The sequence below is a fragment of the Martes martes genome (genome assembly GCF_963455335.1).
Source record: "Martes martes genome assembly, chromosome: 6".
Lineage (NCBI taxonomy): Eukaryota > Metazoa > Chordata > Mammalia > Carnivora > Mustelidae > Martes > Martes martes.
In genome coordinates this window covers 125,835,946-125,980,124 of record NC_137893.1, presented here as the reverse complement: position 1 = coordinate 125,980,124, position 144,179 = coordinate 125,835,946, and the positions used below count along the sequence as shown (strand labels likewise).

Genomic DNA, 144,179 nt, shown 5'->3' with positions numbered 1-144,179 from the left:
GAGGAAGCAGGCTCCCTGCTGAGCAGAGAGCCCGATGCGGGGCTCCATCCAGGACCCTGGGGTCATGACCTGAGCCGAAGGCAGAGGCTTTAACCCACTGAGCCACCCAGGAGCCCCATGGGTTCTGCATTCTTCCGTTTTGGCTTCCGCCTTTGACAGCCTCTCCCCATATAGTGGCAATTTTAGGCTCCTAGCGCCCTATTGCTAGAGACCCAGAGAAAAGAACACAGACTGGGCAGAACTGTGTCACGTGTCCATCCCTGAATCAGTAATGTGGGCAGAGGAAAAGGGATAGTGATCAACTACCATGTGACTAGCTGTCTCATCTTTTAGGGAACTGACAGTTTCGAAAACAATTCAGGCTTAGATTAAGAATTTTGCCCCAAATCAGTCTGTTCTAAATGGAGGACCTGGATATAAACCCCAGGGATTTCTGACTCTAAAGTGCATGATATTTGCAATACAATGGCAAAAAAGTGATTATAGCCCACTAAAAAGGGGTATCCAGGGCTGCAGCTGAGGACGCATGCCTGATTCAGAGACAAGCAACCCTCAGAGACTCCAACTCGCCCACAGGCTCAAGTCTAAATTCAAAGCCTTAGACCATCTGGCTAACCTCTTTACCTCTCTTTTTACTTTCCAATATTCTCTTGTTACTTTCTACATAAACACTTTGTCATTTTAATTTCTCCAACTAAAAAATGTCATACTTCCTCTTCTCCTACCTTCATCATTACATTTTCCATTCTCCCTCCCTAGACTATCTTATTTCACTTCTCTCCCCAAAATACTTTCCAGCTCTTAGAGTTATGCTGAGGTTCCACTTGTTCTCAGAAATCTTTCTTTACTCTGATGCCTCATTTGGCACATTCCTCGCATTTCTGATACACTGAGAGCCCTGTTCTAGGAGCCAGGCGATGTCAGTTTCCATCCTGACAGTTTCAACTTCAATTTTGGCTATTGCTCATTGGTACTTTATCATGAGTGGGGTTTTTTATTCCATTTTTATCTCCACTATTGGCTTAGTTATGTGTATTTTTTTAGTGGTTACTCTGGGGTTTCTAATTTAAATCTTTAAGTTGCCATCATCTGCCATCAGATAATACTGTCTCACTTCATGCACAGGGGATTTTTACAGCAGTGTGCTTCCAAAGGGGGGAAAAACTAAGGAGAACATATTTATCCACGTATGTACAGTTAGTGTCTCTTCATCTGTTTGGGTGAGTCACATTTCCCTCCACCTGAAAAAGTTCCTTTAACATTTTTTGTAGTGCAGATCTCCTGGCATGAATCTCAGCTTTTGTGTGGCTGAAAAAGTCTTTATTCTGCCTCATTTTTGACAGATATTTTTGCTGGTTATAGTAATTTTACATAGATGACCTGTTTTCTGCCAACCCTTTAAAGATGCCATTCCATTGTCCCCAGATTTGTGCTGTATGCGCAGTCACTAGTGATTTTCAGTTTTGTTTCCCCATATGCCATGTTCCATTTTTATGTCTAGCTGCTTTTACTGGATGGATGATCCCTTTTTTCTTTTTTAAAATTAAAAAAAAATTTTTTAAGACTTTATTTATTTGACAGGGAGAGAGCGCAAGCAGGGGGAGCAGCAGTGGGAGAGGGAGAAGCAGGATCCTCCCCTTAGTAGGGAGCCTGATGCGGGACTCGATCCTAGAGTTCTGGGATCATGACTGTGCTGAAGGCAGACACTTAACAGACTGAGCTACCCAGGCAACCCTCCTTTTTTCTTTTTTAAAGAAATGTTATTTAAGGATGGTTGACATACAATGTCATGTTAGTTTCAGGTGCACAACATAGAGATTCAACATTTCTTTATATTTTGCAATGCTCACCACTTGCGTGTATTACCGTCTGTCACCTTTCAACATATTTAACATGACGTGCTTTGGTATAGTTTCCTGTGGGAAACTGCTTTGGGATTTTATTCTGCTCCAGATTCATTGAACTTCCTGAATCTGTGAACTTATAGGTTTCATCAAAATCATACAACTGTCCACCACAATTTCTTCAAATATTCTTCCATTCCCCACTTCATTCTGAGATTCTAATGACATGTATTTTAGACTTTTTTTTAAGATTTTATTTATTTATTTGACACACACAGAGAGAGAGATCACAAGTAGGCAGAGAGCGGGGGAAGCAGGCACCCCTCAGAGCGGGGAGCCCTACGTGGGGCTCGATCCCAGGGCCCTGAGATCATGGCCCAAGCTGAAGGCAGAGGCTTAACCCACTGAGCCACCCAGGCGCCCTGTATTTTAGACTTCTTGACATAGTCTCATAGTCTATTGATGATTCGTTCATTTTTTAAAAAAGATTTATTGATTTATTTTGGCGAGGCAGAGAGAACAGAGAGAGAAGCTCAAGCAGACGCCTCACAGAGGGTGAAGCCCAAGGCGGGGCTCGAGCTCGTAACACAGAGATCAGGACCTGAGCCGAAACCAAGAGTCTGATGTTTAACCCACTGCGCCACTCAGGTGCCCCAGATCTGTTCCTTTTTTGTTCAGACTTTTCTGTCTGTGCTTCAGTTTCGACGGCTGTGCCTTCAAAAACTGATGTTTTCTGCAGTGTCTGATCGACTGCTAATTTCATACAAGTATTTTTCATCTCAGATATTATATTTTTAGTTTTTAGTTCTATTTTTGTCTTTTAAAAATTTTCCATTTCTCAGGGTGCCTGGGTGGCCAGTCGGTTAAGCGTCTGACTTCTGCTCAGGTCATGATCCCAGGGTCCTGGGATCGAGCCCATTTCTCTCTTTGTGTCCGTGCTTTCCTCTACCTTCTTGAATGAGTGGCATGTATTTAGACCAGCGGCTTGATGGGCCTTGTTCATCATCTTTGTCATTTCTAGTCTATTTCTATGATTTATTTTCTTCATGATTATGGGCCATACTTTCCTGCTTCTTTGTAACTTTTGATTGAATGGCTGACATGGTGAGTTTTACACTGTTGAGTGCTGGATATGTCGTAGTTCTTTAAATGTAGTTGGATTTCATCCTGGCGCACAATGACATTACTTGGAATTGGTTGGATCTTTTCAAAGCTTGCTTTTAAGCTTTACTAGGGCAGGTTCAAAGCACTCTTTGGTCTAGGGATAATTCAACCTCACTATGAAGGCAATGCCTTTGAGGCATTTCCATTCCAGGCAACAGGAACACAAATCATTCCTAGCCCGGTGTGAGCTCAAGAAGTGTTTGGTTTGCTGCTTTCAGGTTGTTCCCTCCCTATTCTTGAGTAATTTCTAATTTTGCATGTGCATATCAATTCTCAGCCCAAGCCTAGAGAGGGCCTCTCTGCGGATCTCCAGAGCCCCCGTCCGTGAAGTTCCTCCCATGTCCATGTACTGCCTTATAGTCCCCCCTGACTTGGGTGTTCTGAATTCTGCTTTCTCTCTGCTCAACTCAGTGCACCCGCCAAACTCTGTTTGGGTGCCCCTCATTGCACTGCAGCCCCCAGTTCTGTTGGGGGCAACCATAAATTAACTTCATGTGTTTCCCTTTCTTCAGGGGTCACTGTCATGCATTGCCTGTTGTCCAATGTCCTGGGAACCGTTGTTTCATATATTTTGCCCCCCTTTTTCCAGTTATTGTGGTCAGGAAGGTAAGTCCAACTCCTCCTGCTCCATCTCAGCCAGAAGTGGAATTCTTCTCTTCATTTTCTTTCAATCAAAATGTGTTTTCTTGGGGTGCCTGGGTGGCTCAGTGGGTTAAAGCCTCTGCCTTCGGCTCAGGTCATGATCTCAGGGTCCTGGGATGGAGCCCCGCATCAGGCTCTCTGTTCAGCAGGGAGCCTGCTTCTCTCTCTGCCTGCCTCTCTGCCTACTTGTGATCTCTGTCTGTCAAATAAATAAATAAAATCTTTTTTAAAAAATGTGTTTTCTTTCCTTCTATCTACTAATTCTCTTAGTGTCTTTCCTGTTCATTTGTTCCTGCATTTCTTTTAATTTGGACTTCATTTATAAGTTTTTCTTTACCTTTTTTTCTCAGTTCTTTCACAGATTTACAGAAATTCTCCAGGAATCTCATTTCGGAGTTTTTCTAATTTTAATGTATTTTTTTCCTTTTGTATTTGTGATTCTTTGCTTGACTTTTTCTTTTGTCAGCTGATTTGAAATTTTAGGTTATAGTTTTCACCAGTTTGTATCTGTTGTCTTTCTGGCATATTCCCATCCTCTGCAGAGACATTATTCTGCTCCTAATTCTTCCTGATTTTATTAATAATTTTGTATGGATTTGATCATGATCCTTTTCTGTTGCCCATGCTTAAGTGAAACAAGTTTTATTGGGGTTTTAGGAATAAGAGAAAGGCCAGGATAGCTTTAAGAGCCGCGTGGCTCTATAGCTCCCCCTTCTGTTGTTTTCAGAAACCACTCTACGTTAGAGATCCTTAATGCTTCCTCCGTTTTTACTGGGATTCTTTATCCTTCGCTGCTATTAATCCTATCATCTGTACGGTGGAGTCCTCGTCCAGAAGTTTGCACTTACTGTAAGGCTTGTTCTTAAACGGAACTTTGATTTTCTCATTTGAGAATTCATTTAGTTCGCTTCTTGGTCAGTTTTTTGATGGGGGCTGGTAGGGGCCAATAATCCAGGCCGATTCAGACTTAGGGTCCCACCTCCACCATCTTCCAGATCTTCCAGGACCCAATAATGCCTAAAGTCTTGTAGTTCTGACTGTCACGTTTGTATTTCATCACCCATTTACTTCAACAAGTGTTTATAGGGTACCCACTATGCACGACGCAGTGCTCACGTTAAAAATATGAGTAAGCAGACTCTAGCCTACAAGGAGTTAGCGGGGAAGGCAAATACAGGCACAATTAGGCACAGCCAGGCTGTGGCCGCTGCTGTGAAGATGCAAGAGAATAAGAGCAATGTCCACAATAGCCCAGATATGAAAGAGCCCGGATGTCCATCGACAAGTGAATGGGTAAATAAGGTGTGTATATGTGTATATGTACAATGGAATACTACGCAGCCATCAAAAAGTATGAAATCTTGCCATTTGCAATGATGTGGATAGGACTAGAGGGTATTATGCTAAGTGAAACAAGTCAGTCAGAGAAAGACAAATACCATATGATCTCAGTCATAATGTGGAATTTAAGAAACAAAGGAAATAAACATAGGGGAAGGGACGGAAAAATAAAATAAGATGAAAACAGAGAGGGAGACAAACCATAAGTGATGCTTAACTCTAGGAAACAAACTGGGGGCTGCCAGAAGGGAGGGGGATGAGGGATGGGGTAAGTGGGTGATGAATATTAAGGAGGGTACTTGTTGTGGTGAGCGCTGGGTGTTATATGCGACTGGTGAATCACTAAATTCTACCCCTGAAACAAACAAACAAAGAAAAAAATATAGATGCTATGGAAACACAGCGATGACACTGACTAATTCTTATTGGTTTGAAATCAGGGCAGTTTTCATAAAGAAGCAACACTTACATCCCCCCAAACTGGAAGGTCTAATGCGACCCACCTAATAATAGGAATCAGGGTTCTTGTAGGAGGGTGGACTGATTTAAACAGTAGCTTTGAAATAGCCAAGCTATGTTATTAAAGAACCCGTGGCGTGGTAATTAGAGCCGCGTGCTTCTCATCGCCTCAGCCTAGCCTCCTCTTTTATCTGTTTTCCTCTTCCCCTGGCAATGCTGACAGTTCTCTGGGAGGAAGACAGGATGGCTGGGGTTTGGTGTAGATCCTATCTCATTCTCCTCATGGGAGACACAACAGATTATAGCTTTCCCTTCCTCTGCTGGAAGAGGAGTCCTGTACTAAGCAGTCCTGCTCTCCTGACCTGTGATGTTCACCCCCCCAGCCCTGCACCACCCCATCACCTGGGGAGACTCGCAGGCTGGCGAAGGAGCCAGGCTGGCATTTCACACAACCAAGTCCCTTTGTTTGGATCTGCTCACAAAGCCAATGGGTTGATGTGTGTGCTGGCGCAGGAGGAGGGCAGGCTGCCATCTACCCAGCTTCTACCCACAGCTCTCTTTGGGGGAAGATCTTCATTATACAGTACCAATGTGTGTGTCTCACTTCTATTCATAAGAATGGCTTTTTTTTTTTAAAGTGTTGAGTCCTGTATTCAATTATGCAAGGTTTCAGCTAGAAATTTCTTTAAAAACATAGAAGATGTGGTTATTTTTTGCAGTATTTTCTGGTCTGTGATGCTGTTGCTTCCTACAGAACCAGAAGCTCAAAAGTAACATGCGAGGCCAGGCAGGAAGTGGAAAAAGGAAGAGGTGGCCAAAGAAGGCCTTCTCTCTGGGAGCCCCAGTATTGACCTTCCGGAAAGGGGAGGCTGCTAAGGATAAACACACCCCAAAGCTAAAAGAGAAGGAAGAGGAAGACAAGTCCTGGAGGAATTATCCTCCAGGACAAGTCCTGGAGGCAAGGGGTTAACAGCTTTCCCACCTGCTTCTCACCTTGGCCCTTCTGGGGACCCCACTGTCCCTATGCCAGCTCCCCTACCCTAGCCTTCAGGCCAGTCACTGCCAGATCACCACTGCTCCTACAATCTAGGGGTTCACTGACACCCCTCAATTCCTCACCAGGTGGGGAGCCCCTTTGCATGACAGTTCCATAAGATGATCTTAGAAACTTCACAAAAGAAGTTAGAAATTTTAAAGCTTAGAAGCAAAAGACTTACAAGCTACAAGATTCTTTTTTGAGAAAGAAAGAAAGTGGGGGAGGGGCCAAGAGAGGGAGAGAGAGAAAATCTCTAGCAGATTCCATGTTGAGTACAGAGCCTGATGTAGGGCTTGATCCCAGGACCCTGAGAACACGACCTGATTTGAAATCAAGAGTCAGATGCTTAACCTACTGAGACCCCTGGGTGCCCTGAGCTACAAAATTCTTGTCTTAACTCAACTGTCTTGCAGCTTGGCTCAGCTGGCACAACCCACTCGGGTCCCCCCATGTATTCCTTACTTCAGCCCTGCCTGAGTTGGGCACGGAGCAGAGAGACTCAGTCATTTGGGATACAGTGGACCTGAGACAAAACCCTCTGTCCCCCTAGGTACTGGCTTCCTTCTTTCTCTCTCACTTCTGGGCGTGGCCTGATGTGGAAACTCTGGAATTTCTACTGTGTTCTCTCAGGGATCCCTGAGCCAGTGGTGGAGAAGACACTTCCCCTTTGGACAGTCAGTATTCCTCTTCGGGGCTTTAAACCTTCTTGAACAAATCCTTCGGCTCTGTGACCTTGACCTGGTGTTCTTCCCCCACCTTCCCTCCATTTCTCCTGGTGCTCTCCAGCCTTCCGCACACGCAGCTGACTGATTGTTCATGATAATTACATCCTTCAGTAAGACCCCTCCATTCGTCCCCAGTGGCATGGGCTGGAGTTTGGAACTGATTATGCTACAGTTATGGGGACTTCGGCCGAGCACCCTGGTTCCCGGGGAACACATCTCCCCTGCAGGGGCATGGATAACCAGATTCTTTTCATATCCTGGTTTTAACCCATTTTTAAACCATTCACTAAGTCCCTAGTTCCTTCTGAGTGGTTTCTCTAGCTTGTAGCTCCTAGGTCCAGCAATAAGTGAAAAAGTTCTTTTGCTAAAGGTTCTGTCCACTAGCATGTCGAGCAGCTCTGGTGATAATCAGGCATCATTCTGATTTCAAACTGTGGGACTTGGCAAGTTACGTAACCTCTCTGGGTTTTAGTTTCTGCAACTGTAAAATAGGAACCGTCACTATGCTGGTACTGTGAGGTGACGTACACATGCAGCTCCTAGAACAGTGCCTGCTACACAGAAGGCTTGATACCATTATTGGCTGTGGTCACCGGCTCTGGAGAGCTTTACAGACGGTGCAGGAAAACTGTCGTCTCTTAGACAGAGGGACCCTCTAGGCAAGCCTCCTACCCATCTCCTCAAGAGGCATGACGCTCAGGTCGGAGAGCAGGAGGAGGGGGACAACCTGCACGCACATGCACGCGCGCACGGCAACTGCGTGAGGAGAAGTCATGGACACGTGGGTCTCATTCCGGGTGCTTCCAAACTGTGAGGTTGAGCTCTCTTGCTCAGGCCTGTGGTGCTGGCGGGACCGGCAAGTTTTTGTGGTCTCTGTAAGGCCAGTGCGCGCTGTAGACACTGTTGAGATCAAAAGTGGCATTATAAACAGTACAAGAAAGCCCATTTGGGCACAGCCCTGAAGGCCAACCCTTCTGGAGGCGTTTCCCACACAAAAGGACTTGTGCTGGAAAAAAACAAGGGGGGGGGGGTTGAAGCCAAACACCCAGATTCTGCCATCCGGAAGTATGTCAGGGTCCAGCTGAGCACAAATGCCAAAAACAAAACGAACAAACAAACAAACAAACAAAACCCACAGCCTTTGTACCCAATGGCGGTTTTTCGAGTTTTATCGAGGAAAAGGAACAAGTCTGGTGGTTGGATTGGAAGAAAATGAACAGGTTCTGGTTGCTGGGTTGGGCTGGAAAAGTCATGCTGTCAGTGACATTCCTGGAGACGTAAGGATGTCAACGTAGCCAATGTCTCTCTTTCGGCCTCCTAGAGGCAAGAAGGAAAGACCAAGAACATAGGTTTGGTGGTGCACAGTGACAGTAATAAATATTCATACGCCAGAAAACACACACAAAATAAAAAACAGACCAAGTGTGAGGTTGAACCATGTGGAATTGCTGGAGCTTGGGGGGAAAACCATGGATTCCTGTTGGTCCCACTTTGAGCCTCAAGCAGAGAACTGGGCAAAGGGGGATTCCCAGCTCTTCTCACTTCCCAGGTTCTCCTGGTGACTCTTCCCGTAGGACAGAGTCTCTGCATCCAGACTGGCACCTCCAACATGAAACTGCCTACTCTTCCCGGGGAGCTCATTAGAATGCAGAATCTGACTCAGTCAGTGGGGTGGGGCTGGCGATTCTACATTTCCAACAGGCACGCTGGGGATGCCTCCGCCCACCAGACCATCCCGTGCGGGGCAAGCTCTAGAACGTCCTCGGTAGAGCTGTAACGCATTCCAGCTCTGAAGACGGCAGAACGAATCTTTCCCATGCAACATTAGCATACTAAAAACAAAATAAAACCAAGTTGCCACCAGTTGTGCCTATAACATCCCTGTCCCATTTCCCCACCCCCACCCCACGGGTCTGGAGAGTTCCATAACCCACTTTGTTGTTGTTGTTGTAAACCCACTAAGCCTATAAAAAAGGAATTTTTTCTTTCCTTTCAGATCTTTCCTGAGCCTCTACCATGTCAGAGGTACTGTGTAACGAAGAAAAATCGCAACCCAGGCTTCATACTGTGGTAGGAGTAATTGTTGGAAAGGAAATCTGACCCTATGATTTCTCTTCTTACAATTCTGTTTCTACAAATATAAAGTGCTAGTGCCCTAACGTGGCCCTTCAGGTACTGCTGAAAGTCAACTTATCCTCTCACAGTCCACTCACCCCACCTTAAGCCCTGCCCAGTTCTAGAAACCTGTCCCCACAGTCTCCTGCTGAGTGGCTCTGAGCTTTGGCACCTGCTCCCTTCCTCTTCCTATAGACCATCTATAGAATCCAATCTAACATTCATGGCTCACTTACCTGCTTCCAGATGTGACTCCCCACCACTCCTTTAGGGAATTCTTTTCTTCACACCAGGTGGATTTTGTGCACCCCGCCTCTTCTGACAATTTTACATTGAAATTCCGGTTCTCTCTTGGCTAAACTTGAAGTTTCTTAAGCGTAGAGAAATGTCTCAACCATTGCCCCATTGGCCACTTTTTGCTGAACTGCATTTTGGTATTAAGTACTATGCGTCCTGGTAGGAACTCCTTGCTGGCAGGTCTCTCCATCCGAGATGCCCATGGACTTTGACCTGCTTCCAAGTCATTAGTTTTGGCCTCACAGCAGCTGGTGAAGGGCTGGGCGACAGACTGCTGAGGAATGAAAAATGTTCCAGGGTGAACGTGCGTCATCCGTGCTATGTGGCTTTTACAGCCCAGCTGTTGGGACAGGATCAATTAAAACCCTGTCAGAGCAGGGTGAGGAGAATACAAAGTAGCAAGCGAAAGGCAGGAGGGAACAGGGCTGATGTCTAAAGCCAAGCATTTAGAGACAGAGAGGGTCAGGAATTTTCGATCTGTTCCTGCCCTGGAAATTTCTCAACTTTGGATATAATGCAATGGAAAAGGAATCTAAATGCTTTGCACCTTCTAAACTGGTTCTACCTTGCTTCTCCTAATGTTTGGCATGGCTAATTTTTCCTAATTTGGCAGTTTTGTAAACCATTTCATTTTACATCCTTGGATTGCTAAAAATCCATTCTTCCGAAGGGTTTTGGAAAATATTTAATTTTCTTGTTCCACTTTTGAAATCACAACCCCTATTCAAAAACTTCACACAAACGCACATCCCAACAACACCACAAAACAAAGAATTCTTTTTCCCTTATTAGACACATTATATATATTTTTTTAGTTATTTGACAGAGAGAGATCACTGTAGGCAGAGAGGCAGGCAGAGAGAGAGGAGGAAGCAGGCTCCCTGCTGAGCAAAGAGCCCGATGCGGAGTTCGATCCCAAGACTCTGAGATCATGACCCGAGCCGAAGGCAGAGGCTTAACCCACTGAGCCACCCAGGTGCCCCACATTGTGCATTTTTACTGTAGAAAGACATATACATGTAAGTGAAAATATCATTTCACTTGGTCCCACCATTTGTAGGTAACCAGTTCACGCCTAGTTCTGATCCTTCCAGATTTATTTCCACGCATGTACCTACGTATAAATATTCTTACGAAAATATGATCATACTATAACTACCATTCATAATGGTATCTTGATGTCAATTAAATCCATATCTTATGTGGTGTCCATACAGGTCTTTACAATTAAGAGATTAAATCTCTACAATAAAGATATTAAAATGCATAGCCTCACACTGCATGGGTCTACCAAAATTTATATAATTCCCTGTCACTGGAAATTTCTGTTTCACTAATTTTTAGACATCGTAAGCAATACCTAAAACATTTTTCACTTGTGCCTCTGGCATCATTTTTCTTTAGAATAAAGTCCAAGACATGGAATTTTTGGAAGTTGAAGAGATTAGCAGCATTTTAAAGGTTTTACAACAACAACAACAACAAAAAGGTTTTACAACGTCTTTACATGTTGCTTCCTACGAATTGCTCTGTGTAGCCAGTGCCCAGTCTATACCTTTGAGCTCCAGAGAAGAGCCCTGCCAGGTGGCCTCGTCAACGCACGTGCCCCGAGTGTCTGCCCCAAGGCAGCTGAGCCACTGAGACAGGCCTGGAATTCAAATACTCTCTTGGCACAAAAGGGGCAATCTGGAATATCCTTTACTTGAGGGCTCTTTTCCCCAGGGATCCAGATAAGGACAACCCCTCTGCCAATCTCTGAGAATTTGTCCCGATTCAGAAGCTATTCTGGGTTTAAACTTCTGCAAAGTGCTATTTTCCCTGGATTCATGTTTTGCCAGGGCGTCCAGTTCTCTTTCAGGCACTTCTCCCACGCTTTCTATCATCTCTGCAGCATCATCCTTTTCTACAACTTCAGGTGTAATCCCATCTTCTGTTTCCATTCCGGTTTCAAGTCCTGGAAAGAGGAAGTGACAGTCTGGAATTCTCCTGTCCAGGGGAATAAGCCTGCTCGCGTCCCAGTCTCTGGTCCAGACTAGGAAGCTACCTACTGCAGTAATGTGCCTTGTGACATCTAGGGCAGGTCTGAGGGCACAGATAGCCACAGGCCCTGCAGAGAGGAGCACCAGACCCCAGCTGGAGGCACCAGGATTTTCCTGTCTGTGGGGGATGAGTCTCAGAAGGGGGCTCAGATGAGTAAAACTTTTTCTTGGGTAGCTGATTCCTAAAAACTCACAGCCGGCTTAGCCCCATAGCTCTGGGTAGCAGAGGAGAAAGGGGCCTCAGTGGAAGGCATCATGGTGAGGCTGCGCAGGGGCACACATACTTGCAGCACAAAGGGCTGTGGTGCCCAGCTCCACATCCAGTGCATGCCCACCCCCAGCCCTGCCGGCCCCACGGGCCCCCACCAATCTCATGCAGAACTGCCCCCTAACTGGCTGCCAGGCCAGCACGGCCTCTTCCCCAAGCCCTGCTCCGCCAGCCACTGAAATCCTTCAATATATTCATAACAGCTGTTTTTAAATCCTTGTCTCATACTGACATTTTAAAAAATCTGTCATTTCTGGCTCTCTTTCTATTGTCTAGATTTCCGCCCCGGTTATGGATCACATTTTCCTCCTTTCCCGTCTAGCATCTTCTAAATGAATGTAGGGCATGGCAGATGTTTCACTTTTAAGCATTTGGGTTTGGTTGTCTTCTTGCAAAGAGTGTTGGGCTTTGCCCCTGCAGGTAGTTAATGTACTTCTAGATCAGCGTGGTCCTTCCCAGGCTTGTTTCCAGGCTCTGTTGGGTGGGTTTGGAGTAGCCTTTCCTTCAGTGCTACTTGAGTTCTAATCAATTTGGGACATTTGTGGGATATCCTGGGTACTTCACTGAAATATCTCTGTGTGGCTGGTCCCAACTCAAACGTCTCCAGTCCCATGTGGGCAATAATTACCAAATAGCTGATCTTTCCCATGGTGGTTGATCTTTGCTTGGCCTTGGGGAATCTCACCTGTTATCACAAAGCCAGCCTCCAGCCAGAACCTTCAAAGGTGCCATGCAGATTTATGGGACAATTTCTTTGCATGGCTTTGCCGCTTTGACCTCCCTCGGTATTCCAAGGGAGTCTCTGTCTTCTCAGCTCAGCAAGACAGCTGGGCTCCGAGTGGATGCCTTCTCTCTGTGCCATGGTTCAGAAGGTTCTTCAGGAGAAAGCACAAGTGATTGGAGGGTTCACCTCATTTGTTTCTCTTTTCTTCCAGAAGGTACAATCAGTCCTCCTGGGTCTGTTTTCCGGGCACTGAAAACAGTTGCTTCATAGATTTTGTCCAGTGCTCTCATTGTTTATGGCACAGGGTGGGTCTGGAATCAATTTACTTCCCATACACTCCTTTTAATGAGGCTTTGGGGGGGGGGGTTATTATGTGGTTAAAAAAGAAAAAAATAAATAAAAACCAAAGAGTACTCTGGTTCTGAGGGAGGTTTTCCTTGCTTTTAAAAACAGTTGGGCAAAAATAAGTAGTGTCTTTTCTGCCTCTGAAAGCATGTGATGTCACGAAACATTGCCATAGGCTTCATGAGGGAAGCCGACCTAAGGGGAAGGCCAAGAGCGTGTTGAGAGTAAGAGTCTAGAAAACACCTGGGTCTGTGGTAAAGACAGTGAGATGGAATAACCAACCCTGGACCTGTGCTAGCTGTGAACTAGCTGTTCTCAAACCTGTCAGCCTCAGGGCCCCCTTACATTCCTCATAACTACCAAAGATCCCAACAAGTTTTTGTGAATGCGGGTTATCGCCATCAATATTTACCATATTACTAATCAAAATTGAGAACATTTAAAAAGGTGTAATGATTATGAATTTAAATAGATAATTAATTTATGGTCGCATCGAAAACCCATTACATTTTACTGTTAACAAACATTTTTTATGAAAAACAGTGTTTTATAAAACAACAAAAAAAACAACTTAGGGATCTGAGCGACATTGTTTTACATTTTTGCAAATCCCTTTAATGTCTGGTTTTTCATAAGTCCCATGACAACTGGATTTTTGTAACTGCTTTTGCATTCAATCTGTTCTCATCTGTTGTTTCATTTGAAAAACAAACAAACAAAAAAATCTGGCCTCAGTCAGATCCGTAGTGGAGAAAAGGAGGAGTATTTTTATTTGTGTTCAGATAATTGTGGGTACTCTTCTTTGGTAGACACCAAAAACTTAACAAGTTGTAATTCCTTAAAGGTTATTAATAATGCAGACTCCAAAATGATCTCCAGAAATACCTATACTTTATTACAGGGCTCAGTACATTTTTTTCCGTAAAGGGTCAGATAATAAGTATTTTCCCCTCTACAGGCCTTGACGTTTCTGTTACAACTGCTCAAGTCAGCTCGTGTAGCCCAAGGGCATCCACAATGATATATAAACACATGAGTGTGGTTGTATTTCAATAAAATTTTTACAGAACCTTTTTTTGAAATAAGCTTTTCGTAAATAACTCATGACTTCTGGTTTATGACAATTAAAACCGGTTGGTCTATCCCTCACTGGGAATGGATGGTTTTGACCATGCAGAGGTCCCTGAAAGTGTTTCAGGGAACTCCAGGGGTCACTAGACCACAGTTTGAGAAACGCTGTAATATTTTTGTTATATGGGATAACACATTCCTTCTTGCGAAAGGCATTTTCAGTTGTATCTTCCATTCCTCCTAGACAAAAGCATCCTAGCTGATGAAGTCCTAGGTAGTTAGCCAGAAATCTGCATACCGGTTTCTATTTTGGATTTGAGAAATGGCACATCAAACCCAGCCACATTCCCTCCCACCAGTTCGATGTGCCAGCAGTAGAGTAGAAATTTCGTTGTATGTCAGGACTGAGAGGTTCTGAGGCAGCAGCCCCTGGGAGCCTTGCAGGGCCCCAGAACATTGCAAGAGAGCCTCAGAAAATTTCATGTTTTCACTAGGAGGAACAGAGGTAGCCAGAGTCCTCATTATCTGGACAGGCGGTATGTGAGTCAGGGTTCTCCAGGGAAACAGAACCAACAGGGTACATACATAAAGACATTTATTTACAAAAAATGGCTCACAGGGCACCTGGGTGACTCAGTCGGTTAAGCAACTGCCTTGGGCTCAGGTCATGATCCCGGGGTCCTGGGATGGAGCCCTGCTCCCTGCTCAGCGGGGAACCTGTTTCTCCCTCAGCCCCTCCACCTGCTCATGCTCTCTCTCTTTCTTTCAAAAATACATAAAATCTTTTTTAAAAAATTGGCCCGCAAGATTACGGAGACCGAGGAGTCCTGCGGTCTGCCATCTGCAAGCTGGAGATTTAGGAGAGCCGGGGGTGTAGTTCCAGCCTGAGCCCAAAGGCCTGAGGATCCAGAGAGCCCACGGTGCGAGTTGGCGTCTGAGAGCAGAAGGCAGACACCCCAGCCCCCACAGTCTGCTAGAGAACAGACCCTCCCAACCTCCATCCCTTTCGTCTCTTCGGGCCTCCAGTGGATGGAATACGCCTGCCCACACCGGGAAGGGCAGTCCACTCTGCTCAGTCTCCCGACTCAAGCACTAATCTCATCCAGGACCACCCTCCCAGAAATAATGTTTAGCCCAATATCTGCCTGCCCCCCTCCCCACCGTGGTCCAGTCAAGATGCCACGTAAAATTAACCATCACAATGAGTCGAGACAGGATAGGTCAGCGAGAACTCTGTAACGTGAGACTCCAGGGGCGGGTGATGCCGGATGGAAGGCAAAAGAGGGTGGGCAGGACGCCCCTCTCTGGCAAACCCCAGCCCCCAACCCCCACCCCAGACTGGCATCACCACCACCTCTATTGCTCAAAATTCACATCAGGGAGGAGGCGGGAGGGGAAAAGCCCTGAGGTGACTGAGGTTCTCCCAACTGGACATACACAGACCTACACCAACTATGTTGAAGTTGTTGTTTCTCCCAAACAGAACAGCGGCTCTTGAGTTAGAAATGAAGATTAATTTTAGGAAAACTTAAAAATGTTTATATGCCTGTGTTTAAGTCCAGAAGTTCCTATTTTCTTTCTTTTTAAAAATATTTTATTTATTTGTTTGTCAGAGAGAGAGAGAGACAGAATACGCAAGGGGAGCAGCAGGCAGTGGTGGAGGGAGAAGCAGGCTTCCCGCAGAGAAGGGAGCCCGGTGTTGGACTCGATCCCAGAACCCTGGGATCATGACCTGAACTGAAGGCAGATGCTTAACCCACTGAGCCACCCAGGTGTCTCTAAAACTTTGTATTTTCTAACAATGGACAATCAGGTTCAAAAATTTGACCAACCTGATGAAAAATACCTCAATCCCATATTTATTTATTTATTTATTTATTTATAAATATTTTATTTATTTGAGCGAGTGAGAGAGCATGAGCAGTGACGGGTAGGGGGAAGGGTGGCAGAAGGAGAAGCAGACTCCCCACTGAGCAGGGAGCCTGATGCGGGGCTCAATCCCATGACCCTGAGATCATGACCTGAGCCCAAGGCACCCACTTGACCCACTGAGCCACGCAGGTGCCCCGATTTTTATTTCTATTTCTTAATTATGGGTGCGGATGAGCATCACTCAGATGTTGTTGGGGACATCATACCGGAATCCACCACAGTGCCTTGGAGCGCAGTGCAGTTCACATTTGCGGGTTCAGATCTGCGGATGAGCTGACCTGCGCCCACCTGGGGACCACAACATTAACCCTCACAATGACGAGCCTTACAGTCTGTCCAGCATTAAACAGACCACTCATGAGACATATTCCTCCATTTCAAGTTGACCTTCTACCCTCTCGTATGGTGATGCTATTTATCATGGAGGTTACATTTGGTTTTCCTATGTGCACTGCCCTGCCTATGCCTTCGAATCAACTCTGGCTTCTGGAACCAAGGCCAGGGCACTAGGCTCCATGTGATTCAGGATTTTGTTACTTCCCGAATCTCTCTTCTCCTTCCCAATATCCTAATAAAAATAAACATGTCCTTTGAATCTACATTCCTCATGACAGAGGCAAGTAATTTTCCATGTAGTGCAATTTTCTTATATATTAAATAGTTTGTGTTTGCTTGCCTGCAGGGGTCATGCCCATTTATAAATTATTCTGATTAAAAACAAACAGTACACAGACTAAAGAAGGCTGCCTGAAATCCCACTGCTCTAACAGAAGCAGTTAGTTTCATTTCTTTAATATTAGCTTTCATCATTGCTTAACTCCACAGATATTTTAAATGAGTATCATGCTATGTCATTAACTAAGCATTTCTCCTATAATGGTCTATTATATTGAGTCTACGAACGTGATAAAACATAAAAACAATCGTATTGTGGATTTGCACAATCCTTGGCTAATGTGAAATTTAAATATTGTCACATCTCTTTATTCTACTTTCTTCGCTCATTCATTTGTTCATTACTTACTCATTTACTCAACACATATTTATGGAGCTGGGCAATGAGAATACAAATAGAAGTAGGAGAGACACTGTTCCTGCCCTTAAGGATATTAAGTCCAGGAGGGGAGACAGATATCATCATGTGAGTGTCACGCACTGACCCATTTGAGCCGTGTGTTCGTGTTCTGTCCACATAAGCAACCAAATAGAAATGCCCTCCCCCCTTTTTTAATGATTTTGCTAATTAGGTACAAGTGTGGCAGCTCTGTGTGTTTTGGTTGATGGAGTTATTTCCTCAGGGTTAGAAAAGCAGAACCACGACACGGATCTGGAAGACTTGCTGTCCTCTTTTGTGGTTTAATCTCCAGACAGCACTCCCTTCTACTTCCTGCCACAGGATGGGTAGTCAGATAAAACGTTCTTCTGAATGAGGAAAACAATTAAACGTTGAAAATGTGAGAACAAGAAAACACAAGCTAAAAATAGAACACACCAGGCTCCTTTATGCAACATGTTTTTTTAACTGGTGGATTTAACCATAGCATTTTTACCTTATTCTATCCTTTCTGGACTCTACCATGTTTATAAAGAGGAAGTCAGCAAAACATTAACTAACTGCACCACTTAGTATTTTTAAAAGTCTCTTTTATGTTTCAGGTCTGGAATTAATCATTAACCCTTTTTTAAAAAAGAAAGTGTTTAAACAATAACACTTAAAACCTACAAGATGGGGGCACCTGGATGGCTCAGTCAGTTAAGCATCTGTCTTTGGCTCAAGTCATGATCCCAGGGTTTTGGGATGGAGCCCCGCATCAGGCTCCCTGCTCCACAGGGAGTCTGCCTCTCCTTCTCCCTCTGCCTGCTGCTCCCCCTGCTTGTGTGCTCTCTCTCTCTCTGTCAAATAAATAAATAAATAAAATATTTTTTAAAAATTTACAGGATGAAAGACTAGCTCAGTCAATTCTTGAATACCCCTCTTCTAATTTCAACAGTTACTCATGTTTCACCCATTGTGTAACATTTGCTTGTTTGCGTGTATACATTACTTTGCTGAATTATTTGAAAGTAGATTATAGAAATCTTAAGATTTCACTCCTTCAAGTTTTAGTATACACCTGCTAAGGACAAAGACATTCTCTTATATAAGCATAATGCTATTACCCCTCCCAGGAAACATCATTAATTCAAGAGGGTCTCCTAATGCCCAGCTGCCAGCTGCAGAGTCCTGGGATCCTGAGCTGGCTCCGCCCATCTTCCTGCTGGAACTGGCTGCCAGCCGCGCCCGCCTGGGGACTGAGCCTTGTCTCTGCCCTGTCCACTGCCTATTCAAAACTAGAAGTCTGACTTGGGGCACAGTCCGTGCCCAGAGACCGTGCCAACCACCTTCATCCATCAGCTCAGACCCCTGGATGCTGATGCCTTCCCACATCCCTAAAAATTGAGCCCACCATTTCCTATCCCTGCGGGCTTGCCCTGCAGCTAGGCTGATGCCTCTTGACCTTGACCTGTGGCTATGCTATAGCTGTTCATTGATATTTCAAATGGCAAGGGAAGGTGTAACCATATGTAATAGGGCTGGGCCTAGACATTTCCAACTTGTTCCTTGAGCATAACACTACTGAAACAAAATGGCTTTTAGCAGTAACACCCATGAGCTTAAATTTCATTATTATTTCTATCATAAGGGAGCTGCTCATAAAAGCCAAGTGCATTTCAGCTTTTTAGTAAAGGGAATGCTTCGGATTGATGAAGATCAAATTCTTGACGGTGCTGAAGGAGTGAACTGCTTCAACTCTCCTTCCCCTTGCTTATTTAATCTCCCAGCCTAAGCCTGTCTCTTGCAGCAGGCCAAGGAGAGCAAATTCTTCCGGTCCCAGGAGCCATCTGCAATGACCATCACAGACGGAAGATAATAAGCAAAGACTCCATGTCAGCGTGAATGGGTCAGGTGACACAGACATTCGCCAGCCCTGGCCCTTGTCCTGGTCACTGGCCGGTCCACAAAACTGTAAGGAGCCCTTTGCCCAAAGCGGAAGAGACGCTGGCGTTTCTCAAGGGCAGAGGCTCATTTGAATAAGGGGTACTAACTACTCTCGCCCACTAATAAAGGGAACTTGCTGCAAGGACAAAAAGCCCAAGAGAAAAGGAGAAAGCAGGGGAGTGAATAAAAACAGAAACAGGTTCCATGCTCTGACAGGCAAGTTTCTCAATGCATCTGGTCCTTCAGTGAGTAGAAATAGCTCATTGGAAGCAGAATCCCACAGGCAAGCATTTGGGCTTTCTGTTTTCGCCACATTAACACCCCGACAAAGGGCTGTGGCATTGCTGATGCAGGAAATGAGGGGAAGAGTAGATGGTCCCCCCCCCACCCCCGCTTCCCTTTCATGCAGACAGTCCTGGAGGCTGTGTGCTGGTTACCTAGGAAACTATGTATGTGAAACTCCAGAAAATGTGCTGTCAGGCGGCACGAGAGGGAACTGCTGAGTTTTTTGCTGGCATTGCATGATGCCAGGCCATTTTCTTAACCCTTCCGAACCAGTATCCTCAAGCACCAGGAGGAGATAATCTTTACCTCGTGCGTGTGTGCGTGTGCATGCGTGTGTAAAGCATCTCAGTTGATTGTAGAGTACAGAAGGAGCTCAGTGTGGATCTCCCTTCTTTTCCCTTCATCTCCCAAACATGTTGCATGGAATAGACACCACTGAATAAACGGCACAGAGATCTAATACAGAAACCATTTTGGTAAGAAATGAGGTGTTCATTCAATTTTTGTAACTGAAATGATATTTAACACCTAATAAGAACGTTATTATGTGGCCTTAGATGATCAGTCTCTTGCAAATGGAAAAAAATCACTTAAAATGCAAATACTAGGGCGCTTGGGTGGCTCAGTGGGTTAAAGCCTCTGCCTTCGGCTCAGGTCATGATCCCAGGGCCCTGGGATCGAGCCCCGCATCGGGCTCTCTGCTCAGCAGGGAGTCTACTTCCCCCCCACCCCGCGCCTGCCTCTCTGCCTACTTGTGATCTCTGTCTGTCAAATAAATAAATAAAATCTTTTAAAAAAATGCAAATACTACTAGCTTATCCCCTCCATAAATCTGAAATGTTTAAAATGTCTCTGATGCTCTTTGAATCAGCACAGCCGCACAGTAGGCTTTGAAGAGCCCATCAATAGCATTCCCTTGTTGTCTGCTTGGATTCGGACCGAGTGAGGGCTGGCTGCGGGAGTCAGACATATTGACGGGGAAACAGCAGCATTATTACTGATAAAGACCATCTTACTGGGGCGCCTGGGTGGCTCGGTCGGTTAAGTGTCTGCCTTTGGCTCAGGTCATGATCTCCAGGTCCTGGGATCGAGCTCCTCGGCGGGCTCGCAGCTCAGCGGGGGAGTCTGCTTCTCCCTCTCCCTCTGCCTCTCCCCCTGCTTGTGCTCTCACTCTCTCTGTCTCTGTCTCTGTCTCTGTCACTCTCTCAAATGAATAAATAAAATCTTGAAAAAAAAAAAAGACAACATATTACTGACTGTGCGACAACAATGGGGCTTTTGATGCCGCTCCTCAGAAAGACTTCACATTCCCATCCCAGGCAGTGCCCCACAACTGTGGCCGCTCCCTGCCTTGGCACCCCGGCCAGGGCTGGGCCTCCCCCACCAAGCCTGGGCCTGGCACAGGCACCCCATACCACACTCCCCCAGTAGGCAGACCGCCACCCAAGCCATGCAGCGGAACGAGAGGTTGCTGACCACGTGTGCGTTAAGAACTTCAAAGGACTTAAAAATAGAAGTTTCCAGGTGAATTAGGGAAGTGAATTCCCCCTTCAGGACTCTGGGGCTCCTGGCGGCTGGGCCCCTGATGCGGCCTCAGCAGAGCTCTGCCCTTTGAGCTGCCCTCAGCTAGCCAACTGCCTCACCCACAGGCGTGGTCCCTTCCCCGGGGACCTGCTGCATATACAAGGCCTGGTGAGGGGACGGTGTGAAGGTTTAGCCCCTTGCCTCAAACTGGGACATCCCTGAAGAGTCATCTTCTTGTGCAAATCTCTCTGAGTCTGTTTCCCAAGAGGCCGATGGGAGACAAGGAATTTTCAAGTAACTGGATCATGCATTCAGATCGTCAGGAGGTGGTAGACTCCACTATACAGAATTATATCTGGAAACTCACATTCTTCTGTCATTTTCTTCATATATTTGTATGATCATTTTTCTCCCTTTTTTTTTTCCCCCTTCAGCTGCTTCTCTGAGGAGCTGTTATTCATCTGATCTTGGACCTCTGGCTAGTCCTCTAATTTTTTAATCAAATTCTCTCCTAGTTTCCATCCCCTGCCCTTCTTTCCGATACTTTTTAGATTTGCTTGGCTTTATCTTCCAGTATCTCAACTGGGTTTTCAATCACGCTCTTACATTTTTTTAATTTCTAAGAATTTTTCTCAATTCTTTAATTTCATTTTCTACATATTCTGTTATTTCATGGATACACTATCATCTCTTCTTGGGCAAGATTCATAAGATTTTTAAAGGACATTCCCTTTTCCCTTCATAATTTTCTGCATGTTTCTTTCTTTATTCTTAATCTTGGCTTACTTGTTTGAGCCTCTGTCTTCCAGGTACCTGGTCATCTTCAGTTGTGTGCCCATTTTCAAGAGAGAGACACTAAGAGGCTATTTGGGATCTGTAGGCCCCTGCACGGAGCCTTTTGAGCATGGCGTTCATTGGGTGAATTAAGAGCAATTTGTCTGGTTATTTGGTCCGGGAACTATCAGTGACAGCGTACAAGACTGAATGAGAGCTGACTATTTGCTCTGTGATGGTGAAATTTTGTGTGTCGACTTGGTTAGGCTATGTAACCCAGTAGTTCAGTCCCAGACTAGTCTAGATGCTGCTGGGAAGGTATTTCGTCATGACTCACACTGCAATCTGTTTACTTAACATTTTATTAACAGATTACATTTCATAATAGGGATAAGCCTCATCCAAATGGTCGGAAGGCCTTGAGAGCAAAGACTGAGGTTTCCCACAGATAAATCCATTCAAGACCATAACCTAGAAATCCTGCTCGAGTTTCTAGCACGTCGGCCTGCCCTACAGAGTTCAGGCTTTATTGGTTCTGTTTCTAGATACACAATCCGACAGATACACAATCTTGCAATGTGATTTTGCTACTCTGTCGATCAAGAGGTGGAGTCGATTTCTCTGTCTCTTGAATCTGGGTTGGGCTACATGATTTACTTTCACCAACGGGACATTAGCAAGTATAATACAAGGAAGGGTAGCAAAAGAACTTGTGGATCGGGGCTTGCCCTCTCCTGCCACTGGAGACCCTTTTGCCACCATATAAACAAGTGTGGCTAGCCTAATGGATATACAAGACACATGGCTTTTCCAGCTGGCATCAAGCCAACTGCCAGACATGACATAAGCCCCTCGCTAGACCAACAAGCCTGCCAACCAACCGACACGTGAGTGAAGCTACCCCAGAACATCAAGTCCCAGATGAACTGGCCCATCACAAAACCACTTGGCTGACCTCAAACCTATAATTAATTATAATTAACCTATAATTAATAATAAATAGTTTGTCTCAATCAAACAAAGTATCAGGGTGGATTTTTGTGCAGCAAAAGGTAGCCTACATAATCATTACTACGACATCTTTGTTCTTGAAATGATCATATAGCCCAGATTATCCCCACTCATATCCTGCTTCTTCTGCCTGGCCGCCAGTATTCTGCTTGCTGAGTAGAAGGCTGGAAGTTTCAGCATTTGTAATGTAAATACTCACTTCATCCCCCTGAACAAAGTGCGGCCAGGCCAACTATGAAGTTTTAGAGGACACAAAGTGTACGCACAGAAGACTGCCCTCACTTCTGACAATAAGTGCAAGTTCAAGGACCCCCCAAAACCACCCTCAGTTTTAACAATTTGTCAGAAGGATTCACAGAACTCACTGAAAGTTGTTATGTTCATGGTTTCTTATGGGGAGAGTATATAGATTAAAATCAGCCAAGAAAGAAGGCACTTGGGGAAGAGTCCCAAAGGGTCTGAATGTCAAGATTCCAGTCATCCCTTCCCTGCAGTGTCAGAGACAATGCTCATTCCCAGCATCTGTGTATGACAACACACACCAAGGATTTCCAACCAAGGAAGTTCGCCTCAGCCTCTGGTGTCCAGAATTTGGGGGAGGACTTTTATCTCCTGCCACCAGGGACACATACTGCTCATGTGGCCAACTGTTAGTCTCCAGCCCATCCTGGAGGTTGAGCCAATAACTTCAGTCTCTAGTTCCTGGAGATCTGAACTAGTACCAAAGCCCCTATCATAAAGCACATTGACAGACTGTCTGATGGCCAAAACCTCAAGCAAATAAAGATGGTCCTTTAGACATTCCAGGGGCCAAGAAATCACCTCCCAGGAGCCAAGAGTGAAGGCCAGACCTCTCTTTGGATGAGACTGAGTCTTCACTATACAGACCACCCCCTTGCCTTTGGCCAAGACTCTGTTATAGCAAAACCAGCACCTTTGTCTGGGCATCTGTGATTAATACAGTATTTACTAGACAAAGCAATGGTAAACAACTAATTCACCCTGTAAAGCCCTGACATAGATATTCACATTTTGTACTAGGTTGATTACTCTTGTCCTCTTTTGATGTGTTGCTGTTTGTACCTTATAATAACCTCATACAGAACTATTTAGCAGAAATATTGGTTTATGGTTAGTTAAATCCAGCTGTTCCCCAAGATAGTAATTTTATTAATCCCAATGAGGCTTTAACTCAATTTCTCAGTATATTTGATTATGAGTATCAGTATTACCAGAAGACCTGTTTACATTGGATGGTTGAATCTCATCAACAGAGCCAGTGGTACGTCATACCCCAGCGTGGCAAGTCAGAAATATGCCACACTACAAGAGCCCCACTGAGTCATTAAGAATTAGTCCAGTCCATCGTACTATCTCATGGTGTCTCCCTGAGTCACACCGCTCTCATTTTGTAGGCTTCCATTTGACCTTGTCAAGCTTCCAAAGGCAAGAGTAGTCCACCAGTGTATGGGCCCACCTTTCAAGGCATCGAGTATAATTGAGCTAAGAGACAATACCATCTCTTGCTCAGAGTCTCTCTCAAGGCACCAATGTAATATTGCATTTCCTTCATTGTATAGAACTTCACACTTACCAGTTTAATTTTACCAGGCATTTCCACCTCTTTTGGGAAAATATGTTGTGTTTGGCTAATGTGTTGGTCTAGATTGCCATTGGGAATACCAGTCCAGCAAGTACCTCCCCCTCAATCCACTCTCATTCCTATACAGGTACATTGTGTTACATACATACAGAAATAGTGGACTTTCTTCACCCCTAGGCAATATAGCTGCATTCACTGTTAATCTCAATTTTGTAAGATGAGATAAATATACCATCTACTCCATCAGGCCCTTAGTAATTCTGACAGCAGGTTTAAAGGTATAGTGACAGTTTTTTGTTTAGGGATCATCCCTGCCACTGGCACCTGTGGCTGTGGCTCTGCTCCCAGGGCCACCATATCACGCAGGAAAAAATAAAGTGGAGGTTCCATGGGGAAGAATTGTAGAGTAATAACACCCCCTCCCACCACATTCCCCAGATCCCATGGAAGAAAAACGGAGAAATCTGCCTACTGCGGACACTTCATTGGCCCCTTCATGTTGAGTGTGAGCACAGACTCATGAGAGCATGTAAGCCTGCCCTTCGTGCCTAAATCATCGTCTGTTCTAATCATCTTCAAACTATCAGGATCAAAGTATATTCAAAGTTGATCAAAGTTGAGGAAATGTGCCTTGATGGTCCAAATTGGTACAAAATCTTCTAGTCCAGTGCTTTTCTGGTATTTGGAACGTTCACCTCAACTACCAGGTATCCACAACCCAATCCAGAGCAAGTGTCTATTACAGCAGGAACCCGGCTGTAGTCTCCGGGGGCTACTCACATCAGTCCGATTTGACGGCTATGTGTGCGGTCTTCTCCTTGGAAGCTGCCTCAGAACCACCTACAGCCTCTGTCTTTCTTATGGACAGACTATATAGTTGGCATTTTGTGCTTTATAGGGTAGAGAAGGAATGTGTCTAAATTTAGCCCATCTCTGCATTGCTATAGGGCCTACCTATGTATTATTCCATGGCCATCTCAAGGATTGCCACTTGCCAATTCCAGCCACTTCCAATACCAGGAGGAGGTCCTTCTCATGGGCAATGACATGTCCTCCTTTAATGTACCCCTCAAATTCTCATAGTGATTTTCATATGGCTGTGCCCCATATGGTATTCCTTTAATAGGTCAGCTTTCCATAGTCCATCTGTCTGATCCCATGGCCCAGCCATTGGCCACCATCATGAATCAGAACACAAACACAGAGGCAAATAGCATACATTCCATCCCACTAAGCTGAATTGTTTTTACCCTCTTTGATAAGAGTGGCAGCTTTCCAAACAGGATGCTTGGAAATGTTCACTTTGGAATTGCTATCCATAAATCAAGCAGCTCTTTCTTGATCAATAGAGAGTTGCTTATATGGCTACACCCAAGTGGCTTTAGTGTCCAGCAGCACGTCAGATGGTTCCAAAGTCAGTCCTAAAGGAGAAGGAGCTCCCTGCTCATGAGTACCTCTCCTTGGATTCCCTTGGTACCATTTCCTATGTAAATGTCTTTTTTATTATATGGAAATCTTCTGAGCACTCCCCTCCCCATTACAGTAATTTTTGACACTATCCAGGACGTTATTTCAAAATTTCAAGCATTTCAAGATTATTTTATGTCCTTCAGTCATAGGAACAATTTCAATCAATGTCAAATAGCAAGCTAGTAATTGTCTTTCAAATGAGAATGTTCTGGAATTTTCAAACAGCAATCCTAGGGGTCATTGCTCAGTGGCACTCCCAGGTTTTTGCCATGAGCCTCAGTCTGTACCCCACACCTCACCCTTTTGCCTTTCCCCCCATTATCTTTCAAATCTTCTCTATCTGTGGCTTCACCTGAACTATTTCTTTTGGTGGTAGTCCTGTGATAACTCAGATTCCAATCTTGGCTCCGCCCGAAAATCCACCCAACATCTAACTTTCATTTTGGTTATTGGCGATAATAACAACCAAGGGATTCGTATTTGCTTGTTTCTTGTTACTTTGCACTTCCTTTTACACCCAGTGAGCCCACTCCTCAGGAGTTGGAGCCATCATTTCTAAATTCTTTCGACAACTTTTTAAAAAAATTTTCTTTAAATTATTTATTTATTTGTCTGAAAGAGAAAGAGAGTGCCATGGGGGGCAGGGGTGGGGAAGAGCAGAGGAAAAGGAGCAAGCAGACTCTGTGCTGAGCACAGAAACCAACGTGGGACTTGATCCCATAACCCTGAGATCATGATTGGAGCTGAAATCAAGAGACCTTTAGCCAACTGAGCCACCCAGGCGCCTCTCTTTTGGCAACTTTTGCCTCTAATAACTAGGCAGCACAGCTCCCCTGTATTCTAGGGAACCCTGTGGCTACCTGAGTAACCCCCACCCATTCTTCCTTCCTTCGCTTCTTGAACCATGTTTCATGAGTCAGGCTAGCGAATCCCACTTCTGACACAAACTGAGAAGCATTTGGGCCAACTGTGAAGTCAGAAGGAACAGTCCCCAGAATATCTTTACTTCTGACACCAGCTGCAAGGTCAGGGATCTCCAAGATCACCCTTAGGTTTGATAATTCACTAGAAGGACTCACAGTACTTACTGAAAGCTCTTATCTTCACAGTTACAGATTTGTTTTTATAGGTAAAGTCTATCAAAGCTACAGATTAAGTTAGCCAAGGGAAAGGTACAAAAGCCAGAGTCCAGAGGAGGACTATACACAGTTTCTGTTGTCACTCCATGGAGTCAGGACATGTTACTTTAACCGCAATGATGTGTGACAATGTGCATGGAGTATCGCCAACCAGGGAAGCTCATTTGAGCTACAGGGTTCAGAGTTTCTATTGTGCCTCATGTGCATGTTTGTGGATGTCCCAGTGCACACATCCAAACTTCATCACCCTTCTTCATTTGCAGTCTCCCCTTGGTCCTAAAGGTGCATACATCAGGCATGACCTGTCCACAGGAAGACTCGGAAGAGAGACTTATACATTCACTAGAAGTGGGCTCATAGCAGTTTGGGCAGGAAATTCAGACATCCTAGGATATGGGACATGGTCGAAAAGAGGGGTGCAAGCTCTGGGTGCATACGATCTCTTGGTTAGACAAATGTCTCCCAGGGAGAGGGGCATGGGAAAAAGAAAGGGAGAAGAATGCCTATAGTTGGAATAGATCCTGTTATTGAGGATCTATTATCTATTATTGAGCTAATCTTATGAGCCCATATCAAATCTTCAGCTGGACTGCCTGCTTTTATCCCCATAGCTATATTCTCACCTCTGATTTCAGTTTTGCAGGCACTAGTTGATCCAAAAGGCTTACAAAAGCATGTTACATCTACAACACTAGATGTGGAATCCCAGCCCCAGACAGGCTTTACCTTCATTCCTTGCCAGGTTACCAGGAAGCCTTAGAAAAAGAGGCTAGGGGGTTAGAGGACTCTCAGAGGTCTTGATTGGCACAGCAGATCACATGTGGGCAATCTTTGTGCCTGGAGCTGTGACTATGTGAGCCATTCAGAAAGTCTACCAGAATATCTACATTTTTTATGTTCTGCCTCAGGAAATGACCAGAACTATGGACAATGTTACCAAAGACCCAACACCAACACCGAGAACTATGGAGAACCCCAGTGAAATAGACCTCAACAGGTGTCTGGCATTGGCCATGATTCTGGCGTCCCAAAGGAGCAGAAGTAACCACTGTGCATGAGTTCCCAAAAATGTCTATGCCACCACCAGAAATATCCACTGCAAATCAGGAAATCCATCAAATTGCCACTGTCCTCTTCATTTCTGCCATTAAGTATGCTTCAAACCCAACATCTCAGAACCTGCTCGAATAACTCCCTTCAAACTCCGAATTGTGGTTTACTCCCTAATTTAACTCTCAGTCATTATTCCTTTTAGTATATTCCCAAGTATACTTCTTATGACACCCCTGATTTTGAAGACTTCTAACACCTACCTGTCAGTATAGGGACATGCCCAGCCGATGATAACGGCTAGTCCTTCAGAGCCAACAGTGGGAGTCAGCCCACTCCTGATAACTAATTGAACCAACACCAACCTCACAAGGACCATTATTCCATCCTCCACAGCATTTAACAGCATATTGTAGCTCTGAAACAATGGAGGCAATGACCAGCTGTTCACAATTGCCCATTTCTTACCCTCTGCTTTGCTTCACCCAACTGTAGGCAGGTTTTCACCCACCCACAGCCCATAAATTTTGGCTTGCACCAAGTTTAAACAAGCATACCGGTAAACTTGTTGTCCCCTTAACAGTTCAGTTTGAGAATCTGCTGACTATGGAGAAAAATATTCCAGCTGGGCAACCTGATTATGCACCTACAGCCCCACATCTCTTTCCCTCCTCATCCACATAGTCCCTGCCAGTCCTGCCCATCTCTGCCTGTAAAAGTCTGTTCTGATTGATGTCTGACGCTTGCAGATTTCTCAGATCAGAACGGTAGGTAATTTCCCTAATATGAGCACCATCGACATGATGAGACATCATGTCGGAGTCTGGCTTCCTGTCTGAGAGGTGGCAGGTGACGTCCCGGCGCTGTGACTGCCGACCACAGTGGGCGAGGCAGGAGCCAGCCTGGTGCAAGGGTGTGGGCGGGCCCCTGGACAAGGACATGGTCTCTTTCACAACCGCCATATTGCCCACCCTAACCTCCCCGCCCCCTTTCCTGCTACTAATTCACAATGAAGCCTGTGCCTTCACCGTGCCCAGCTCTACCCACTGTCCCCGGTGGGGGTCCCAGACTGCTCCAACCTGTCCTTCCCCACCCACCCCTGCCTGTGGGTAGGGGCGGCAGACTTTATGGATATCAGTGGTCTGAAACCGCTCTGCCTGGAGGGCTGGGTGGGGTTTGCACCAGGAGACCTTGATCCCTGGAGGCAGTCAAGGGGCGGGGTCCAAGTGGTCCTGGGTCCTCCCAGGACCCACCCATCAGCTGGGATGTTGTGACATTCAGCCCTGCCTGGGGGTGATGGCCTCCCCAGCATCCATGGCTTTCTGGAGGAGGGCAGCTGCTGTGCCCACCCTCTGTGCCCTTCCCAGCTTTTCAGTCTGTCGCCATCCTATGGCCAGTGCTCTGCGGATTTCCAAGCCCCTCTGCAGCAGCCCCTGGAGGAATGGGGGTGCAGCTCTAGGACTCCTTCACTGGCTGACCACAGTGGCCGCTGTTCCAAGGACATGAGAGGGAGAGAAGGGCCATCCTTACTGAGGTTTAGGATGTCCGCCCATCACGTGATTTTTTTTTTCTCCCCAGTTTTGGGAGGTGATCAGTGATGAGCATGGGATCGACCCCACTGGCAGTTACCATGGAGACAGTGACTTGCAGCTGGAGAGAATCAACGTGTACTACAATGAAGCTGCTGGTGATTATTTGAATGTTTTTTGCCCAGTCAAGCTTGCTTTGCATACTGTGGCAGACAGAATGGATGAGGAACAGATAAATGACAAAGAGATGCTTCTTGCATTCGTTTTAAATGTCAACTGCTAAAAACGACACGTTAGATAGTTCCTCACGACTCCTGCATGTTGGCCATGACTAAGCATGCCATTATCCCCTCTTCTGAGGCAGAAAAGCACCTCTGTTTGCTCACTTTTGTGTCGGATGCTAGAATTTTCTCTAATGATTCTGCTGTGAAACGCGCATAGGGCACAGCCTTGTCTGTGATGCCTTTGCCGGCTGCACATCTAAGTCCGGCTCTGTTCCCCACAGGTAACAAGTACGTCCCCCGGGCCATCCTGGTGGACCTGGAGCCGGGCACCATGGACTCCGTCAGGTCTGGGCCATTTGGCCAGATCTTCAGGCCGGACAACTTTGTCTTCGGTATGTAGTCGTGATCAGTGGCAGCTGGCTCAGTGAGTCTCCCTTCTCAGCACTGTGCAGATCACCTCTCTTAGGATCGAATGCCAACGTGGAGACTGTGTGTCCACTGGGAACCCTGGGTCCTGGCCTGATTCCACCGAATCCTGGGGCAGCCCCTTCTCTGGCCCCTCTCTGGGCAGCTCAAGGAACAGTGTCAGCCTACAGAGGGCCATATGTCCCCCTTCCCCCCTCCCCCCACTGCAGAGGAGCCTGTGACCGTGAAGAATACAGAGCAGTGGCTAACCTTGCAGCAGGAGTTAATGGGCTGCTGGTGACGTCAGAGGACCAGGGCCCGCAGGTAACCATGTCAGGAAGCCAAAGGCCAGAGGCGCAGGTTATGACCAGAAGTGGGGCCGGCGGCTTGGAGCCCGTCTTCTCTTCGGATCATAGTGTGCCCTTGCCCTCGCCCATTTATAGTATCTACTTTAGGTATGTTAAACACTGAATGCAGACCTGCACAAATGAGTCATGAACACGGTGCCTTTATCAATCCCCTAAAGGGGCCGAAGCTCCCCCAGGTGAAACGTCCTTCCCTACAATCTGAACACTAATAGCAGAGGCAGGGTGAGAGGGTTCTCAGCAGCTCCACAACAGAACCAGGACAGCCTCACATGAGTCATCAGCAGGACGAGGCTGCCCAGAAGCTGACGTGGTCAGAGCTGCATTCATAGCTCGCAATCAAGACCATCGAACTAGTTCTGAATTCAAAATCCTGTTTCATGGGGCTGTGGGTTGGGAGTCCAGAAAGGGACTTGAAATTTTAACTAGTGAAGCAACACCTCAGGAGTATGGAAATTACAGGCATCTGCAGAGGATCCTGAAGACAGACATCTTTAGCCAAGGAACCAAACGGGGACCAATGGCTGAAGGGTGTGTCAACAGATATGAAGGAACTTTCTAAGTAATGTCTTTATAACAGATGCTGTTGGTTCCTGGGACTCCCTAGCCCCTTCTTCCTAGACTCCCTGCTGTGTGTCCTACCCATCATGCCCCCTTTGGAAGGAGGACTACCGAAGGGCAGACAAGGGGCTAAATAGCCTAGCTTCCCTGGCTCTTGGTGGGACCACTCTGGGTGATGGTCGGCCTCGTCCCTTACAGATTCCCTGGCATGGAGCCCTGTGCCCACCCCAGCACCTGCTTGTGAATGCAATCTGGGGACTTTCCTTTCCTGGCTCAATTCCCTACTACCCTCCAGCTGCTTCTTGGAGTAAACTCCACTCAAACCCTTGTCTCAGGTTGGCTTCTGGGGGACTGACCTGAGACACTCACCAAAAAGGAGATGCTATTGTTTTTTATTGCTATGTACCAAGTTATCACAAACTCAGTGGCTTAAAGTGTCACAGTTGTCTTACAGTTTCTATGGTCATGAGTCGCGGGTCTCCTGCTCGTGTCCTCAACTGACCACCCTGAGCTGCTCCATCTGGAGCCCAGGGCCCTCTTCCACGGCCCTCGGGTGGTTGGCAGAATCCAGTTCCTCGTGGTCGTAGGTCTGAGTTTCCTGCTTGCTTGCTGGCCCGTGATCAGAGGCCATTCTCTGCTCCTCAAGGCTGCCTGCTGTTCCCTGCACATGGCCCTCTCCACAACAGGCTAGCCGCTCCTTCAAGGCCAGCAGGAGAGTGTCTCTACTGCTTTGAAATTCTGATGTCCTCTTCTGTCACCAGCCAGAAAAAAATTCTCTGCTCTAAAAGCACTCATCGGATTCTAGGAGGCCCACCCCCATAATCTCCCTATTTTAAGGCTAACGCACTTGGAATCTTAGTTATATCTGCAAAATCCCAATTATGTCCACACCAGGGCTGGGTGGCTCCCGGGGCTGTGTTAGAATTCTGCCTACCACAAATGGGCCGTTTGGGGAATTGAAAACACATGGTCTTTGAAACGGGTTCCAACATCTGAACCTGTGTTCACAGACCAAGTGATGTTTCTACTTACTAGTTGTATGGCCTTGGGCAAGTATTCAATCTCTCCAAGCCTTAGCTTCTTTTTCCAAACAAATGGTTCTAATAGTATCTACTTCAGAGGGTCAATGTAAGGGTTAAATGAAATAACAACTGGAAAGTACTCGTCACACAACAGTACAACAGTGGATATTGTAATGAGCATCCCGTTAACAAAGGTGTTCAAGGATAGGCTATATGATTCCTTGTTTGGAATTCTGCAAGAGAGGGGGAACAAGATAGATTGATTTTGGAATATCTTTTAACTTTAGTAAATGTGATTTTCAGGTCCCTTTTGACCAGGTCCCTTTGGAAGTCTATGGATCTATGTGAATATTCTTCGAAGAATTAATATACTCATCAAAATAAGACCTTAATTGACTAGTATCAAAGTTTCCTTGGTACAGAATTTCATAAGGGGATGGAGCCCATGTGCTCAAATTTGGGAAAGAGTAGCAAGAAGTGGAGAAAGAACCAAAAGAGAAACCTAATCCCTCTTACAATTTGCCTTAGAACTAGTTCCAATTCGGTAAGTTAAATTTGCAACTGCAGGCGGCTACCGTGAAAATTTCTATCTTGGGCTCAGAGTAGCAACGTAAGATTTTTTGCGGCAGCCCTGCAGGTCGAGAGCCCGTTCTAACTTTGCTCTCACACGTACTTCCTTGTTTCCCTGTCTTGCTTTCCCGTCACTTCCTTTCGGCTCCAGCTTCAGACTGGACTGCAGGTTCTGGTCCCAGCATTATCCGGTCAGACTTGACAGTTCATTTGTTGACTTATCTCCCAGTCCAGCTGGGCCCCTTCCCTCTCTTACTGTTCCTGTATTCAGCCTGTGGTGGGCTCTCCCCAGTGTGGAGCCTCTCTGCCGGGGCCCTATTTTCAGCTTCCTTGCTCTGATATCAGTATTGGTATCTCAATGGGATCCAGGTGCCTCATTAATTGCGAAACTATCCAACCTTAGAAGTCATCTGTGAGGGGCGCCTGGGTGGCTCAGTGGGTTCAAGCCTCTGCCTTCAGCTCAGGTCATGATCCCAGGGTCCTGGGATCGAGCCCCGCATCGGGCTCTCTGCTCAGCGGGGAGCCTGCTTCCTCCACTCTCTCTCTGCCTGCCTCTCTGCCTACTTGTGATCTCTGTCTGTCAAATAAATAAATAAATAAGTAAAATCTTTAAAAAAAAAAAAAGGAGAAGAAGAAGAAGAATCATCTGTGAATCAGTACAGTATTCCCTGAGTTAACAAAAATTTGACTTCGAAATACCCAGTACATAGGAATTTCTGGTTACACATTGCTTCTCATCCTACAACTCACCAGAAGGGCTTACCTTCCCCTCTTCCCCCCACCCCGCTAACCCCTCCACCCCCCACAACCAAGCTACCCTTGGCCAGTGCGCCCCCTGCCAACCAGTGAGGGGAAATGACTCGTCGAGGATCACACATCCTTATTTTCACAAAGGTAGTTGTGCACCAACATACCCCTCCCTCCCTCCCTTCCTCCCTCCCTTCCTCCCTCCCTTCCTTCCTTTCTCTTCCTTCCTTCCTTTCTCTTTCTTTGTCTCTTTCTTTCTTTCCCTTCCTTCCTTCCTTTCTTTTTAGCTTGCTTGCTTTTCTTGCTTCTCTTCCTCCCTCTCTCCCTCCCTCTTGCTCTTTCTCTCTAAGATTTTACTTATTTATCTGAGAAACAGCAAAAGCAAGAGAGATCACAGAAGGAGAGGAAGAAGCAGAGTCACCACTGAGCAAGGAGTTGGACACAGGGCTCAATCCAAGGACCTTGATGTCATGATCTGAGCCAAAAGCAGGTGTTTAACCAACTGAACCACCCAGGTGCCCCTTCCTCCCTTTCCTCTATCAATGTTCATGACTCTGTTAAATCTCTCAGAGGATGCCTTTTCCAACATGTTTTTCCTCCATGTTCTTTAATCTCCTTTCTTCTAGCTATCAAAAAAACCCCTAATTATTTCTTTGTAAATAATCAGTTATTTACAGAAGATAAACTATTTTGTAAAATGTTTACACTAATTGTAATTTATGTTATGATATAGAAGTTAAGTTGCATTTGACTAATTGATATGCTATGTTTGATAGACATGTCATTGAACATTTACTAATTTTACTACTGCAGTTTTCTTTTCATATTCATACTTTGGAGTTTTATCCCCCCCCCCACACTCATCTCAAACATTTTCTCAGGTCTTGAAAACTAGTAAGTGCAATGTTTATAGGGGTAAAATAGTAAAATGGGTAAAATCGGCCTTGCTGGAGAGATTAAAAGAGTGGAAATAACAAACATTCCTTGTAATTATGAAAAACCAAAGAATACTGGCAGCGTGTTATCCAGAAATTTGGTACAGTCAAATACTAAATTTAACAAACCTAATCTACCACATATTTGAAATATAGGCTATTACTATTTTTGTGCTACATGACAACTAGGCATAAAGAATAATGATTACAAGAACATACAATGGGGAAAAGACAGTCTCTTCAATAAACGGTGTTGGGAAAACCATAACAGAGTAAAACTGGACCACTGTTTAATAGCACACACAAAAATAAACTCAAAATGGATTAAAGACTTATATGTGAGACTGAAACCAGAAAGAGAGCACAGGCAGCAATTTCTCTGATATCAGCCATAGAAATATTTTTCTAGAAATGTTTCCTGAGGCAAGAGAAACAAAAGCAAAAGTAAATCATTGGGACTACATCAAATTAAAAAGCTTCTGCATAGTGAAGGAAACAGCACAACCAAAAGACAACCTACTGAATGGGAGAAGATATTTGCAGATATCTGATAAAGGGTTAATATTCATAACATATAAAGAACTTACAAAACTCAACACCAAAAAAAATCCAATTAAAATATGGACGGAGGACTTGAATAGACATTTTGCCAAAGAAGACATCCAGATGGCCAGCAGACACATGAAAAGATGCTCAACATGACTCATCCTCAGATAAATGCAAATCAAAACCACAATGACCTATCACCTCACACCTGTCAGGATGGCAAAAAGCAACAAGACAAGAAACAACAAATGTTGGCAAAGATGTGGAGAAAAAGGAACCCTCATGCATTGCTGGTGAGAATGTAAATTGGTGCAGCCACTGTGGAAAACAGTAGGAAGGATCCTCAAAAAATTCAAAATAGAATTATGATATGACCCAATAACTCCACTACTAGGTATTTATCCAGAGAAAATGAAAACACTGGTCTTCCCTGTTTATTACAGAATTACTTACAACAGCCAAGATATAGAAGCAATCTGAGGGTCCATAGAAGAATTGATAAGGAAGATGTGGCATGTGAGCGTGTGTGTGCACGAGCACACGTGCACACGCACACACACACACACACACACACACACACAGGAATATTACTCGGCCATAAAGAAGATGAGTTCATGTCATTTTTGACAGCATGGATATATGTTAACCGAAATAAGTCAGAGTGAGAAAGACAAACCCCACAATTTCACTCACATGTGGAATCTAAAAAAACAAAACAAAACAAAACACCAAAAAAACAGGAATAAACAAAGAAAAAGCAGAATCAGACCTATAAACACAAAGAACAAGATGGTTGCCAGAGGGGGTATAGGGGTATAGGGAGTAGGGGAGTGGGACGCACAGGCTTCCAGTAAAAATAAAATAAAACAAAATTGATTACAAATAAATGACCGTATTTCTGCACAGACAACTTAAGCACTTCTGGCACTTAGTTGGGAAAAAAGAGGGCAGCAGGAATGAGAAACAATTTCGGGGTTCCTCTGAAGAGTCCCAGCTATATAATGTAGCAGACCCCAGCAGGCTGTAGTTTTCCATAATTTAGATGAACTTGATCCAATAAACACTTCGCAAAAATGTACCTCAGTAGTATTTTACAGCTAAAAAATAGGCACTTCATACATTGAGTGCATTTCCCCCCCGGGTATTTAATGAGTGGTGGTGGTTGCTCTTAGTGCCAAGCCCGTTCTTGAGCAAGCTGGGCAGACCATGCTGGTGGTGGGCAGAGAAGGGGTGGCTCCTACATTATGGGCTAAAACACTGGCAGTCTGGGGCGGGGCACTGGGAATGCAACTCCTGCCACTCCCGCCCGGCCACCACTGGAAGCCTCTCCCCAGCACACTTGGGGCAGAAGGCAGAATTATTAGGCTCTGCACAACCTAATGGCTTTCTCACCACCGGGAGGAAAATGCTGACGTCAACCTTTCCGTAACCGCCACTCGCCTTGACAGTGAAACAGAACATCACTTGAGCCCTGGAGCTTCCAAGAAAATGACTCACACCTTTTGTGCACCTCGCTTGGCCTCAAGGGAGTCAGTGTGGTTGGCCTCGCCCAGATTCTTTGCAACTCAGATTTTGGGGTGAAAAAAAACCTATATTCAGAAAATAGGTGGTGAGGGAGCCAGAAAGTTGGAAAGTGATGGGAATTGGGCTCTCTTGGGTTCCACGCTTTCTCCAGGAGCTGGTCCAGTCCCATGGGGGTGCTCAGGTTCGACCTTCTGGCAGAGTGTGGTGACACCCACCGACCTGCAGACCCTTGGGACTGGGAGGGGGAGAGAGCATTCAAACAGTGTCTCAGCTCACTGCCTGCTCAGTTCTTCTACGTGTTTATTTCTACAGCAGTGCCTTTCCTTGCTAAATTAATCTCAGGGATGAAGGGTCGGGATTATAATATGAAGGTGTGTACACCATATGATGAGGTGCAAAGGAGGGAGTATCACAGAGAAGGAGACACTGGAGTTGAGACCTGATTTGTGGAGAGGAGCTCCCCCGGAAGGAAGGAAGGAAGGAAGGAAGGAAGGAAGGAAGGAAGGAAATAATAATACTAATTACAATAGCTAAGATTAATGAAACACTTACTACAGAGCAGGTGGTATTCTAAGTGTTTTCACATATCAATTCATCCAGTCCTTGTAGCAACTCTAGGAGGTAGGTGCTATTATTATTACCATTTTACAGATGAAGCAATCGAGGCACAGAGAGGTTAAGTAACTTCCTCTCAGTCACACAGCTTATTAGCTGTGTCCGAATCGGGATTTGCACGCACTCCATCCACAGCCTGTGCTCTTAACTCCATCCAGGGAATGAGGGAGTGGGCTGAATGGGGGGACATTCATTCTGGTCATGTGAACAGCCTGGCTGTGTGAAGCAGTTTGTTTAGAGAATTTGGTACATTCCAAATGCTCTAGATTATAGGAAAAATGATAGCAGTTGGGACAAGGTTACATATGCTTGAAAATTTGTAAGATTGTGATTTAAGTCATGGCATAAGAAAATGCAGTATTTCTTCATTTTTTAATGTCCAAGACAAATGTAATTGAAATGTTGTTAAAAAGGAACAAACAAAAACATCCAAATGACCAGGAAAAGGAAGAAGAAAAGAAGGTAATGCATCAAACATAAACAGTGAAAAAAAGTACATACAGAGAAGAGTAGAAAGACATATTTATGTTCTTTGGTATTTTCTAAAGTTTCTAATTTCATAGTCAGAAAATATGTATATATAAAATAAATTTTATTACCATAATAAAATATGTATGTATATATAATGTGTGTGTATAATACACACACACACACACACACACACACACTTGTTGTTTTCAATTTTGAAAGGCCCAGATTGACAATTCTGGTAAAAATAACACATACTGGGACATGAAACTTTCCAGAAGGAGGCTGAAAAACATCACCGTATATTACTCCAAATTATTATTCTCTGGTGCAAAAATTTACAAACTATAACTTAGTGCAGTTGATATTTTCAAAGTAAGTTAAATTGGGGTTCAGATTGTACTTTAGGCAGTCTTTTTAAAAAGAAAGCATTTTAATACTTTATGTAAAATTCCTTCATCTTCATGAAGAGATGATTTTATTAAAAGCTTGAAGATGTGTGCTCACAGTCGAAGGAGCAGGCAGGGCTGTTCTAAAAGAGTTTCACAGGAAAGAGAAATTGAGGTGCCTTGCCCACTGGACCCTCTCTGAGGGCACAAACAAATAGGTTGGGAGACTGTTCCAGAATAATTCAAGCAACTTGATTGCTGGAATGGTTCCTGGGTTTTCATTATTCTACTGATACTTTCAAAATGTCAGGATCCCAGTGAAATCTCTGAACCAGATCGCACATGTCCCGTTATAAAGGGCATCCCAGAGGGCACTTTCGCTAGAATCCTCTCACAGACAGTAGGAGATGAAGGGCAGACAGAGAGAAAGGGAAAATCCTGAGTCCGTCTGTAAAACGCAGGCAAGGCCCAGCCTTCTACCGGGAATTCACTCCTTTGCTTTCTGATCTGAATTCTGTCATCATCACCCCCAAAGTGCCTTCTGGGCAGGGAGGGCTCATACACGTTATGTCAGTGACATCAGGTCCAAAGCAGGAAATGACATGTGGCTGGAGGATGTTGGGGCCCCTCCCCCCGCCACCCTGCCAGGATAGCTGCTCCTTTTTAGACAGGAGGGTGGTGGGCGGGAGACCACCTTTCCCCAAAGCTTGCCAAAAGCCCATTTTAGGGGAGGGGAGGGTTTGCCGGCCCCATTCCGTCCTATTCTCTCCCACCCCAGGTGCTGTGCCCCAGAGCATTGCTGTGTGACAGTGGGCTGGTGCTGGCGGTGCCCACATGGAGTAGAGTAGGAGCTCACAGCCGTCGGATGAGTCACCTTAGGCTGGGCAGGCATTATTTAAAATCTGCCTGTGTGCCTCTTTGATTATATTCCAACAGACAACAGGGTGGGTACTGGGGGGAGGAGTGAGCAGATGAGAAAGCAGGTTGGTGCAGACTGGGAGGCAGGAGGAGGCAGCCTTGGCAAGGACATCTGCTGCCAGTAAGCCCCGGGTGGCTCTCCTGTCCCCGGGCCTGCTCTAATCAATGCCGTCATTGATTTATTGACTGCGTGTGTACCGAATGTCCAGTTCACAGACACGTCTCTTAGGCTCACCGCATAACAAAACCAGATTTCCATGTTTCAGATGTGCTAATAGAGGCTCAGAGAGGGTAGGTGACTTGCTTAAGGACTCAAACAGAACAAAGCAGAGTGGGCACCATCCATGAAGGTGATCTTTCTCTTCCACAAATAGGGAAATGCCCACCTGTTAGGGTCCCATGTCCCCCGTATTATCCCTTCCAGGTCATATCTTCTGCGCCTGTTTGGCCCCAAATCCCCGTCTTGAAGGAAACAACAAAGACTAAGAAGCAATTACCTCCAGAAAATCTTTATGGCATGCTGTGTTATCCGTGAAGTCACCCGGAGCGGGGCCATTCTCTGGAGAGCAACTAGAAGGCTCCAGTTGCTATGAACAGCCCAAGAAATAGGAACTGGAGGTAGAAATGGGGAGAAGGTGGAGGCCCAAGCCCTCGGAACATGGGAGCAGCATCAGTGGGATGGATTGTGCACTGGGGGCCCAGCTGTATGGGGAGGGGAGAGAAGAGGAGAGAGCCAGGAAACCCTACCCATCCCCGAGCACCCCCCCTACTCCCTGCTGAGAAAGGGAATCAGGCACCTGACCAGAGCTGAAAGGACCCCAAAGGACTGGCTCCCTCAAGCAGGCGTGATGAAGCCATGACTTTGCCTACCTCCGACAGATACCCACTATTAATACAGCAAGCAGGCTTCATACTTCTAATGACAGCATCACCTTGGGGTTTATGGGGGCACTTTTGCTCCATAAACTTGACCTGCTTTCATACAGAGCTTCTCATTTCCTACTCACAAAGCTGGCTGCAGGGCATCTATAATTATCATCATTTTATAGTTGGAGAAACTGGCCCCAGAGAGGAAAAGGAGTATGTGATGCAAACAAAAACAGTCCCCAGGTCCCCGCTCACCTAGCCCAATGTTCAGCATCATCTTGGAGAACAATTAAGATTGGGTGTTACCTCACCAGGACCAAGCCTTTAAAATTCACCTGGGCTTTGTCTTTGTAGAAGGAATCTAGATGCCTTCACTTACTAGCTTTGTAGCTAGTCAGCTCTTTGAGCCTCCTTTTCTGAGCTGCAAAACTGGGATAGTAATTATGTATACTCTAGAGCAGGACTGTTTAATGGAAATACAATATGAGTCACATAGGTAACAAAATTTTCCAGTAGTCACTACTAGTGTAGAAGTCATTGAAAAAGGTTAAAAAAAAAAACAATGAAATTAATTTTAAAAATATATCCAAAATGTTATTATCATCTGTAATCAATACACAAAATTAGTAATGGAGTATTTTACAGCCTTTTAACTGAGTTAAGCTAATCCAGTGCAATCCAGTGACTGTTTTAAACTGAGAGCACATCTCAATTCAGACTACCCACATTTCAAGTGTTCAGTAGTCACACGTGTCTAGTGGCCTTCGAAGGGGACTGTGCTGCTCAGGATTAGGTGACATATTGAACGTAAGGTAAGGGTACATCGGGGCTGATGTGCTGCTGTTCCGTCCTCTCTGACATACACGTAGGCACGCAGAATTTTCCACATTTAGATGCCCTTTACAAGGACCCAAGAGCCCAAAGCAGACATGAGACAAACCAGCACCTTCCAAACCGACCATCTTTCTCACAAGTGGAAGTAAAAGCTGACCCCTCCCCCATCCTCTCTTTCCTCAAACATAGTCCCCATCTGCTGTCACCGGGAGCCCCCCACCACCACCACTCTCCTCCATCCTCCACCCCCTCCCCACGTTTAGACTATTCCCACCCGGAACAGAAAGAGAACGTGGCCCGGAGTCCAGGACCCCTGCCCAAGGGAGTCAGGAAACCTAAGGAACAACTGTAGGGCCCACTGACCATTCTAGACTCCCCGCTCCAAGGGGGTCCTGGCTGCCTCTCACCTTCCCCCCGGAGGCGAGGACCCTTTTGGAGGCAGCCCCCCGCCTCCGTCCCAGAACCCAGGATTCCAGCGCCCCCCTCTCGGGTGTCCAGAGTGGATGGGTGGGTGGGGATGCGGTGTTACTGAAAAAGCCAGTGCAAGGGTGGGGCCGCGTCAGTCGTTCAAGCCGACCCGGCCTGGCTGGGCCTGAGGCCCGGACACCGCCCTCGGCGGCCAGACGCGGGGGCTGGAGCCCTCTCGCGAGCCTACAGGCGCGGACTCTGGCCCGAGCGCCCCCGCACCTCGCACCGCGCCCCAGCTCCCCCTCGTGGTGCCGCAGTCTGCGGGGCCCCGCCCCCAACCCCGCCCGCCATTACGTCATCGCGGGCCAGACCGGGGCGGGGGCGACTCCCCCGGTATAAAAGGCGGGGCTGGGGGGCGGCGACTGGTCTCTGCTGCGGAGTCCGCCCGTCGCGCCGCGCGCACAGCTCAGAGGGCCAGCGCCACCACCCCCTCCGCAGCCGGCACCATGCGTGAGATCGTGCACATCCAGGCGGGCCAGTGCGGCAACCAGATCGGCGCCAAGGTGGGCGCGCCGCCGTGCAGGGGCCAGGGAAGGGGAGGCAGGCCCCGAGGGTGCGACCCGGGTGGGGGTGGCGGGACCCCAGGACGCGGGCCAGGGCAGGGGCCGGGGGGAGATGGCGGCGGCTCTCGCCGGCCCCGTTGGCGCATTCTCGGCGGAGCCGCCGGGCGGGGCCCAGGAAACCACACAACCTGCCACGATGCGCGCGGCGACGCAGTGGTGTGTGCCTTAATCAAGGCCCTTTGAAATTTCCTCGGACACATCCCTTATGCGAGAGGTAGTCGGCATTTCCCTGGGTGTATTACTCTCTAGAATTTGGATAGGGAGAACGCTCATATTAATCCAGTGGCCTTATGTGGAATTTAATTTGTACATTTTCCTCTGTAGTTTGAATGAAAAATATGCAGTGTCATTGGGGTGACATGCTAGAGAGACTTCTTGTTGGGTTTCAAAGTCGAGGATGTTAGATTATTTCCCAAATATGAGCACCATCGGCATGATGAGACATCATGTCCGAGTCTGGCTTCCTGTCTGAGAGGCGGCAGGTGACGTCCCGGCGCTGTGACTGCCGACCACAGTGGGCGAGGCAGAAGCCAGCCTGGTGCAAGGGTGTGGGCGGGCCCCTGGACAAGGACGTGGTCTCTTTCACAACCGCCATATTGCCCACCCTAACCTCCCCGCCCCCTTTCCTGCTACTAATTCACAATGAAGCCTGTGCCCTCACCGTGCCCAGCTCTATCCACTGTCCCCAGTCGGCGTCCCAGACTGCTCCAACCTGTCCTTCCCCACCCACCCCTGCCTGTGGGTAGGGGCGGCAGACTTTATGGATATCAGTGGTCTGAAACCGCTCTGCCTGGAGGGCTGGGTGGGGTTTGCACCAGGAGACCTTGATCCCTGGAGGCAGTCAAGGGGCGGGGTCCAAGTGGTCCTGGGTCCTCCCAGGACCCACCCATCAGCTGGGATGTTGTGACATTCAGCCCTGCCTGGGGGTGATGGCCTCCCCAGCATCCATGGCTTTCTGGAGGAGCGCAGCTGCTGTGCCCACCCTCTGTGCCCTTCCCAGCTTTTCAGTCTGTCGCCATCCTATGGCCAGTGCTCTGCGGATTTCCAAGCCCCTCTGCAGCAGCCCCTGGAGGAATGGGGGTGCAGCTCTAGGACTCCTTCACTGGCTGACCACAGTGGCCGCTGTTCCAAGGACATGAGAGGGAGAGAAGGGCCATCCTTACTGAGGTTTAGGATGTCCGCCCATCATGTGATTTTTTTTTCTCCCCAGTTTTGGGAGGTGATCAGTGATGAGCATGGGATCGACCCCACTGGCAGTTACCATGGAGACAGTGACTTGCAGCTGGAGAGAATCAACGTGTACTACAATGAAGCTGCTGGTGATTATTCGAATGTTTTTTGCCCAGTCAAGCTTGCTTTGCATACTGTGGCAGACAGAATGGATGAGGAACAGATAAATGACAAAGAGATGCTTCTTGCATTCGTTTTAAATGTCAACTGCTAAAAACGACACGTTAGATAGTTCCTCACGACTCCTGCATGTTGGCCATGACTAAGCATGCCATTATCCCCTCTTCTGAGGCAGAAAAGCACCTCTGTTTGCTCACTTTTGTGTCGGATGCTAGAATTTTCTCTAATGATTCTGCTGTGAAACGCGCATAGGGCACAGCCTTGTCTGTGATGCCTTTGCCGGCTGCACATCTAAGTCCGGCTCTGTTCCCCACAGGTAACAAGTACGTCCCCCGGGCCATCCTGGTGGACCTGGAGCCGGGCACCATGGACTCCGTCAGGTCTGGGCCATTTGGCCAGATCTTCAGGCCGGACAACTTTGTCTTCGGTATGTAGTCGTGATCAGTGGCAGCTGGCTCAGTGAGTCTCCCTTCTCAGCACTGTGCAGATCACCTCTCTTAGGATCGAATGCCAGCGTTGAGACTGTGTGTCCACAGGGATCCCTGGGTCCTGGCCTGATTCCACCGAATCCTGGGGCAGCCCCTTCTCTGGCCCCTCTCTGGGCAGCTCAAGGAACAGTGTCAGCCTGCAGAGGGCCATATGCCCCCTTTTCCCCCTCCCCCCACTGCAGAGGAGCCTGTGACCGTGAAGAATACAGAGCAGTGGCTAACCTTGCAGCAGGAGTTAATGGGCTGCTGGTGACGTCAGAGGACCAGGGCCCGCAGGTAACCATGTCAGGAAGCCAAAGGCCAGAGGCGCAGGTTATGACCGGAAGTGGGGCCAGCGGCTTGGAGCCCGTCTTCTCTTCGGATCATAGTGTGCCCTTGCCCTCGCCCATTTATGGTACCTAATGTAAATATTTACAGAAGGTTCCTGTTCCTAATTTTAAAACCAGTCCAGTTTTGGGATGCCTTGTTTAAGCGTTTGCCTTCAGCTCAGGTCATGATCCCAGGGTCCTGGGATTGAGCCCTGAGTCAGACTCCCTGCCCAGCAGGGGAGTCTGCTTCTTTCTCCCGCTGTGCCACTACTTGTGCTCTTCTCTAGTTCAATCTCTCTCTCAAAAACAAAACAAAACAAAAAACCCAATTGGGTTTTTCTAAACCATCTTGTTGATCAGTTAATAACTGCATCTGAACCAAACTTGCTTTTTATCTTATTATGATGTCCAGTGTTTTTGAGGATCATTGATGTATAGAAAATTTTCCATAGTCAAAAAAAGGTATCTAAAAGAGACGAATCTGCAAACTTAAGATTAGTCTACAGTCAGATGACAGAATTCAGAACTCCTAATGTTTAAGTGTCTAATATTCTCCTTTCCGTCTGGCAGGCCAGAGTGGTGCGGGAAACAACTGGGCAAAGGGTCACTACACAGAGGGAGCTGAACTCGTGGACTCGGTCCTGGACGTGGTGAGGAAGGAGTCAGAGAGCTGTGACTGTCTGCAGGGCTTCCAGCTGACCCACTCGCTGGGGGGCGGCACGGGGTCTGGGATGGGCACGCTGCTCATCAGCAAGATCCGGGAGGAGTACCCAGACCGCATCATGAACACCTTCAGCGTCATGCCCTCGCCCAAGGTGTCCGACACGGTGGTCGAGCCCTACAACGCCACCCTGTCCGTGCACCAGCTGGTGGAGAACACCGATGAGACCTACTCCATCGACAACGAGGCCCTGTACGACATCTGCTTCCGCACCCTGAAACTGACCACCCCCACGTACGGAGACCTCAACCACCTGGTGTCGGCCACCATGAGCGGCGTCACCACCTGCCTGCGCTTCCCGGGCCAGCTGAACGCCGACCTGCGCAAGCTGGCCGTGAACATGGTGCCCTTCCCGCGCCTGCACTTCTTCATGCCCGGCTTCGCACCGCTGACCAGCCGGGGCAGCCAGCAGTACCGCGCGCTCACGGTGCCCGAGCTCACGCAGCAGATGTTCGACTCCAAGAACATGATGGCCGCCTGCGACCCGCGCCACGGCCGCTACCTGACCGTGGCCGCCATCTTCCGCGGCCGCATGTCCATGAAGGAGGTGGACGAGCAGATGCTCAACGTGCAGAACAAGAACAGCAGCTACTTCGTCGAGTGGATCCCCAACAACGTGAAGACGGCCGTGTGCGACATCCCGCCGCGCGGCCTCAAGATGTCGGCCACCTTCATCGGCAACAGCACGGCCATCCAGGAGCTGTTCAAGCGCATCTCGGAGCAGTTCACGGCCATGTTCCGGCGCAAGGCCTTCCTGCACTGGTACACGGGCGAGGGCATGGATGAGATGGAGTTCACCGAGGCCGAGAGCAACATGAACGACCTGGTGTCCGAGTACCAGCAGTACCAGGACGCCACGGCCGATGAACAGGGGGAGTTCGAGGAGGAGGAGGGCGAGGATGAGGCTTAAGAACTTCTCAGCTAAATCGTGCATCTTTAGTGAACTTCTGTTGTCCTCAATCAAGCATGGTCTTTCTATTTGTATACTATGGTGCTCCGTTTTGCTCTGTCAGAAATTCACACTGTTGATGTAATAATGTGGAACTCCTAAAAATTACAGTATTGTCTAAGATATCTATACTAATAAAAAAGCATGTGTCCAAAACTTTGTGGTCTCTTTAATTTCATTTAAGGCAATTCTTATTCTTCCATTGAATGCTGCTTAAATATGTTTCTGAGTTTAGTAACTTTAACAAAACTAGGATTTCTGCTTTAATGTTTTTAATTAATAGCCTTTCTGCTCTTTTAGGGAAGACAGATGAAGAGACAAATTTTTTCATCTTCACAGGCCCAACATGAAAGTAAAGGAACCCAGGAAATGTGTTGAGTGAATGGAGATTTAAGGACAGAGCAAACCTGCCTACCTTATTTGCTGTAGTTCCAGCAACTCTGTGAAAACGTAGTATCAAGGGCCCTAAGCAAGGACTTTCTTCTTTCTCTCTGCTTTGACAATGTGATAAATTGAAGTAAAAAGACTAGTGATTACCTCTCAGATGAAAGGGACAGCATAATTCAAGAGTCAAGTTATCTGAAATCACAGTCATAAATACTCCAAAGGCTTCACCTAAGGTTCACTGGAGAGAAAGTGTATCAGAATCAGAATGGTAGAAATTCACAACTCTAATGTTAAAAAAAAATCAGCTTTAATTTTTGCAGCACTTAGAGCTAGAAAACATTTTAATATGTCATTATTTCTATTTGACCGGGAGCAGTTTGCAGGGAGGTATAGAAAGCAGGGGGAGGCAGGTGAGCTGAGGAGGGACAGCAGTGTGTTTCTAAAAAAAATTTTTTTTTTAAAGATTTTATTTATTTATCTGACAGAGATCACAAGTAGGCAGAGAGGCAGGCAGAGAGAGAGAGGGGGAAGCAGGCTCCCCGTGGAGCAGAGCACCCGATGTGGGGCTCGATCCCAGGACTCTAGGATCATGACCAGAGCCAAAGGCAGAGGCCCCAATCCACTGAGCCACCCAGGCGCCCCAGCAGTGTGTTTCTAAGGCAACAACAGGCTCGAGCCCCACAGTAAGGAATCCCCAGGTCCCTGCTGTTCTCAGGGGCATTTTCCCAGCAAGAAGTCTTCTGCTAACTTATTGAATTCATTTGCAAAACGTAGGTGCAGGTTGTGCTTGCCTTGCGGCATCAGATGCAACCTAAAAAAAAAAAAAAAAAAAAAAGTTTGTGATTAAATGGCACATCATTTAAAACTCTTAAGCTTTCTAACATTTGGTGAAAGTCTCAAGTAAAAACCTGGCTGATCTTTTTTTTTTTCATGATGACTACTGGGGAGGAAAGGTAAGGTACGCAATATAAACTTTCCCTGAATATAGACGTTGAGGGAAAGAGCTGCTTGGAGCATTTACAGCCAAATTGGGGTTGACTTAACAGAGCACACACATTGGAATTTGTATTTGGAATTTGAAACTGTATCATGTAGCAAATGGTTTGACTTTAAATCTGACTGAGAGCAGGGGATGTGATTTGGTCATTACCTAAGAGGGGAAACCCCATTTTAATAAGGTTGATTTTAAAAGAGAAGGCTGGAGAGCCAAGAAAAATACGAAACATCCAGAATCCACTGGATTGTAACAGGTGAGCTTCCTTGGATATCCTAGAGTGAAAGCCCAGATCAGAAATTGCAGCCCCCAGCAGCCTGCCATTTAAGGTTCAGAATCACCCTGTCACTTTTGCAGGATTGAAGAAGTCTGAATAGAAGCTACACACAAAGGGCAAGTAAGTGTTCCTGGGGCCCTTGAGGGCAGCTGGGGCCGGCCTCAGCAACTCTTTGTTCTGCAGCTGTCACAACATGTCTTGTGGCAAACCTCACTGTGCTCATAAGACTTCTTTCATAAGCTTTTGGTCAAATGTGGCTGGTTTGCAATTTCTTAAATATAGGCAGTCTTCTTTGAGTTCTATGTTTTATTTATTGGCTATAAAAGTGCAGAAACAAAGTGTTCATCAAAGCTTCTAGGATACAGGCACAAGTTCAAGCTGTTTTGTCTATAATAACAATGGGACATTAAACGGATCCTATTGGTGCAAATGCCAGTTACTATACTGCCGAGTTCTCTGACCTTTCAACAACTGGGGGTTGAGAGCTCTAAGAACTTCACGGAGGATTTGTAGGGTTAAGGAGCTGGGGGAATCGAGCTGTCCTTGGACAATGTTGGGCCCCCTGTAACTCAACCACGTGGGGTGTAGGGTAGGAGTACCTAGACACATGATTATCTACTTGAAAGGAGGATATATTACTGGCATTTTCTGAAGCCCTTGGAAAAGCTAATAATGCCATTAATAACAGCTGGAACATTCCAAATTCAATTTTAATGTTGTTTAGGAAAAAAAAGGATCAGCCACACCAACCAAAAAGACAGGATCCCAGTTGCCCTACATAAGGAGCAGGGCTGGTAGGGATGCTCAGGGCCTCCATTTTTAGAAGGCAGAAAATAAGCAACTGCCAAGGATACTGAGAGCTCACAGAAGGACATGTTTAGGCTAAACTGTATCCTCTAATGTGTGCTAAGCTGAACTTTGAAGCAGAGGGACCCTGACCTGCCAAAGCTGGACATCCTCTCTGTGGGTAGCCAAGCTGGTTATCCCACCCCATTTCTACAGTTTGCTCAGATTCCCAACAAGGAAGGAGAGATACCAGCTGTGCATCTCTTCTTTTTAGCCTCAGTGTATCTGCACTATTGCTATGGTAATCTCTAGGTCTTAGGGAAATAAAAACTAGGTCCCCCCATTAAAAATATGGGAGGCCCATTTTCAGGCATCTACATTTAGAACTGCAGTGGATAGTAGATGGATGGATGGATGGATGGATGGGGCTATAAAGAAAATTCCTCTTCTCCTTGATATGTTTTGGGGGTCATTCCAAGGTCCTCAGCATATCCTCATTCTTTAGGTCTGACACAGGATTCACTATACTTAAAACCTGTCATGCGTTCCTCTTTGGGAACAGTCCCCCGGACAAGCTGTCAGGGCAATGTAGCGATGTACTGCTGAGGTAGGTTCTCACCCAAATAACAAAAGGAACTAATCACATGCTCCATGGAGGGTGGCTTTCAAACAATCGCATTTTCCAGGAAAAGTAGTAGCAAGTCCCCCACCATCAGACACATGGTGCAACTGGAAATGTAGGGGCCTCCACGGGGGCAAATACAAATTCCTATTTCCTGGGGGCAGGCTCCTGCCTGCATTTGGCACCTTCAGAAGAAGAGATTTGATTCTAGATCTTCTGAGGAGCTAAACTGTGTCTGACCTTACAGAGTAAATTTGATGGTGACTTTACCTGGGCTTGGGAGGTGTCCTCCTAGGATGCCCCTTACAGATGAGGTGGCCAAGGACAAACACACTGACTGCACCATACAACCTTTCCTTCCTCAGTCTAACCCTCAACGGCTTTCAAATTAAGCTGTGGGAGCTACAGACAGGAGCAGCCCCTAAGTAACGTGCCATAATATTTTTTCCCTTCATTTTCCATGTGATAAAACTCTAGTGGTATCTGAACCCACCAAGCTGCTAGTCCAGTCTGCGAGCATTTTTGTTTTAGTTGCAAACCAAAGTGGGCTGTGGGTCCTTTGTACCTTGATCTCTTCCACGGTGACAACTGGACAGCCACGTCACTGACAGGGAGGCCTGGTCACTTTTAGACATTCCTTCCAAGCCTATCCAGACCTGGTTGCTAACAGCATCCCTTTTTAATTCTTCATTCTCGGGGCACCTGGGTGGCTCAGTCGGTTAAGCATCCGACGCTTAACTTTGGCTCAGCTCATGATTTCAGGGTTGTTGAGATAGAGCCCTGCGTAGGGCTCCACGCTGGGCATGGAGCCTGCTTGGAATTTTCATTCTCCTTTTTCCCTCTGCCCCTCCCCCACATGTCCCACTCTAAATAAATAAACAAACAAACACACACATAATTAAATAAATATTCTTAATTCTCTGCTCCTTTCAGAAAGCCCATCTAAGGAAAGGATAATAGTGGGTAGGCCACAATTCCCCTCAAGCTGGTAAAAAGGGCGTGTAGAGCATAGCTTCCCAGGCTGTGTCCTCTCCAGCAGGCTCTCCACCTCGGCCTGAGAGCCCAGCAGATGTTTGGGAAAGGGAAGTAGACTTCTGAGAAGTTTCTTCTCTCAAATGCAACCAATGTCTCAAGCATTAGAAAGAAACCAAACCGTCTCAGTGGCTGCTTTTCTGGCAATGGCATATCTAGGAGGGGGACACCTCTGGGCTGTCCTGGTCTGCCAGATTGATGCTTTTAACTTGCATATGGAGAAGCAAGCCTTGCCAAACCTGTGGGATGGCAGGGGCCATGCTGGAGCCTTTCAACTGGACTGAGAGCTCGGAGTCATAGCTGAATGTAATTGGAGGTGGTACCACAGGGTTAAAGGCATGGGCTGTACGGGGTCAGGACATGTCCAGTCTGAACAATGTGGGATTCAGGCTGGCAAGTTATTTCATCTCCCTGAGTTATACTTTCTCATCTGGAAAAGGGGGGACAAGAAACAGCTTCTAACCCCACAGGATTATTCCAGACAAAGTGATAAAATGCACAAAAAGCACAAAGTATGGGATCTCTGGGCACACGGTGAACGATAACTGTTTTTTATTATTTGGTTATTCTATTTGAGTTACACTTTACAATATGCAAAAATCCTCACAATGGTTTTCATTCTGGATGAATGAAACGCTCTGACTTGGGATCATAATTTATTTACGTTTGGCTGAAATAATCCACTCCAAGCGGAAGATTATCGAGAGGCTTTACAAATGTCCTGGGTAAGATTTGTCCAGGAAGGCCACTCTCTCTAAAGTACTCAGGACTCAGCTTTGTAAGGACAAGGCTAATCCTGTTTGGTGTCTGTCCCTTCAACCATAGCAGCAAGCAGCTAGGGACGAGGAACTAGAAGCAGTACTGGGAGGACGAAGGGATGGGGAGGGATAGAGAAAAAGTCACACGGAAACACTGGCTCTCCCCAGTTCTCAGGCCTTCGGTCACGCTGGAACCGCACCATCGGCTCTCTTGGGACCCCAGCTTGCTCATGTTGCAGCTGGCCCACTGAAGATCTCGGACTGCTCAGACTCCATAACTGCATGAGCCAATGCCTTATTCCGTAAAACAAATCAACCCCTGTGTGCATATATGTCTGTCGTGTATATTCTATTGGTTCTGTTTCTCTGGAGAACACTAATACCCCCATACACCTATCCTGACAACGGTCTGGAAGTCGGGTCAGAGAGCAGCTTGCTACTGACCTCCCATCAGGCAACAGCCCAGCTGCCTCCTGGGACCCGGGATCACCTGCACCCGCCCCAGCGTTCCAGATACGGAAGTGGCAGCTACCGTGTATTGAGCTTTTACTAAATCTACAAAATATTCTGAAATGGTAGGTATCATTCCCATCTTACACACAAGGAAACAGAAGTACAGAAAAACGTGCACACTGCTGAAGGCACACTTAGGGACAGCACCCGGACTCAAACCCGGGGCTGTCAGAGTCCCTGCCCGTGCTCTTAACTCCACTGCGAACCCCACTCAGGATCCCAACGGACCAAGCCAGCTCTCCAGGAGAGACTCCATTTCCCACTGCTCCCCGTTAGTTCACACTGAACCCTTGGCACCAAGTCTTTGCACTTTACCCCTTATTTTTTTTGTTTTAAAGATTTTATTTATTTATTTGACAGACAGAGGTCACAAGTAGGCAGAGAGGCAGGCACAGAGAGAGAGGGGGAAGGAAGCACGCTCCCTGCTGAGCAGAGAGCCCGATGTGGGGCTCGATCCCAGAACCCTGAGACCATGACCTGAGCCGAAGGCAGAGGCTTAACCCACTGAGCCACCCAGGTGCCCCCGCCTTATTCTTTATGCACTTTGGACTTTACCCCTTATTCTTTCCCACCTGATCTGGCTTTCTGGCCTGGGCCCCAGAGCACGAAGCTGGACACCGCACCACACTTTCTGGGCTGAGTCACCGGTCAGTGGCCTCTGTGTGCCTCTCATGTTCTCTTTCTTTCAAAATGTACTAAGCACTTTGAAATGCACTAAACCACATCCTGGGACCAGTGTTGACATGCTCAATAGGAGGAAAATTAAATTCATATGCTCACAACTGTTAAAGAGGACCGTGAGGTCTCCAAACGATGAGTAACTGCAGGAGGATACATCTGAGTGGCTACTGGAGGGATGAGTGCACTTGGCTGGGCAATGGCTGGGGTGGTGGGGGAGGGGTGGAGGGGAGGGGAGGGGAGGGCTGTGGACAGGGGTTCCAGGCATGGTGCTGGTCATTTGCAGCCGGGTCTAGAACTGGGTCCTGGTCTCTGTGGTCCTCCCATGCCTGAGATCTGAGCACCTCCACAGAAACACAGGCTCATGCACTGAATTTCATGTCCTGCAAATCCATATGTTGAAGTCCTAACTCCCAGCACCCCAGAGTGTGACCTTATTTGGATATAAGGTCTTTTGAGAGGTGACTAATGAGATCATATGGGTGGGACCTAATCCAATGGCACTGGTGTCCTTATAAGAAGAGGACTATTTATAAGCCAAGGAAAGAAGCCTAAGCAGAAATCAGCCCTGCTGATACCTCAATCTCAGACTTAGAGCCTCTATAACTGAGAGAGGGAATACATTTCTACTGTTTAAGTCACTCGACGTGTGATATTTATTACAGTGGCACTTGCTGACCCGTACACAGAGTGACACACATGTGGCTTGGCCATCTGTGAAGTCACATCGGCTTCTGAGCTGACTCAGCCCCAGGACCTCCCGAGGCTTGTCTGCTGCAACCCCAAAGGGTCTCCTGGTTGCCAGCCTCAGCTCAATGCAAATCCTCTGAACATGAGCTGGGGCTGGCCTCGACGGTGATGCCCCAGAAGCAGCCAGCTAGCCAAGGAGGTGGAGGGCAGTGTCAGGGCTTTGCAGTCTAGGAGGGGGGGCCGGATGAAGAGAGAAGGCACAGAGGCTGCAATCAGAGGGGCAAGGGCGCACCCCCCAACCCCGGCTCTAATCAGAGTAGCTCTTATTTTGTGTGTGATGCCTTGGACTTCTGCATCAGAGTTTGTTAGGAGGAAGGGCTCAGCTGCCTAAAAGCAAACTTTAAAACCACTGAACTTGAATGATTGTGAAGGCCTCTTCCTGTCCAAGAGACTACCATAGTTCCTCACAAAGAGAAAAAAAGAGAGACAAATTAACACAGGCCTGTTTGGCAGGCCTGAACAACCCCACCCTTCATTTGGCCCCTTTCTCAGGAGAGAAAGGCATTTGTCTTGTACGTGATTATCTATTTGTTGGTGGAATCTTTGAAAGGATAGACCGTATCCTTAAGTTTAATTATAAATGTACCTGGTAAGGTAATGAAATACACAGGTCATTGAAAACTTGCCGCTCTGCCTTGCTTTCCTATTGTCATGTGACTTGTGGTACTGAATCTCAGGACTTTGGTGTTCAAGGCATCTACCTCCTTCTTCTGGGGTCCGAAATAAACCACCCATGTTCTAGGTGGGTTCTGGCCCATTTTAGCAGAGGAAGGCAGCAGGTGTAAAATGCAAGCCAGTTTAAGACGATCATTGCCAAGAGCAATTTACCTTCCACTCATTTGTTCCAAAGGATCCTGCTCTAAGAAAATGATCTTCCATAAAATAGTCTCCTGAAATAATTAACATCTGAACGGGAAGGGGCTATTTTTTTCCCATATTGATGTATTCTGTTGCTAGGAGATGGGTTTGGAACAGAATTCCTAAATTAAACTTCCTTGCAGACTGACTTTTATTGAATCTGGCTCTCTAAGAGAACACACTGCATTTATCATGAGCATCAGTGTGCAAAAACCTGTCATTTCTGAAGCTAGAAGACAATTAACCAGGTCAGCAAGTATATAATCCAGGCATCTTACCATCGTATGAAAATACGAGTATGTTTATGAGAGGCAGCTGCGCTGTGGGGGGAAAGTGCTAGATTAGGAGGGAAAAACATCTAGGATTTGTCATTTACGAGCTATGCAACCTTGAAGATTACTTATCTCAACCTTGATTTTCTCATCTATATATGGGGACTATATATTTTTTGTAAGTTTGTTGTGAAGTGTAGTTAGATACTGTACACAGAGGAATATTACTCAACCATTAAAAAAAAAAAACCCGAAATCCTGTCATTTGTAACACGGATAGTGCTAAGTGAAAGCAGTCCGTCAGAGAAAGACAAATACCACAGTATTTCATTCATATGTGGAATTTAAGAAACAAACAGGCAAAGAGGGGAAAAAAGAGACAAACCAAGAAGCGGACTCTTAACTCTAGAGAAAAAACGGATGGTTAGCAGAGGGGAGGTTCGGGGGATGGGCGAAACAGGTGATGGGGATGAAGGGGACACTTAATCATGATCAGCCCTGAGTAACATATATAATTGTTGAGTCACTACACTGTATACCCAGAACTAATATAACACTGTATGTTAACTACATTGGAATTTAAAAAACAAAACAAAACAGTAGTGGAACTGTTTTCTGAGTCTGGTTTCCCTACCGGATTGTGTGAGGTCTCAGGACAGGGATAGGCAGTGCTGGCCCAAGGTAGGCATCGGAAATCAGCTCTTGGAGGGAAAGGGGAAAAGGAGGAAGGGAGGGAGGGAGGATTTTCTTAAGTCATTAATAAAGCCAATTTCAAAAGAATTCCATAGAATTCTAAAGATGGCCAGAATAATGACAGTATCCCCGGAACTGATACATAGTTTCTGAAGGGGTCAAGGTTCACTTGGGTGTTGATCCTCTGGCATGTTTGGTTTAAAAAAAAAAAAAAAAAAGAGAAAAGCAGGTCACTATCCCCCGGTCACACTTCACTTTCTCCTTCAGGGTATGCATCCACTGCGTGGAAAGGAAATACCAAATTTATTCAACGTTAAATTTTCATCTCTATAAAAGTACCAGCAAAAGCTGGTCCTGCATCTGCCAAAGTATTTAAAATACAAATTTCTTTTCCACACAAAAATGCACGGGACTGAAGAACAGAAATTTTGCTGACATGTATAATAAGCTTCTTCAGTGTCCAAGGCTGGTTGGCAGAAACAAGAACGCAAAGAGCAAGTAACATGTATCCACCATCTAATCGAGTGAGCCACCAACATGGCTTGGTATATGTTGGTGTTTTGTGATTCTGAATACAGGCTTCCCATCTGATGTGTACATATTTAAGGATGAAACAACACGAGACGTTTACAACATATTTTTAAGTGGAAAAAAGCAGGATTCACAGTTGAATACAAAATAGAATTATATTTATGCTTAAAAAATACTAGAAAGTAGAACCACATTAAAATTGCTAATAGCAGGGGGCACCTGGGTGGCTCAGCTGGTTAAGGGTCTGACTTTTGCTCAGGTTCTGATCCCAGGCTCCCTGGTAAGCAGGAAGTCTGCTCCTCTTTCTGCCCCCTGCCCCTCGCTTGTGTGCTCTCTCTCAAATAAACAAATAAATAAAATCTTTTAAAAATGCTAATAGCAGAATTATTTAAATGGGTGGCAAGCAGCAGGCAATTTGTTTTCTTCTTTCCATTTTACACATTTTCTTTCCTCGGTAGATAGTACTTTTATAATGATAAACCCATCTGAAAATCCCCAAATTATATAAAACTGTTTTAGTTAACACTGATAGCTAGAAATCTAAACTGTCTGCAGTGTTACAGAACTTAGTACCTATTAGCACATTTATCTTCCTGGAAACTGTAAGATGTTCATCTAAGAAATCCTTTCCTTTTGTTTCCGGTTACCCACGGATCCTGGCTCCTTGTGCCCGTGTTTTCCTGGAACCCTAAACGGAACAGTATTATTTACTGATTTTGGCAAATTGGGAAGGGGGGAACCTTAAAAACCCCCAACCTGGGGGCACCTGTGTGGCTCAGTTGGTTAAGCGTCTGCCTTTGGCTGAGGTCCTCCTTGCAGGGTCTTGGGATCCAGCACCATATCAGGCTCCTTGCTCAGCGGGGAGCCTGCTTCTCCCTCCTGCTGCTCCCCCAGCTTCTGTGCTTGCTCATTCTGTCTCTCACGAATAAATAAAATCTTAAAAAGAAAAATCCCCTCCCCAAAGGTTTCCTTGAATCCTTCCACAGCTCCCTCCATGCATGCACATCCTCAGGTTCCAGGCAGAGCTCTGGGGCAGGGACCACACTTACTGCGACCCTCTCACATGCTTGTGTATGAAGTCAGCGTGGAACCGTGGGACCAGCGGATCCTTCTCCCCGTGCACGATCAAGGTGGGGCACTGAACCAGCGGCAGCAAGTGCCCACAGATATTCCCTGCAAGACAAACAGCACTGAGACTCTGCTTCCCTGTGACCATCCCTCGAGGGGAGTCAGAGGAGCAGCAGAGAGCTGGGGCTCATCCTGCCTCCCTCTGGACCTTGGTGCCCCGTCCCTAAAAGAGGTGGTCTGCATTAGACAGGGTCTGAGGGGTCTTCTAGCTCTCACAATCTGTGGGCCTCCTTTTCTGGTTCTCTGCTGGGTTTCTTTCTTTTTTTCCCCTTGGAAAGCTCTACCAGTAAACAAGCAGTTTTGACTGATTATATGCATAATGCATGCAGAACAGGAAAATAAACAAACAAAAATCCTACAACTCTTTATATTATGGAGAGCAGTCCCCAGTTTGCAAAAGGAAGGCAGATGCTTGGCATCTGAAAAGCTTTCCCTTGAGGGGCACCTGGGTGGCTCAGTGGGTTAAAGCCTCTGCCTTTGGCTCAGGTCATGATCTCAGGGTTCTGGGATCGAGCCCCGCATCGGGCTCTCTACTCAGCAGGGAGCCTGTTTCCTTTCCTCTCTCTCTGCCTGCCTCTCTGCCTGCTTGTGATCTCTGTCTGTTAAATAAATAAATAAAATCTTAAAAAAAAAAAAAGTTTTCCCTGGAAATAATGCCCTAAGTGGTCCTTGGGGCTCCAGCCAGCCCTCAGAGCTTCTGTACCTCCTGGGAAGGTATAATTTATACACGGCAAATGGGCTTCTCTTCATTCCTCCTGCCTCCATGACGTTCCTGATTGACCAACTCTGGGGACGATACCCCCCCCCCCATTTGTAACAACATTTCTAAGGCTGATGAGGAACAACCCGGCTCCGGTCCGTCCTGCTGTTTCCTGGATGGGAAATCTTGGTGGTTCCTCAGGGATGAGTCTCAGCCTCCTCCCTGGTCAAAGAAGGGATAGTTCTAGTTCTCTGCAGTGGCCGAGAGGCCAAAAAGAGATGTCTTATCTACAGTTTTGGGCAGCGGGCAGGTAATCCATAGAGGGAGCTCCTTCCTCCTCTGCCTCCTCTCGGGAGTCACTGGGGCCCTGAGAAAGCTGGGAGCCAGCTCACTGGGGTGCTGCCCAGGCACCTGGCCTGTCCCTCCCCCCTCAGTGGCCAGGGTAGGGGGCACTGCCTGCTGAATGAGATGATGGGTTGGCCCAAGAAACACTTCTCTAGGACTCAGAAGCTGCCCTCTTCTGTCCCTGGGATGACACACACCTGCTAACCGCATGCTCAGAAGACGGAGAGAGCAGTCATCGCTGAGCACTATGGGTCAGACATTGTTCACGTGCTTTGATGCTCATGAAACACAGCCTTCCCTGCTTTAGCTCACCGGGTCTGTACAACTATTGGCAGGCCCAGTACTTTTATAATGAGGGTCCTAATAACCTTTCATCGAGAGCTGACCTTGTACTTGGTAGGGCACCACAGCTGAATGTGCAGAAACCCATTTGGTCCTCACAGCACCTTACGGGGTAGTTATTAGCTTCTTTGGTTCACAGACAGGGAACGGCAGCTTGGAGAAGCTGAGGAGTCTGCCTGTCCCTCTGACAGCAACCAAGCGGTGAGGCAGACCTCACACCCAGGCCTGTCTGACTCCTTAACCCCTACGCTAAACCGAGCACCCAAGAATGTTCCAAGAATAATTTCAAACAATTATGAAAAAAGGGATCCTATCAAATTAATGTGTGGAGGGGAGAGAAATAGTTCATTCACAGACTTGCTGCAAGATCATTTATATACCACTAGCTCCTCTATGTTTTGACATATTTCCCCTCTTTCTTTTTTTTTAAAACACTGTATTTGATTTTTAAAAAAATTCAGGTTTACAGCATAATTGAGTGGAGGGTTCAGGGATCTCCCCTGTCCCCCAATTCCCCACATGCACAGCCTTCCCCACTATCAACACCTCCCACCTGAGTGGGACATTTTTATAACTGATGAACCTGCATGGACACGTCATTGTCCCCCAGAGTTTGGAGTTTATGTTGGGGTTCACTCCTGGTGGTTGCACATTCTTGGGTTTGGCCAAGTGCGTAGTGACATGTAGCCATCACTATGGGATCACAGAGTGTCTTCACATCCTTGAAACTTCCGTTTTGGACATTCTAACAGGTGAGTACTGGGATCTTGTTATTTGGTTCATCTTTTAATGAGGTTCTTTTCTCACTGTTCAGTTTTAAGAGTCTGTCGTACATTTGGATAACAGTGTTTCATAAGATACGCCTTTTGCCAATATTTTCTCCCAGTCTGTGGCTTGTCTTCTCATACTCTTGACAGGCTCTTTTGCAGAAGAGACGCTTTAAATTTTAACAAACATAGGACATATTTTTGAGCTGCTGATTTAATTCTGCTTCTACCCTTGAGTCTTCCTACCCCTTCCGCTCCCCAGTCAGGAAAGCATAAAAGTTTACATTTCAAAAATTTGCCTTCTTTAGTGGAGGACTGTCTTAGACATTTTTTATGGCATTTTTTTGTTTTAAGAGCTGAGGGAGACACATTTTTCAAAGGCCTATTTCCACGGTTGGGTACTGCCCTGGAACAGGATATATTTGCTGTTTTGAACTTGAACCAGAAAAGTAACATTTCCAAATGTCCTTTTCATTGTGAAAGTTTTGATAGGTGACTCACTCTGGAAATGATTACCTAATAGATCAAACTGGTCCTTCAGCAGTCGCCATTTTGTCACCAATGTGCTCCCAGATTTGATCTTAGTTCCCCCACCTCTTTTCTTTCAGCAGTTAAAATAGAAGAGTGAGAGATAAGTACTGTAAAACTCCTGAAAAACAGCTACTGAAAAACACTTTACTTCAGAATTTCTCTTAAATGATGTCAGTTCTTCCTGCTACTGGAAATCATTTTAATTTTTCAGCTGAAGACAGGGAGTTACAGTCACATAACCGAGTTCTGAAGGTGGGGAATAAACTGAACGTTCTTCCTCAGGCTAATTCTGCTGGGGCTGAAGGTCATGACACAAAGGCCCTTCTTTTTTGTCCTGGGAACAGAGGATACAGCAGGGTAATGGGTCTAAATGTGAAAAAAAAATGTAGTACACATGACAGCATGTTTGTTTTCTGATGACCCACTCCAGAATTAGAAAGAAACAAATGCTATTTGAGGCTTCTGGAGAATGTCTGTCATCACACACAAAGGATCAGAAGGAGAAAGGAACAGTCTGCTATTTAAGACTTCCCACCGTGAACCCTGATACACGGAATAGGTGTGTACATACAGCATCGCTAAGGCAGATTTACTACACGAGAGCGTGTATGGCGCACGATCGCTGGCATCCTCTGTTTGCACATCAGCGTGAAAGACAGTGGCTGAGTGCACTCATCGCCAGGGAATTCTGGAACACCAGGGGAGGAACGCAAGCAAAGGGACACTAAGCAGTTCACATAACCTACCATCTGGGAGATGTTTGAATTGATTTATGCCATCCACCCACTTCTCACAGGTTTTGGCAAAGTAGTCATAGCCATATAAGGTTTCGAGAGGTTTTCTTGTTTTCTCACTCCACTTAGAAACATCTCGGATACCTGAAAAATAGAAGTATTGACAAGAACAGGTGTAGTCTAGGGGTGCCTGGGTGGCTCAGTCAGTTAAGCATCTGCCTTTGGCTCAGGTCATGAGTCCCGAGTCCCGAGACTGATTCCCGTGGGGCCCCCTGCTCAGTGGGGAGTCTGCTTCTCCCTCTCCCTCTGGCCCTCCCCCTGCTCATGTTCTCATTCCCTCTCTCAAATAAATAAGATCTTAAAAAAAAAAAAAAGAACAGATTTAGTCTAATGATAAATAAGGTTTATCTTTAAATATTGCAAATACACTCCACTCCAGAGCCATGTTTGCTCTCACATGGTTTACTCCTCACCTCACCCAGGTCGGTGAGGCTTTCCCTGACAGCAACCCCCAACACATACCCATGCACACAGAGCACCCTCCCTCCATCTACTCTGCTTAGCACCGATCAGCACTTTGTAGCATTTTCTGTGTCCATGGCCAAGTGTCTGTCTCCCTACTAAGAAGAAAGCTCCAGTGTAAGGAACTTGGCTTTGTTTTGTTTCCGACTTATCCCCAGAGCCTAGACCGGTGCCTGGCACAAAAGAGGCACAAAATAAGTTTTTACCCACTAAATGAAATTAGATCTCCATTTATGCTTTCTGTTAAAGATGTATAAGAAGATTTTCCCCAATTAGAGTTATCTGAGTAAGACTGACATGATTTATAAAAGAAAAGGTATTTTTCTGAAGTGTGTTCAGGTACACTGAAAACAGACAAATTATTCATTCTAGTTTCTGTTTCTGAAGAAATATGGGTGTAAAAGGCTAACTACGAACTTGAAACTATATTATGGATGATTCACTCTCAGAAAGGGAAATAACAGACCAGCTGGGTGGCTCAGTCAGTTAAGCATCTGGCTTTGGCTCAGGTCATGATCTCGGGGTCCTGGGATCCAGCCCGGTGTCTGGCTCCCTGCTCAGTGGGGAGTCTGCTCCTCCTTCTACCTCTGCCCCTCCCCGTGCTTGTGTCTTCTCTCAAATATATAAATAAATCAATCTTTAAAAAAATAAAACTTGGGGTGCCTGGGTGGCTCAGTCATTAAGCGTCTGTCTTTGGCTCAGGTTATGATCCCAGGGCCCTGGGATCAAGCCCCGCATCGGGCTCCCTGCTCAGCGGGAAGCCTGTTTCTCCCTCCCCCACTACCCCTGCTTGTGTTCCCTCTCTCCCTGTCTCTCTCTCTGTGTCAAATAAATAAATAAAATATTAAAAAAAAATAAAACTCATGAACAAACTCAATTACTCAGCCCACTCTTCTCCATATTTCTTTAAACACACTGATAATTCTAATGCTTCTGAGCATATTACACATTGCTTAATGTCAACTTTTTTTTTTTTTTAAGATTTTATTTATTTATCTGAGAGAGAGGCAATGAGAGAGCATGAGCGAGGAGAAGGTCAGAGCAAGAAGCAGACTCTCCGCGGAGCTGGGAGCCCGATGTGGGACTCGATCCCGGGACTCCAGGGTCATGACCTGAGCCGAAGGCAGTCGTCCAACCAACTGAGCCACCCAGGCGTCCCTTAATGTCAGCTTTTAACATGGTGCTTCTCCTACACAACATACCTCAAAGGATAACACATGACTAATGACATGAACTCATACTGAAAATAACCCCTCTGCAGAGCTCCCGACAGTGCCAGGACCCGGGCAGGCAGCCTGTATGCACTCAGTGAATGCAGATTACAGAGTGGAGGGAAAAGTGCTGTGTACAACTACGACTGCCAGATGCTGTGACAGCCAGCGCCAGATCGGTACCCGCCTGCAGAGGTAGGCGCAGCGGCGCACATGGAGGCCGAGGGGAGCTGAGTTGCTCTGCACAGGAGTGAAGACTTCACAGAGGGGTGCAGAGAAGTCTAGAAATTAGGAGGGTACAGAGGAGATCTGGGAAGAAGAAAAAGGAGAGCAGGAAGAGGGGAGAGGAAAGAGGAGCCAGCAAGAGGTCATAAAGACGGCCAGTAAAGAAATCTCCCACAGGTATTTCTACTCTGGGCTCTATTGCAGACCACACCCTCTGCAAGGTGCCCTTGTAGGGGAATTACTAGATTTTTTTTTTTTTTTTAAGGTAGGCTCCACGCTCAGTGTGGAGCACAATGCAGGGCTTGAACTCATGACCCTGAGATCAAGACCTGAACTGAGATCAAGAGTCAGTACTCAACGAACTGAGCCACCCAGGTGTCCCTATGACTAGACTGTTCATAAAACATATTTTCTGTTGCATTGTTGGAGTTGCAGCAATTAATGGAAACTAGCATATGAAGGTGTGTGTGTGTGAGAAAGAGAACCTAAGAAGAGAGCAAAGAGTGGTTAAGACTACTCAAAAGGCAGAGTTGCTTTTGGAGGAAATGGAACTGGTAGTTGGGACTGGGTGGGTAGAGCCAAATCTGAGATTTCTAGATTAAATGGAGATGAGAATGGCCCCAACCTGGTATAATCCTGTGCTTCCCTAGAGTAGCAAATATAAATCCTCTCTGAAGGAAAGTATCATCAATTTGTACACACGCCCTTTGTGTGTGTGTGTGTGTTTTCAGATTAAGAGTAAGCCAATATTCGCTGGTAATCACAGGTCACAAAACAATCAGAATCTTCATAAAGCTAATGAAAAAGCTAGAATATTGGAAGAGAAAGCTTAAGAAAAGATGCAACCCACCACACAGAGAGACAAGAAGATGAATAAGAGACAGGGAAGATGGAAAGGCAAGGCCCACAAAGTCCAATCAGTCCTGGATGGGGGAGAGTGGGGGAGCACGGATGAGAACAGAGGAGATGCAGTACAGGAGGGAGGACATGGGCAAGAATGATTTCCAAAACTGACCAAAGATAAGGGTCCACAGACAAAAATCAATATAACCCAAACTGGATAAATAAAAAAGGAATTCGCATCTAGCCCCACAATAGCAAAATAGCAATACATCAAGGAGAGAGGGAAAAAACCTGGAAAACAGCCAGAGATGAGACACATCACTCCAGAGGGGGGAAAGCTAAACGGGCAAAACTTCTCAACAGTGGTCGAGGAAGGCAGAAGACCGTGGAATGGCAGAGAAAATAATCTGCCATTTATATTTCTGCACTTAGCCAAATAATCTTTCAAGAATGAGCATGGAATCAAAGACATTTTGAGGTGAAAACGGAGATCACTATTAACAAATCTGCCCTTCAAAAATGAACTATTGGGACTTCATCAAGATCAAAAGCTTTTGCACAGCAAAGGAAACAGTTAACAAAACCAAGACAACTGAGAGATGGGAGAAGATATTTGCAAACAACATATCAGATAAAGGGCTAGTATCCAAAATCTATAAAGAACTTATCAAACTTAACACCCAAAGAACAAATAATCCAGTCAAGAAATGGGCAGAGGAAATGAACGGACATTTCTGCAAAGAAGACATCCAGATGGCCAACAGACATGTGAAAAAGTGCTCCACATCACTCGGCATCAGGGAAATATAAATCAAAACCACCATGAGATACCACCTCACAGCAGTCAGAATGGCTAAAATTAACAAGTCAGGAAATGACAGATGATGGCGAGGATGCGGAGAAAGGGGAACCCTCCTACACTGTTGGTGGGAATGCAAGCTGGTGCAGCCACTCTGGCAAACAGCATGGAGGTTCCTCAAAAAGTTGAAAATAGACTACCCTGTGACCCAGCAATTGCACTATTGGGTATTTACCCTAAAGATACAAACGTAGTGATCCGAAGGGGCACGTGCACCCGAATGTTTATAGCAGCAATGTCCACAATAGGCAAACTATGGAAAGAACCTAGATGTCCAACAACAGATGAATGGATAAAGATGGGGTGTATATATATATATATATATATATATATATATATATATATATATATATACACACACACACACATACATACACAATGGAATACTATGCAGCCATCAAAAGAAATTAAATCTTGCCATTTGTGACGACATGGATGGAACTAGATGGTATTATGCTGAAGGAAATAAGTCAAGCGGCGAAAGACAACTATCATATGATCTCCCTGATATGAGGAAGTGGAGATGCAACATGGGGGGCTTGGGGGGACAGAAAAAAAGAATAAATGAAACAAGATGGGATTGGGAGGGAGACAAACCATAAGAGACTCTTAATCTCACAAAACAAACTGAGGGTTGCCCGGGGGGAGGTGGGTAGGAAGAGGGTGGTGGGATTATGGACACTGGGGAGGGTATGTGCTATGGTGAGTGCTGTGAAGTGTGTAAACCTGGCGATTCACAGACCTGTATCTCTAGGGCTAATAATACATTATATGTTAGTAAAAAAAAAAATCAGAACTGCCCTTGAAAAACTTCTAAAAAATAACTTGAGGAGAAAGAGAAGTGAGCTTGGGAGGAATATCTGAGACGAAAGAAGGAAAGGGGAGTCAAGAAACTGACGAACGTGTCCGTAAGTGTGAAAACACACAAACATGCCAAGCTAATGAGAAAACAGAATGCTGGAACATTTTTTACATTAATATTAGTTCTGTCTGTAAAGGAAGCTAAAGAACAGGCACAAGCTATGCTGCCTAAGGACCAAGGCAATTACTAACGAGCAAGGGGATAATCAGACTGTCCAACAGCAAACACCCTGCAAATCAGTAACATCATAATAATATTGGAAGTGGTCTAGTCTCGGGCTGGGTGGAGGGTCCTTGGGTGTATGTCCTGTTGTTAGACTTCACACGGCATGCCTGTTAAACATACTGTTTTAAAACTTTTATGTAACCTTTGATACATATAAATCAACAAGAAGAAACAAAACAACATGAGTAGGTACAACACAGGAGAAGAGACCGCAGTGGTGCATACATGCGTAAAAAGATTCTCAATCCTATTAGAAAGAGGAGGATGCAAATTATGTCCCCCAGTAAGGTACCATTTCACATCCGCTAAGAAGTCTGATGATTCCAAGTTTTTGTTGAGGATGTAAATTAAGGAATCTAATACGCTGGTGGTGGAAATGCATTTATGTAGTTGGAAAACAGCTGGTCACTTGCAACATGGTGTATTTGCATACGACAATATTCAGCAAATCTCACATATGGGCCTATACCCCAGACGGACACTGCAGCTCATAGGCCCCAGGAGACATGTGCATGAATGTTCACAGCGACAGTGAAAACAGACCCATAGTCCATTGATAAAAGAGACGGAAAATAAAATATTGCTGCCCAGTAGAATATGATAAAGCAGTATCATGAAGGAATCTTAGAAATTCAACGTTCATTGAAAACAGTGAGTCACAGAAGATGATCTACAGTATGAAGTCACTTTGTACAGCTCAAAAACAAATAAAACTAAATTACATATTGTTTAGGAATATAAACAGGTGTGACAGAAGTGTTTTCCAAAAGGCCTAGGGATGATCATAGGCCTCAGGCTAGAGGCAGGGGTGGACTGGGGAGGAAGCATGAGGATACAGTGAAGGTATGAACAATGATCAGTCTTAATGTGCCATGGTGGGTTCATGGGTGTCCGTAAGTTACAGGGTCACATGTATTGCATTATATGTATCAATCAATTAAATAAAATTCAATTATAAAATAATAAATTTACATAAAATATTATATAATAAATTACAAAATAAAATTTAAATATATATTATATGCCTTATATAATATATAGTATAAATATATATTATTCATGTTTAATTTATATATTTATAAGATACACAAGTAGATTTAATATAAATACATCTATATTTAATATAATACAATATTTTATTATTATATTTTAATGTTATTAATTGTACTATAAGAGTAACGTTTTCCACAAATTATATATATTTTTATAAAATAAAAAAATTCTGGGGCACCTGGGTGGCTCAGTGGGTTAAGGCAGCTGCCTTCAGCTCAGGTCATGATCTCAGGGTCCTGGGATCGAGTCCTGCATTGGGCTCTCTGCTCAGCGGGGAGCCTGCTTCCTCCCTTCTCTCTCTGCCTGCCTCTCTGCCTACTTGTGATCTGTCTGTCGAATAAATAAATAAAATCTTAAAAAAAAAAATTCTGCTGTGACAGGAAGGCCAAGATCTTTCAAGATCGAAGTTGGCTAATGTTCAATGTGAAGACATTTTTCTTGCTAACATGTAAATGCCTCCTTGGGATAGCGAGAGATTTCTCCAAGTGAATTAACTCAGTAAAAGCAGGCACTAGAGTGAGAGGTATCTATTGGTATGTAAACTCTGGGGCATGGCTTCAGACTCTCAGGGACATTACTATCTAAATCTCAAGGGGCAGAAAAATCCAGCAGTAGCTGGGCAAGCAGATGTTCACCCCAAGAACTGTGGTTAAGCACACAGGCTCAGAAGTCAGCCTGGCTGGGTCTGAATCCAGCACTCGCACCTGCTACCTCTGTGATCCTGAGCAATTTCCTTAACCTCTCTGTGCCAGTCTCCTCATCTGAAAAATGAGAATTATAATACCCTGAGATAAAGAGTAAATAACTGGGGCACCTGGGTGCCTCAGGGGGTTAAGCTTCTGCTTTCGCCTCAAGTCATAATCTCAGGGTCCTGGGATCAAGCCCCGCATCAGGCTCTCTGCTCAGCAGGGAGCCTGCTTCCCTCTCTCTCTCTGCCTGCCTCTCTGGCTATTTGTGATCTCTCTCTCTGTCATATAAATAAATAAAATCTTTTTAAAAAAGAGTAAATAAGTTACATATGAAATGTGCCAACAACAGTACCCAGCATATAACAAACACTCAAAAATATTCTATGTATTTATATACTTACTTCTGTTAACTTTTTTTTTCAAGAGGAAGCCAGTTTTACCCCAAAGCATAATTTCCACCAAAAAATAAGTAGCAATTATGTTTCACAGTTAAGTTCCTAAAATAACTATTTGAATCAAACTATTTGTTGATGCAAAATAGATATAATTTGTATCCCCCCCAAAATGGATACATTTCTTTTTTTGAGCATATAATTTGTGCTAAGCACCAGAAGAAAACTCATTCACTCACTATTAATTAGTGAATTAATCCAATAAACGCTTTTTGAAGGCTGCTGAGCGTTGGTCAAAGCACATACAAATTTCAATGAGATTTGGTCTCTTGCCTCTGTAGAAGAGTGGGATAGAGGTCATGGAAGAGGCGGGGGGAGGACGGTGGAGGGTTAGTGAGCTCAGAGGGGCAATGGCAGGAAGTGGCAGTGGCGGTGGGCTTCCTGGAGGAGGTCTAAGTCTGCGAGAAAAGAAGTCAGCAAGCAAATATGGGAGCCATGCCATCTATTGCTAGAACTTCAGGAGTTTCCAGGTGTCCAGAGAAAAGGATGGGCACGTGGGGGTAGAGGAGACCAAGTGGCAGCAGAGGGACCTGGAAAGACAGGGCGTCCAGGCTCACTCAAACTCTGTGAGCAAAGCAGAGGAGTCTGAACTCTACTTAACTGGAAAGCTATGCAAGACCTTGGAGGATTTTCAAGTAAGATATAATGAGATTTACATCTTAGCAAACTACCATCCAGGCAGTTTGGAAAGTACACTGAAAGGAGGTAAAGACAGGGCAGGTTGGAAAGTGCTGGTGGAGCTAAGTGGAGACAGATGGGGAGGCCTGGACCTGGGGCCTGGCAGGAGGAACGGAAAAGGTGAGACCGCTTCCAGACAGAGCTCAGCAGTATGCTGGAAGAACTCAGAGGACAGGAACACGACGCTGCAGACATGAAACGCTGGGCTTTACTGGCAGACCTCCCAGCTGGGTCATCAACACAGGTTTCTTTGCTTGTCTGAGTCTCAGGTTGAGTCATAAGTAGCTATGTTAATGTGAGCTCATAGCAGCCATTCAATACATCATAATTCAAATATTCTTTTGCAGAAGAAAGAATACATTCCACTGACTGTCACTTAGCAAGGTGGGAAATGCAGGAGGAGGAGCAGGTGTGGATTAGGATCCACATAATAATCGTGAGGAACGATTATGAGTTTGACTTCAGACATACTGAAGGTAAGGGGCCGGTGGGGCAACCAGGTAAGAAAAATGGACATGAAGTTGAATATCTGGAATTTGGGAGTCTGAGGACGCCAAGGGACGAGGGAAGCTTCTTGGGTGTAAGAACAGGAAGAGGAGCAGAGAGCTCCTTTCTGGATGGTGGCCGGCAGAGTAGAGCAGGGAAGGTGTCCAACACAGAGAACAGGCAGAGATAAGGGGAAAGCTGTGCACGTGGAGGTGAGAACTTCAGGGCAGAGGACGTTTCAAGAAAAAGGGTGGGATCCTGGGGCGCCTGGGTGGCTCAGTGGGTTAAGCCTCTGCCTTTGGCTCAGGTCATGATCTCAGGGTCTTGGGATCGAGCCCCACATCAGGCTCTCTGCTCAGCGGGGAGCCTGCTTCCCCCTCTCTCTCTGCCCGCCTCTCTGCTTACTTGTGATCTCTCTGTCAAATAAATAAATAAAATCTTTTAAAAAAGAAGAAGAAGAAGAAGAAGGGTGTAAGGGCCTGGAACTTAGTTGCAAACCCCGGACATAGGGGCGGGCCAGGCTGGATGGAGACAACCAATCAGTGGGGCCCACATATATTTACTGTGGTGAGCTGAAATCCCATTGGCCACCTGTGTGTGGGGTGGGCTGGGCTCAACCACCTCTATAAAGGTTAGTCTGTGAGGCTGGGCGGGGGGAGTAGGGGGAGTAGTAAGAGGAGTAGGAGGAGTTAGAATAGCCGCCCTCATCGGGTAGTTGTGGGAGCGTGGTCGTGGTCGGCAGGAGCATCGTGGTCATCGTCCTGTTCGTCATAGTCGTAGGCAGTGGCGCCGCGACAAACCGCCCCGCCGCCCCGAGCTGCGGCCCTGCCACCAGCAGCCTCGATGCAGCGGCATCATTCTGGGGAGCGGCCCCGTCTGGGGAGCGGCCTCGCTGGAGCAGGCCTCGATGGAGAGGCCTCATTCAAGGGAGCGGCCCTGTCTGGGGAGCGGCATCGTTGGCAAGTGGCTTCGTCCGGAGAGTGGCCTCATCAGAGTGGCATCATGGGGAGCAGAGTCTGTGTCATTGGGGTCGTCGTCCCCGTCATCGTCGCCTCTTCGTCGTCGAGAGTGGCCTCGTCCGGAGCAGCCTCGTCCGGAGCAGCCTTGTCTGGGGAGCAGCCTCGTCCAGGGAGTGGCCTCCTCCGGAGCGGCCTTGTGGGGGTCATCATTGTCATTGTTGCCTCTTGTTCCTTTGATCATGGACCCTAACAGCCTCTTCGTAAGAGACGGCTGGCACGAAATAAAGCTTTGCTTGACTTCCGCTTTGCATCAGTCTCGTTTCTTTGATCATGGACCCTAACAAAGGGTGGGATCAATATTACAGCACATGTGTGTTCTCAAATGCTGCAGAATGACCAAGAAGCCCAAGGGCCATAAAGCATCCAAGGGGCTTGGCAGCACAGAGGCCTGGGTTCCACAAGGCCGGTGGGTCGGACGCCACCCCAGCCCCGGCACAAGTCAGGGAGAGAGTGGGGCATGAGGGAAGGGCCTGGCGGCTGGGAAGGGCAGCCGAAACACAGCAGACAGTAACGGAAAGAAGAGTGGGAGATGAAGAGGGAGCTTCTCAGGATTTGTCTGCATAAAGGAGGGAAGTCAGAGTCACTGAACGTGTGGAGCTCACACAATGGTGACTGAGGGGAAGGTGTCACAGGGTGACAGCACCCAAGACAATCGGCCCCCTGTGACAGGATGTGCGAAGCGCTCCAGAGCCCGAGAGGCACAAGCATCCACCTGGTGCATGGTCCCTGGGCCACAGGAGCTGGGGATGGTGGCTGAAGCAGCCATGTGTGGTGAGGACACTGGGCTGGACAGGAGGCCACGTAGGCAAGCACGGGAGCAGACGCCGAGGCGGAGAGGCACAAAGGAGCAAGCCTGTTTCAGATGGCAGCTGTTCAACGTGGGAGCCGCACAGGAAGGCTGAGGGGAAAGAAGCAGCTGGCTACGGGGCGGGCCGGACCCAGGTGCTTGGATGTCACTGAAGTCACTGAAGGAATTTAAGTCACAGAATCCAAGGACCAGGCTTTTGCCTTAGTGAGGAGACTCTTCTGTGGAAGACCAACCGCCCTCAGAGGCTGAGGGTCCAAAGCAGGAAAACGGTGGGCAGGAGGAGAGGAGGGGTTGCCTCCCAGGGGGACCTGGCCCCACTGACTGAGACAGAGATTATGGGCTGGGGTGTGGGAAGAGTCGAGAGTTACGAGGTAGCGAGTTCAAGGCAGCCACACTGGTTACAGGCTATCCGGAGGAAGGTGCTCAGCCAGTAGACAGAAATCCAGCTCTGGGGCTCAGGAGGAGTCTGGCTGAAGAGTGGTTTAGAGAACATCACCCCTAGTCATAGCAGAAGCTGTGAGACGTCTGCTCCAGTGAGCAACCAGTATCTCTTGGGTGTGGGTGCTGGCTAAGCTGGCGTGAGCCCCCGGCTCAGAGATTATAGCTGGACTCCAGACGGAGCAAGGAGCAACTACATGCCAAGGGCTAAAAGCAGGAGGCTGAACAGTTAAACCTTAAATAACGACCCAGAAAGGGGACGAGTTTCTTATTTCCCTTTCTTCCTTTGAGTCTCAACTTTGAGACACAGGGTGAGGGGAGAATCACACATGTGGCTGGGGGCTGCCGAAAGCGAAACTTCAGGAGAAGACCCCTAGAGTTAGCCAGAGGACCAGGACCAGGCTCCCCTGCTTGAGGAAAACTGTTTCTCTCTCTCTTTCTTCCTACCCTAGTCCATGGTCCTGCACTACGAGTCCAGTGGCTGGCAGGCCCCTAAAACCCCAGGAGAAGGCTAGCTCTCTGATTGAAGGTACCAGAAAAAAGGGGACCATAGTAAGCAAAATCCCTGTTATTTCTTCTATCTCTCTTCTCTGGCTGTTTTTCCCTAAAGATGGCTCCAGTTGCATGAACTGCACAACAGCGGGGGGTGGCGGGGGAGGCTGAGACCTGTCTTTCTGAGGGAAGTCTGTGCTTCTGGTCATAGGAGCTGGGTCCCTAATTCTGCATATGAACTGATAAAATGGTTCAAGTCCTGGGATCACCCCTGAGTTCTCCATGCCTGGGGAAGATGCAAAAAAGCATTCAGCATAAGCGTCAAGAACTGAACAACCATATGAACCACTACCTACGTCCCAGCATAGCCTGAGTGGGGTTTGTGTGCGGCAGACACGAGGAAGCGTAGCACAGTCTTCAAGAATGGACCTGATGCTGGAACTACAGCCCACGGAAGGCTAAACAGAATTTGCGGTATGAACCTAACTAGGCTGACTGCATGCCAAGGAAAAAAAATCCTCAGAGTTTTAGCAGGATATGGAGTCACAACATAGTACAGTAAAAACAATCCCAAATTAAGCAAAGTACAAAACCAACAAATAAATAAATGAAAAAACTCTACAACCCCTAAAGAGGCAAATCTGACCAATTCTCAAGGCAAAAGACAACCAGCAAATGCTGACCCTAAGATGACCCAGACATCGGCATTATCAGACAGAGAAGGCAGGCATTGTCATAGGCATTTCCATTCCCTTTACAGGATTTTCTTCCCTCTGAACCTGGTAGGAATACAACAAGGACAAGCAGGAGTACTGATTAGGATGGGAGACTGCTTCAGACTCATCATTTAAGAGGTTCACTGTCCTTTCCCAAACAGTGCAAAGAACTAAGATTCTATAACAGAACACTGCCATTTCATGGCTTCCTTAAATCAGGTGACTTGCAGAACCAGCTGAATAAAACTAGACTTGTCATATTCAAGTGCCTGGGTCCGCAAATGTTTTCTGTCAAGGGCCAGAGAGTATTTTTGGCTTTGCAAGCCAAAAGGCAAAATCAAAGGTATTAGGTAGGTAGATTTAAGGTGAGAGACCTCTGACCTGCTTGACCCCAACTGCCTGGGCCTGGCCATCTGGGATCCAGTAGAAACCTACTCGTAAAAAGCCATCAGATTGAAGAAGAGGTCCTGGTGGGTCAAGCTGGCAGATGCTGGTGATGCGGTAGCCCAGGTGTCTGCGTTTTGCCCCAGACACCTCCAGATTCCAATGTGTCCTTCTTTTCTCCCGAGAGCTGAGAAGTTTCAGTTTGGTCAGCCTGCTGGAGGCTAAGCAAGTACCGATCTGCTGACTGCAATCCCACAGGTGGGTGCCTGGAAATGGCCAGCAGTCACCGGTGTGTAAGCACCCACCAGCATAAGCCCTGGGCAGCAAATCTGGGTGCAGAGGAGGAAACGGGGATGGAGGGGGCACCCCTGCTTGATCTCTAGGCCTGACGGCACTGGTCTTCTCCATCATTGCTTAGCCTTACAAAAACAGATGGGCTGGATTTGGCCCATGGGCTGTAATTTGCCAGTCCCCGTTCTCTTGCCTCTAAAAACTTCAAAGATAAGCTTGAAGGACAACCTTATGAGATATGAACAGCACAAAATTTCTTTATCAAAATATAAGGTTTCATATTTGAATACAATGTTCCTTTTTATGCTCCCATAATTTTAAATGAGGTTCTAAAGAACACTTTCCATCAAGCCCTCCCTCCTTGTAGTTCACTATCGGTAGTCGGAAATGTGAACGCGGATTTTCTAGAACCTTCTCCGGAGTCACGAAGGTGTCACTTCTGCAAATAGAAAGCGTTAAGACACAGGCTGGTTGAACTGCAGGACTTTTCTGAGAACTCATGATTTTTCCAACTCAGAGTTGAGAACTGGAAGCAGATGAGACAGGACTGACTTGTCAATACACATTGAAGTTAAGCCGAGAAGGGGAGAGCAAAGGTGCCACTTGTCATGACATCTCTGATTCGTGAAACCTACCCTGATAAATCTTCTCATCTTCATCAGTCACGTAGGCATTGGCTCCCCAGATCACCATCTTGTTGATGTATGATGGGTATTTTGCAGCCGCAATGAGAGATGTGATGCCACCATCACTCCACCCCAGCAGAGACACCTTCTGAAACTTCAGCGTCTGCAAGGAATACAGTGAAACGCATAGCACAGCCGACTGCTCCTCTCTGCTAAAGGAATCCCGTAACTGACAATCATCAAAATCAATACAGCTATGAGGTTTGGAGCAGCCGTTGGCAATTAAAGAAAAATGCTAGACTCTGCCATTTGATGATGCAAATGTGTTTTCCTCAATTAGTTTTGGGGTAAATATAAGTATCGTAAAATCCTAAGTAACTCTGAAACTAATAATGCAGTATATATTCATTAAATTTAATTACCCCCCCCAAGTACAGAATATTGTTTTGAATTAATGAGGGAACCACATCTTCTGGTTGGACAGAATCTCTGGAAACAGTGGCGATCAGCTGTCCTTGGGAATGACAAGTAACATGTGCACACACACCCACGCCTGAGCGAAGGCTTTGAGAACAGTCATGCAGATTAGAGAGGGAAACTTAATATTTACTGGGTAGAATGAAGTCATCGCATCTGATAAAACCACTGACTGCAACTGTGGGAAGAACGGGGTGGAGGAGAATGGTGTCACAGGGAGGTTATGTTCATCCTTAAATCAATCAGGCTCTGAAAACGTGTTCAACAGGGAAACTGAATAAAGATAACATCTGAGAGATGCTGCCTCGAAGTAAAAATAGAATGATTTGGAAAATGAAAGATTTAACAGATATCAGCCCAAGATGCTGAGGGGACTATACATTGTTGTAAGTAGCATGGATAATCATTTGGCTCTATCTTGTAAAAGGAATATTTGTGTCTTCTACACCCCAGCCTCGTCCCCTAGATATGCAAGGAACTCCTACACCTGTGCACCAGGGGACAGGTCCAGGGGTATCCACCCCACATTGTTTATAAGAGACCGAAAATGTCCACGGATAAAACAGTGTTTCCTGCACTGCTGTTTATAATCACAAAAAAAAGCAATTTAAAAATTTGAGTATTTATCTGCCATTAGAGAGAGGTGAATAAGACAGTGCACCCCCACAATGGAATACTGTGTGACGATTATAAGACTTACTTGAACCCATTATTTATTTACATGGAAGTATCTCCTTGACAAATTGTTCAAAGAACAGTAATTTGGAAAAACATTATGGGTAAGGGTGATGCCGTCAATTCAAAACTGTGTACTTATATATGTAATGAGACTGCCTGGAGGGGAACCCTCTTGCCCTGTTGGTGGGAATGCAAACTGGGGCAGCTGCTCTGGAAAACAGAATTGAGGCTCCTCAAAAAGTTAAAAATAGAGCTACCCTATGCAATTACACTACTAGGTATTTATCTCAAGGATACAAACACAGTGATTCAAAGGGACACACGCATCCCAATGTTTATAGCAGCGGTGTCCACAATTGCCAAAATAAGAAAAGAGCCCAGAAGTCTATCAACAGATGAATGGATAAAGAAGATGTGGTCTATACATACAATGGAATATCCCTCAGCCATCAAAAAGAACGAAATCTTTTTTATTCCACTGCCATTTGCAATAACATGGAAGAAACGAGAGGGGATTATGTTGAGCAAAATACAGACAAATACTATATGATTTCATTCCTATGTGGAATTTAAGAAACAAAACAAATGAACAGAGGGGAAGGGAAGGAAAAATAAAATAAGATGAAAACAGAGAGGGAGACAAACCATAAGAGACTCTTAACTCTAGGAAACAAGCTGAGGGTCACTGGAGGGGAGGTAGGTGGAAGGATGGGGTGACTGGGTGATGGGCATTACGGAGGGTACATGATGTGATGAGCACTGGGTGTTATGTGCAACTGATGAATCCCTAAATTCTACCTCTGAAATTAATAATACACTACATGTCAACTAGACTGAAAAAAAAAAAAAAAAAGATTGGCTGGAAAGGCAGTCTTAAAGTCATAGCAAGAGTATCTCTAAATAGTTGGATTGTGGGATATTTCTACTTCCTAATTCATACCTATTTGAACTCCCTGAACTTTCTGCAGGGATTACACAGTATTACTCTTATAGAAATAAAAAAACAAAATGGATGAAGACATGCCCAGCCCTCCTCCCTCCTCTGGACTCTTCCCTAAGAGACCTACCTTCATCAAATCAACAGCATCTTTTGCATCCCTTTCAAAAAAGTCCGCTGGGAAGTCTCGATCTGGGGGTCTGGAATGTCCATATCCTCGAGGATCCCAGGCAACCACTGTAAAGAGCTTCTTATTCAGGTTCTGGATCTGGGGTCCAAAATCAGTCTCTCCACTTCCTAAAAATAGCCACTCGGTTACCCTCAGGTGAATGATTTCATTATTTCAAGCACGTTAAGGTAAAAGCAGAAACAATGGCAATCTTAAAACGAAGTAACTAGTTTCTACTCAAAAGCTGGACAGCAGGATGCAGTCAGCAAAGTAGCCTTGTGGTGATAAGTAAAATCCATTTCCTGAGAGGCTGACTTCCTTTCCTGGTAGAGTTCAGACTTGCCTTTTGTCTCCTCCTAGTGGCTACTTTGAGGATTCATTTGATCCTTTATTACTTCAGCACTTTAGATAATGTTCCCAGTTAATCTCCCTCAAAAAAAATTTTTTTTTAATTAAAAAAAAAAGGAATTCATGAAACTGCATAGAAATTGACTTACTAATATGGTATGTTTCTGGGTGATTTTTTTTCTTTTTAAAAAATGACTGTTACAAATGAGAGAGATCCCAATATTATCTGTCAACAAATTTATATGATTTGATCCAAGTTATTCAAAGTAGAATTTTAAATTCCCAGGTGTTTTTAACTAGGCTAGTTGGCTTTACCATGCTCCATTCATGCCAATCTAATTCTGATTTCCAAAAAGCTTTAAATTAAGTCTTTCTCTTAGCTCTTATTTTAATTGAGCATATAATCAACTGCAACAAGCAGATTAATCCACCTTCTAGCACTGGCAGTCTTGCATCCTGGAATCCCTCAATTCCAGGCTCACTGGGATGGTTGGTCAGTAGCTCGTCTAGTTAGTCGATCCCTTCTGCCCGCACCCCTCTCCTTAACCCCTGTCATCCTCCCAAATTATAGGTAACTACAGGGTGTAACTGCATGGAAAAAAAAAAAAACCACCTGGGTATTTAAGGGAATAAAGAATACATATAGTAGAAAGTTATCTCTCTTTTCTGTCACTTAAATTTGTAGCAAATATTAAAGCATTTAACAAAGCACTAAAATCAATAATCAGTATTTGGCATCTAATAACGTGAATGCATCATAGACTACATAGCACACAAATTCCATTAAAAAACTTCCAGACCCAGCATTCCAGGAAGCAGGAGGACTGCATGTTCTCCCTCTCCCGTCTGCTGATAATGCAAATGGACACCATTCACAGCCACTTTGGCAGAGGTTACTGAGGTGCTGCAAGAGAAAAATCCCACCCCCAAAGAAAGATTACTTAGCAGTATAAACGTGATATGAACCAACCGCCCTTTTCTATACCCGAGTCAACTCCAGTACCCTTCTCAGGCTTCTTGGATTCCCTTGATTTGTGCTTAAGTTTCCCAGACCTAACAGGGGACCACTCACTAGACTGCAGGTCTGAACTATGCCTTCATGTTTGAATGCCCCACACTGCCAGCCCAGGGCTTATCCTATGACAGTACTGAGAGGTTGCTGAAATCAACGGCCATACACCCTCAAGGGCACACACCTGGTGAGCTGGAAGCCAGCGGTGCCAAGGGTGCAGGCGGACGCACGACCTTCACTCAATGACATGCGAGGTTGAGCAACCAGGACACAGAGCCTGAAGCCACTGGTCAGGACCTTTGCAGATCCAGAGTGGTGGCCTGGGCCTTCTGCTACACAGCAGTGTTCCCCGGGGCAGGTCTGATCTCAGGAGTCCACAGAGAAGGCCTTGGTCCCTAGGCAGTCCTTTAAGCACGTGGCTTCTCGTGTTCTCTGGCCAGCTGCCACAGGGCTCTTGGCAGGAATGCCTGTCTACACTGCTACGGCTGGCCTGGTTTTTAACACGTTGCAATATGTATGTTGATGATTAAACACGCAGGTCCATAACCTTCCGTGTCAAGAGCGCTCCCTGGGCCGCTGACCATCCTTAGCCCAACACCTCCCATGACACAGTATCTGACTGGACATGCTGGCATAGGAGTGCACCCGGGTCTGTTCGGACTGATGCGTGTACCGACCGCATCAAGGGTACCGCTCTGATGAATCTCTCCTCTGTGGCTCTTCCAGAACCTCCAGAATGACTACGCAGGGATACATAGCAATAAGCACACACAAGACTCCTGCATCAGGCTCTAAGAGCCTCCCACTGATTTCCCAGGTGTCTGGGTGACATGAGGAAGGGACATTTTGGCATGCCAGGACAGATGCTGGAAGGAGGTGCTCCTCTTCTGGTGGAATGTCAAGGAATTTAAATTAACCACTGCCCCCCTTTTTCTTTACGTATTTTCTACCCCTATTACTAGTCTGCAATTAGTCAAAATGCTTACAGAAATTAAGCATTATTAAAAAAATGAGTTCCTTGGCGCCTGGGTGGCTCAGTGAGTTAAGCATCTGCCTTTGGCTCAGGTCATGACCCCAGGGTCCTGAGATTGAGCCCTGCATTGGGCTCCCTGCTCAGCGGGAAGCCTGCTTCTCCCTTTGCCCCGCCCCCATTCATGTGCGTGTGTGCGCTCTCTCTCTCTCTCAAATAAATAAAAATGTCTTTTAAAAAATGAGGTTCTCTATCCTCTTTTGGTTTCCTCTCATCACCAATTTCAAATGAGAATGCAGAAACAAATGTGTTCTATGCGGGTACATTAAGTCTTAACACAATTTCTGCAAAAGTAACAGAATCGGGTGGTAATAAAGCCTGACATAACTATAAGCTCCTTATCTACAGAAAAATCATGAGGAGCAATAATAAAGCCACTGAGAAACAGTGCTATCATACTGACACTGCCAAGTTCTTCGGAATCATTCATTTTTACTGTTAAGGCGGCTCTAGGATCCAGATAAAGGCAAATAATACTCTGGGAATAAAGATTCATCTCTGCACATGTTAACTGACACATTCATTTTTGCCCACAGTCTAGTGGGAGAGAAGATAAAGAGACAAGAGATTCCCTCCGCAAACCATCAGGGAGAGAAGGTTATGACCGAGGCCAGGAGCACAAGGAGCATGGCTGGAACTAGTTAGTAGGATTTCCCATATTCACCACCCAGGAATGAGGCAGCAACTAGCTAGAGATGACTAGCTTTCGCACAGCTCATGTTAGCGATGATGTGTGCCTTTTTTGCGCCTTGTGTCCTAAGATTTTTGAGGGGCTCCCCTTCCTTGCCGCATTCAAGGACACGCATGTAGGAATCATGTTGTGCAGGGAGGATGGCATATACAATGACAGGAACCTCACTCCCCACGGCATCTTTCTCAACATCCAAGACAGTGGGATTTTGTGGCTGGACATTGCTGACTCTCCCCATCTTTTGGTTGCCCAAGATGAAGGTAAAAACAAAACCATGTAGTCTAGAATTTGGCTTAATGGGAACTCAATGTCAGGGAGGATTGCTAAGGCAGAAGACTTTGAAGATAGTTTTAGAAGAGAGACAGAGACCATATCGGGTTGAGCAGAGGTAACTGGAGAAGAGTGAAAGAAGTAGCATTTGAGTTGAACTTCCAAAAGGAGCAAAATTTTGAAAAAAAGAATATGGTGTGGAGGGAGCTTCTAGAAGAAGAAATAGCATGATTGGAGGCCCAGAGCAAGGGACATATATATGTGGCGACAAGGCAGTGTTCAGCCGGGCAGGAGTGTGGAGTCAGACAGGGAGCAAGGTTTGGGCTGAATGCTGAAGGGGTCCGCAGCTAGGCTAAGGGGAAAGAAGATGTCCCTAGTGCCTTGTCAACATCCTATGCGTCCCCATACCAGAGGTACCTGCCCCACTGTCACATCAGCCCACCCCATGGGGTTAATGGAGGCTGCCAACAACCTTTCATCGATCTCCAGGTTAGGGAAACAGGACAGGGAAGTGTTTTGAACAAAAGTAAATCAAAGCAAATCAATTTCAAATGCAAGTAAAAATTTTTATTTAAAAAAAAGTTGCTGAATTAAAAAAATAGAGTATCAAATCATTTACTGAATGATTTATTTATCATCAATAGAAGAACACTGAAATGAGGAAAGCATTCTTCTCTCCAGCTTAGCAAGGGGCTCTTAGACAGTACTTCAGGCCTCATTTTATGTGTCTGTTGATAGAAAATCTGGCTACAGAGAGACCAGGCCTTCAGTGGCCCTGAAATGTGCATTATTACTTGGCCCAAAATCAAGAGACCAAATTTCCCAAACTGTCACACAGGAAAGAGGATACAAAACTTTAGAAAATTTAAAGACCAAAAATGAATATTTCCTTTGGGGTGTCCATCCATCTTTACCACCACTTTCTCCCTGCTAATAATCAGTTCACTTCTCTAACCCACCTGTTTTTAAGCAGGTGTGCTCATTAGAATCACCTGCGGCGACTTAAAAATATACCTGCCTGGGACAATCTCAGAAGACTATATCACTCAGTGACTGGGGTAGAGCCCTGGCATGTGCTTTCTTTTCTTTTTTTTTTTTTAAATATGGAACGCCCCACGAATTTGCATGTCACACCTGCAGAAGGGCCATGCTAATCTGTGTCCTTCCAATTTTAGTCTATGTGCTGCCACAGCGAGCACGCTGGCAGGTGCTTTCAAAAACACCCAAACTCTACTGTACTGTTCATTCACTCATCCATTTCCTGAACTCCTGAACTCCTACTTTGTTTAGGGCCCTCCACGTAGCTTAGAGGCTGGCAGAAAAGACAGATAATTAAATCTGCAACCAGCAGGTACTACACAGTTGGCCTAGTATTATGACCGAGAAGTTGGGAGGATGTAGGAAATCCTGGGGGTGCAGCCAGCGGACATTAAGTTCCTCACACCTTAACCACCATCTACACAGCTGCCTACTTGGCCCCCTTTTCTGAGAGCATTTCCAGCGGGAAGCTCAAAACTTAGATTTGAATCATCTGGCACGCTTAAACCTCCAGATGCCCGGGCTGCAAGATCTGTATTAGACACAGGCATCTGTATTTGTTAAATTCCCTGAGAGATTCCAATAACGCAACCAAAGTTGAGAAAGACTGAACTGAGTTAATTTCTTGTAGAAAGAAAAGAAAATCCTAACTCCCTATTAAAAACTGCCTGAGGGGCTCCTCGGTGGCTCAGTGGGTTAAAGCCTCTGCCTTTGGCTCGGGTCATGATCCCAGCATCCTGGGATGGAGCCCCTGAATCAGGCTCTCTGCTCAGCAGGGAGCCGGCTTCCTCTTCTCTCTCTCTCTCTGCCTACTTGTGATCTCTGCCAAATAAATAAAATCTTTAAAAAAATAAAAATAAAAACAGCCTGTAGGAGGGCATACTCACCTAGAATCGCCTTATCTCCTATTTGTCTCTGACTCTCTTTCTCCAGGAAGCTGGATTAGCAATTATGTGAATGGGACAGAGGTCACAAGCAATCAATAATAATAACTCCCTGACCGAGGGGGCCTTAACTCCCTTCCAAGAAGGAAAGTTTCCTTTAAGAATCTAACAACTTGGGGAAAACAAACTAACATTTAGTTCCATTATTTAAGTTCAATAACCAACTCTATTAAGAGTTTACTTATCTCATTTGTTTTGCTGTGTGATGTACATTACACTTACCCTAATTTTATCATTGAGAAACCTGAGGATTAAAGTGTTTCAACAACTGGCCCCAGTCACATTACTGGTAATTTATACCTGAGTGTCTGACATCAGCACCTTTGGCATTTGCCTTTGCTTAGAAATAAAAATGGAGCCAATTAACACAACACATCCTCACTCTGAAAGTCCTACATATTCTCCGTTTATCTTACGTTCAGCTAATTATTTTGTATACTTATTCCAACCATCAGCTACAACAGAGTAGCAGCTACCCCTAGGGCTTGAAATTAAACGAATTTTGATGACTTACTTTGGATCTTTTACACACTGCATTACTACTAAGATAGTCAAATCTGTATCAGTGCTAACTGTAGCTACCAATTAGTGAATTCTTATTATATTCCAGGCCCTTTACATTTATTGTCTCTTAATGCTCAGAACAAAACTGCAAGGCACTAGGCTTAGAGAAGTTAAGTAACTTGCTCATAGTTAAGCAGTTAGAAGTGGCAATGCAGTCAGTTAAAAGACCAGACTCCATGCTCTGTTACCTCATGGGTGAACAAAGTCTCCCAAAGGGGCCCCACCCACCCTGATTGCCAGCAGAAAGAAGGTGGTGGCAGGTGCCAGGGAAAGGAGGGTCTCTGGTTCTCAGGCAGAGCATCCCAAGGTTGAACTCAGAAGACATTTTTCTTCTGGCAGGTTGTTAGGTTCTGCAAATCATCAATACTAGAACTGTACTCAATATACATCTGCAGGTAGGAAAGGTTTTTTCTTTAAAATTTTATTATTATTATTATTTATTTATTTATTTATTTTTTAACCTGGTCCCGGAACAAACCAGTTTACAGACTACAAACTAAAAAAGAGTCAGAGTCACAGATAATAAAAAAAGAGTCAGAGTTCCAAACCACAGACAAAACAAGCTTCCGGAACACAACTCAAGAGCAGGATGGGTACTGGCTGTTCAGAAGCAAAGGTCTTTTTTTTTTTTTTTTAACTTATTTATTTGTTAGAGAGAGCGCAAGCGAGCACAGGCAGACAGAGTGGTAGGCAGAGGCAGAGGGAGAAGCAGGCTCCCCGCCGAACAAGGAGCCCGATGTGGGACTCGATCCCAGGACGCTGGGATCAGGACCTGATCCGAAGGCAGCTGCCCAACCAACTGAGGCACCCAGGCGTCCCAGAAGCAAAGGTCTTAAAGGGGTGTTTTCATCTCCTTGTATTGGGCTGCAGCTTCATTTCAGGATGACCAATACCTCTGCTGGTTTCCTCTGATTACATGTAATATCAAGTTGCAACTGCATTTACAAAATGGCAGTTCAAAATCCAGAGAAACCTGTTTTTCAAAGTCATTATAGGAAGAATGATTTGCACTCAATCGACGGGGCCTTCCTGCAACCATTAATTAACCTATCTTAACTTGGGTATTGGTATATAGTAACCTTATTTCAATCTCTTTCTCCAAATAGGAAACCGGATAAATTGCCACTTTTCAATGTTGATTTACACAGCTGTGAACACTGACCTATTTTTCCCACCTGTATTAAGACAGTCCTGAAAGTCTAAAAGTTCTAAAATAATAATAAAAAAGAACTTAAATCAAATATGAAACTCAGGGACTAGTTGATCACAACATAAAAATTTAAAGTTGGTCAGATTTTTCCCTTCCCCTTCCAAATTAAAATTTCAAATGAGACGCTTCCACATTGGATCAACGGAAGTTCTAAATGCCAGGTACCCTTTTGGATCTGACTTTTCCTAGTTATAAATGGAACTGACCCCTCACCAGTTAACTGCATACATTCCCCGTGTACCCATGTGTGTAGAGTGTAGAGTAGGTGTGTAGGGAATAAAGTAGAGCAAGCCTCACGCTGCTCTAGCCATATTTTCTGCTTAGTATCTCCTGGGACCAAGGGCACCCATTTTTAAGACAGTAAGCCAGAGATTAATCTAGTTTTGTTTTGTTTTATCTCGAAGTGTACGTGAGAATGGGGGATAGGGAGTCAGAAAAGAAAAAAAGGCAGATTCTTGGCCTTTCCGGCTACATCAGAACCTCAGAGTCAGGCCAAGGATTCTGAATTTTCCCAGGCGCTCAAGGGGATTCTTTTGCACTTTAAAGTTCAAAATCAGCAAAAGAAAGGAAAAAAAAAAAAAAAAAAGACGACACAAGGACTTGGGACCCGGGACCCGTGACTATGAGAGCTAATAGGTCATGGACATTCTCAGGCTGGTTTTTTATATAAGAAGCATGAGAGATCAGAGCCATGAGGTGTGCAGAGACTGGACAGAGCATCGTATAAGAATGAAGCGTCTGGAATTCTAATCTCTGTCGTGAGAGTGTCTGCGGCTAAAAGCAAGTTACGTTACCTCCCTGGGTTTCTTTGGCCTGCACAATGAAGGGCTTGAACTCCATCACCCAAGTCCTTTAAAGCCCCGAGTCACAGAACTGAAGCCGATGCATGGCTGAAGGGCTCAGTCCCGGAGGCGCAGAGGTGGAGGTTAGCTCCACCGCCTCCCGCCCACCCACCTCGGGCAGGCTCCCCGTCGGCGGGTAAAAGCAAGAGGGCGGAGACGCGGCGCTCCAGGCCACTACCTGCACCGCCCGGCCGGCCCCCAGGCTAGCGCGCTCCTCTCTCTCCGCCCCCCAGAACTTGGACCAAACCGCGCGGGCCCCCGGAGGGAAGCGGGTACCATTACCCGAATGCGGCTGCAGGCCCGGCACGCGAGACCTGGTTCCCGGGCTTCAGAGCCGAGAGGAGGATCCGCAGCCTCCGCAAAACCTGGCTGGTTAGCGCCGCAGCCATGCTCACAGGTGGCGCCAGGCGCGCAGGGCGCCTGCGCCGGGATCCACCCGCTGCCCTGGGAAGGCTCGGCTGCCCCGCGGGGAAGCAAGCCTGCGCCCCGCCCCACCTGCAGCCTGAGCCCCAGCCCCACTCGCTTAGTCGCTAGGAAACACGCATGCGCCGAAGACGGCTCCGTCCGGCTGCCCGGGAACACGCATGCGCAGGGACTTCTGCCGGGAGATGCGCTCATCGGTGACATTTCCCCAGCCTAACTCTTGTCATTCCCGGGTGCTCGGCCGCGTAGCCCACTGGGTTGTTCCTGACCCTTGACAGAAACTGGACTCTGGGTCCCACGGATACTGCAACACAGATCGTCTTCTCTCGGGGTGCCAGCTCTGGCTCACGAGGAGCGCGTCCGTGTCGGCTCTACCTTACTCGTTGCCACGGTGACCCGCCCCTTCAAGGAGGCGAGCCTGCATCCACCCATTCCGCCCATCTCTCAGGGAGCGGATGGCCAGGCAAGGCGGGGCTCGGGAGGGGTGGGTGGAGAAAGGGGGGTGCTCAGGCTGGCTGCTATCGGTGGGGTGAAATGCATTTGTTTCTAAGAATGTTGGGATTAAAATTTTCCTTCATAAAATTTTCCTTCATTTCACACCCATCGGTATAGCTATTACAAAAAAAAGGGGGGGGGAATAATAAGTATTGGCGATGATGTGGAGAAATTGGAACCCTGTGCACCATGTAAAATGGTGCGGTGGCAATGGAAAACAGTATGGTGGGTCCTCAAAAAATTACACCGAGAACTGCCATAAGATCCAGGAATTCCACTTCTGGTTATATACCCTCAAGAATTGAAAACAGTGTCTCAAAGATATTTATACATCCATGATCATAGCGTTATTCACAACAGCGAAAAGGCGGAAAGCAACCCAAATGTCAATGGAGGGATGAAGGTATAAATGTGTACACATAATGGAATACTGTTCTTTAAAATGGATGGAAATTCTGACATACGCCATAATATGGATGAACATGGAGACATGATGCTAAGTGAATACACCAGTCATAAAAGGACAAATACTGTATGATTTCGTGTGTATGAGGTAACTGGAGTAGGCAAATTCAAAGAGACAAAGTAGAAAGGTGGCTTGCCAAGGGCTGGTGGGGAGGGGAGAATGAGGAGTTAGTGTCTAATGGGTGCAGAGTTTCAGTTTTGTAAGATGAGAGGCGTTCTGGAAATGGAAATGGTGGTAGTAGCAAGATGATGTGAGTGTACTTAATGCCACTTAACTATCTACTTAAGATGGTAAATTTTAATATTTTATCACAATTAAAATATTTTTCTTCTTCAGATCATATAATTCAAGCTTTCTAAAGGTTATAAAACATTGCCTGCATTCACAATTCAGTGGAGAAAAAACTGGAAATAACTGGCAGATTCACCATCACTGTTTATCCTTGGCTCCAATTATTCAGGATAGCAATAGCTTCCTTGCATATTGCATTCTTTATCCTCCACAAGACCCCGCTGTTGTAATAGCAGTATTCTCACTGGCCATTTGAGTTTCTTGAGCAATAAAGGCAAGGCTGGCCTACAAATGGATTATGCAAAAATACACTCTCAACATTAATGTGTCACATCAATTTCCCGCATAGAAGGAAAGAGAAATAATTTCAGCTGACTACTATCATCTGACTTTCAGAAACCTTTGGTGGGTCAACAATTCCTTATTTTTTCCTGAGATGTTGATTTGGGATTTCTGGTCAGAGATCATGAGAGTAAAAACAAGTGTACAATTTTAACATGCTACCCTAAAAAATGGTAGCACTGTGAGGCTTTAGGTTGTTGGTGTCACAGTTGATTTTTAAGTGCATACTTGAGAACTAGTCCTTTAGGCATAACACTATTGTACAGTTTGTTTGTTTTTTAAGATTTCATTTATTTATTTGACAGACAGAGATTACAAGTAGGCAGAGAGACAGGCAGAGAGAGAGGAGGAAGCAGGCCCCCCACTGAGCAGAGAGCCCGATGTGGGGCTCGATCCCAGAACCCCGGGATCATGACCTGAGACGAAGCCAGAGGCTTTAACCTGCTGAGCCACCCAGGCGCCCCACTATCATACAGTTTTAAAAATAACTTTGTGCCGGCACCTTACGATGCATTATTTTGGTCCTCACATCAACTTTATTGCTCTATTTCTAGAAGAGAAAATTGAGGCTAAGAGAGGTTAGGAAGCAGGCCCTCCATACCCAGTGAAAGAGTAGCAGAGGAGATTTTAAGCCTGCTTGGCTCCACAACCTGTACTTGGATTGTTATGTTATGGAACTCACTGGAATAACATTAGGACTTCAATGATTATTTCTTTATAATCAGATACTTCTAAAATCTTGACCAAATAGACACCTAGTTTTGCTTTGATTTGTTCTTTTGTTGTTGTTTTCTTGACTTAAGTCCCTTGCAGTAAATTGCACATTAACCCTGCCTGATTGCAATGGGTAAAAATCATTAATCTTTCACTTCTTACTCTTAAAACACTAAAACCTGATGAGTTAAAATAAACTTGAAATTTAAACCGTGATGTTGTATTAAATTCAGTTTTGGCAGTGAGTAGATTTTTTTTTATCCAACAAGAACAGATATGACTAAAATAATTGATCTTGTTGACATGGTTACGTTTGTATGGCGAGAAACCAATATTAACAATATCATCTACCATTGCACATTCCTGGCAAGGAAGTTTTTACATAAAGTCAGGTTGAGCTTGTCTTCCATTGTAGGGTCACAGCCTGCTGCTGACACAGCCCATTTTTATCTGCAACTGGCTAAGTCATTTATCTTAGTAAATACCTACTTTTATTTATATTATTTTTATATTATATTATATTATATATTATATTACATTATTTTTATTATATATTTATTATAAATATATATTATATATTTTATATATAAATATATATTATATATATTTTATTATATTATTGTAACCTTTATAAATAAGACACATTAAGATGTACATCAAAATACGATTTAAAACATTTTCTGGGGGTGCCTTGGTGGCTCAGTCCAAGCATCTGCCTTCGGCTCAGGTTATGATCCCAGGGTCCTGGGATGGAGCCCCACATCGGGCTGCTGCTTGACGGGAAGCCTGCTTCTCCCTCTCCTACTCCCCCTGTTTGTGTTCCTGCTCTTGCTAGTTCTCTTTCTGTCAAATAAATAAAAACTATATTTTTTAAAAAATATTTAAAATTTTTTAAAAAATATTTAAAATTTAAAATTATAAAAATATTTAAATTAAAAAAAAATAAAAAGTAAAACATTTTCTGAGAAAGAAAGAACTATTCTGGAGGCTCTAATGTCATATGATGGACCCCAAACACATATTGTAAGCATAGCCAAGTGGAAAATCTACTGACTGCACAAGACTGTAAGAGGTGGGAGTGAGCGTTATTTACCAGTAGAAACCTTAGGGTATGAGTATCTTTTCTGAAGCCAGGTATGGATAGTCTTCTTTCTCATTTTGTAGTCCGTGTCATCTCACTTAATTAATTTTCTGCCCAACTGATTTTCTTATATTGAAACGCTTCAGATACAAATTTGGCTCTTTTCAGCCCAGTTTTAAGAAAGTGGGGGCTAAAGGAAAGACTTCCGAACCGTGTTTGAAGGACAGTGGGGCTGCAGACTCTCAAGGCAGTGTGATTTCATCCTGAGAGCCAAAAAGCTGTCCAGAAACTTCTCTTTTTACTATCAGCTTCCTCTTGCCTGCTAACAGAGGAGGGTGAAACGGAGAATACATATAGGAAATGCCAACCTAAGTGAAAAAGCCCAAACGGTTTCATTTATACAAACACATCATTTCAGTATTTGAGGTACAAAATTTTATTTTTAAAAGTCCATTAAAAATACCATTTTTGCCTCTCAACTTGATCATCCAATCGCTTTGGAATTTAGAGAATTTAGACACTTAGGACAGAGGTACAAGGGATACATTTAGAAAAGCAATCATCCACGCACTCCTCTCTAGCAAAGCCTGGGATTCTTTCTCCATCCAATTTTTGTTTTGGTCTACATGACCTAATGCTATGTGGCAACGAAGTAGTGAGCCTGGATATGTATGGATAAGAGACAGAGCTTCATTACTTTGTAGCAGTGCTCTTCTCAGCTGGGGCAACTGGGCCCTTCCAAGGAGCAGTCACAATGTCTCGAGACATTTTGGCTTGTACCAACCCACAACAGGAGGAAGGAAGAATGGCACTATTGGCATCTAGTGGGTAGAGGACACTTTCAGACATCCAGATCCTACAGTGCTCAGGGCAGCCCCCACAACAAAGAATTATCTGGCCCAAGATGCCAATAGTGCAAAGCTAAGAAATTCTGTTTTATAGTCCCACTTCAAGTATAGGGGTGTGTGTGTGTGTGTGTATTTGTCAGCTGGGGCTGGTGGGATTTTAGAATCAGAACCACAATACTGTTATCAGCCCACCAGACTATAGAATCTGTTTGGACATCCAGAGTCACCATACTACATTTATCAATCCCTCCTTCCTGGAAGGGCTGGGCACAATGACACACCCTCTCTGTTTAGCCACATGCAGGCAATGATACTGAATGGTTTGCTTGCCTTCGGTCTTCTAGTCTTCCGGTCTGAGTTTTGAGTGGGCTTTGAAACGTTGAGTGTTAGAGGCGTAATTATCAAGCTTTGAAGCGTCCTTTTTTTTTTTTTTTTTTTTTAACATCACAGGTGCTCACAGAAAAAAATGAAAATATTTCTATAGTATCCTGGGATAATCTGAGGAAGCTGCTTGACAGTGATCAGCCCTGAGGCTCCAGTCACAACCAGGTATGAAGAGATCAATACATACATGCTCCTTCCGCAGGGCACACAAGTTGGGAAAGTGTCAGAATGCTAGGAAAGAACTTAAACACTTCATTAAGAATTGATGTAGTCACCACAATTAGTAGCAATTCCTTGCAACAGCCACTGGAAAATCCTGATATTTTTGTTCTCTATTATTTTTTTTCTGTTTTAGTACTGAAAATCCCTTCAGTTAATTTATGGAGTGGAGACTACATGTAATTCTTGAAGCCTGTACTACCTGTCACAACATTTGATACTGAAGTTAACAGATCTTATAGTTTTGGAATGAACTGTGGCTAGAATACCAAAAAAAAAAAAACCTAGTTGAAGAGAACTCACAATTTCACCATACTTTGTTTATAACAGGAGTCTATATGGAAAAGAGAGCATAAAATAAGAAGGTTGACTTTGTTTGTATCCCCTGAATTTTTTTTTTTTTCTTGCTGGAACAAAACTCCAGCAAGTAAATGAATGGTGTTGTAGAAAGTTACGGAATGAACTGAAAGAAAATTATCTTTCTCAAACATCTCTCTCTCTCTTTCAAAACCCAATTAGGCTTCTTCTGGATTGGGCCTTGGCCATTAATAGGTCTTCCCAGTTAGTAAGCTGTTTGCTGTAGATTTCTTTCCCGTTCTCCAGCTATGGAATGCGGGAGATTTTCATGCAGAGAACCTGTATCAGTGAGGAAAGAATTCTGCAGGATCGGAGGCAGCACACATTCAGTGGGTTACTTACTGGCGAGGAGATGACCTCATGCTGCCGTAGCCCTTCCAGGAGTTAGCTCTGGCTGATATGTACCAAATAGTTCAGGAGGTCTATTCTTGAACACTGGTAGAGTGCAAAGGCCAGCTTTCCCACTGTAGCCCCCTTATTGCCTTCCCTCATCTGCCACTTTTGGAGCATCTGGTACACCTTTTCTTTTAGTCCATCTCGCTCATAGTCATGATCAATTTCATCAATCTGAGGTTCAGTGAAGCCCAGCTTACGGGCACAGTTTTTCCATTGCTTTCCCAGATTCTCCCTGACTGGGTCCAGATGTTTGTCAGTCAGACTAGTGATATTTTCTGCCAAACAGAAAAGAGAAGAAGGCATCAGGCTATAATCCATTTGAACATTCTAGTTTCAAAAACCCGTATAAAGAGTATCGGGAGACAGTAAAAAAAGATAACTTCTTAATTATGAGTTGTTGACCCATGAGGTGATACTTTATGTGTCTGGAAGCCCATTTGGAGTGTTTATGTGAAGACAATAGAGAACCTCTTCCTCCTAGCAGATTCCTCTCTGAGCCACAGCTGATGGCTTTAGGAATGAAAGCCCAGCTTGGCTATGAAGCTGTTCTATACAACCTTATCCAGTGGCCCCGTTAATATCAGACCTTCCTGATGTGAAGAGGGAAGAACACCATTTTTGTTCCTTTTCGCATTGCCTACTTATATCTGGCCAGAATCAAGGTCATCCAACTCCCGAACCCCTGCACCCAACAATTCACTTTCCTCTTAGGGAAGCCAAGACCATCAAGGGTGAACTCATTCAATTACAGTGCCTTCCCTTGTCTTTTAAGGAATGAGGTATCTACTTTTCAAGGTCTGTTTTGGGACTCCTCTCTCCTCTACCCTAAGTGCTATCTTCTCTTCTCCTACAGCCATACCCTTGCTTTCTACTGGTCCCTTCTCCTTAGGCCTTCATAAAAATAACAAAAAGAAACTAAAGTATAAAACCACCACCACACACATTTTCCTCGATCCTCATTCCACCCCAATAAGCCAAATATAAGGAAAAAGACATTTCATTCCTGCTCTCCTCCCCCCCCACCAACTCCCATTCTTTTCTTAGCACCCCACAATGCAGCTTCTGTTACCACCACTGGATGGCAGCAGTCCAAAAACCTCCCAAGATATTTGCCAAGTTTTGTCAATACCTCTCTGGGAGAGGGACCCTGGTTTCATCAGATTCTCAAAGGAACCTGTGTCACCCGAAAAATTAGGAACCTCCTCTCTAAGGTGGCCTAGTCTTCAATTGGATTAGGCTGGGGATTGGTAAACGATGGCCTGTGGGCCAAATCTGGCCTGCTGCCTGTTTTTGTAAATAAAGTTGTATTAGAACCCAGCCATGTACATATGCACGTATTGTCTGTGACTGCTATTCACTACAATGTCAGCTGAGTAGTTGTAACAGAGACCTCAGAGCCAGTGAAACCTAAAATATTTGCCATCCAGCCCTTGATAGAAACATTTTGCCAATCCTGGGGTTAATCATAAAGCCGGGTTCTTAAATCCTGTTGTTTTGGGGGCGCCTGGGTGGCTCAGTGGGTTAAAGCCTCTGCTTTCGGCTCAGGTCATGATCCCAGGGTCCTGGGATCGAGCCCCGCGTCGGGCTCTCTGCTCAGCGGGGAGCCTGCTTCCCTTCCTCTCTCTCTCTGCCTGCCTCTCTGCCTGCTTGTGATCTCTGTCTGTCAAGTAAATAAATAAACTCTTTAAAAAAAAAAAAATCCTGTTGTTTTGGCCTCATGCCTGTGTTCCTCCCTGCCCCTCCCCGCCCCCCCCCCCGCCCTTGTGTTTTGGGATTAATGTTATGAGTGGAACCCTATAAGACTTACATATAAGTTACATAGTTACATAAGTTACATGTAAGTTACATAGTGGAACCCTCTAAGAGAAAGCTCTCTTTTTTTTATTACAGAGGTGCTGTTGAGGGCATAGTCTTCTACATTGTCAGAATCCCTTTTGATGAGATCAGATGGAGCTGCCTCTCCCAGGTCTAAGTAGTGATATTGATCCTGATGATGATGGTGATGATGATGGTGATGGGTTCAACACTTTCATAGATCTTACTACGTGCCAGGCAGTGTTCTAAGCTCCTTATACATATTGACTCATTTAATTTTCATAACAAATCCATTAATTAGATATTGTAATTATCCCCTATAATAAACATAAATAAATCACAAAGGAATTATATGGAAATTACAGAGACATGTTATAGAGAAAACATGGGGCAACTTTCAGGGAGAATAATCAGAGAAATTTCAGGATTCCACAATATCCCTCTAAACAAGTAAGAAAGTTCAAGGCTGCTAGACAACGGGTCCTTAAAGGAAATCTTACCAAAGATATCGTGGTACTTAGCAGCTGGCTCTTCTTTCAAGTTCATGTCCAGTGGCACTGAACTCATTCCACTAATCTCCATGTAATTATGGTCTCCAATCTGAATGCCAGCACTGTTGCGTATGGAACATTTCACAGACTCATCTGAATGGAGTGAAACACACAGGTAAGCATAGCTAGATCGAAAGCAAGAGAAATAAACACATGGTAAAAGGGCAGAGCTTTACTCCAGAGGTATATTAAATTCTTTATCCTATGCCAACCTTTGAAATTTTCTTCTTTAAAATGTAGCTGAACCAACCTCACATCCATCAGGACAACTACTATAAAAACAAAACAAAACAAACAAACAAAAAAAGAAAGTAACAAGCATGTGGATGAACTGAAATCCCTGTGTGCTGCTGGTGGGAATACAAAATGGTGTGGTAAACAGTATGGAGGTTCCTTAAAAATTAAAAATAGAATTAGCTTAAGATCCAGCAATTCCACTTCTGGTGATCTACCCCAAAGGAACTAAATGCAGGGCCTCAAACAGATATTTATACACCATATCTATAGCAGCATTATTCACAAGAGCCAAAAAGCGGAAGTCACCAGTGTCCATCAACAGAGGAACAGAGGAACAGATAAACAAAATGTGTTATATACTGACAATGGAATATTATTCAGCCTTCAAAAGGAAGGAAATTCTGACACATGCTACAACATGGATGAACCTTTAGGACACTGTGCTCAGTGAAATAAGCCAGTCACAAGAGGACAAAGACTGTATGATACCTCTTATATGAAGTACCCCAGAGTAGTCAAATTCATAAAGATGCAAAGTAGAATGGTGGCTACCAGGGGCTAGAGGGAGGGGAATGGGGAGTTAGTGTCTGATGAGTACAGAGTCTCGGTTTGGGAAGATGAAAAGAGCTCTGGAGATAAATGGTGGGGACAGTAGCCCAACATTTTGGTTTCATCACAAATGGCGGTCTTTGAGTTCTATAAGATAAGAATTAAAATATCCAAGACTTCTTTCTTAACCTTCAGAAAACAGCAAGCAAGTAAAAGAACTCAAGCACTTCCATCAGAGATTGGGTATAATGGGACCACTGTGATGCAGATTATAGAAGAAGATACCTACTGGTTATAAGGACCTGTAACCCAACACTTGTGGGCAGCTGCAATGAATCCCACCCAAACTGAGGCCAAGTGATCTGATGGAGACTATCCACGGTTGCATACTGCATCTGGTAGCTGAAGGCCACAAGCAACTCACCCTTGTCAACTTACAGTCTACAAGAGAGCTAATGGCTGCTTTATTTCCAGAAACATTAAAAAAAAATGGTGTAGCTGAAAAACTGTTTACCTCTTGGGAAGGAGCCGAATGAAAGGGTGGGTGTGTTTCCCAGTAGGTTGGTCTCAGGCACTGGAGTTTTATGCACACTTGGCATATGGCTTGGATTTGGCCTATACCAAGGTCTTGAACTTGCTGCTCCCAGATCCTGTGGTCTTGTTCCAAAAGGGAATGGATTGTACAATCCATTGTTCCAGTACAGTACATGGGGCTGGCTAGTTAGCCCTGCTGGTTGGTGTAGTGCATTACCAGGACCAGTTGCACTAGAGTAAGTAAGGCCTACTCCTGGATTTTGAACATTCTCATAAGGTTTTGGCTGTGCAAAAGGATCATGGGAGACCCTTCGTCTCCTTTCCTCCTCTCTATTATAAACATTCTGTCTGAGTGGTTTTGTCTGCCTGTCCATGCGGCTGCCATGAAGATGGTAGTTGGCTTCCTCCTGGAGCTTACTCTGCAAGCTGAGCTGATTCTCCTCCTGCTGGTTCTCTAGGGAGGGAGCAAACCAGGACTCCTCGACGGGACCCATCCCAAGTCCCTGGGAACTGTGCAGTGAGCTGGGCTGTTCTGGGGCTGAAAAGAAATGATCAACATTGGAAAGAGTTTCATAAGGCAACAAGAAGTAAAATAAAAGCTGAGCACCATCACACATTTGTATCTCAAAATAAAATACTGAAACCTTTGACAACAAATAAAAAAGCATTTACTTGATGGTCCTCTTCCTACAAGTTATATAGGTAATTCGTAGAAGTCCCTGCATGGTGGTGAAAGAGTGCTGGAGAAATTTTAACAGGCAACAGAAACGTGAGTGTCATGGGAATGACCAAGGAAGAAAGGGACTTGTTTTGTAGTAGAGAAGGTGGCTGTCTCCTTGGTGTGACGCAGGGCTACAAAATGAGAACAGGAGCAGCTTGGTGTTCAGTACTTCCCATGGGTTCTTTTATTCTTTAAAAGCCCTGTAAGAGTAGGAGCAATTATTATCATGATTTGATGGACAGGGTTTATAAGAGGTCAATTTGCCTTAGAACAGATAGCTAATAAGTGGTTTCAATATCCTATACTCTGTTTTTCCTTTTGTTATAATGAAAAAAGTATACCTCTTTGAATCTGAGATCAGCTTCTCTGCTTGTTCTCTGGATCTGTTATCCCTGACCTCAAGGATCTCAAGGACACATGTCCCCTCTTGTTCCTGAGCCGTCACTTTCTACCGTCACTATCAGGTATATTAGGCCTCTTATGTTCAGGATGCTTTGTGATTTTGGTGAATACACTGTTATTTACTATTTCAAATATATGTATGTTCACTCCCAAATGTATTATAAATTCCTTTAAGGCAGGGCCTAAATTTTATAGCTTCTTCTGTTTCTTTACTGTCATGAAGAGTATTTTCTAGAAGAGAGTGAATGCATGAACAAGCAAGTGACTACATTACTTTCAATCATAGGATGTTACCTGAATTTGACCTGCTTGGAGGTATTGCTGTACAGTCAATCTGGAGAGAATGCATTCTCTTCACAAATGAATTCTGGTCTGGGTCTGGATACTCTTTCTGTAATTAACAGCATAAATGTATACTTTAGTATAAATAGTAGAAAATAGTTCCAGAAAATTATTATAAGAAAAATGAATCTTTTCAAATGGTAGAGATTTCATATATCTCTTACAAGGAATAAACCTTTTTTAAAAAATAAACTTTTTCCCCCCAAATATCCAAAACAAGCTTAAAAAGAAAAACAAATTTCGAGGGTTCAAACTTCCTGATTTCAAAACTTACTACAAGACTACAGTTATCAAAACAGTGTGGTATTGGTCTAAGGACAGGCAGAGACCAATGGAAGATAATAGAGAACCCAGAAATAAACCGTTGCATGGCCCACTGATTTTCAACAAGGGTGCCAAGACCATGCAATGGCGGAACACAGGATATCAACTCCTAAAAGAATGAAGCTGGACCCTTACCCTTAATACATACAAAAATTAACTCACATGGACCAAAGACTGAAGCTTAAGCGCTCAAACCATATAAACATTAGAAGAAAACATAGGGGAAAAGATTCACGACATTCAATTTGACAATAATTTCTCAGATAGGACACCAAAAACATAGGCAACAAAATAAAAATAAATAAATGCAACTACATCAAAATTAAAACCTCTGTGCATCAAAGGACTCTATCAAGAGAGTGAAAAGATAATCCAAAGAATAGGAATAAAAATATTTGCAAATCGTATATCTCTGATAAGGGATGAATATCCAGATTGTATAAAGAATTTGTACAATTCAACAATAAAACATAAACAACTCAATTCAAAAATGACCAAAGGGCTTGACTAAACATTTCTCTAAAGAAGATATACAAATGGCACATGAAAAAAGTCTCAACATCATGAGTCATCAGGAAAATACTCATCAAAATCACCATGTAAGATATATATGACTTCATACTCATTAGAATGGCTATTATTTAAAAAACAAGACAAAACCCAGAGAATGTACAGTGTTTTTGAGAATGTAGAGAAATTGGAACCTGGTGCATTGCAGGTGGAATGTAAAATGGCAGCGCCATTATAGAAAACAATTTGATGAGTCCTCAAAAGTTAAACATAGTATTATCACAGAACGCAGCAATTCCGCTCTTATGTATATACCCAAAACAACTGAAGGGAAGAACTAAAAAAAAAATTGTACACCAATGTTTCATAGCATTATTCACAGATAAAAGGTGGAAACAACTCAGTATCCATCACAGCTGAATCAATAATCAAACTGTGATAAACACATAAAATGCAGAATTATTCAGTCTTAAAAAGGAATGAAGCTCTAACACAGGCTACAACATGGATGAATCTTGAAAACATTATGCTTGGTGAAATAGGGTAAACATGAAAAGACAAATATTGTCTGATCCCCATGTCTGTAAGGTACCTAGAAGACACAAATTCATAGACAGAAACTGGAATTAAATGTTTCCAGGGGCTGGAAACCCTTATTTTATGGGTATTGAGTTTCTGTTTGGGATTTTTAAAAATGTAAATGGATACTAGCAATGTTTGTACAAGATTGTGAGTATACTTAATGCTACTGAATTGTACACTTAAAAATGGGTATGATGGTGGGTGCCTGGGTGGTGCGGTCCTTCAAGCGACTGACTCTTGGTTTCAGTTCAGGTCGTGATCTCTGTGTCATGAGATTGAGCCCTGTGTCAGTCTCTACTGTCAGTACCCAGTCGGCTTAAGACTCTCTCCCTCTCCTTCTGCCCTCCCCCATCATGGGCACACACATACTCTCTAAAATAAATAAATCTTTAAAAAGAAAAGAAAAAAATGGGTAAGATAGCAAGTTTTATGTTACATATATTTTACCAAAATATAAAAAAGTAGAAAAAGAGGGTGCCTGGGTGGCTCAGTTCGGCTCAGGTCATGATCCCAGAGTCCTGGGATTGAGTCCTGCATTGGGCTCCCAGCCCCATGGGAAGTCTACTTCTCCCTCTGACCTTCTCCCCTCTCATGCTCTCTCTTAAATAAATAAAAAAATCTTTTAAAAAAAGTAGAAAAGGAAATTATTTTTTGCTATAAAAGTGATACTATCCATTATTAAAAATATAGAAAAGATACAGAATTATATTTAAAAAGAACCTACATTTACTGCCTCCACTTCAAGCACAAAATTAACATTTTGGTATTTCCTTTAAGTTTTTTTCTTAGTCATATTTGCGTTTTGTTTTAATATGCAGTATTTCTGTTAGTCTTCAGTTTTAAATTTTTCTAAGTTCCATTGTGATTTCCTTTTTGATCCACAGGGTATTTAAGAATATATTTCTTAACTTCTCATCACATGAGATTTTCTAATTTTAAGACAACTAAAATAAATTCAGAGCATAACTAAATAAATCAGAGCATAACTAAAATAAAATCAGAGAAAATTCTTTATATGACTACAGTCCTTTTATTTTATTTATTTACTTACGTTTTAAAGATTTTATTTATTTATTTGACAGACAGAGATCACAAGTAAGCAGAGAGGCAGGCAGAGAGAGAGGAGGAAGCAGGCTCCCCACTGAGCAGACAGCCCGATATGGGGCTCGATCCCAGGACCCTGGGATCATGACCTGAGCCAAAGGCAGAGGCTTTAACCCACTGAACCACCAAGAAGCCCCATGATTACAATCCTTTTAAATTGGTTGATAATTGTTTTATTTCCCAAGACATGGTCAATTGTAAAGTATGTTCTGTATGTTCCTGAAAAGCATTTAAAGGTAAATATTCTGCAGTTATTAAATGCAGCATTTTATTTATTTCCATTCAGTCAAATGTTAATCATGTTCTTCAAATTTTCTATATCCTTACTAATTTTTTGTCCATTTGTTCTATCAGTGAGAAATCTGTATTAAAATCTCCAATTTGTCTATTTCTCCTTTGAGTTCTGTCAAGTTTTGCTTTGTATATATTGAAACCATGTTATTAAGGGCATATACATATTTAAAGCTGCTATTATCTTCCTGGTGAATTGAACTTTTTATCATTATGAAATATTCCTGATTACTATGGTAATGCTCAGACACCAAATTCACTGCTTCAGGTTGAGGCAGATAAACTCCCATCTGTTGCTTAGTGCAAGGGAATGAGGGGGAGGAGCCAACACTTGTAACTGTGTTGGGTTAGCATTTTCTTTTTCTGTTCTATGACTCAGCATATATAATTCTGTTGGCTTTCTATCGTTCAAGAATTCCTCAAAATGACCAATCCACCTACGGTACTTTTAATTCTATTCCAGTGAATGGGTCCAGTATGCCAACTTGATGATTTCTGTATAAAATTGCTAATTTTGTTACATGTGGTTATCAAGCTTCCTTACCTCAGATCTTGGTAACAAATTATTTTGTTTTGATTTTCAAGATTGATAATATGTATGCTTTAATATGTTAATGCATTGAGTACCTGCTAGGTTATACCTACCTTTAAACTTGTCACATCGTCTTCTACATTTTCTTCTAATTGAGCTACGTAAAAAGGCCTAAATGTTTCTTCAAGGCCTGTATTAAAAAAATAGTACTTTAAACTTCTTAGGTATTTTCTAAAGTAAAATTTAAATATTAGTAATCTATTATCTTTGAATTACTTACCTTAATCTGTGGACAAAGCAGTAAAATAAAAATTTTAATGCCAGATCACCAACTTACATGAAGAGACTAATAAGCCTAATAACTATGGGGACAGAAGGAGGGACAAAATAACACTGGAAACCAGGAAATGCTGCCTAATAGCATGTTTCTCCAGCTGTAGCACAAAGTCCTATCTAATATGAATTCCTCTCCAAGTCAACAGGGATGGATGGACTGCTTGTTTCTCTCTCTCTGGAATCAGAATTATTATAGGACAGAATACTTAGTATAGGGATTTAATATAAAGAGTTAAAAACTGCTAGCCTTAAAAGAAAAAGGCAACTTCCACTTTCAGGAAGATGGAGTAGACACACTTTTCCTCATTTCTCCCTCTAAGCATAAGAACTCCTAGATATCACACATGAAACAAACATAAAAAAGAGTCTGAAAGGAGGAAAGGAAAGGGCAGACCAACTACGGACTTTGGGATCTGAGGAAAGACATGGTGATGACTTCACCAGGATTTCTTTTTGTCTCTAAGATCCCAGACAAGGAAGCTGGCAATACAACAATAAAAACAAAAACCAAAAACAAACAAACAAAACCTAACAAAAGCCTGCTCTTTCTAGCCAAAGGACAAAGCAAGGGGCAGCTTAGGAAGACAGAAGACCTTTAGTCAATAACCATTCTCCAGCCAAACATCACAGAAAACACTGTGGCTCCACTCCTAACCTCACCAGCAAAGGCCAAGTAAGGAGACCTAAGACTTCCAACCTCATGCAACAGTAACAGGATACTCCAATACCCCACCAGGGTGATGTCAGAGAAGGCCAAATGGGAAACCAGGGCTTCCCATCCTGCCAGATGGTAATGAGCCCCTCCACTCCATGGTATCAATGGACTATGAGGGTAAACTGGACTCACAGTTTACTTTGCAGTAATAAGGCACTCCCACCCATTCTAATGGAGAAGTGTCAGGAGAGGCCCCACAGGGAGTCACAACTTTCACATCCACTGCAGTGTCTGTGGAGACCAGGTGGACTCCCCTGGAACTTCCGCCCTGACCAGTACAAATAAAGAGCCCCTGCCCCGACTCAGGTGTCAACAGGGCTCAGTAGAAAACCTGGACTTCTTTCTACCTGTCAAACAGGGTGGCAGCACCTTCCATTGCCAAAGCCATGTCAGAAATGGCCAGCTAAAAGAGAAAGCTTGAAGAAGATCCAGAATTCCCTAACATTGTAAGAAAATGTACAAGTTTCAAGAGAAAAATCACTCATCACACTAAGAACCAGGAAGATCTAAAACTGAAGGTAAAAAGAAAATCAATAGATCCCAACACCAAGATACCAGATATATTAGAATTCACTGTTTAAAACTTTTTAAAGAGCCATGATATAAATGCTTCAATAAGCAATTACAAATAAGCTTAAAACAAATGAAAAAAGAGGGACACCTGGGTGGCTCAGTCAGTTAAGTGGTTGCCTTCGGCTCAAGTCATGACCTCAGAACCCTGGGATCAAGCCCCTCATCAGGCTTCCTGCTCAGCAGGGAGCCTGCCTCTCCTTCTGCCTGCCATTCCCCTTCTTATGCTCTCTCTCTCTCCCTCTCACTCTCTCTCTGTCAAATAAATAATCTTAAAAAAAAAAAAAGAAAAGAAAAGAAACAGGAAGTCTCAAGAAAGAAACAAGATATAAAAGAAAGTTCAATGAAATTTTTGAACTGAAAAATATAGTAAACCAAAATGGATGAGTTCAACAGCAGAATAAAGGGGAAAAGGAAAATCAGTGAGCTGAAAGACAGAATGATAGAAATAAACCAATCTGATCAAGAGAAAGAAAAGAAACTGTGGGGAAAAAAGTGTAGAGAGCCTCAGGGACAAGTGAAACTGTAACAAAAGATCTAGCATTTTTGTTATCCCAATCTCAGAAAGGATAGACTGAAAAAAGTACTCTAAGAGATAATGACTGAAAGCTTCTCAAATTTGGGAAGAACATACACCTACAGATTCAAAAATCAAAACAAAACTCAAACAGAATAAACCCAAACAAATTCATACCAAGACAAATAATAATTAAACCTCTGAAAGATAAAGAATAAGTTGTGAAAGCACCCAGAGAAAATACCTTACCTGTAGGTTTAAAAAAAAAAAAAAAAAGGATTTCTTAACTAAAACCATGGATGCCAGAGTATGTGGCACAGTATTTAGTAAGTCCTAAAAGAAAGGAATTGTCAACCCAGAGTCCTATACCCAGCAAAAAAATCCTACAGAAATCAAAGTAAGCTCAAGATATTCTCAAATGAAGAAAAACTATGATAATTTGTCCCTAGCAGACATACCCTAAAAGAATGGCTAAGGGAACTTCCTAAACAAGAAGGAAATGATAAAAGAAGGTACCTTGGAATATCAGAGAGGAAGAAAGAGCACATGCGGTGTAATTAAAAAATAAATATTTGTTCTTTTTCCCAGCTTCAGCTCATTCATGGCAGGGAGCTCTCAAAATCCCTGGGATCCCCTAAGCAGTAAGAATGTCTTTTCTATGTTAATAAGACAGCTCCTGGCTAGAGGGATGAGATAAAGAAACTAGATAGCTTCAGGATGGGAGCTTGTCACCAGAAACACCTAGTTATGATTATAAGATTGGAGCTTTCAGTACCACTCTTTGACCTCCAGGGAGGGGAGAGGGACTAGAGATTTAGTTCAGTCACCAATGACCAGTGATTTAGTTCATATTGCCTACCTAGTGAGGCCTCCATGAAAATCTCTAAACAATGGGGTTTGGAGAGCTTCCAGTAGTGACTACATTAAGTGAGTACACTGTTGGGGAAAGTGGCATGGGAGCTCTGTGGCACACCAATCCCACCACCAATAACTTAATGAATCTCTTCCTTTGGCTGTTCCTGAGTTGTATCCTTTATAATACCCCAGTAAATGTAAGCAAAATGCTTTCTTGAGTTCCGTGAGTTCTAGTGAATTATTGAGCCTTAAGACGGAATTATGAGGACTCTCAAATTTGTATTTGGTGGAGCATAAGTGTGGGTAGCCTAGGCATACTATCTGCACCTGATGTCTAAAGTGGAGACAGTCTTACAGCCGGGCTAAGCCCTTAAACCTGTGGAGTCTAATAATAACTCCAGGTGGTTAATGTCAGAATTTAATTGAATTCTAGTTGTGACACAATTAGTGTCAGAAGTAGTACTATAAAAAACACCCCAAAACACAGTAATCAAAAATATGGGTAAATGCAATAGGTTTTCTTTCTCTTTTTGAGTTTTTTAAACTATCACTGACAGTTGAAGCAAAACTGTAGCAATGTCAATGTGTTCTAAATATATGTAGAGGAAATATTTAAGGCAATTTTATACAGAGGAAGGTAAATGAAAATAAAGGAAGTAAAGTTTTTATACTCCGCTCAAACTGGTAAAATAAGATCAGTGTACTGTGATAAATTATGTACAGATAATGTTAACACCCAGAGTATCCGCTGGAAAAACTATCCTCAAATATACTATCGATAAATTCAGGGGAGCCTGGGTGACTCAGTAAGTTAAGTGTTCGACTCTTGATTTCAGCTCAGATCATGATCTCAGGGTTGTAAGATGGAGCCCCACATTGGGCTCTGTGCTGGGGCATGAAGCCTGCTTAAGATTCTCTCCCTCTGCCCCTTCCCTGCTCATATGTGCATGTTCTCTCTCTCTAAAAAAAAAAAAAAAAGAAAAGAAAGAAAAAAATACTATTGATAAATTCAAATGGGATTCTAAAAATGATCAAGAATGCACAGGAAGGCAACAAAAAGAAAACAGAAATGAGACACAAAAAGAACAAATAAAAAGCAAAATAAAATGGCAAATGTGAGCTCTAACATATCAAAATTATGCTAAATTAATATGGTCTAAAAACACCAATCAAAAGACAGACATTGGCAGAACAGGTTAAGGAAACGTGACCCAAGTACATGCTGTCACAAGAAACTCACTTCATATATGATTATAGACAATTTAAAGTAAAAAGATGGGGAAAAATAAATAAATATTAATAAGAGGAAAGAAGGGTGGCTATATTAATATCCAACAAAGCAGACTTCAGAGCAAAGATGACTGCTGGAGACAAAAAGGACATTTATATAATGATAAAAGGATCACTCCATCAAAACATAGCAATCCTAAATATATATGCACCAAACAACAGAGATGGCAAAATCTATAAAACAAAAGATAAAACTAAAAGCAGAAATAGACAAATTCACAATATTAGTTGTAGACTTGAATATCTCTTTCTCACTAATTCAAAAAACTAGACAGAAAATCAGTCAAGGCATAAAAGAATTCAACAACATCATCAATAGGATCTAATCTAAATTTACAGGACACTCTACCCAATGACAGCAGAATAATCCATTCCTTTCAAGTGTCCACAGAACATATCCCAAGATACACCATATACTGGGCCAAAAAATAAACCTCAATAAATTTGAGAGATGTTAAACACACAGAACATGTTCTCTGACTAAAATGAAATCAAGCCAGAAATCAATAACAGAAAGATAACAAGAGTATCTCCAAACTCTTGGAAACTAAACAACATACTTCTAAATAATGCATAGATCTAAGGGAAAGTCTCAAGGAAAATTTAAAAATGCAATGAAGTAAATGAAAATAAGTAACAATATATCAAAATTTGTGGGACATAACTATAGCAGTGCTGAGAAGGAAATTTATGGCATTACACACATATTAGAAAAGAGAAAAGATCTCAAATCCAAATCAGTAATCTAAGTTCCAACCTTAAGAACCTAGAAAAAGAGGAACAAAACAAACAAAAAGTAGAAGAAAGGAAATGATAAAGAACAGGAATCTATGAAATGGAAAACAAAAACAATAGGGGAAATCAATGAAACAAAAAGCTGGATATTTGAAAAGATCAACAGGAAGACTAACAAAGGAAAACAGAAGACATACATAACCAGTATCAGGAATGAAACAGGGGATATCACTACAAACACTGCAGATATCTAAACAATAATGAGAGACACTACAAACAACTTTACATATATAAATTTGACAACTTAATTGAAATATCATTTCCTCAAAAAATACAAACTACCACAACTAGAACTACCAAACCATTTGATATACTACTTTGATATAAAACAGACTACTCTGATATAAAACAGATTATCTTGATAGCTCCTATACTACTAAAGAAATCAACTTTTCAGTTTTTAAATTGAAAAAAAAAAAAAAAAGAAATTTCCAGGCCTGGATGGTTTCTTGGGAGAATTCTACCAAACTTTTAAATAATTAACATCACTTACACCCATTCTCTTCTAAAAATTAGGAGGGAAAACTTCTCAATTTATTTTATGAAGCCAATATTGATCCTGATATCAAAACCAGACAAAGATAATACAAAAAGCAGTAAGTTGTAGACCAATGTCCTCATGACTATACTTGTAAAAGTCTTAACAAAATATTAGTAAATGGAATTTATCAATATATTAGAAGAATCACACACCATTACCAAATAGGTTTTATTCCTGGGATGCAAGGCTGGTTAGGTATTAAAAAATTAGTGTAATTCACCATCTTAACAATTAAAAGAAGGGAAATCACATCACCATACCGAACAATGCAGGAAAAGCATTTCACAAAATTCAAAACCCATTCATGATAAATTCTCAGAAAAATAAGAATATGGTGAACTTCATCAAGTGATAAAGAGTATCTACAAAATACCTACAGCTAACACACTTCATACTGAAAGTCTGAGTGCTTTCTCCTAATATTGAGAAAAAGTGAGGATGTCTGCTCCCACTGCTCTTATTCAAGATAATGCTAGAAATTCTAGCCAATGTGATAAAGTAAGAAAAGGAAATAAAAGTCAGATCAGAAAGGAAGAAAGAAAACTATCTCTATTTGGAGATGACATGAAAATCTAAAGAAGATACCCCAAAAAACTCCTAGAACTACTAAGTCAGTTCAATATGGTCCTAAGATACAAGATTAGCATGCAAAGAAACCAACTATATTTCAATATTCTAGCAATGAACAAATGGACACCTAAATTTAAAATGTAGCCGACTTACAATTGCTCAAAAGAGAAATATATAGGACTTGTATGCTTAAGACTATACAACACTGATAAAACAAATCAAAGAAAATATAAATAAATGAAGAGACATATTGTGTTCATGGATTAGAAAACTCAATATAGTAAAGATCTCAATTCTCCTCAAATGGATATACTAATTTGACATAATTTCTATCAAAATCAGGGTGAGATTTCTTTATAGACAAGATTTTTCTAAATTTTATATGGAAAGACAAAGGAACTAGAGTAGCTAAAAGAATTTTTTAAATAAAAAAAAAAATGGGAGGAATCAGTCTACTCGGTTTTAAGACATACCACTATATTAAGACTGTGGGTATTGGCAGAGGGATAGATGCACAGATCAATGGACCAGAATACAGAACCCAGAAATAAGCGCATACATATATCCCAACTTATTTCTGCCAAAGAAGAAAAAGCCACTCAATAGAGGAAAAATAGACTTTCCTTTTTTTTTTTTTTTAAGATTTTATTTATTTATTTGAAAGAGGGTGCATGAGCGGGGTGAGGGGCAGAGGGAGAAGCAGGCTCCCCACTGAGCGGGGAGCCTGATGTGGGGCTTGATCCCGGGACTCCAGGATCGTGACCCGAGCTGAAGTCAGACATTTAACCGAATGAGCCACCCAGGCACCCTGGAAAGACAGACTTTCAACAAGTGGTGCTGAACAAGAGGATACTGATAGGCAAAAAATGAGATTCAACCTAAGCCATATATCTTATACAAAAATTAACTCAAAATGGATTGTGTTATTTTTCCAATAAAATATAAATTGAGTAACAGGTAAGAAAGACAATCAAATATTTAGTTCTGTGCTATTGTTCTTTGGTTATTAATTAAAAATTTTCCTTGACAATTATAGAAAAAAAATACTTAACACAGACTTAAATTAAAACTGTAAGAATTTTAGAACAAAACACATTATAAGATCTTTGAAAGCTAACCTTGACAGTGTTCTTAGGCTGGACACCAAAAGTGCAATCCATAAGAGGAAAAATTAATAAACTAGAGTTCATCAAAAACTTTTACTCTGTGAAAGATGCTGCTAAGAGGATTAAAAAAAAAGCACTACATGTTGGAAGAAAATATTTGCAAGCCACATATCCAATGGAGAAAAACTATATAGAATATATAAAGAACATTCAAAATTCAATAGTTAAAAAGAAACAAGCAATCTAACTAGAAAATGGGCAAAAGTTAGTAAAGCAGTATTTTACCAAAACAGATAGACAAATAGCAAATAAGCACAAAAAAAGACATATTCAATATCATTAGCCATTGGAGAAATACAAATTAAAACCACAGCGAGATATCACTACATACTTATCAGAATGGCTAAAATGACGTAGTGACAATATCAAATGCTAGCTAGGATACAGAGAAACTGGATCACTGGTGGTTCACACTGCTGCCAGGAACATAAAATGGTACAACCACTGGAAAATAGTGGCAAAAAAAAACCCCACAAAAAAAAAAATCATGAAACTACTGTACAACCTAGCTATCTCACTCCTGGGTATTTATTCCAGAGAAATAAAGACTTATATTCACACAAAAACCTGTAATATGAATATTTACAGCAGTGTTCATTGTAACAGCCAAAAACTGGGAACAAAGCAGATTTCCTTTGAGGTGAAAATGAACTAACTGTGGTACATCCACACCATACAAGGAAAAGCAACAAATCATTAATACACACAACAGCCTTGATGAATCTCCAGGGATTTATGATGAGTGGCAAAAAGTCAATCCTGAAGTGTTTCCAAAAAGTATTTTATGATTCTATTTATGTAACGTTTGCAAAATGACAAAAAAAAAATAGAAATGGAGAACAGATCAGTAATTGACAAAGGTGAAGGAGGGGGGTGGGGCTGGGTGCAGCTATAAGAGGGCAATATAAGGGACTCTTGTGGTGATGGAGATGTTCTGTATCTGACTGTATCAATGTCAATATCCTACTTGTAATACCATACTATAGTTTGACCAGATGTTATCATTGGGGTAAACTCGGTAAAAGGATAAGGAATATTTCTGTTATTTCTTTTCTTTTCTTCTTCTTTTTTTTTTTTCCTAAGATATTATTTTATTTATTTGGCACACAGAGAGAGAACACAAGCAGGGAGAGTGGCAGGCAGAAGGACAGGGAGAAGCAGGGTCCCCATGGAGCAGGGAGTCCAATGCAGGGCTTGATCCCAGGACTCTGGGATCATGACCCGAGCCAAAGGCAGAGGCTTAACTGAGTGAGCCACCCCAGTGCCTGTTTTTTTTAATTAAAGATTTTTAAGTAATGTCTACACCCAACCTAGGGCTCAAACTTACAACCCCTGAGATCAAGAGTCCCACACTCTACCAACTGAGCCAGCAAGTACCCTTCTGTGTTTTTCTTACAACCACATGTACATCTACAATAACCTCAAAACAAGAACTTTAATTTTAAAAAAGTGAAAAAGGCATAAAACAAGAGAAAAGACCAAGTCAGGAGAAGATTGGCCAACTAAGAGAGTAAGAAAACAAGCAAATAAACCAAAGTACCCCTCTAATCCTTGGTAGTAGTTGTAGGCAGGGCTTTAATTCTGTTTTCTCATAGCAAAAACAGGCTCCTAAGTGACTTCTTGCTATTTATTTTTTGCTCAACTGATTGTCTTTCCTCTGATTTCCATGTTTCCTCTGCATCTAGGATCGTAGCAAGATCCTAGGTAACCTAGGCGAGTGGGAAGAGGTGCAAGGATGTGACAAACATCCATGTCCCTTTCCCTCTTCCTCTGCTACAGGCCCAATCTAAATGAGAACATACATTTCCAAAGATGTCAGCTACACAAAGGGAGAGAGAAGAAATAATAGAAGCTAAGAGACAAAGAGGCCAGTGGAAGCAACCCAAGTATCCATCGACAGTTGAATGAATAAAGAAAATGTGGTCTATACACACCACGGAATACATAGCATTCAGCAATAAGAAGGAAAGAACTTCTGACACAGGCTACAACATGGAGGAAGCTTGGACATTATGGTGACTGAACTAAGCATGGCACAAAGGGACAAATACAGTATGATTCCACTTACATGAGGTACCCAAAGTAGTACCTTTCTGTTTATGTAATAATAGAAATAACAGAATAAATTCAGAGAGATGAAAAGTTAGAATGGTGGTTGCCAAGGGCTGGGGGAGGGGAATGGGGAGGTGGTATTTAATGGGCACAAAGTTTCAGTTGAGGAAGATGAATAAGTTTTGGAGATGGGCGGTGGCGATAGACGCACAACACTGTGAACGTACTTAATGCCATTGACCTGTACACTTAAGAGAAGGTTAACATGGTCAATGATGTTACATATATCTTAACGCAATTTTTTTTTAGAAATTTTATTTTTTTGTTTTTTTTTTATTTTTTTTTAAGGATTTCATTTATTTATTTGACAGAGAGAGATCACAAGTAGGCAGAAAGGCAGGCAGAGAGTGGGGTGGGGGGCGGGTAGCAGGCTCTCCACTGAACAGAGAGCCCGATGTGGGGCTCGATCCCAGGACCCTGAGATCATGACCTGAGCCGAAGGCAGAGGCTTAACCCACTGAGCCACCCAGGCGCCCCAATCTTAACACAATGTTTTAAAAAGTTAATTATGAAACAAAAAAGAAATAAGAGCACCTTGTAGGCCTTCATGCTTTTGAGAGGGATGGTATCTTTTCATTGAACAAAATGTCTGAAATCTAGAAAATCAATTTCAAATCACAAGTGGAACTGAGTTTTCTGAAAACTTAAAGCAACTTCTTGATTACATCTTCCTAGGAAAAAATCGCCTCACTGGCAATGTACAGGTCATAAAAGATGCTCTTACCAGTAAATGTTGGCCGAATGTCTGGTTTCGCCTCCCAGCACTGCTTCATGATGCTGATTATCTCCTCTGGGCAGTACTCAAGGATGTCTTCCACATTTGGCCTGTTCCCAGATTTAATGCATATTATTAACTGCTCTTCACAGATCGCATCTATAAAGTAAAGAAGGATTTAAGTTGACTTTCTCCTCAGGTCCTGCATGTCTCAGGTAGGGAGGTGGTAGAACTTGGACAAAGCTGCTAATCTCTCTCTACCAAGGTTGTGCTTTTAGTCCAGGTGCCTCATCCGATAGGGGCAGAATGACCCCCTGACAAGGCACTGAAATAGTCTACTGTCCAGATGATCAAACATTTAACCTTGGCAAGGAGAGACAGAATTCATCACAAGGTGGACGCCTGGTAGAACAAATAGAATATATAAATAAAACCAATGGCATACTCCAGATTTTAATACAAAAACAAATATGGTATAGCTCTTACCTGTAAGGAGCTCAGTCTATTGAGAGTGACTGAGAATACAGAGTGGTAACTGCTATTCAAGGAGTACAAAGGGTTCTTCTAACACAACTGTGACTAGAAGGTCAGAGAAGGCTTTTCTGAGTCAAGAAAATAAGCAGGATTTATCCACGTAAAGAATCAGGAAGGACTCAGAGAGGATTCCAGGCTAGGGAAGCAGGATATGAGTAGACTGGAAGTCCCCAAAATCATGATGTGTCCCAGGAATTATGAGTAGTTCACTCTCACTGGACATATTGACTAAGGAAAGACAGATAAAGAATAAGGATAGAGAAAGACAGAAAAGCCCTATCAGAGAGGGCCTTGTATTCCATACTGAAGAATTTGAACTTTATCCTGAATGCCCAGGGAGCCTTGGAAAGATTTAAATAGATAAGAGATGGTCATACTTGCCTTTTAGGATGACCAGCTTGCCTGCAGTGTGAATGGGGAATGGCATGAGCAGGCTTCAGCAGAAATACGGAGGGTGTGACCAGCAGAGAGTCTGGTGGGGGTAGAAGTGTATGTATACCTTGAACTCATAGATTTTGATGCCTGACTGGATGTGGGAAACAAGGGGTAAAGCTGAGACTGGGATGCATAAGGTTTCTGGTCCGGCAACTTGGTAGGTAGATGGTGATGCCATTTTCTGAACATGAGAAGAGCAAAGCTGAGTGGACTACAAGGGGAACATGCAGAAGATGAGTCTATTTAGGGGATACTGCTTTGGGGTTCCTCTGGTAAGTGTAATGGACATATCCAGGCCAGGGCTAGAGATAAGAGATTTGAGAGGCCTTGGCAATGGGTGATCATTAAACCAGGGGAGCTGATAATCACCCAAGAAAATGGAACCAGAGAATGTCCATTAATCTGAAGAATGACTACTTCTGTATCTGTTCTCCTACATGAACCATGTCTTTTCTCATCTCTTCATTCTTAATTTGAATTAAAGTGCCCACAGTAAGTACTGAAAAGAAATGATTCTCGAGTAAGGGAGCAAGTGAATGAATCAAGTATGAAGTACAATGTCTCATAAGCAGAAGCAAGCAAGGATTCTTGTCCAGGAAGAATCCCGGAATTTTATGGCACCTCCCGAACTCAGATACACCATCAAGTCTCCTACTTGTCCTGTGATCCCTGATTCCCAAACTGAAATTACTTTCATTCAACCTCATGGTATTGAGCACCTACTGTGTTCCAGGCACTGTGTGGGCAGATACTGTAAAGTAGCACTGAAGAAATCAGATATGGTCCCAGACCCTGTGTAGCTTATGGTCTAGTGGGTAAGAAAGACATTAAATGAACAGACATGATAAGTCTTAACTGACTTCACTGAAGGCCACTATTTTACTCAGCAGGTTTGATTAACACCTCACTCCTCTACAAATGTCTTACTTTCATAGGGCTCCTTATTAGCAAATATTGCCCAAAGTACTATGCCAAAGCTGTACACATCTGACTTCTCCGAGGGCTTTGCGTTGATGTCATTCAGATGCTCAGGGGCCATGTAGCAAAGGGTTCCACCGTTTTTCTTAGAGACTTGATTCAATTTCCTCTGCTCGTTATGTTCCTCTTTAGTCAGTTTACTCCACATCTTAAAGGAAGCAACACCAAGATCAGCTATCTGCAAGAGATCAAACCAATGGGATTGTTCTGTGAGAGCCACAGGCAAATCAGACTTGTCTTTGAATTTGGGGGTTAGCTAATAGATGGGAGGTATAGTGGATTTCCAGAAATTTCCACTAGGTAGAGCAGCTAATTCTGAACAAATTCATAGAAACTTTGTGCTTCCTCAACTGGCTGGACAATGTCCCATAAGAAATGTCCATGTGAAATTCTGGTATCTCAGAGTCTTATGCAATAAAACCATGGAATCTGCTAGTGGGGTTAGGGGCAGGGGAGGGGAGAGAAAAAGCAGAAGTCATTTCTGACATGAATTACAGCGAAACATGTTTATTCGAATTCCTCATTTACTCTGCATGTTTTTTCAACATGCAGGGGGCTAGGAAGAAAAGGTATTTTCTTCTCAGCAGATTTGTACAGCCAATGGTGACAACATACCACACCTTTAGTTTTCCCAAAGGGTGTCCTGAAGCCCATGGATGTGAGATTCTAAGGACTCCAAAGTCCTGAGGAGAAGGACTGCAGTGCTAGTTGTTTTGAGTGGGTAGCCTGAACCTAAGAGAAAATGGGATAGGAAAGGGGTGGGGGGAACAGAGAAGAAAGCAAAATGAAAAATACAAAGGTCAGACACAGAACAGAGAGAAAGGAGGCAAGGGCAAAAGTGCGGAACAATAGAACAATACAGTTAAGAAGAAATCAAAGATGAGAGTTTCACTTTCACCTCTAGGAATCCAAGCCTATGGGTATGGGTTTTGGCATGTGATGATCTAAAATCCCCAGATTTTAACATAAGAGATACATAAGAGATGTTACTAATATAAAGAAGGAACCTTCTTTTAATGTTGTAGGAATAAAATCTGTCCAAGACTAGAAGGAAGTGTTAGAAGCAGAATCCTGTAGTGGAAAGATGCCTGCGTAAGCAGTTCCTGAGTTCTCCCCCAAGTGCTGCTTCCCCTTTCAGATTCTCGTGCTTGGATTCCTGCTGCCAAAACCAATTAGATGCGACGTTCCACCTAGTTAAGTTTGCTCTTGAGTGAACAAAAGGAAAACCTCTTCCCCTTGTTCCCTTTACTACAGTGGAGTAAGTTACAGTTTAAAAATAAAAAAAACAATTGATAAAAAAAATGTAGATGAGAGTAAATAAATAAGTAATATGAACTCCATCAAGTCCATAACTTTCTTGTCAATGCTCAGCAGAACCTTCCAGCACCACTGTTGCGAACTCTAAGCTGAGTGAGGTCTTCCTTTAGGGGTCTACCAGGTACGGAAGTGGATTTACAATGGAGAATTAAAATTAAATCACCCCAATCTTCTAGAAACCTTCAGATTATGATTTACCTTAATGTGAAAGTCATCATCAACGAGGATATTTTCAGGCTTTAGGTCCTTGTGTATTATGCCTTGTCCATGTAAGTAGCACATCCCTTCAATGATCTCCATAATTATCCTTCCTTTTAGAGAAAGGGGGATACTGACCTAAAACAAGTGACATTAAGTCTATGAAAAGGAAAGGTAAGTCAAATGGGCCAAAGCGACTGTTTTATTCCAGAGTAGCGGGGTCTGAACCAGAGGATATACAGATCTTTCTCAGCATACAGTGGGGATATGTTCTTATAAACACATCATACATTCACAATATCGTAAGTCAAAATGTGTTTAATATATCTAACGTACTGGACATCATAGCTTAGCCTAGCCTACCTTAAGTCTACTTAGAATGCTTCCATTAGCCTTAGTTGGGCAAAATCATCTAACACAGAGCCTATTTGACAATAAACTGGTGATTATCTCATGTAATTGACTGATACTGAACAGCAGGTGAGAAAGTGAATGGCTATGTGAGTAACAGAATGGTTGTGAGGATATCAGTTGGCCACCATGTGATCACGTGGCTCACTGCCACGGCCCAGCCTCACAAGAGAGGATCGTAATGCATGCTGCCAGCCCAGGAAAAGATCCAAATTCAAAATTCGAAGTATGGTTTCCACTGAATGCCCACTGCTTTGCCCATGATAAAGTGAAAAAAATCATAAGTGGAACCATAGGTTAGGGTCCATCTGTAGTTACCAGGAGTCCTTCTATCATGATCTGCAGCACTGTCATCATTTTAAAAGAAGCCCCCTTTGAAAGATTTCATCCCACGTGCTAACGATATTAATGTTGTGTTCTGTCATGTAAAAATAAAACTTTCATGCCAATATGGTAATATATTAAAATGCTATAAAATTAAGCCCCTTGGGTGCCTGGGTTGCTCAGTTGGTTGGGCAACTGCCTTCAGCTCAGGTTATAATTCTGGAGTCCAGGGATTTAGTTCCGCATCGGGCTCCCTGCTCAGTGGGGAGGCTGCTTCTCCCTCTGACCTCCCCTCTCATGCTTTCTCTCTCACACACACTCTCTCTCTCTCGTAAATAAATAAAATCTTTAAAAAAAATTTTTTTAAATTAAGCCCCTTGAGAGAAGAACACGATGATGATTAGAATATGCATCTTTACTACCTATCATAGTGCCTAGAATTGTTGTTGGATGAAGGGATAAATACATAAACAAAAAACAAGCATTTTCCACAGTGCATTAATATATGCTACTATATACTAAATGGGTAAACAATGTCACAGCAGTGTGTAGATGAAATAATACTGAGAAAAAAGAATACAAGAGATTCTCAGTGTGCTCACACTGATTTACAAACATAGAAAGATTAACATGTGAGATATCATGATGTTAAAAGAATGCAGAAGTGAATTTACTAGCTATTTGGTAATCTGTTATCAGATACTTCAGGTCTTTGTAAATTCACAAGTCATTCTTACTTAACAATTGTATTTTAGTTACACAAATATCAATGTTAATGGCGAGCATTCCAAAACATTAGTTTTGCTTAACACTGAAAAATGCAAACTGTGTGTGCAAGCACACGTGCAGTCTCTGGTTTACAAACGGGCTGTTTCCTAAAAATTTATGTATATGTTGGTTGTTGGTAAACACTAAAATTTAAATGACGGAAGTTCTTTAAAACCCACAATGTAGCTGAATTGGTAGCCTGATCACCACCATCCAAAAAAGAGTCAGAGATTTTCCCTTCTTCCTTGGTATACGTTTGGACTTCAGAACAAATTCTGAGCAAGCAAAGGAAATCCCCTTCACATTCCCCGCCCTGCTTTTCTCCCTCGCATCCTCCTGAATTCCTCTGGAGCCCAAACTAGTCCACCTTATCTTCACATCATCCTGCAGGACGCCTTTTGTCACACAGGATTTATCTCCCAATCAAGATGCCTACTTACTTCATGCAGCAGCTGATCTTGCCAGTTTGGGTGAGAAGAGCAGTCTAATTCAATTATAACACAATGTGTATCAGTAAACACCTGCTACCCTTCCCACAGCTGTCTGCGAGAGATGTCTGGGGCTTAGAAGACCTGAAGAACGGACATAACCTCAGGCAGTTGTACGGTGAGGGAGAAGAGTTGTAGGTGAGGGGAAAGGGGGGATATTTGCCCCACAGACTGCCACAGCCCACCATTCCCACATGCAATCTATGCCTTGGCCAAATCCAGTTGTTTGCAGTGTCCCAAATTTGGCATATTCTCTTTGCTTTGCCATTCTCTCACCGGAACACATGTTCCTTAAATCTCTGCTTGTCCTTCAGGCTTTGGCTAAAGCATCCTCCTTCTGGAATCCCTTCTTATCTATTCCACACGGAAGTGAGCGCCTCTCCCCTGTGTTCCCAACAGCACTCTGGGAGATGTCTACCAAAACACCATTACGCCATACCGTTCCCTCCTCAGCTGTCCGTGGTATGTGTCTGTTCTATTTGCTATTGCCTCCCCAGCAACTAGCACGAGGCCTTGCCCTTAATAGGTAGATAAACGCTAAAAAATGCTTTATTAAAGTGATGTGGTTTGCATACACAATTTTTCTTTTATTGTAAGTCTTACTTATCCAGTGTTGTTGCCTCTGATGTTCTATACTCAGCCTCTAGGTTTCTTAGTTGGCATCAAAGAGCAATCACTAAGATTCTGTCTCCGCAGACACTCATGTCTAGTGTACATCCTTCAGTCAGTCGGTCAGCTCCTGGCTACCCAGCAGGTATCTGCCCCGGGTCAGACCATGGGCTTCTGGAAGACAGTGCCTACCCCTGAACTGTGGATGCTGGAGTGACTGACCAAGGCCAGCTCCAACACTAAGACACAGGGGGACCCCCCAAAGTGAGGGGTACAGACAGCTATCTGCAACGACTGACAGGAAAGCAAGACCACCTTCTGGGCAGGGAAAGTTCAGGACATTTTCACCCGGTATTGACTTCAGAAAATCCAAACTCACAAGGGGGTTATTTGACACCAACAACTATGAGAGTGAGAACCATCACAGAAGAGCAGCGCCCAGGGCGCGGTCCGGGCCGAGCACGCAGCGAAGCCCTCTTTACCTCCGCCTTCAGAACGTGCATCAGGTTGCCTTTTTCCATGTACTCCATCACCAGGGAGTAGTTCCCTTCTTCTATGATGACGCCCAACAGCTTCACCACCCGATTATGTCTCAGCCTGTGCATCATCTTGCCCTCCTCAAGGAGGGACTCATTGTACCTGCGGGACAGAAAGGTGCTGTCAAGATGGGCGGAGTTCGCACCCTTGTCCCTTGTGCCCCCAAGAAATGCAGTACACGCCTCCAACGCATCACATGCTGGTGTTGATGCCTGTGCGTGCCCTGATCTCTTCCAGGCCCAGACAGTGGGCGTCCACAGGCAGAGGAATTTCTCAGTCCTTCCCAGTGATGGGTAGCGAGTGTTCAAGAAACATCAGAGCAAAGAACGAATGAATGTGAAGCATGTGGAGAGCCACAAGGAGAGGCAGCCTGAACAGATGGCATAAGAGAAAATGCAGCCTCTCTTGGTAACGACTCTGGAAAGAAAAGAGGGAAATAAAACAAATCTACCAACTGCTTTAAAGAGAGGGCTTCTGGAACTTCTAATTAATGGCCTACCTTTTTTTTTTTCTATAGGTAGGGCTGGTCCCCGCCAAAACGTTGCAGCAAGTACAGGAGTCTATCTCATTGCCTCCCTCATCACTCCTCATCTCCTTCCCCTTCTCTAATTCCTTCTCTTCGCTTCTCTTCCATTGTCTGTTAGCTGGGAGCTTTTTGCTAACCAGCTCAGAATCCCCATTTAGCGGTACAGGGATAATAATAACCAGCTCTCAGGGTTATTGGACAAAAAGTGTGCCCACTGACACACCACGGTCTGTCTCCTTCTAATGCCTGGGTCACGTTTATCCACTGCCCGGCCCTGCATCTCCACAGTAATTCTGTAATCTGGCCCACCCACCTCTGCTCCCGACTCACTCAGTGCGCTTGGGTCCCGTGTACACCTTTTTCAGTATTACGAGTCCATGGCATCTGTGTAAACACAGAGACACCTTTCCGAAACCCCCGCTGTCCAGGTACTCCTTCTCCAATAAGTCACTAGTTTTCATCTTAATGTCATCCAAAGACATGGTTGGTTTCCTTGTGAATCCTGAGAATGTCCAGAAATGCACCACTTTTTCCCACTCGGAGCTGTGCCCTGTGAAACAAAACAAAACAAAAACAAGAAGAAGACATCTCAGTGCAGAGAGTCATTATTCAAAAAACATGCAAAGTTCCACCATGTGCTTAGTGTACCTTAATTTTTTTTGTTTGAGGACAGACATTGTAAGATGAACTGTTTGTCATATTTTCAAGAATCACAGAAAACCATAAGTTTTATTCCTTGAAGCTTCCATTTCTGGCCACATGGAGAAATAGAAAAATTTTAAAACCTCCCTGCTGCAAAAGACCTATCTGTGTAGGATAGCATAACACAAACATCATTCAGATGCATAGATAGGCCCAAGAGGAAGGAGAATTAACTCTAGTGACTAAAAAAAGAACAGGCCCTGGGCCTAGGGCAGCAGCCCACATGGGGGCTGCTTTGGACTGAATGTTTGTGGTCACCCCAAACTTCATTTGTTGAAGCTCTAACTCCACTGTGATAGTATTAGGAGGTGGAGTCTTTGGGAGACAACTGGGTCATGAAAGTGAAAGCCTCACAAGTGAGATTAGGGTCCTTATAAAAGATAAAAGAGCTCTCTCTCTCTGCCCGCACTATGTGAGGATACAAGAAGTGGACAGTCATCTGCAAACCAGGAAGTATGCACACACCAGACACCGAATCTACTGGTACCTTGATATTGGACTTCCAGCCTCCAGAACTGTGGGAAATAAATGTCCATTGTTTAAGCCCCTGGTCAATAACTTGTGATACGTGTCAATAACTTGCTGAACTAAGACAGTGGCCCTGTTGTGCATGGCCAATCTTGACATCCAAAGGTCAAGGTCTAAAACGCAGCCAGGGACAGGAGACGAGATCATGGCATGCAAGAAAAGAGGGTTGAAACAGAAATACCCCCCGCAATGAACACAGCACTCATCAATGAAAGGACGGACAGGGGAAAGGCTAGTCCACTAGCAGGGGAAATTGCTTGTCTTAGAGGACATGGGGTGTAAAAAAAAGTCTCGAAGTGAATTCATAACCTTGGGCCTGTCTTCTTATAGAATTGGGCTTTGAATTTCTATTCCTCCTATGGCTGAAATTGCCCAAACGAAGAACTTTTAAAAAAGAAAGTGGCTACAGGCTCATGATATCACTGAATTAAGGGTAAAGCAAACAAACACCCTCAGGGAAGACTAGACAGAATTCCCACAAATAAATTCTAACTTAACATCAGCTCCTGTTCCAAAATTAGAAAGCACAAAGCACAAAGTTCAAATGAGCCAAATCCAGCAGATACAAGAGCAGTATCAGGCACTAAAGAATTTCAGAGTATTGAATACTCTTAGAAAGTAATAGGTTTTAGGTAATTATGAACACAAGGAATGAATTTGAAGAATATAAAAGAACAATGCATTACCTAAAAAGAACAGAAAGGTGTAAAAAGGATGAGGATTTGGAGAATTTGTACGTAAGTACTATGAAGTCTACAGTGTATACGATCCCAAAACAGAACTGTTTGCTTCTCGTTCTTCCCTTCTTCCATTCATTTTCCCCAAACTGAACTGAAGCATAAAAACCCATGGGGGACCCTAATGAGATACCATTACGCGCCAACCAGAATATCCAAAATTAAAAAGGCTGAGACCCCAAATATTGGGGAAGATAAGAAACAACTGGAATTCTCATACATTGTGAGCGGGAATATAAAGTGGTACAACCACTTTGAGAAAAGGTCTGGAGGTTTCTTATAAAACGAAACACACACCTCAACTATGGCTAAGCAATTCTAATCCCAAAAGAAATGAAAACATATGTCCCCAAAGACTTCTGTGTTGTTCACTGCAGCTTTATTCAGGATAGCCCCAAACTGGAAACAGTGATGCATCAACAGGAGAATGGATTAAAAAAAAAAAAAGATCGTATATTCGTACAATGGGTTACTGCTCAGCAATAAAAAGCAATGAACTACCAATACGCACAACATCGATGAATCATAAAAGATGCTAAATAAAAGGAGCCTAGTACAAAAGAATACATACTGTACAACTCCACCTATATTAAGCTCTTGAACAAAGTAATCTGTGTTGGCAAAAGAGCACTTTTCCAAGACAGATAGCCCAGGGACAGGGTGAGGACTGCATGGTTTGGAGCAGGAGGAAACTTTCTGGTGTGATGGTACTGCTCTCCCGTCTTGGTGGGGGTTAGGGTTACACAGGCATAAGCATTTGTTAATAGTAAATGTACTGTAGGCAAATCTGGCATCAAAAGAAAAATTTCGGGATGCCTGGGTGGCTCAGTCTGTTAAGCGTCTGCCTTCAGCTTAGGTCATGATCCAGGATTCTGGGATCAAGCAGCGCATCAGGCTCCTTGCTCAGTGGGGAGTCTGCTTCTCCCTCTGCCTGCTGCTCTCCCTGCCTGTCCTTTCTCTCTTGCTGACAAATAAATAAATAAAATCTTAAAAAAAGGAAAAAGAAAGAAAGAAAAAGAAAAATTTGTAAACATACTGAACTCTAGTTAGTGGTGTGCATACTGAAAATATTTAGGAGGAAGGGTATTGATAGCTGCAATTTACTTTGCAGACAGACTTGTGGATAAAGAGTGTGGTAAACAGATATTCTGTAATAAAGCAGACCAAATAAAATAATATTGATGGTGGACACATAAAAGTTCACTGTAAAATTTTTTAAAATTTGTTTCTACATTTCTATGTTAAATTTTCCCCATATATTCCTCACCCAGTTCCTAACTGTACATATGTCAAAACTAAAAAACCAACATTGTACATTACTATTAACGAAACACCCTACTTGATTCTGATATTACCCATTTTTTTTTTACAAATGCCCTTTTTCTGTTCTAGGATCCGACCCAGAATACTACATTGTTTTTTGTAGCTCATGATTTTTTTAATTTTTTAAAACCTTTTGACTCCCTTCCCCCATTTCTCCCAGTCCCTGCCTCTGGCAACCCCCAATCTGTTCTCTGGATCTATGAACTTTTTTTTTTTTAAAGATTCTACATATTAAAAAGAAAAGATTCTACATATAAGTTAGATCATATACAGTATTTATCTTTCTGACATTTCACTTAGCATAATGCCCTCAAGGTTCATCCATGTTGTCAAATGACAAGATTTCCTTCTTTTTTACTGCTGAATATATATATATATACATATATATATATATGTGTGTATGTATATGTGTGTGTGTGTGTGTGTATACACACACACACACACACACACACATCTTCTTTATTTATTCATATATTGATGGACATTTAAGCTATTTCCATATCTTGGCTATTGTAACTGATGCTGCCATGAACTTAAGAGTGCATGTTTCTTTGAGTAAGTGTTTTTGTTTTCTTTGAGTAAATATTTTTTGAGAAAGCTTCATACTGTTCCATACTTCATACTGTTTCCATTGTGGCTAAAACAATTCACATTCTCATAGTGTACAAAGGTTCCCTTTCTCCACATCCTTGCCAACACTGGTTATCTTGTCTGTACACTAACAGCAGTTCTAAGAGGTGTGAGGTGATATCTCATTGTGGTTTTGATTTGCATTTCCCTGATGATGAGTGATGCTGGGCATCTTTTTATGTTGTCTGTTGACCAGCTGGATGTCTTCTTTGGTAAAATGTCTATTCGGATCTTCTCATTTTTTAGTTGAATCTTTTTTTTTTTTTTTTTTTTTGCAACGAAGTCGTATGAGTTCTTTATATATTTCGGATATTAAGCTCTTAACAGATATATGATTTGTAAATATTTTCTCCCATTCAGTAGGTTGCCTTTTCATTTTGTTGATGGTGTCCTTTGCTGTGGAGAAGCTTTGTCATTTGATGTAGTCCCACTTGTTTATTTTTCCTTTTGTTGCTTTTATTTTTGGTGTCAGATTCCCAAAATCATTGCCATTGTCAAGGAGCTTATTGCCTATGGTTTCTTCTAGAATTTTTATGGTTTTAGATGGTACATTTAAGTCTCTAATCCATTTTGAGTTAATTTTTTTGTATGGTACAAGATAGTCTAGTTTCATTCTTTTGTATGTGGTTGTCCAATTTTCCCAACATGATTTCTTGAAGAGATTGTCTTTTCCCCATTGTATATTTTTGGCCTATTTGTCATAAATTAATTGACCACATGAGTGAGTTTATTTCTGGGCTCTCTATTCTGTTCCACTGATCTATATGTCTCCTTTTATGCCAACAGCACACTATTTTAATTACTATAGCATTGTAATAAAGTCTGAAATCAGAGAGTGTGATGCCTCCAGCTTTGTTCTTCTTTCTCAAGATTGCTTTGCTGATTCAGGGTCTTCTGTGGTTCTATATATATTTTAAGACTGTTCGGGGAGCCTGGGTGGCTCAGTGGGTTAAGCCTCTGCCTTCGGCTCAGGTCATGATCTCAGGGTCCTGGGATCAAGTCCCACATAGGGCTCTCTGCTCGGCGGGGAGCCTGCTTCCCCCTCTCTCTCTGCCTGCCTCTCTGCCTACTTGTGCTCTCTGTCTGTCAAATTAATAAATAAAATCTTTTAAAAAAAAAGACTGTTCTATTTCTGTGAAAAATGCCATTGGAATGTTATTAGAGATTGCTTTAAAGCTGTATATTGCTTTAGGTAGTGTGGACATTTTAACAATATTAATTCTTCCAATCCACGAGCATGGAATATCTCTCTACTTATTTGCACCTTCTTCAATTTCTTTCCATAGTATCTTGTAGTTTTCATTACACAAATCTTTCACCTCCTCGGTTACATTTATTCCTAGGCACTTTCTTTTCCTTTGATGCATTTGTAAACATAACTATTTTCTTAATTTCTCTTTGGTAGTTCATTATTAGTGTACAGAAACTCAACAGATTTTTGTATATTGATTTTATATCCTATTATATTATCAAAAATCACTTATTCTAATAGTTTTTTGATGGAATCTTCATGGTTTTCTATATATATTATCATGTCTCCTGCAAATAGTAACAGCTTTGCTTTTTCCTTTCTAATTTTGATGCCTTTTATTTCTTTTTCTTGCCTAATTGTTGTGGCTATGACTTCCAATATTATGGGGTTTTTTGCACACTTTTTTCAAAGATTTTATTTATTTATTTGACAGAGAGAGAGAGAGAGTACAAGTAGGGGAAGCAGCAGGCAGAGGGATAGGGAGAAGCAGACTTCCCGCTGACGTGGGCCTTGACCCCAGGACTCTGGGATCATGACCTGAGCTAAGGCAGATACTTAACTGATTGAGACACCTAGGTACCCGACTTCCAATATTATGTTGAATAAAAGTGGGAAGAGTGGGCATCCTTGTCCTGTTCAAGGATCAGGACAAGGATCTAAGATCATGTCCTGTTCATGATCTTAGAGAAAAGCCTTTTAATTTTTCACTACTGAGTGTGATTTAATTGTGGGTATAAAATCTTTTTAACTTCTCACTTCAAAATTTTTCATAATAAAGTACTGGGAAGCAGGAAGTTTAAAAAAGAAAGTAATTGAAGGATTTCTGAAAATGTCTGGCCTGATGGCAGTCTTGTGTAGTGGCCTTTGGCACTCTGGCTCAGGTTACCACCTGCACGGTGTACAAAGGTTGTGGGCAGACCATGTCACTCCAGCAAAGCTCACATATCAGCAAAGTACACAACACTATGGACCATCTTTCCGTAACGTGAGACATTACCAAACAAGAGGAATCAGCCTCTGGAAAGAAGCATATCTATGTATGGGGTAGACGGGGGTGGGGGAGGCTACCCAGATAAAGGCATGGAGGATGAGATGCAAAGGGTAGTGATGGCTCTGGGGCAGGCACTGATGGAGAGGTAACAGAGCCATATTACTATGGAAAGAACACAGGCCTTTCTTTTGTGAGTATGAACTGTAGCTCTGTAAAGTATTAGCCCCATGACTTGTGTAACTTCAAAAGCCTCAATTTCTTCATTTCCGAAAGGAAAACAGATTTGTTCCTTGCTTAAAGGTTCTGGCTATGTTTGGACCAGCTGCCCTCACTTATCCACATTTCTCCCATTTCAATGGACTTTGATAATGCCAGTGTGCTGCTGGGATCCTCTGCTCAGCAGTTCTTTACTGATTCAACCTTGTGAGAATGGTAAGGGGGGGAGGGGAGGAGATCGAGTAATTTATTCCACTCTCCCCTACAACCCTCTAAAGGCACATTCTTCTCCAGGCTCATCCTGCTCATCTTTCAGGTCTCAATGAAGTGTCATTTCCTCAAGGAAGCCATCCTAGGTCTTCCCATCAGACATTCTCAGAGCACCCTTAACTTCTCTTTTAAACAGTTAAGATAGCTGTAATTTGAGAATTACTTCTAATTAATTACACAGGAGACAGGAAACTACCTTGTATACTGTCTGTATTGCCTAGGGGAAAAAAAAAACAACCCGGATATATGGCAGGTTTTGTCCTAAGCACTGATCAGGAACAGGACAAGCATGCCCATTGTAGCCACTTGTATTCAACGTAATGTTGGAAGTCGTAGCGACAGCAATTAGGCAAGAAAAAGAAATAAAAGGCATCAAAATTAGAAAGAAAAAAAGCAAAGCTGTCACTATTTGCAGAAGACATGATATTATATATAGGAAACCATGAAGATTCCATATGTCCTAATTGATCATTAAATGGATAATTATTTTTTAAAAAGAAACACTTAATTGTCCAAAAATAAAGGATAGAGAAAAGGAATTACATGACACTCATAAAATGGAATATCATATAACCATTAAAAATTATAGGTAAAAATAAAAAAATATATTTACAGGTAGATGGCACATATACATATACACATACATACAGGGGGGAAAAAAAGACACCAAAATGTTAGCAAAGATTATATTTGGATAGTAGGATGATTCTTACTTCTTCTGTACACTTCTACCTTTTCCAAATTTCCTACAATAAAGATTAATTACATTTATCATTGTATAATAAAACATTTCTTTAAAGGCAATAATTACTTCACTCAGTATTTCTTTAATCAAACCAGAGACGATGGGACAGATTATTTACAACAATGGTCCTGGCAACATTACACAGAATGGCAAAAACATGTAAAACAATTTACCTACACAGAAGAGAGGATAAGTTATAGCCCATCCATACTCTGAAATACATACAGCAGTTTTAAAAAATACTGTTGTATATGACCTTTTAAAAAAAGGCTCACAGAATAAAGAAACAGGAAGGAATTAAACTGAAATATGCCATCTGAGTATAAGATTTCAACTTTTTTGAGGAGTTCTACTTGCTCACCTCTTTCAGCCAAGATCTTGTCTCCTGGAATTTGCCAGGACCAACTAGGATTTGCAGTGCCTCCTGCCAGCATGATGGATCTCGGGGCAAGGAGGCCTCCTGTTGATTCCATTGCACTTTGTGAAGTTGGCTCCTGACCCAAATCAGTTCTCCTCTCAGTCTTGCAGTTTGCTGGTTTAGCCTGACTTCAATCTTATGCACCTTTTGCATGGTTCCCAGTGATTTCTTTTGCTTTTACCGCTTTTGATCCTTTTCCCCCACCATGAACAATTCAACTTTATAAGCACTGAATATCTTAGGAAGGTCTTGTGAGTGGTTTAGAGACCCAACAGTCTCAAAAACATTGAATGTAGGCAGGTAAAAAACCACCTTATAAAGCCATGTTACAGAGTAATTAACAAAAGCACACTGCCCTCTTATCTTATGTTAACTAATTTCAACTAATAATGTAATCATGTCCATTTTAATGGAATTTCTTAATTTTTTTTCATAAATGGATGTTAATTCAGGGACTCAAGAAAGCAAATTTTGTCCACTGAAATTCATTCACAATTTCAAAAAATTTCACAAATTTCTAAAATGTCTTCTAAGGCAGATAGAGTCTATAAATCAAAATACTCACATCTATATTCAATTTTGTTTGTCAATTATACCTCAATAAAACTGGGGTAAATACAAATAAATAATACCAAGAACAACTGGGCAGAATTATTTTCTGATACTAAGAGGTAGGATAGTGGTTACTATAAGACAGAAAACAGGAGATAGTGAATGAGAAGAGAGAGGCACAAAAGGTGTTGGGAATACTGGCAATGTTCTTTTCTTAACCCGGGTCATGTTCACTTTGTGATACTTCATAGAGCTGTACAATTATGAAATGTGGCATTTCACATAGATTGTTATACTTTAAAAGTTTTAAAAAGGCTTTAAAATATTCATACTTACCTTTCAGTGATAGAAGACTATTTCTCAATTTTTCAATGATGATCATATATCAAGAATTAGAAAATGTCAGTTGCCTACCTATCACTGCCTTCCTTTCCCCTGCTAACAGAACTCTGATTTTACTCAAGTATCCAACGTGGAATTCTCAAAGATTCTTTGGTTTTAACGGCTTAATGCAGATAAACAAGAGCTGTGAGTAAGGAAGAACCGAAAGAAGAGTAAAGGACAGGACTGGAAGAGTTCAACCAGGTATTATCATATACGTTAGCACATTATGACCCCATGAAGTAAGTTTTTTCTTATCATCCCAATTCAGAAATAAAGAAACTAAAATCTGAAGAGTTAAATGATTCACTTAAAGTACCAGATCCTGGCACTGAACCTTTGTTTCTTCATTCAAACTTCCGCTATCAATTTGCCCACACACACAGCTTCTCTAGATAGCGGAACTATACTCTTTGTTAAAATCACATTCAAAGACTTAATCTTATAACCTTGCTCACCTGTATTAAATGAATATGCTACAGTCAGAAACATGGGGAATGCATAGGCCAAATTTTTAAAACATAACAAAATATGTGGTTCAAATCAGTATTTTACAGGCAAATGCAGTCAATCATTTTTCCAGAATAAAACAGCCAACAAAAGTATGGGAACCTATATATACATTTTTTTCAAGTCCCGGATAATATTGGTGGTATTAACATATTATTAATTAGTAAGCACCAAATAGTAATTTGCCATTTGGGAAACTGATATTTTAGGAATAATATTCATTCTTAAAAGTGCAACATATTGGGGAGCCTGGGTGACTAAATTGGTTGGGAGCCTGATTCTCGACTTTGGCTCAGGTCATGATCTCAGGGTTGTGAGAATGAGTCCTGCATGGGGCTCCAGTAGGCAGTGGAGCCTGCTTAAGATTCTCTCTTTTGCTCTGCTCCTTCCGCCCCCCTAAAAAAGTGCAACATATCTCTGCTGCTCAATATAGTGCAGAGGAAAAAGAAAATTAAAGTAAATCATCACTACTGTTTTACTAGTAATAATTAAAGTGATACACCCTAAATTTTATTTATTTTTTTTTAAAGATTTTATTCATTTATTTGAGAGCAATCTCACATTTGGCGGGGGGGGGGCCCGAGGGAGTGGGGGGGCGGGAGGGGGCGGAGGGAGAAGCCTACTCACCGATGAACAAGGAGCCCAGTGCGGCACTCAGTCTTAGGACTCTGGGATCATGATAAGAGCCCAAAGCAGAGACTCAGCCAACTGAGCCACTCAGGTGCCCCATACACCCTAAAGTTTTTAAACAAACTTAGTCTTCACTTTCTGTGTTTAGAAGAGCTGCAGTTTTCCCCATTTTTTAAAAGATTTTATTTATTTATTTGACAGAGAGAGACACAGGGAAAGGGAACACAAGAAGGGGGAGTGGGAGAGGGAGAAACAGGCCCGATTTGGGGCTCCATCCCAGGACTCTGGGATCATAAGCTGAGCTGAAGGCAGATGCCTAGGGACTGAGCCACCCAGGCACCGCATTTTTAACTGACTACAATTTCCTCCTTCCTCTGGCATCTACCTGGTGTTTACAAAATGCAGATCAACTACTAAGTCACTCAATGTTCCAAAGGTTACTTGCGCCTTGATTTCTTCAGGTGTAATCAAGGGAAGACTGAACAGTGGTCTAAAGACCCAAGGACTTCTGAAAAGTTGGTTGACTGTAACAGACTCGAGCTTTGCCAAGACACACAACAGCTCAGGGCAAGGAGGAGCCAAATGATCAGCAAGAGACGAAGAAATAACAGCCCCCCCCCCGCACCCCTGGGGTTTTGTCAGATGCTTAGGAAAGGAGGATGTAGCTTAACCTCTTCAAACTCTAACGAGATTCTGCAGCACTTCGTAAAAGCAAACGCCACTGACTACCTGAGAGGTCTTTAGGGTTATGACATTCATCCCTTTTGTCGTTGTGGCAGTGGATCCCTCTTTCTCATTTGCCAGCTCACATCTAAGATTATGCGGAAATGCTTTGTAAAATGCTTTTTCTCTGCGATTCCCGCGCGCGACCCCAAAGGCAAGAGTAAAAGCCCTTTCAAAGGCTTGGTACGTCATCCTATTACGAGGAGAGCAAGTGCCACCGTATCTTAACGATACTGTAAAAAAACCCATCACCGCTACGAAACAACGATAGCAACAACCCAACTCCACACCGTCCTCCTGGCCCGAGGCCAGGTCTGCGCCCTCGGACGGAGTTAACACCTGGTGGAGAGAAAGGAGCACAGCTGGGCTTTTGACAGTTCTGCAGCGCACTCAGGGAAATTCCATGTGTCCAGTCGGCCGCCCTACTTCCGGGAATACAGACGGCTTTCCCACAACTCAACTTCCCCCTCCGCCGCGAGCCCCGCCCACCAACCGAAAGACCCAGTCAAGGGTGGACTTCCGGTGAACGCCGTCCCCGCCCACCGCCCGCAGGTCTAGTCAGGAAACCCCACCCCCGCCTGGAAGCTGGTCCCGGGCGAACCTGGCTGTGGCCGCCGCTGCCTCCGCGCAGACGCGCCCCGAGTTATTTACTTTCGTTTCCGCGGCAAACTTCCCGAGGCCTGGGTAAGGAAGGAAAGAAGCAGCGGTGGGAGGCTCCGGAATTACTCCGACGTCGCGACAGCCTCGCCGGGACAGGCAGGGGGCGGTCGCCCGAGCCTGACACGGGGGTCGCCGGGGATGGAGCTCGTGGAGCTCGGGAAGGCCAAGCCGCAGAGTGGCCGCGCCCCGCTGCGCGCTCACCGCGCCCGGCTCCGTGGGCCCCGCTGGTCAGTGCGCGTCCGGCCGCGCGGCTCGGGCTCCCTGCTTGCACGGGAGAGCCGGCTGGCGCACCTCGAGATGGGGGCCCGCCGAAACCGCCGCGCTCCGGGAGCTCTGGTCCGGTGTCCGCGCCCTCTGGGTGTCGAGTGAGGGCGCTGGGGCCGGCGAGAGGGCGTGGACTGCTCGCTCCGCCTCCGCGGGCTCCGCAATCGGGAAAGCGGAGGGCGCGCCTGCCCCGCGGCCATCCGGGCCTTGCACCCAGATTTTAAAATTCCCGGAGATGTCACCCAGAGGATCATGGCGTTACTTTGTTTTAGAGTCAGCCGGGAGGCCAAAAGAGGACATGTTACCTAGTCATAGAAACCGCCGCCGCTGGGGAGAAGCAGCTTGGTCTAGGGGTAAGCACTGGGCAGATTCCACCACTCCCCCCAACTCCCGCTCTGAGCTCTGCGCGTTATCAGTCCTACAACCTTAGGCAAATTACCATTTTCTTATCTCCCCTCATCCGTGAAGTGGGCATAATCGCGCTGTGGAGCTGTAGAGGAGGAAATGCGATATTTATCTTGCAGTCCTTTAGAATGGTGATTGGGAAGTCTCAAGCAAAATGGGAAGTGCCATAGGGTTATATTAGAAAGAAGACCATACATACATGATTACATATCGGAGAAAGATAGTCACTTGACTACTGAACATCAGGGGTTTGAACTGCACGGGAGCACTTGTAGGTGGATATTTTTGGGTAAATACAGTAGAGTACTCTAGATGTATTTTCCTCGTGATATTCTAAACATTTACATTTCTCTAGTTTACTTTATTGTTAGAATACAGTATATGATGTATATGATATATAAATTATGTGTTAAATTGACTGTTAGTGTAAGGCTTCCAGTCAACAGTAGGCTATTAATAAAGTTTTTTGGCGAGTCAGTTTTATTTTCAACTGTGTGGGTTCGGTAGGTGCCCCAACCCCTGTATTCAAGGGTCAAATGTATACTTCAAGAGAATAAGAACCCACAAGCTGGAGAAAATATTTGCAAAAGACATCTGATAAAGGACTGTTATCCAAAATATACTAAAAATTCAACAATAAAGAAAGGAGCAACCCAATTAGAAAAAGGGCAAAAGATCTGAACAGACACCTCACCATACAGATGACAAACATGGGAAAAAGTGTTCAGCATTACAGGTCGTTAGGGAATTGCAGATTTGAAACAACAGTGAGATACCACTACATACCTATTAGAACGGCCAAAATCTGAAACACTGATGATACTTGTTGGTGAGGATGTGACACAACAGGAATTCTCATTCATTGTTGGTGCATGTGCAGGTTGGTACATCCACTTTGGAAGAGAGTTGGGCATTAAAAGCTGAAAATAATCTTACCATTCATATGGTCCAGAAACCACATGGCTTGGTATTTACCCAAATAAGTTGAAAGCTTATGTTTACACAAAAATCTGACATGAATGTTTATAGCACATTTATTTCTAATTGCCAAAACTTGAAAGCAACCAAGATATTCTTCAGTAGGTGAATATGCAAAAACACTTATCCATCCATGCAATGGAATATTATTCACTTAAAAAAATGAGCCATCAGGCCGTGAAAATGCATGGAGGAAGCTTAAATGTTTATTTCTAAGTGAAAGCTAATCTGAAAAAGGTACATAATATATGATTCCAACTATATGACATTCTGGAGAAGACAAAAATACAGAGGCAGAAAAAATCAGGGGTTGTCAGGTTTGCAGGGAGGTGGAGCATAGGATTTTTAGGGCAGCAAAACTATTCTGTATAATGCTATAATAGTGAATATATTATATATTGTCAAAACCCACAAAAGTACAAGAAAAAGAGTGAAACAAGATGTGAACTATAGACTTTGCATGATAGTGTGTCAGTGTTGGTTGATTGATTATTAACATACATGCCACACTGGTGCAGAATGTTGATGGCAGGGTAGTCTGTCTTTGCAGGTAGGGGGAGAAGTAAAATATGCAGGAGCATTCTCTTTCCACTCAATTTTTCTTTGAAACTAAAACTATTAAAAATTGTTTATTTTTAAAATACCTATAAAAAAGATGAAGGTGGTACCTATTCATTCAACAAACATTTCTGACTAATGTATGCTAAGCAGGTACTAGATGTAAGAATATCTGATGGTAGATAGAAGTGATCCAAAAAGGCATTCATCCACTCAATAAATTTGCAGAGCACCTTTTGTAAACACTAAAGAATAAATCAAAAATATCTACCCTTGTGGAGATTACATGCTAGTGGGGGAGATGAATGAGTGAGGAAACTGTGTGGTACGTTAGTGTTAAGTGCTAAGAGAGAAAAAAGAGCACCAAAGTTGGATTGAAGATGTGCATGTATGTATGGAGAGTGGATTCACGGTATTAGATGGGTGGCCAAGTGCAAAGGTTATATTTGAGTAAATAACTAAAGGAAGTGAGGGAGGAAGCCATGAGGATATTTTGGGGAAAAGCAAGGACAGAGGCTCAGGATAGGAGCATGGCAAGGAGGTGCCTAAAAGGGAAGAAGATAAAAAGTAGTAATAAAGGATGAGGTCAGAAAAGGTAGGTAGGGAGCAGGGGAGACTATGTGAGGCTCTGTAAATGATTTAAAGAAGTTTGCCTTTTACTCTGAATTATGGAGTCATTGAAGGGTTTTGTGTGGAAAAAAATCATGGTCCAAATTATAATGGGATCATTTTGGATGTTAAGTTGAAAATACAGTAAAAGGAACAAGAACAGGGGGTGCCTGGGTGGTTCAGTTGGTTAAAACATCTGAGTCTTTTTTTTTTTTTTTTTTAGATTTGTTTATTTTAGAGCAAGAGCATGTGGGGTGGGGAGGCTTAATTTCCCAAGTTCCCCCAAGAGTCAGAAGCTTAACCAAATGAGCCATTTAGGTGCCCCAAGAGTCTGACTCTTGATTTCAGCTCAGGTCATGGTCTCAGAGTTGTGAGATCAAGGCTTGCATCAGGCTCCATGCTCAGTGCGGAGTTTTCTTGAGATTCTCTCCTCCCTCTGCCCCTCCCCCTCCTTGCTTGCTTGTTCTCTTTTTCATATAAGTAAATAAAATCTTTTTAAAAAGAAATTAACAAGCATAAAGTAGAAAGACAAGTTTGAAGGTCATTACAGTAATGTTGACAGGATAAGGATGGCTTGAATGAGAGTGATAGCAATGGAGATAGTGAGGAATTGTCAGATTCTAGATAAAATATGAAGGTGGAAGTCATGATTAGCTTGGAGATCAGGAACAGGGTGTGAGAAATGAAGAGGAAACCAGAAGTTTTCTGTCCTGAGTGTAATTGGAAAGACAGAGTTGCTGATGGAGAAGAGAAAGAGTGGTGACAACAGCATGTTGGTGGAAATATCAGAAACTCTGCGCTTGTTAAACTTTGAGATGTCTATTAAATGCCCAGGTGGAAATGTCAAGTAGGCATATAGATATGTGAGTATGGAGTTCAGGGAAAAAGTCCAGGTAGGAAATAGAAATTAGAATGTTACCAACACATGGATGGTATACAAAACTAAGAGACAAGATCTTCCAGGGAGGGAGTGTTGATAGAAAAGAAGAGAGATCTGAGGAATGAGCCCTGAGCTTCTACAATGTTTAGAGATCGAGATGAAGAGGAGCCACTAGAAAAGTGGCGGAAACCTAGGTCAGGGGAGCATCCTTAAGAGAGTGATCAGTTGTGCCAATTGCTGCAAAGAAGTCAAGTAAGATGTGGCCTGAGAATTCACCATTGGATTTGATAACATGGAAATGGTCAATGACTACAGTAATGTAAACTTCAGTGGTATGGTGGGAGCAAAAGCAAGTTTGGAGTACATTCAAGGAAAAGTTGGAGGAGATGGGGAGAAAAATGAGACACAGTGAATATAATTAGGTCTTTGAAGGAATTTTTCAGAAAATGGAATGACATTGATAGGAGAGTCCCTTAGGCAATTGTTCCATAAAAATGGAAATGTTATCTGGTAAGGGTAATGACAGAGGTATGTGCCAGGTTCTGTGGCAATCGGAAAAGTTCCACTTGAGATGATAATTTTATTCTAGAGCAAAAGAATCAGGAAAAACTTCACAAAGGAAGTCACATTTAGGTTGAATCTTAAAATATGAGTATTCTGGTCTCCACAGAACTGTTCTCTAAAGAACTTCCTATTCTGGTCTTCACAGAACATTCAGAATGATTCCTTTGCCATTGAAAACAATAATGGAAACGGACAAAATAAATGAAATGACTTAAGGCATTAGAGAGCTAATTTCCTTGCTTTTTCTCTGGGGTTATATCTAATTCTATGCATGGGATAATAGAACCTAAGCAGAAAGGAGCAGTCTCAACTGAGGACGTGAGTTTGGAACTTGAAGAGCAAAATCTCAGAAGGGAGCTATAAAGAAGTGACCCCAAAATTATCCATTGATATTACACTCCAGTGATTGGCTGATGACTAAACCATACGTATGTAGGGACAGACTCCAAGAAACTCAGCACACAAGAGCAGACCAGACGCTAAAAGCTGAACAGGATTTTCAGCAGCTTCATAGTGTTAGGGACATAAAGGTTAGAGTTCAAGTCCTGCCAAGCTGAATGGGCCTCGGAAAACACCCCAGGCTTTCTATTAATATCTCATAGAAGGGACAGGCCCTAGGAGTCAGAACCATGCTTGCCTTAGCCTGCTCCGAATGCTAAAACAGAATACTATAGACTGGGTAGTTAAAACAATACACATTTATTTTCTCACTGTTCCGGAGGTTGGAAGTCTGAGATCAGGATGCCAGCATGGTTAGTTTCTGGTAAAGATCTCTCTTCCTGCCTTGATAGTGGCCACCATCTTGCTGTGTGTTTGTATGACCTCTCCTTCGTGCACTTGTGGAGAGAGAGCAATTTCTGTGGTGTCTCTTCTTACAAAGGCGCACATCCCAACATGAAGTTTCCTTCCTCATGACCTCATCTAAACCTAATTACCTACCAAAGTCCCCATCTCTAAATACTGTCACATTGGGGGTTGAGCCTTCAATATATGAATTTGGGGCAGGGGACATACAATTCAGTCTACAGCAATTCCCTTGAAATAAGAACATGACCCAAGAATAAAGTCAGAATTGAAATAATCCAGCTCTAACAAAGTGCAGCTTTAACCCACCTAAACAGGACTATGGTAATTTGCTGGTAAAATATGTGCTTGCCAGAGGAAACAACACTTTTTGAAGGTAGACAACACTATTCCATACTTCTACACTTTTTCATAATATCTGGTATCCAATAAAAAGTTACGAAACATGCTTAAAAGTAATAGAACTTTTAAAAAAACAGGAGGAAAACATACAAGAGAAAGAAATAACTACTTGTGATTCAGATACTGAATAATCAGAAAGGAACTTAAAATAGTTATGATGAGGGGCACCTGGGTGGCTTAGGTGGTTATGTGTCTGCCTTTGGCTCAGGTCATGATCCCAGGGTCCTGGGATTGAGCTCACATGCGGCTCCCTGCTAGGGGGTACCTGCTTCTCCCTTTCCCTCTGCCTGCTACTCTCCCTGATTATGTGCTCTGTCTAAAATAAAAAATCTTTTTTTTTTTTTAAGATTTTTATTTATTTGACAGAGAGAGATCACAAGTAGGCAGAGAGGCAGGCAGGGATGGGGGTAGGGGGGGAAGCAGGCTCCCTGATGAGCAGAGAGCCCAATGCGGGGCTCGATCCCAGGCCCCTGAGATCATGACCCGAGCCGAAGGTGGAGGCTTAACCCACTGAGCCACCCAGGTGCCCCTCTCTCTCTCAAAATAAAATAATCTAAAAAAAAAAAAAATGGATGGGATTGATAACAGATAAAAGGATTAGGGAAGTGGAAGATAAGGCAATTTAAAAATACCCACAGTGAAGAACATACAGGAAGATAAATGGAAATAGGGGGAAAAAGCACAAGAGATATATGGAACATGATAAAAATGTCAAATATTTATGCTATTGAAATACCAGAGAGAGAAAGAGAATGGGATAGGAGAAATATATGAAAAATTACTGACCAAAAATCTTTCAAATTTAATCATCAAGCATTAAACAACACGTTCAAAGAATGTTGTAAACCCATACAGGATAAATACAAAGAAAACCACACCTAGACAGAAAACCCAGTTGGAAATTAAAAAAAAAAAAAAAAAGAAAATCCTAAAAATAGCTGGAGGAAAAGACATACTATACTACATTTAAGACAGTAACAGCAATATAGATTGCTGATTTTTCAGCAGAAACTGAAGCCAATGAATTGTCCTCTTTAATGTGCTGATAGGAAAAAAATATTTACACTCTTACCTAAAATTCTGTAGCAGCTAAAATGTCGTTCAAAAATTAAAGAAAACACATTTCAGACAACTAGAGCTTAAAGGGTTTATTGCTAGAGAGCTGCATTACAATAAATACTAAAGGAATTTCTGTAGGCTGGAGGAAAATCGTCTCAAAGAGAGTACAGAATGACAGGAAGCAAAAAAGCATACTGGAAAGGGTAAATATACGTGGATGAAGATTTGTTGGCTTTAAAACCTATGTAGAAATGAAATATATGATAACTAGTACAGGAGGGTTAGAGTTGAGAAAATAGAATTAAACTGTTTTCAGTTTTGGGCCCCTGGATGGCTCAGTTGGTTAGGCGACTGCCTTCAGCTCATGTCATGATCCTGGAGTCCCGGGATCGAGTCCCACATCAGGCTCCCTGCTCGACAGGGAGTCTGCTTCTCCCTCTGACCCTCCCCCCTCTCATGCTCTCTCTCTCATTCTCTCTCTCTCAAATAAATAAATAAATCTTTAAAAAAAAAAACTTTTTAGTTTCTAGCATCATTTGTGAAGTGGTAAAAATACTAATTTCCGAAAGACATACCCCAGAATAAATAGTTAATTCCTAGAAGATTAATATAAGAATGCATAAATAAAAAGCTGATATGGTGGAAATACAATAATATAAAACTTTTGAGTAATCCAAAATGAGACAAAGGATGAGAAATAAAGGAATAAAGACAGATGGAACAAATAGATGGCAAATAATGCGGTAGACTTAAATTCAGTTATGTCAATAATAGTGTACACTCCAATTAAAGGACAGTGTAATGTGAAGAAAAATACAAAACTCAACTATACATTGTTTAAAAGAGCCACATTTTAAATATATGGACAGAAAGTCTGAAAGTAGAATAATAGAAAAGTTATATAGTGTAAGCACCAACTAAAAAAAGGTGGCTAACTATTCCAATACCAGGCAGAATAGAATTTAAAGGAAGAGATGTTGCATAACAATAAAATAGTCAATTTGATGGGAATAATCACAATTCTAAATTTGTATGTGTCTAATAACAAAAAGATACTAACATAACAAAAATAAGAAGTAGACCTACAATAATAGTTGAATATTTTAACAAACGTCTGTCAGTAATGGCTAGAAAAAGCAGACCCCAAAAAATCAGTAAAGATACAGAAATACTTGAATAACCAAAACAAACTGACCCAATTGATATATATAGAAAACTAAATTCAACAACTGCAGAATATTCATTCTTTTAAGTACATGTGAAACATTTGCCAAAACAGACAATATTCTGCACAATAAAGCAAGTCTCAACAAGTTTCTAAGGACTGAAATCATACACAGTATGTTCGCTGGCTACAATAAAATTAAACTAGATAGCAATAACAGAAAGAGAACTAGAAAGTCCCCAAATACAGGCATCACATTTCTAAATACCTAATGGACCAAGAAAATATTAAAATAATAATTAGAGGGATGCCTGGGTGGCTCAGTCATGTAAGCGTCTGCCTTCGACTCAGGTCATTATCCCAGAGTCCTGGGATTGAGTCTGGCATTGGGCTTCTTGCTCAGCTTCTCCCTCTGTCTGCCACTCCCCCTTCCTCTGCACTCACTCGCTCGCTGTCTCTCACTCTCTATCAAAAAAGTAAATAAATAAAATCTTTTAAAAAAAATCAGAGAATGTTTTGAACTAAATAATAATATGTACAACATTCATGTGTGTGTGTGATGAAGACAAATCAGTGCTTAAAGGGGTATTTTGGCTTCTAAATGCATGCATTATAAAATAAGAGAGGTTGAAAATCAATTATTATCAATTAGTTTTCATCTCAAAAATCTGAAGAATAGAATAGCAAATTAAACTTTTTTAAAAAATTTTTTTTAATTTTTAAATTTTTTTAATTAACATATAAAGTATTATTAGCCCCAGGAGTAGAGGTCTGTGAAACACCAGGTTTACACACTTCACAGCACTCACCATAGCATATACCTTCCCCAGTGTCCATAACCTCACCACCCTCTCCCAACACCCCTACCCCAGCAACCTTCAGTTTGTTTTGTGGGATTAAGAGTCTCTTATGGTTTGTCTCCCTCCTGATTTCATCTTGTTTCATTTATTCCCTTCCTACCCACCAAACCCTCCACGTTGCCTCTCAACTTCCTCATATCAGGGAGATCATGTGATAATTCTTTCTCTGATTGATTTATTTTGCTAAGCATAATACCCTGTAGTTCCATCCATGTTTGTCACAAATGGCAGGATTTAATTTCTTTTGATGGCTGCATAGTATTCCATTGTGTGTGTGTGTGTGTGTGTGTGTGTGTGTGTGTGTGTGCGTGCACACACACACGCGCGTGCATCACATCTTCTTTATCCATTCATCTGTTGATGGACATCTAGGTTCTTTCCATACTTTGGCTATTGCGGACATTGCTGCTATAAACATTTGGGTGTACGTGCCCCTTCAGATCACCAAATTTGTATCTTTACAGTAAATACCCAGTACCGTGATTGCTGGGTCGCAGGGTAGCTCTATTTTCAACTTTTTGAGGAACCTCCATGCTGTTTGCCAGAATGGTTGCACCAGCTTGCATTCCCACCAACAGCGTAGGAGGGTTCCCCTTTCTCGACATCCTCATCAGCATCTGTCATTTCCTGACTTGTTAATTTTAGCCATTCTGAGTGGTGTGAGGTGGTATCTCACTGTGGTTTTGATTTGTATTTCCCTGATGCCGAGTGATGTGGAGCACTTTTTCATGTGTCTCTTGGCCATCTGGATGTCTTCTTTGCAGAAATGTCTGTTCATGTCCTCTGCCCATTTCTTGATTGGATTATTTGTTCATTGGGTGTTGAGTTTGATAAGTTCTTTATAGATTTTGGATACTACCCCTTTATCTGATATGTTGTTTGCAAATATCTTCTCCCATTCTGTCAGTTGTCTTTTGGTTTTGTTAACTGTTTCCTTTGCTGTGCAGAAGCTATTGATCTTGATGAAGTCCCAGTAGTTCATTTTTGCCCTTGCTTCCCTTGCCTTTGGTGATGTTCCTACAAAGAAGTTTCTGCGGCGGAGGTCGAAGAGGTTGCTGCCTGTATTTTGATATGAGGATTTTGATGGATTCCTTTCTCTCACTGAGGTCCTTCATCCATTTTGAGTCTGTTTTCGTGTGTGCTAAGGAAATGGCCCAGTTTCATTTTTCTGCATGTGGCTGTCCAATTTTCCCAACACCATTTGTTGAAGAGACTATCTTTTTTCCACTGGACATTCTTTCCTGCTTTGTCGAAGATTAGTTGACCATAGAGTTGAGGGTCTATTTCTGGGCTCTCTATTCTGTTGCATTGATCTATGTGTCTGTTTTTGTGCCAGTACCATACTGTCTTGACGATGACAGCTTTGTAATAGAGCTTGAAGTCTGGAATTGTGATGCTACCAACATTGGCTTTTTTTTTCAACCTTCCTCTGGCTATTTGAGGTCTTTTCTGGTTCCATATAAATTTTAGGATTATTTGTTCCATTTCTTTGAAAAAAATGGATGATATTTTGATAGGGGTTGCATTGAATGTGTAGTTTGCTTTAGGTAGCATAGACATTTTCACAGTATTTGTTCTTCCAATCCATGAGCATGGAACATTTTTCCATTTCTTTGTGTCTTCCTCAAAGTCTTTTAAGAGTACTTTATAGTTTTCTGAGTACAGATTCTTTGCCTCTTTGGATAGGTTTATTCCTAGGTATCTTATGGTTTTGAGTGCAATTGTAAATGGGATTGACTCCTTAATTTCTATTTCTTCTGTCTTATTGGTGTATAGAAATGCAACTGACTTCTGTGCATTTATTTTATATCCTGACACTTTACTGAATTCCTGTACAAATTCTAGCAGATTTGGAGTGGAGTCTTTTGGGTTTTCCACATAAAGTATCATATCATCTGTAAAGAGTGATAGTTTGATTTCTTCTTTGCTGATTTGAATGCCTTTAATTTCTTTTTTGTTGTCTGATTTCTGAGGCTAGGACTTCTAGTACTATGTTGAATAGCAGTGGTGATAATGGACATCCCTGCCATGTTCCTGACCTTAGCAGAAAAGCTCTCAGTTTTTCTCCATTGAGAATGATATTTGCTGTCGGTTTTTCAGAGATGGCTTTGATGATACTGAGGTATGTACCCTCTATCCCTACACTTTGAAGAGTTTTGATCAAGAAAGGATGCTGTACTTTGTCAAATGCTTTTTCAGCATCTATTGAGAATATCATGTGGTTCTTGTTCTTTCTTTTATTAATGTATTGTATCACATTGATGGATTTGCGGATGTTGAACCAACTTTGCAGCCCTGGAATAAATCCCACTTGGTCATGGTGAACAATCCTTTTAATGTACTGTTGGGTCCTATTTGCTAGTATTTTGGTGAGAATTTTTGCATCTTTGTTCATCAAGGATATTGGTCTGTAATTCTCTTTTTTGATGGGATCTTTGTCTGGTTTTGGGATCAAGGTGATGCTGGCCTCATAAAATGAGATTGGAAGTTTTCCTTCCATTTCTATTTTCTGGAACAGTTTCAGGAGAATAGGAATTAATTCTTCTTTAAATGTTTGGTAGAATTCCCTTGGGAAGCTGTCTGGCCCTAGGCTCTTGCTTGTTGGGAGATTTTTGATGACTGCTTCAGTCTCCTTACTGGTTATGGGTCTGTTCAGGTTTTCTATTTCTTCCTGGTTCAGTTGTGGTAGTTTATATGTCTCTAGGAATGCATCCATTTCTTCTAGGTTGTCAAATTTGCTGGCCTATAGTTGCTCATAATATGTTCTTATAATGGTTTGTATTTCTTTGGTGTTGGTTGTGATCTCTCCTCTTTCATTCATGATTTTATTTATTTGGGTCCTTTCTCTTTTCTTTTTGATAAGTCTGGCCAGGGGTTTATCAATCTTAATTCTTTCAAAGAACAAGCTCCTAGTTTCATTGATTTGTTCTATTGTTTGTTGTTGTTGTTTTGTTTTATTTTCTATTTCATTGATTTCTGCTCTGATCTTTATTATTTTTCTTCTCCTGCTGGGTTTAGGCTTTCTTTGTTGTTCTTTCTCCAGCTCCTTTAGTTAGGTGTAGGGTTAGGTTGTGTATTTGAGACCTCTCTTGTTTCTTGAGAAAGGCTTGTATTGCTATGTATTTTCCCTCAGGACAGCCTTTGCTGTGTCCCACAGATTTTGAACTGTTGTGTTTTCATTATTATTTGTTTCCATGAATTTTTTCAATTCTTCTTTAATTTCCTGGTTGACCCATTCATTCTTTAGAAGGATGCTCTTTAGCCTCCATGTATTTGGGTTCTTTCCAAATTTCCTCTTGTGATTTAAATTCTAGCTTCAGAGCATTGTGGTCTATGCAGGAAATGATCCCAGTTTTTTGGTACTGGTTGAGATCTGATTTATGACCCAGGATGTGATCTATTCTGGAGAATGTTCCATGTGCACTAGAGAAGAATGTGTATTCTGTTGCTTTGGGATGAAATGTTCTGAATATATCTGTGATGTCCATCTGGTCCAGGGTATCATTTAAGGCCTTTATTTCCTTGTTGATCTTTTGCTTGGATGATCTGTCCATTTCAGTGAGGGGGGTGTTAAAGTCCCCAACTATTATCATATTATTGCTAATGCATTTCTTTGATTTTGTTATTAATTGGTTTATATAGTTGTCTGCTCCCATGTTAGGGGCATAGATATTCAAAATTGTTAGATCTTCTTGTTGGACAGACCCTTTGAGTATGATATAGTGTCCTTCCTCATCTCTTATTATAGTCTTTGGCTTAAAATCTAATTGATCTGATATAAGGATTGCAACCCCAGCTTTCTTCTGATGTCCATTAGCATGGTAAATTGTTTTCCACCCCCTCACTTTAAATCTGGAGGTGTCTTTGGGTCTAAAATGAGTTTCTTGTAGACAGCATATTGATGGGTTTTGGTTTTCTATCCATTCTGATACACTGTGTCTTTTGATTGGGGCATTTAGCCCATTTACATTCAGGTAACTGTTGAGAGATAAGAATTTAGTGCCATTGTATTGCCTGTAAGATGACTGTTCCTGTATATTGTCTCTGTTCCTTTCTGGTCTACTACTTTTAGGGTGTCTCTTTGCTTAGAGGACCCCTTTCAATATTTCCTGTAGAGCTGGTTTGGTGTTTACAAATTCTTTTAGTTTTTATTTGTCCTGGAAGCTTTTTATCTCTCCTTCTATTCTCAGTGATAGCCTAGCTGGATATAGTATTCTTGGCTGCATGTTTTTCTCATTTAGTGCTCTGAATATATCATGCCAGTTCTTTCTGGCCTGCCAGGTCTCTGTGGATAAGTCTGCTGCCAATCTAATATTTTTACCATTGTATTTTACAGACTTCTTGTCCTGGACTGCTTTCAGGATTTTCTCTTTGTCACTAAGACTTGTAAGTTTTACTACTAGATGACGGGGTATGGACCTATTCTTATTGATTTTGAGGGGGGTTCTCTGCACCTCCTGGATTTTGATGCTCGTTCTTTTTGCCATATTACAGAAATTCTGTACAATAATTTGCTCTAATATACCTTCTGCTCCCCTTTCTCTTTCTTCTTCTTCTGGAATCCCAATTATTCTAATGTTGTTTCATCTAATGTATCATTATCTCTCAAATTCTCCCTTCGTGGTCCAGTAGTTGTTTGTCTCTCTTTTGCTCAGCTTCTTTATTCTCCATCATTTGGTCTTATATATCACTAATTCTCTCTTCTGCCTCATTTATCCTAGCAGTAAGAGCCTCCATTTTTTATTGCACCTCATTAATAGCTTTTTTGATTTCAGCTTGGTTAGATTTTAGTTCTTTTATTTCTCCAGAAAGGTCTTTTATTTCTCCACACAGTGTTTCTCTAATGTGTTCCATACCCTTTTCGAGCCCAGGTAGCACCTTGAGAATTGTCATTCTGAACTCTAGATCTGATATATTACCAATGTCTGTATTGATTAGGTCCCTAGCCTTTGGTACTGCCTCTTGTTCTTTTTTTTTTTTTTGTGGTGAGTTTTTCTACCTTGTCATTTTATCCAGATAAGAATATATGAAGAAGAGAATAAAATACTAAAAGTGTGGCAAAGACCCCAGGAAAATGTGCATTAACTAAATCAGAGGAGACCCCAAATCGTGTGGAGAAGAAAGGGAGTAAAAAGAAGTTCAAAAAAAAATTTTTTTTAATAAAAAGGAAAAGAAAAAAGAAAATATATATATTAGACTGGTGAGTAGAACAGAGCCACCCACTTAATTTTGGGAGTATTTTGGTCTCTTAGAAGAAACTACCTCCCAAAATTTTAAAGAAAAAAAAAACATATTTTATATATATATATATATATATATATATATATATATATATATATAATGTTTTTTTCTGTATACACACACACACACATATATGTACACACACACACACAAATAAGGGTAAACACAATGAAGGGATGAAATATGACTATAAGGATGAAAATTTTTAAAAAATTCTAAAATGGAATTGATAAGACAAGTTGGTTGGGAACAAGAAGAAAAGGAAAGTGGAGACAGTTTGTTCAGGCTGGAGACTAGAACAAAGCCCTGTGCTAGATTTAGGGTATATTTTGATCTATTAGAAGAAGTTGTATCCCAAAATTTTTTAGAAGAAAAAACCCTATGTGTATACAAAAAATAAAGTTAGATACAATGAAGGATAAAATATGACTATAATAATGAAGATTCAAGAAGATTTTTTTTTAATGAAAGGTATTGTTAAGATAAACTAGTTAAAAAACGTTAAAGGAGGAATGAGTAAGAGTTTAAAAAATTAGAATAAGAAAAAATTTAAGAAATTAATTAACTTTGTAAGACTAAAGAATCATGGGGAGAAAGCCATGACTTCCATGCTTTGCTTTCTCCTCCTCTGGAATTCCGCTGTTCTCCTTGATAAGTGAACTTGGTCTTGGCTGGATTTCTTGCTGATCTACTGGGGGAGGGGCCTGTTGTAGTGATTCTCAAGTGTCTTTGCCCGAGGCAGAATTGTGCTGCCCTTGCCAGGGGCTGGGCTAAGTAATCTGCTCGAGTTCGGTCTTGGGAGTTTTTGTTCCCTGAATGCTTTCCATAGAGCTCTGGAGGATGAGAATGACAATGGCAGCTTCCCAGTCTCCGGTCTGGAGGAGGTGAGAGCTCAGGGCCCCACTCCTTAGTGCACCCTCAGAGAAAAGCACTCAATCACTCCCATCTCCCTGGTCTCTGGCCATGCTCTGAGCTCACTCGGCCTGTGATCAAGCAACTCTGTCTCTGGAACACAGCCTCATTTGGAGTCTCCAAACCCAGCAGATCCCTGCCGCTCTTCCAGGGGTGTCTCCCCAGATCTGCCACTTATGGGGTCCCTGTTCAGAGAGCAGTGGCTTGACTGTGCCGTGGATCACAGTTTAAGGTAACCCCGAGCTGAGAGCTCACTCCTCGCTTCTGTCTCTGTAGCTGGCTTTCCCACCAGCGAGCACTACTCCACTCAGGCACCCCCGATCCTTCTGTGACCCCGTGGGACCTGAGACCACACTGTCCCCATGATGGCTCCACCCCCACTTAGCCTCTGGAGCAATGTCCCTCAGTGGAGTAGACTTCTAAAAGTTCTGATTTTGTGCTCTGTTGCTCCACCCCTTGTCTGTAGCTGGCCCTTGCCGGGAGCTGGCCCCGTTGCTTTGGGGCCGCTTTGGATTCAGTTCTCCACAGGTCCTACCTTTCAGAAAGTGGTCTATTTTCTGTTTCTGGAATTGCTCTTTTTCTCATCGATCTCCTGTTGGATTTGTAGGTGTTCAGAATGGTTTGATAAACTATCTCGCTGATCTCCTGCTACCTGATGTCATCTCAGCCTGCTACTCCTGTGCCATCTTTACTCCTCCCTAGCAAATTAAACTTAAAGAAAATATAGTAAGGTTCTAATACATATAAGAGAATAAATCATTGAAATAAAAACCAAACATACAAAAAAAGAATCAAGAAAAAGTTGATACTTTATAAAGATTAAAATTAACCCCTGAGCAAGATTGACCCAGTTGAGAGAGAGAAAGAACCCACTGATATTAGAAATGAAAAAGATGACATCAATACAGAATTTTAAAGCATTAAAAAGAAAATAAGGGATTACTATTAACTACCTTATGCCATTAATTTGACAATGTTGATGAAATAGATAAATTTCTTAAAAAATTTAACTTGTTAAAACTGATCTAAGAAGAAATAGAACATTATAATTGTCCTATATCTCTTGAATAAATTGAATCCATCTTTAAAAATTGAAGAAAATACCACACCCAAATGACTTCACTGGTAGGTTTTTCTAACTGTTGAAGATGAACTAGTGCAAATTCTACACAAACTTTTCTAGAAAATAGGAAAGGAAACTTCTCAAAAGTTTTTAAGACAGCTTAAACATAGTAGCCAACCCTGACAAGGACAGCACTAGAAAAGAAAGTCATGTTACAATATATCTCATTAACATAGGTGCAAACAATCCTAAATTGGATATTATCAAATTGAATTTAGAGACATATTAATAAAATAAAACATTATGACCAAAGGTTTTATTTCATAAATGCAATGTTGTTTTAACTTTCAAAAATCAGAGTAATTTACCACATTACAGAAGAATAAAAAATCATATGATCTCAAAAGATACAGAGGAAGGGTTGATAAAAATTTGAGACTTGTTCATGGTAAAAACCCTTAAAACTAGGAATGGAAGAGAACTGCCTTAATCAGATAAGGAATATTTACAAAAAACTATAGATAACATCATACTTAATAGTGATACATTAAACACTTTCCCTTGAGATCAGGAACAAGGCAAGGAGGTCCACTATCACTTATTTTCAAAATTGTACTGGAAGTTCTGGCCAATGTACTATAGAAATAAAAGAGAATAAAGACCTATAAATATTGGAATAAGAGAAATAAAGCTGCCATTATTTTCAGATGAAATGATTATGTGGGTAGATTCTAAAGGAACAAAAACTATTAAAATTAAGTGAATTAGTAAGGTCAGTGGATTCAAGATAAATATTAAAAATAATCTGTATTTCTATATCTAGCAAGATGTGTTAGAAGATAGAAAAGCAATAGCATTGAATTATAATAGCTTTAAAAGGAATTAATACAGTGAGAAATATGTAGGACCTCTACAAAAAGAACTACAGAACATTGCCAAGAGACATGAAGAAATACCTAAATAAAGAAGAGAATGTTTCCTGTTCCTCAATTCAGAGAATTGTTGTTAAGATGCTAATTCCCCTTAAATCATTTTTCAAATTTTATGAATTGTGCTTTTGATATCAAGTCTAAGAACTCTGTATCTCAGCCTAGGTCATGAAGGTATTTTCCTATATTTTCTATCTAGAAGTTTTGTAGCTTTATGTTTTACATTAAAAATATGATTTATTTCAGTTAATATTTATATAGGTATGATGCTTAATTTAGATCAGATCTCTTCACTTTTCTCCCTCTCTCTGAACATGGATGTCCAATAGTTCAGCATGATTTGTTGTAAAGACTATCCTCTGAATTGCTTGGGCACATTAATCAAAATTCACTTGGTTTGTCCATTGTCAGTTCCACATGTAAAGAGTGTGTAAGTCACTACTCCCATCATTACAGTAAGAAAACAAATGTGAACAACCTGAAAATCAATACCTTCTTTAGACCCAACAGAGAATCAAGGTCAAAAGGCAAACCTTTACCCTGATATCTGTGAAAAACAACAACAACAAAAAAAAATTACAAAGAATCACAATATTACCATACCTGGAGTAGAAACCACCAGGGAGATAAACTGGTAGAACCATTAGATGGTGATTTTGGTGAATTGCTAGGGGATAAATGTGCATTAGCTTGAGAGTGAGGAACAATTGAAGACCCAGTGTTAGAGGATACTTTCATCAGTTTTACCACCAGGAACTCCACTAGGTTCACAGCAAAAGAACCAACACGAAACAAGAATTTCCTCCCGTTTTTGTTATGGGGAGGAGGAAAGAAACTATTTTGAAATACACCCAAGGAGTTCACATATCCAAGACTGTTCTCCAAAGGAAAAAACTTTGCCAGAACCTAATATACATGGGGGAAGAAAAATCAAGCCACTGAAAACTAAAAAACTAACAATCATAGGATTATTGAATGCTTCCTCTCCTTCACACATTACCACATCAAAAGGGTTCCACAATAATAACAGTGGATTAAAATGGACAGACCTAGAAAATACCAACTCTATTTGAGATAGAGTACTTAGGAAAATCCAAAAACAATAGAGGAGAAGGGAGATAAGGGAACTAGAGAAAGCTGAAGCCTCTGGAACCTACAGCTGTAGCAAACATTAAATATGGCCTAATTCATAGATTAACATAAAACCTCTTACTAATGACCTAGTTACATAATTTACTGTTGTCCATAATTTACACCATGTCCATATGTCTACTGTCAACAAAAAAATTACAAGGCACACTACAAGTCAAGAATAAAAACAGTCCAAATAGATAAACCAAACATCAAAACCAGACTCAGATGTGAAAATGTTTTGGAATTCTAAGCCAGGGCATTTAAAACAACTATGATTAATATGCTATAGGATCTAATGAGCAAAGTAGATAACTTGCAAGAACTTAAGTAGAGAGATAGAAACTTTATGAAAGAAATGAAAGACAAATATTAGAAGTCAGAACACTAACAAATGAAGAATGCCTTTGATGGGTTCATCAGTAGAATGAACATGACCAAGGAAAGTGAGCTTGAAGATATATCAGTAGAAACTTTCCAAACTGAAATGCAAAGAGGAAAAAAGAAGGTGATAAAAACAGAACAAAGCATCTCAGAAAAGAACAGTGAAACAGCTATAAAAGTTGCAATAAACATGTAATTGAAATACCAGAAGGAAAAGAGAAAAAAATCACAAGGAATATTTGCAATGATAGAGAAACAAGCATAAGAATTCCATCTGTAATGATACCAAGAAAATGACAGAGTAGGAAGCTCTAGGTTCTTGTACACACACACACACACACACACACCATTTAAAAAACAGGTAGAAGTTATCTGAAACAATTTTATAAGAACTGTCAAAGATTTATAGCATCCAAGTGAACACAGAATCAAGAAGAGGGCCCTTTGTCCCCTGGATGGGAGATACTGTCACCTCCTGGCCCATGCCCTGCCTTCATTTCAGTCACCAGGTGGTGAAAATATAAAAAAAGACCAATTAGCATTGAAGAATTCAGTAATCAAAATGAAAAGTACATGAGAGGGAATCAATAGTAGATTACCAGATACAGAAGAATGAATCAGCAACCTAGGAAACATGGTAATGGAAAGGCCCAAACTGAAAAGCAAGAAGAAAATAGAATTTTAAAAAATAAGGAGAGATTAAGGAATATCTTGAACAATATCAAGTGAACATTCATATTATAGAGTTCCCAGAAAAAGAAAAGAAAGAGAAAGGGTCAGAAAACTTATTTGAAGAAACAATAACTAAAAATTTCCCTAACCTAAGAAAAGAAACAGACATCCAGATTCAGGAATCACAGAGAGTTCCAAATGAGATGACACATAATAATTAAAA

General features: G+C 43.0%; 3 protein-coding genes across 5 annotated transcripts; 1 reads left to right on the top strand and 2 right to left on the bottom strand.

Annotated features, from left to right (window-relative positions):
* Nucleotides 1–41,175: 41,175 nt before the first annotated feature.
* Nucleotides 41,176–45,356, top strand: TUBB2A (tubulin beta 2A class IIa). 2 transcript variants are annotated; one of them, XM_080806989.1, is made up of 4 exons: nt 41,176–41,328; nt 42,599–42,707; nt 43,055–43,165; nt 44,105–45,356. In XM_080806989.1, the coding sequence occupies exons 1-4, from the start codon at nt 41,272–41,274 to the stop codon at nt 45,163–45,165; spliced, it is 1,338 nt and encodes a 445-aa protein (XP_080663115.1). In that variant the 5' UTR covers nt 41,176–41,271; the 3' UTR covers nt 45,166–45,356. The 2 variants fall into 2 exon arrangements, with proteins under 2 accessions (XP_080663115.1, XP_080663116.1); XM_080806990.1 differs by lacking the exons at nt 41,176–41,328; nt 42,599–42,707 and having other exon boundaries at nt 43,055–43,502.
* Nucleotides 45,357–45,876: 520 nt separating this feature from the next.
* BPHL (biphenyl hydrolase like) lies at nt 45,877–82,541 on the bottom strand. The gene is made up of 7 exons (XM_080806992.1): nt 82,274–82,541; nt 75,191–75,294; nt 74,004–74,170; nt 71,791–71,944; nt 58,915–59,046; nt 55,405–55,528; nt 45,877–46,402 (listed from the first exon to the last, which is right to left on the bottom strand). The coding sequence occupies exons 1-7, from the start codon at nt 82,378–82,380 to the stop codon at nt 46,303–46,305; spliced, it is 888 nt and encodes a 295-aa protein (XP_080663118.1). The 5' UTR covers nt 82,381–82,541; the 3' UTR covers nt 45,877–46,302.
* A 4,550-nt stretch (nt 82,542–87,091) lies between these two features.
* RIPK1 (receptor interacting serine/threonine kinase 1) lies at nt 87,092–125,439 on the bottom strand. 2 transcript variants are annotated; one of them, XM_080805729.1, is made up of 11 exons: nt 125,018–125,439; nt 114,139–114,358; nt 113,228–113,384; nt 110,146–110,283; nt 108,580–108,808; nt 106,693–106,842; nt 96,615–96,691; nt 93,111–93,207; nt 91,674–92,231; nt 90,323–90,466; nt 87,092–88,282 (listed from the first exon to the last, which is right to left on the bottom strand). In XM_080805729.1, exons 2-11 carry the CDS (start codon nt 114,288–114,290, stop codon nt 87,996–87,998), a joined length of 1,989 nt encoding a protein of 662 aa, XP_080661855.1. In that variant the 5' UTR covers nt 114,291–114,358; nt 125,018–125,439; the 3' UTR covers nt 87,092–87,995. The 2 variants fall into 2 exon arrangements, with proteins under 2 accessions (XP_080661855.1, XP_080661854.1); XM_080805728.1 differs by having other exon boundaries at nt 125,068–125,437.
* Between the last annotated feature and the right edge of the window lie 18,740 nt (nt 125,440–144,179).

What these genes read in the sequence shown, in the direction of transcription:
- TUBB2A (XM_080806989.1), top strand. Translation starts at nt 41,272, where the DNA reads ATGCGTGAGATCGTGCACATCCAGGCGGGCCAGTGCGGCAACCAGATC. An exon ending in GCAACCAGATCGGCGCCAAG is followed by an intron (nt 41,329 to 42,598) that starts GTGGGCGCGCCG and finishes TTTTCTCCCCAG; the next exon opens with TTTTGGGAGGTGATCAGTGA. An exon ending in GTACTACAATGAAGCTGCTG is followed by an intron (nt 42,708 to 43,054) that starts GTGATTATTCGA and finishes TGTTCCCCACAG; the next exon opens with GTAACAAGTACGTCCCCCGG.
- BPHL (XM_080806992.1), bottom strand. Translation starts at nt 82,380, where the DNA reads ATGGCTGCGGCGCTAACCAGCCAGGTTTTGCGGAGGCTGCGGATCCTC. An exon ending in ATGCTGTTGATTTGATGAAG is followed by an intron (nt 71,945 to 74,003) that starts GTAGGTCTCTTA and finishes TATTCCTTGCAG; the next exon opens with ACGCTGAAGTTTCAGAAGGT. An exon ending in AAGCATGTGAGAGGGTCGCA is followed by an intron (nt 46,403 to 55,404) that starts GTAAGTGTGGTC and finishes TTTTTTTTTTAG; the next exon opens with GTTGCATCTGATGCCGCAAG.
- RIPK1 (XM_080805729.1), bottom strand. Translation starts at nt 114,290, where the DNA reads ATGTCTTTGGATGACATTAAGATGAAAACTAGTGACTTATTGGAGAAG. An exon ending in TAATAAGGAGCCCTATGAAA is followed by an intron (nt 106,843 to 108,579) that starts GTAAGACATTTG and finishes TTTACTTTATAG; the next exon opens with ATGCGATCTGTGAAGAGCAG. An exon ending in ATTCGGCTCCTTCCCAAGAG is followed by an intron (nt 90,467 to 91,673) that starts GTAAACAGTTTT and finishes CACTCCATTCAG; the next exon opens with ATGAGTCTGTGAAATGTTCC.